Here is a 144,179-nt window from a genome sequence, read left to right as displayed (position 1 = left end):
TTTTTAGGTTTGCTTATTAGGATCTGTAACAAATCTTAATGCCACTTAATGTTCGAAAACACCCTTCCTCCTTCACTACTAATTCTAATTGCTCTTTCATAATGTCTCAGTTTTGGTTGCTTTTGGGACACCTGCCTTGTTCCCAGAGTAGGTCTCCCCTCCCGCTGAAGCTCAGCAACAAAGGCCCCGGGGGCAAAGCACGCGCGATGGGGGCTGCGCGGGGCCGCGGCCTGGCTCCGGCACAGCGCGCCTCAGGGAGCGCGGCTGCAGCCTGGGCCAGCACCTGGCACGAGGGCGAGCAGGTGACAAACGGGCCCACGGACAGGCGCTCGGTGCCCTGTGCCCGCAGGCGCTCGGTGTCCTGTGCCCGCAGACGCTCGGTGCCCTGTGCCTGCAGACGCTCGGTGTCCTGTGCCCGCAGACGCTCGGTGCCCTGTGCCCGCAGACGCTCGGTGTCCTGTGCCCGCAGACGCTCGGTGCCCTGTGCCCGCAGGCGCTCGGTGCCCTGTGCCCGCTGACGTTCGGTGTCCTGTGCCCGCTGACGCTCGGTGCCCTGTGCCCGCAGGCGCTCGGTGCCCTGTGCCCGCTGACGTTCGGTGTCCTGTGCCCGCTGACGCTCGGTGCCCTGTGCCCGCAGGCGCTCGGTGCCCTGTGCCCGCAGGCGCTCGGTGTCCTGTGCCCGCAGACGCTCGGTGCCCTGTGCCTGCAGACGCTCGGTGTCCTGTGCCCGCAGACGCTCGGTGCCCTGTGCCCGCAGACGCTCGGTGTCCTGTGCCCGCAGACGCTCGGTGCCCTGTGCCCGCAGGCGCTCGGTGCCCTGTGCCCGCTGACGTTCGGTGTCCTGTGCCCGCTGACGCTCGGTGCCCTGTGCCCGCAGGCGCTCGGTGCCCTGTGCCCGCTGACGTTCGGTGTCCTGTGCCCGCTGACGCTCGGTGCCCTGTGCCCGCAGGCGCTCGGTGCCCTGTGCCCGCAGACGCTCGGTGCCCTGTACCCGCTGACGTTCGGTGTCCTGTGCCCGCTGACGCTCGGTGTCCTGTGCCCGCTGACGCTCGGTGCCCTGTGCCCGCAGACGCTCGGTGCCCTGTGCCCGCAGACGCTCGGTGTCCTGTGTCCGCAGACACTCGGTGCCCTGTGCCCGCAGACGCTGGGTGGGCGGTCGTGGGCGGCGGGGTGGCCGGGCGGGTGCGGGCTCACGGGGCGCGCTCTTCCGCAACTGCACCCTCTGCATCCGCCGCAGCCTGGGGCAGCGGGTGGAGGGGGGGAGGGAGGCGAAATGCCAGGAGGAGGGGAGCCTGGCCTGCCCGCATCCTCACGCGCCGCTGCCCCGGGGCCTCTGGGAGGGCTTCGGGGACCTGGAAGGCCCGGGGCGACCACCCCTGGTGCGCCCCCCTGGCCCGCACCTGGCGTCCCTGGTCCCCCCCCCCCCCCCCCCCCCCGGCTCACACCTGGCGTCCCTGGTCCCCCCGCCTCCCCCCGCACCTGCCACCCCTGGGGCCCGCGCTCCCCAGGCCCGCAATCGGCCAGCGTGATCATTGTCTTTTTTTCCCTTGGAATCACGCCTACAGTTTTTTGTTTGTTCGTTTTTTCATTTCCTTTTCTCTCGCTCTCTTTTTTTGATCAGGCTTTTTATTCCCCTTTTTCTTTATTTTTTTCCTTTCTTCTTCTTTAGAATCAGGCTTGCTGTTTTTTGTTTTTTTTTTTTTTTACATTCATTTTCCTTCTCTCTCTCTCTTTCTCTCTCTTTTTAGATGACGCTCCCCCCCACCCCCATTTCTTTCTCTTTTCTTTCCAGGCTTTTTTTCAACAAACAAATCAAAGCACTCCCCACCGCCGGCCAGGAGGAGCTCTGCAGAGGGTGGACTAGTGGGAAGGGCCCAGACCCCCGGCACAGTGCACACAGTGTACGCCAGAAGCACTTCCCAAGGTGCCAGGCCTTGGACGGTGTATGACTTCTTTTGCTACAAATATAAAACTCTAAAAACTAGTTAGGTTGAAATAAGAAATGCTATAAACTGAGATGCAAAACAGACTGGATATAAATCAAAATGAAGACTGAAGAATCAGAGTAGAGAACAGGTGACATAGAAGATAAAATTATGGGGGCACCCAGGTGGTACAGCCAGCTAAGTGTCAGACTCTTGGCTTTGGCTCAGGTGGTGATCTTGCAGTTGTGAGTTCAAGTCTCATGTCCGGCTTGCACTGGGTGCAGTCTACTTTGAATTCTCTCTCCCTGTCCCTCTGTTCCTCCCCACTGCTCACTCACATACTCTCTCTCTCTAAAATAAATAAATAAAATCTTTTTAAAAACTAGAGAAAAAAGAAGATAAAATTATGGAAAACAATGAAATTTAAAAGAGGGAGAGAAAACTATGAGATCACAAATATAGACTTAGCAATTCCATAAAGTGAAATAATATCTGTATCATAGGAGTCTCAGAAAAGAGTGTGGGGGGAGGGGCAGAAAGTTTATTTGAACAAATTATAGCTGAGGACATTTTGTTTTCATGGCATAAGAAAAGACCAACATGAATCAAGCAACTGTATTTAAAGATTCTCCATGGCTCTCTTCAGCCAAGTAGGATAAGAGAAAATGAACTTCCCAGACCATAGAGCCAAAATCCACGGAGGATAGTGAACAGGGTTGCGGAACAGAGGCCCAATGAAAGACCATTGCCCAATCTAGTCGAAGAGGTGAAGAGCTTTTCACAATGTTTTTCCAAATTTCAGAACTGCTGTGACTGTGACTTCAGATTTTCCAAGGTAAAGAAGTTTCTCAGCCTGCTTCCTGAGGTAGAAGTAAAAGTTGGAGTATCAATTGTTTCCTAATACCTTGAACAGCCACAATATCTTTGTTCTAGGCTCTTCTTACTTTTACTGATATAAATTTCTCAAAAGCAGTATTATTTAAAATTCAGTTTTATTATAGTCAGTACCATAAGCAATCACTAGCCCCACAATTCCTTTTGAAAGTAGCACTTTCTCCTGACTTAATCTCAGGCTATTTGAGCCTATCAGGTTTTTGTGGAATTATGTCTTTCTCTTCACTGCATTTTTGTCCAATGGAAAGACCATGTGAGTCCACAGAAATCTTAATGTGGAATTTGGTATGGCCATGTTTAGTATTTATCCTGAGACTAGACAAAAGATTTCCTAATTTTATGTTCTGATGTCTGGAATTGAGAAACCATTCCTTTTTCCAATTCTGCAAGTTCCAGAATTGCTGGGATCTCTTGATCCTTTTATCTCTACCTTCAGATACACCAATTCCTTTTTGACCTCAGCTTTCTTATGGCAGCTTCTCAAATGCACCTAATAACAACCAACTTATGCTAGTAATGTACTGTTTTGAAACCATTTGCCCAAGGCCATGACCCTTTATTATACATCAACTGCCTTCCAAACTGTCTTAAACAAAAATGCTACAAAACATTTTGCCACCATATAACATTTTTCCAATTTCCAAGAACCATTTCTCTTCTTCCTGGTGTCCAACAGAATCTTTGTCACATATATTTGGCATTTTTGTTACAGCAACCCACAAGATTTAACAGCTGTTTCTCAACTGGACATTTTTGCTGCTGTAGCAAATAACCCCATAGCTCAGTAGATTACCTCAAAAAGCATTTTATTTCCCTCACATTACATGCAAACTGTGGTTTGGCTATGACTGTTGTGTGAGTGTTCAAAAGCGCTTGGCTCTGCTGTGAATCTTCTCATTCTTGGACTCAATGTGGAGGGGCAGGCCCTGTCTGGGACATGCTATTTTTATGGCAGAGGGCAAAAGCAAGAGGCCGAGATGAATTATGGAATCTCTTTTAAAGCATGTATCACATTTGCTCATATCCATTGATCAAAATAAAAGGGCAGGGAGCAGAGGGAGCATCAGGTCGCAGGAAATGGGTAGAGAGGAAAGGGAGAGAGGGAGTACACCAGTAATATAGTTTAAGACAAATGCTGTATAGCAGGAGGCTCCTTCTGAGATTACATTTCATGAATGAGTTATTCCTTGGATCACAAAAAAGCCCTTATTTAAGGTAGAAAGAATCGTAGTAAGTCCCTACGTTTTCATTTAACTTCGGAACCCTTAGGGATAATGCATTCAAATAATCAACATAGAGCCTGAAATAAGTTAGGTATCAATTTCTTCTTCTACTCTCCAAATCAACTCCCTCACCCAGCCTTTCTATACTATCTTGTTTGGAAGAGGTAGAAGCATTTTCATTATTAAAACAGAAATTTTGAGACCTGTGATAGGAAAAAGCTTTTCTAAATGACTGCCACATCATATTTGGCAGGTGTTATGATTAAGCCAATCTGTTTATTGGCTCCTTGGAGTGTACCATCCCTAAAAACTTCCTATAATTCCTCACTTTTAAAACAAATATTAGGCTTACTGGTTCCTAAGTAATAATTATGCTGGTAAAAATATTTTAAAAAGCAAGCAGGAAAATAATTTTTAATGATATATAAACTCTTATCTCTGATGTTTAAATCATCCCTTGTATTTACCTTGTCCTAGAAATTCAAGTGTTTCTCATTTATAGGATTTCTCCAAGTTAAACAATATTTAAATAAACTGAAGTAGGGACACCTGGGTGGCTCAGCGGTAGAGGGGACGCCTTCAGCTCAAGGCGTCATCCCGGAGACCCAGGATCCCGTCCCACATCAGGTTCCCTGCATGGAGCCTGCTTCTCCCTTTGCCTGTGTCTCTGCCTCTCTCTGTGTCTCTCATGAATAAACAAATAAAATCTTTAATAAATAAACTGAAGTATATTATTCTTTATTACAGCCATATATTTCCATAATAATTACATTATATTTAGTCCTCTTCTTCTTTTAAAGACCTAGAAAATATTTGCCATTATTTGGAAGAAACCTGCTCAGCTATTGTTAGAATAAAGGCAGTGTCCTCTTTTGTAGCAGAATGAACTACTTTTCATTTGTCCTTGGAAAGCACATTTATACGGAGATGTGTTTATAAAGATTTGAAAAGATTTGATGCCAAGTTCCATAGTAAAGCAAATTCCACCCAAACTACAATTTTATACTTCAAGAAGCTAATAGGTCTTTAATAAAAAAACATTTCCTGTTGAGATAAGTAGAACTAAGTACTCTTATTCTACAGATGAGGGAAAGCAAGGTTCAGGAAGAGTATAAAGTAATTTGCTCAATGTAATTTGCCCAATGTCAAAGGAGTCAGATGCAGATCTTGGACTAGGGCCCTACTAAGAGACAATGAAAAAAAGGAGAATTATAGAAATTACAAAACACTCACTCATATTGCAGCATTTCTACTGCAGTAGTAGATAGCCTCTGTCATAAGAACCTGTTTCAATGGGGAAGATGAATTTAAGACACTGAGAATCAAAACTAATAAAGAATACTTATATTACCCACATCACTTCAATGCATCTTGAAAATGTATGTGATCACAGAACTTACAGGAATCCCCTAAGCTCCTCTATTGACAACAGGGGTAGCCACATCATTCATTTATTCACCAAGAAGTCATTCTTAGTCCAGAGTGTATGTATATAAATATAAATATAAATATATATATATATATATATATATATATATATATATATATAATTATTAAAAATTCCATTGCTCCTGGTCTGTCATTTGATATAAATTTAATATTGGGGATAAAAGCAGAATGTAGTTTGTCACGAAGTCATTGTGGAAAATTGTGATGGATGAGTACCTCCAGGTACTACCTATTAAAGATAGAACTTTCATTTGTAAGAACATTTTTATTTTGTGAAAAATTCTGGGCACACATAATAGATAGTGAATATGATTATCAGCAGGGTGATACAGGGTGATATGCTTGCATTTTCCTGAGATATTTGGACTCCTTTTCTAGGAAAATTTATGGAATATCCATTTCCATATCTATTATGTGTACCTTTGGCATCAATAATCTAGTGCCTTGACCCTCTGGCTAGACCATAAATTAAATACACAAATCATGTTTGCTTCACCTCAACCTTGAGATGGCATGCACACTCAATTTCTGAAGAAATGTCATAAAATGTGCTTTTGTGGCTATTTTAATGCTTCAGGATTCAAGCAACTACTCTTGCAGATCTCAGGAATGTCTTAAAATATGACCTTATTCTTACCTCTTGGGTATAAATTTATATGACTCACTTCCCTGTCAAAATCACTTAAAATCTTTGTAAATAATTCCTTTTCTGTGAAATTTAAATCATATATTTTATACCTATTATTAATATAAAATCCACAGCGTGTTCATGGGGGGTGGAGAAGAGAACTATAAAATAGTATTTACTTATAAGTAATATACTAGGACTTACATATTTATGAAATGCTGTTCTTCAAAGCTGTCCTCTTAGAATGTGAATCCCAATAGATAGAAAGACCAAGGAGCCTCAAGGAGCCAGATATCTGCATGAAACAGCCATTTTGGAAGAAAGTCTTCCATCTCCAGCTGCCAAAGACCCCATGTTGATGTTGATCAGAGATTTAACTGCTCAGGTTAGTCCTTTCTCCATTCCTGGCCTAAAATAGCATAACTGAAAAATAAAAAATAAAAAATAATAAATAAATAAATAAATATTGTCCTCTTGAACACTTTAAGTGAATTCCAATGATGTTATCTATTTCAAAACACCACAGATATCAGTGTAAATATTAACCAGTGTTAGCTTTCCTTTATAGTTACACTGACTTTTAATAAAAATGTTGTAATCCAATGTATCATTCACATTTTGCCAGACTAACTTCTAAATAATGCTAAGCTGTTTCCAAAAATTGAGGCTACCCTGCATACTTCACTCTAATACCATCCACAATCAAAATGTTCAAGGATAGATAGTAATCCCAAAATAGAAATTCAAAAAATATTTTGAGAAAATAGCAATATAATTAGTATAAAAGTAAGTAGAAAGAGAGTTCCAGATAGTCCTTGACATACTAGTCACCATTTAAGTACTTGCGCCTATGCTTTAGCTCTAGGTGGGAAGCTGACCACTGACTCGAGTCATCAAACTCCATTCCACTAGAGGACTCTAAACTACTTTTCCCAAAGCTCTGGAGATTCCCATATTCTACTATTCTTTTCATAAAATGATAATTACAATAGTGGTAATCATATTAATAATGATGATAATGTGTATTTTTAATGAGCCAAGTACTTTCTAAATGGAATATTTCCTTTAATTAACTTTACAATAATCTAATTCTCAGAACAATCCCATAAAGTAGGTATTATATGAGTTCCATTTTAAACATAATGTCTTCAAGGATGAGATGGGACTTCACTCAAATGCTGTTATTGATTTGGTATTGGTCATCTGTTGAGTGGCCCTAGACAAGAAATATTTTTATAATTCACTGTCAAGGAATAAATATCCCTTCATCTATCCTTCGGCCCCACCTAGAAGGTATTCAGATAGTTCCTGGAATTCCTTCAGTGACTTAACCATTTTTCAGTTTCAGAAATGCTTAAACACTTGTCTTATATCAAGGTTTCACTTTTTTTTATATAAAATATGGGTGTTTTAAAGTTATAAGAAGTTAATAGTATATATATTTTCCTGAACTAATTTGGTCATGAAATCAGTCTTCCTCACAATATTTGAGGCTTATTATTCAAAGGTAAAGACTTCCCCATCTAATCTAAAGCCCTTGGAAGTCCGGTGCGATTCTTTACATGATGTTACATCCAATAGAAAGACAAATCCAAACTTAATATTCAGAAAGAAATGCACATCTTTATGGAACTCTCTAAAATAGATAGCACAGGGATAAGTGCATTGAATTTACATACAGCATAGCTTCTGTAACACCTCCACACCCTGTTAGGACACTCTGCCAAATCCTCACGCTATCTGCTAAAAAATCTATGGCTTTCTTGTCTTCAAAGTGCTACAGAAAAATTTCAAATCTGAACTGATTATATTTCCTTCTTCTTCTATTTCTCCTTCCTGTCAGATTCCAAATTAATTCTTTTCAGACATATCTCCCTCTGTGTATCAGCATACTTTTAACTGCAGTAAACAAATATATAGTCAAACAAAAGTCACATGGATAATAAGAAATGTATCCTCCTACATTAGAAAAATAGAGGCAAATGAGTTGCCTTGGCAGTTACTTGCAACCATGTGAGGCCTTTAGTTTGATTGTTCTGCAATTTTTCTTCTCTTTTTATGGCAATGAGACAGTTGCAACAACTCCAAATATCACATCCTAACCATAAAACATCCAAAGCAGGAAAAGTAAGATCCTTACTCATGCTCCTTTTTAAGAATGAAGAACATTTTCTCAGAAACACCAACTGATATTCTAATGTCTCATTGGTTAGCATTTTGGCATGTGACTCTGTATAGATTACTCACAGGCAAGAACTAGGATTAGCTGATCTAATCAAGACTCAAATCACAACATTGGAGAGGAGTCCATAAAGTATCTAACAAAATGTTGATTTGTTTACAAAGAAGAGGCATAATTTTGAGAAGGAATCCAACAGTAGCTATTTTCTACCCTTTCTATTTATCTTCTCTCTCACTCTTGCAGTATTATTCTACTGCATTATTCCCATTTAGACCTACAAAAAACCCAGTAAGCAAACAAAATCATCTATAAAAGGACAAGAAGAGATAAAGTTACAAGTAACTATACATTAAATTTTCTATGCCACACATACATATACATCGTGGAAAATGTTAATGCAAAAATATATTGTGCATGGAACCAGAAAAGACACTGAATAGCCAAAGGAATGTTGAAAAAGAAAATGAAAGCTAGTGGCATCACAATTCCGGACTTCAAGCTATATTACAAAGCTGTGATCATCAAGACAGGGTGGTACTGGCACAAAAATAGACACATAGATCATGGAACAGAATAGAGAACCCAGAAATGGGTCCTCAACTCTATGGTCAACTAATGTTTGACAAAGCAATAAAGAATGTCCAATGGACAAAAGACAATCTCTTCAACAAATGGTGTTGGGAAAATTGGACAGCCATCTGCAGGAGAATGAAAATGGACTATTTTCTTACACCATTTGCAAAAATAGACTCAAAATGGATTAAAGACCTAAAGGTGAGAAGGAGTCCATTAAAATCCTAGAGTAGAATACAGGCAGCAACCTCTGTGACCTTATCTGCAGCAACTTCTTGCTAGACATGTCTCCAAAAGCAAGGGGAAAAAAGGCAAAAATGAACTATTAGGACTTCATCAAGATAAAAAGCTTTTGTACAACAAAGGAAACAGGTGACAAAACCAAAAGACAACCAAAAGAATGAGAGAAGATATTTGCAAATGTCTTATCAGATAAAGGGCTAGTATCCAAAATCTATAAAAAAGAAAAAAAAAAAAAACAAACAAACTCAACACCCAAAGGACAAATAACCCAATCAAGAAATGGGCAGAAGATACAAACAGACATTTCTCCAAAGAATACATAACAAATGGCCAACAGACACATGAAAAAATGCTCAACATCACTTGGCTTCAGGGAAACATGAATCAAAACCACAATGAGATGAGATATCACCTCACACCAGTCAGAATGGCTAAAATTAACAAGTCAGGAAACAATAGGTGTTGAAGAGGATGAAGGGAAAAGGGAACTCTCATATACTCTTGGTGGGAATGCCAGCTGGTACATCCACTCTGGAAAACAGTGTGGGTTTCCTCAATAAGTTGAAAATAGAGCTACCCTATGACCCAGCAATTGCACTACTGGGTATTTACCCCAAAGACACAAATGTAGTGATCTAAAGGGACAGCTACATCCCACATGTTCATAGCAGTAATGTCCACAATAGCCAAACTACGTGGACATAGTATAAACACACACACACACACACACACACACACACACACACAAATATGGAATACTATTGAGCCATCAAAAAGTGAAATCTTGCCATTTGCAACAATGTGTATGAAACTAGAGGGTATTATGCTAAGTGAAATAAGTCAATAAGAGAAAGACAAGTACCATAATATGATTTTACTCATATGTGGAATTTAAGAAACAAAACAGAGGATCATAGGGGAGGAGAGGGAAAAATAAAACAAGATGAAATCAGAGAGGGAGAAAAACCATAAGAGACTTTTAATGATAGGAAACAAACTGAAGGTCGCTGGAGATGAGGGGCATGGAGGGATGGGGTAACTGGGTGATGGACATTAAGGATGTAATGAGCACTGGGTGTTATCTAAGACTGATGAATCACGAATCTCTACCTCTGAGACTAATAATAAACTATACATTAATTAATTGAATTTAGATTAAAAGAAAATAGCCATATAAATGAAGTACCCAAATAAGCCAAAACAGAATAATGGTGTTGAATTAGAAGTTTCAAAAATAATCAACTATATTCAATCATACTGATTTCACCATAACATGTGATTATTAATACAGTAAGATGCTTTATACTGCTAATACACTCTAAGAATTGTTATTTTAAACTGTTTTCAATTGTTTTTCATGTGTTTTAAATATATATGATTTATGACTTTATTTGTACATAATATGACTTATAAATACCTAAATAAATCTATGTTGTGGGTGAAAAAAATATTGTTTCTGCCATTTTTCTTCATCAATAAATTGTTCTTTCCAATAGACTCTTACAAGATCATTTTTATTCACTGAATGACTGAATGACAATTAATTTTGTGACTACCAAAATTAACCATTTGTATATTTTTATGTGAGTTCTTTGCCTGTTTTTCTTCATTTATTTTTCCACGGTATTTATATTACATTTCATTTTTAATATTTTTAAGACTTTTTAATTGAACTATAATTGAAACAGTAAATTAGTTTCATGTGGCCAATAGTGAATTCAACAGCTATCTATATTACAAAATGCTTGCTATGATAAATATATTACATAATTGCCTATATTCCCTATGCTGTACTATTTGTTTACTTGTCGATGCAAGACCTCTAATGAACTATGAATAATATTACTTTTTATCATATATATTGCAACTATTTTCTCAGTAGACTTTTGATTTTTGTTATGTTTGCAGTTTTTCACATAGAAAGGATTGTAATTTTCAGGGAGTCAAATTTATCAACTGTTTTGTGTAGACCTATCTTCTATGATACTCTTAAAATGCACTTCCCATCCTAGATTTATATACAGTTTCTTTCTGTTTTTTACCAAGTCATACATTAAATGCTCTGAACCTGGCACTCGTTTGCTGAGGTTCAAACCCCAATTAGCTACGTATTAGGTGTATTCCATTGTGCAATTCAGTCATATGTATTGTCAAAAAGAAGTTAAATCACTTAGAACCACCAATATTTGGTTACTCTTTTAGTATTTTTATTATATATTTTATAGATGAACTTTCAATTGTTTTTGAATTAATTTGGTACATAGTACAACTTAGGGAGTTAACTTTATATTTTTAGTGGTTAACCAGTTTTCTGAAAAACCATTTAATTTGAATAATTCTTTTTCTGATTTGAAATTTGACCTTTATCATAATTACATTCCTTATCTAACTTATTCAATTTCTGAGCTATTTTGTCACATTTCCTTGTGTTTCCTGTAATTTTTTCATTATTTTAATACTGTGCTTCTTGGTACCAAAAAAAAAAAAAAATACTTGCGCCTCAATGTGAATTGTAATCTCTTATAAATTTCTTTTCCTCTTTTTCTCATTGGAAAGGTTTATCTATTTGCAAATATTAAAACATTTTCTTTTATGTCATGATTTGCATTTCTAGTCCTTCATTTTCCTTCTTAATAAATAAAGCCTTTTTTTTTTTCCAGCGTGTATTTGGATGTGTATGTTTAGAAGGAGACTTTGCATGGTTTCCCAACTGGTTTCAGTTCTACTAGCTACACTGCTAAATTTATATAATATGCTTAAAATGTTATTTATTCACCAACTTTGGTAATATTAGCAACTTTTACTACAAATAATGAGCTATGAACATATTCTCTGGGACTTTTACCCCACTTCCAGCAGTAAATAACAGACAGCAGACCAGAAATTTGACTTTGTTCCCAAACTGTAGGACGGAACAGCTTTCCGTTTTCCTACTGCTGTAGGACGGACAGCACTATGTCTGGTTATTAGTTAAATCATCACCTCCTTCACCCTAGCACTTCTCCCTTGTGAGGAGGAGTGACCTAAGACCAGAAATTAGTATGGCTTAAAGAACATTTTATTACACGTGTAATTACCTATGGGTTTCTCAGATTTTATATACGTGTGTGTGTGTGTGTATGATTACCTCTGGGATTCTCAGATTTTATATGTATATTTATATATATATATATATATACACACACACACATATATATATACTCCTATATATTCTATATAAACCTTTATATTTTGAGCACTAAAATAATCATCATTAAATCCCTTCATTCTTGTCATACAATTGTTGCTGTTAAAGCATAAAGCCCTATCATTGTGATGGGTACTCAGGTGCCATTTTAGAATTTCAGAAGCAATGAAACCAAGCATGTGTGTGAATATGTCTTTAAAAGGAAAATCAACAAAATATTTTCCGTTAGTCCTCTACCTGTTTTGATATTGCCACATAATGTTCTTTCTTTCTCAATCTGTGCTCAGTACAGTCTCCTGCTATTGGTGGGATATAGGACAGAAAAGCTGAGATATAAAAACTAACACTTGTCTTTAGGACTTTTATTAAGCCTTCAGAGAAATGAAATATCTTTAAATAGGTTACAGAACCAGATACAAGCTTAAATACAGTTTGTTACCAGATACTTAAAATGTGATTCATCTGCTATTAGTTTCTTAACCTCCTTTCCAGCATGTTGTCCCCAAACAGGGAACAGTCTAGAAGGCTTTCAGAATCTGACACCTCCGCTGTAAACATTTCAGATTAAAGTCCCTGATGGTTGTTCAAAAAAGTCCCTAATTCTCCCAGTGGCTGCCTCTCCACTTCAAGAAAAGAAAGAAAGTTGATGGTGGGTTTCTGAAGGAAATACTTTTAGAAGAGAAAAAATATAAAAGAGAAAACATACAAAAAAAGGTTTAGGGAATCTAGCTAAATACATGTGGCTATTCCTTTAAATAACAGCTATGCTTTAAAGTACCCCTAGCTATTTGCTCTAGTGAAGTTCTTAGCATTTTAAATTTAAACAATAACTCATATGTCTATGTGTTGAAAAACCCTGTCTTAGGGATACTTGGGTGGCTCAGTGGTTGAGCATCTGCCTTAGGCTCAGGTTGTGATCCTGGGGTCCTGGGATCAAGTCCCACGTCGGGCTCCCTGGGTGGAGCCTGCTTCTCATTCCCTCTGCCTGTGTCTCTGGCTCTCTCTCTGTGTGTCTCTCATGAATAAATAAAATCTTTAAAAAAAAAAAAAGAAAAGAAAAATTCTGTCTTAGCTTGATTAAAATTAGGCAATAGCATTATCTCCTTTCTGGTAATGTTCATGACTTCTAGAAGACCCTCATATGTACATTTGTTTCATATGCATGTTTTCTCACTCTGCAATATAATTTTCTAAATTATGATGGAAATTTCTATAAAGATTTCCAAGAAAATTTGGGGGTATGTCTAAGAACTATGGACACCATAGATACAAAAGTTACAAATAATTGTTCGATAGTTTTATTAATAGCAAACATCACCTTTTCCTACTAAAAATACCTTATAGTTGAGTTTGTTAAATTACAAGAAAAAAAGAGAAAACAGAGTCTTGCCTATTTCAAAGCAAATTTATACTTACATTCAACTTAGGCTCTGTGTCCAATTTTGTACTTCCTAGGAAAATATGTGCTTTTAAAAATTTATATAACATTTATCACATATTATTTCAGTTGAAATGAAAGATAATGATAATTTTGCTAGTCTTCCTTCAGTGGTGCTAAGAGTTATGATTACAAAAGATACTTAATTGAAAAAAGATACTTAATTGGATACATTTTTGCCGTCAGTCATACTTGAAAATTTGCAGTACATTTTTTCTCATTATTGGCTTCAACCTCAGAATAATCCATTTAATATGAATTTTCTCTGATAAAATATTTAGAAAACAAGACTATACATACCATGAAGGAAGCCTACTGTCTATCTGACATTATCTTTTATTTATCATTGTTTCCTAGGTCCTAGAATGGTTCTTTGTGTGTAGAAAGTAGCAATAAATATTACTCAATGATGAAGGAATGAAGAAATGGAGCCACCCTTAAATTACTCTGAATAGCTTGTCTAACCTTTGATGTCACACATCAAGTAAATACTGGACACCTACCATTTCTTAATTCTGAGACTCTATTGGTAAAGAAGTCATGGTGCCTTTTCAGTGATAGGGTTGTAGTGGGTGAAAGTTTGACAAGCAACTCTGATTATTGCTCATACAGATACAGTACTGAGTGCTACAGAGGCCTCTTGAGGGGCATCTCACACAGGCTGGTGAGAGAAAATGGGTGTATATACTGAAATTTGAAGCATAAGTAAGTATTACTTAAGCAGAGAGAGATGGAGAATAGAAATTGTTGATGGAGGGCATGGAGATAGAACACATCAGGCAAAAGAAGCAATGTGTGAAAAAAACCCAGAGAAAGAGATCACAGAATTTTTAGAGAACTGTAAGAAGTTCAATAAATCTGAAGAACAGAATGTGAGGAGGACAGAAGTGAGAGGAGACACAACAGAGGTAAGCAGGGGCACATCCCCAACTTGAGGAAGAAATAAAAGACTTGACTCTGGGCCATGTGACCAGTAATAACACTTCATTGGTCACTAATCCAGATTTCACAATGAGAAACTCATTAGGCACATTTGATTTGTCCTGAGAGTTCAAGGTTAGGTCTTCTTTGTCTCTATAACATTGTGTCCGATTAGGGTGTATTGACTGATGCTACAGAGTTCTCTTGAAGTCCGTGCTTCTAACAGTCAGAAGTAACCTATAGAAACAATACCCTCAACAGACTCCCAAGGCTTCAACTGTATGTGGAGCCATATATATACTTGATGATATATACTAGTTAACCCAGCCCTGCTTTGGATCTAATGGGTGCTCACTGTTCTTGCATAAAGCTCCCTCACTATTATTGCCTTCCACAGATGGATATAAGAGTATAAATACGGGGGCGGGAAGAGGGCTGAGAATATTGCCTTGTTTAGAATTTGGCCTTCTGACTTCCTCCTCACTATTGCTCTAATTATGAGCACCCTCACATCATCCCAAGACCCTCTAGGGCCAGAATTCATGATGTGCATGAAAAAAAGGCACTGCATGAAATCTCAGCATGAGTGCAAACTTGGCTCCCCCTTCATGCCTGAGCTTAATCTTTCAGAGTGGTTTGATTCAGAACAATTTTTCAAACATAGCAATAATATTTGCTTACCTATCCTCAAAACTCTGACCAACCTCCCTTGGAGACAGTTTTGCTTAAATGTCTGGAAAAAGTCAGTTTATTTTTATATAGCAGTAGAAGCAAGGCCAAGAACTGATAACCATTTTTTTTAACTGTGGGTAAAAGTGAAGTCTGACACAAGTTCACCCACATTGCTAAAATGAAGACAAGAAATGACAAGTGGCTCCAGAGGAATTGATTTTAGAGTGTTTAAATCTGGATCAGTCAAGGGAAAAGTTCTACTAAAAACTTTTATCAAATATGCCATGATCTCTCAAAGAACATCCTTACATATAAGAAGTTAAAAAAAAAAAAAGTCATTTTTTTCCCCTGAGCCCTAATAGCTCATTGCAGTATGCTGAAGCAGTATATAATAATAAAGAAAATGAGACAATTTTAGGAGCAGGTATGATGGTCTTAGATAATTGAAAAGCCTCTATCCATAAAGCCAGATGAGCTTGCTTAGCAAGAGTTTAATTTTGGTATGGAGTCAATCAAGAAGCGATTACTAGCTTGTGTAAAAAAAGTCTATCTATTACTGCTACCTGAGAGTGGAAGGAATGAGATTTAGAATGAGCAGAATAGAGAGCTGCCAGAAAGCTATTTGGAATTTCAAGAACGGAGAAAAATGGACTGAGCACATAGAGTTTTTCTTTTCCTGTGCTTTTAAAGCACCCAGGTTGGACAAAGGGTATCAGAATGTTGTAGTAGAGGTCACACTGGACAGTCAGGAGACCTGACTTCTGGTCTTGTCTTGGATTCTAAATACATGATCCTAAGAAAGTCACTTAACTTACCTGAACCCTGTATTCCTCACCCATAAAAATGAATAATTAAGCTAGATAGTCTCTGAGCTCTAGTGTATGAGCTTCAGGAAAATAAAAACTATGCATTTCTTCTTTGCATTAGTAATGAGCCTGGTACACAGTAGTTATCTAATAAATGGTCCTGTGTGAATAGACAAATTAATTGTTAGATTTCTCTTAATAGAAGAACATCATATTTGTACATGTATATGCAGAGAGATTAAAGTAATTCATAAAAATATACATTGATTAGAATGACAAGTTACATAACTGAAGGAGACACACATAATTTGAAATATTAAACTTAATAGAGATAGATAGCACTTTGACATAAAATCCAACTAATAAGTGTGAGCAATATTTTCTAACAGACTTATCTGGATATCAGTTAACATAGTTGTCTTGTTCAGAAGGTTACACTTGTTTCTGCTCAGATTTTAATTATAAAAATGGTCCAAGCCAAATAACTGAAGGATGAAACCAAGTCATTGGTTGCAATGAAGTCTAACTACAATTCTTTTTTTCTGAAAGTCCCATCTGAATATGAAAGAGGGAGAAGGATTGGTAAAATGTAAATTTTATTTGCATAAAATTTCCACATGCCTATAATAACCATGCCATTTATGTTCCATGAACTTTCAGGTTACACTGATGCCCCTTTCAAAGAGATGGGGTATGGTGCTAAGTAATTTATGACACTTAATGCAACCAAAAGACTACAGATGTAGGGTGATGACCCCAGAACACAATTTGGCAGGGGAAACAATGACAGAAGGAAAGGGAAAGCCTTTGGAAATGCAGCTTCTCTAACTGCTTTCTGTGGTTAATAATATCTTGACTTCTGACAATCCTTACATCAAAAATAGCTCACTTGATGGTTAAGGTGATACAACCATTTTACCAATAAAAGGAATTATTCAAGACAAACGTAAAAGGTGTCTGTGGGGAAGAGGAAGCTCTCCTAACAAAGATACAAGAGACAATGAAGGGTACACAGAAGATCTCCTTTAAATTTTCCTCTATTCAGAGTTTTAAATGTGGGTCTACAAGTTGAAACAAAACTCTAAACAACATGATGACTTTGAGACCTGAGCCTGAGACTATTTTACGTGGAATTTTACCATTTCTACATCATGTATAATCTCCCATCAAGCTTTTGTTTTTTAAATATTTTTAATATTTTAAATATTAAAATAGCCTGAGAGGGGATTTGGTTTGTAGAGATTCAATAAAATATAACAAGGGACATACTATTCTCTTTGCTCATAGGAAAAGTTGAGGAGTAATTATTTTTACAGTAAAGCCTACAGTTGCTTTTACCAAAAGAGGCTGAAAAATGAAAGAAATATTGAGCATTTGTAGTCTGTAGATAACACTATGGCCTATGTATACCAGCATAAAAAGAATAGGGTTATTATCAACTTGAGTCAAATCACGGTTTATTTTCTAAACACATTATATACAAAAACATATGGGGACATCTGGGTATCCACTCCAGAATGGATCTGATTCGATTGGAATCACTCCTGAGGTATACGGCTGCTCTGACTCATAAATTCCTCAAGATCCTAGCTTTTCTCCTCTTGCTTCCAGGTCATGAGTGGCTGCCACTCCTGAGTTTACTCAGTGTGCCAAAATGACTTCTTTTGCTCTAGGCATTACATCTAGGTGGGATAGAAAGATGATATGTCTCCTCCCAGAAGATACTTCCCAGTACTTAGAAATACTTCTTATGTTTTGTTGGCCAGAATTAAACTATAAGATCACATCTGACAGCAAGTATAGGTGGAAAAAGCAGTCTTACTGTAAGCAGCCATATGTCCTTGTAAATATGTAGAATAAGGGAGAAAACTAGAATAATAAAACACTTTTGGGGGCCAATGAATCTGTTATTAAGGCTACCCAAGACATAATAACCTCATATGGCAGCAAAATTGTGTTGAATACAGACCCATCTTTTATTCATCAACATTTGAACCCATTCTTAAGTTCCTTGAATGGAAGGAGGTATTAATTATGCTAATACCCAGGCATCATGCTTCTTAAGGATGAGTGTCTTTGGTTCTATTTCCAACAGAAAAAATTCCCCAAAACCCACCTTAAAAATGCATTCCATTAATCATAAAGGAAACCAGGTCAGAATTTCAAGTTTAGCACAACCACAAAGCCAAGTATTTCAAAATTAATATTCTTCTAACAAAGAACCAGTAAGTACATTGTATTCAAAAGGGCAATATATGTCAAGTTTTATCGCAGCATGGTATATCAGTAGCATTTTATAGAACTGATTATTCTTTCTCTCTAGAAACACTCTTCACTCGTTTTCTGGGATGCTATATTCTCCCAGTCATTGCTTACTGGTCTCTCTCTCTTTCTTTCTTTTGCTGGCTTTACTATGTGTCTCCAAAACAATTATCTGCAGCCTAACTCTCCCCCAAATTCCAGACCTAAATATCCAGTTGCCTTCTCAACAGCTCTATTGGCTATCAGATGAGCATCTCGTACCTGCACGTCCAATGCAGACTCCCAGTTCTCCTCCTCCCAGGCTACTTCTCTTATAATCTTCAATTTGTATGAATGGGCAAGTCCATCTTTCAGTACCTCAGGCCAAAAAACCTTGGAGTCATCCTTGACTCCTCTTTTCTCCACTCCTATATCCAATCCACTAGCAAATTACTTGGGTTCCCCACCTAACCAAAAAACACCTCTCACTGGCTGCCTGCTATCACCGTCTTCCAAGTTACTATCATCTCTAGCCTGGCTTATTGCAAAGTTAAGAGATTCCTGATGATCTTTAAGTACCATGGCTGCTTTTTTCCTTTCCCTATTTCTCTCTCATTGCCCCTGTAATCTATCTCTACATGGCAGTCAGAGTGCCTTTTTTAAAAAAATATCTTATTTATATATTCATGAGAGACACAGAAAGAGGCAGAGACACAAGCAAAGGGAGAGGCAGGCTCCCTGCAGGGAGCCCAATGCAGGACTCGATCCAGGGACCCTGGGGTCAGTGCCCGAGCCAAAGGCAGATGCTCAACCACTGAGCCACCCTGGCATCCCCTAGAGTGGTCTTATTAAAACAAATCAGATCATGTCAGTCCTATGTTGGAGATGCCTCTTAAAAAAAAAAAAAAAAAAAAAGTCACCTCAGAATGAGTCTCTACTATGATCTCCAATGCCTTGTGTAATCATTTCTTAGTACTCTCTGCTTCTTCACTCATGCCAGCCACAACGGTTTACTTGCTATTCCTTATTCATGTCAAGAATGTTCTTCCCTCAAGGATTTTTACTTGTTATCTGTTCTTCAAACTTCTTGCCTCATGTGGCCACATGGCTAACCCTCTTTTTTCATGGTTTTCTCCAATGTCACCTTCCAAGTAGGGTATTTTATGACCTCTTTTTTAAAATTAACCCCTTACCCACCCAAAAGTCTAAATATCCTTTTCCTGACTTTTCTGCTAAGCTCTTTAACCAACTTCTGTTGGCCCATTTGGTTTATTTTCAGCCTCCCCAAACCAGAATTAAGCACTATGAGAGCAATGATTTAGGGCTTCTGCTCACCACATCTTTTGTGCCTAGAATAGTACTTATAATACAGAAGATCCATAATAGGCATTTCACAAAGAAATTAATAACATATTTTTGCTTAAAAAGCATAAAACATGACTTGTGTAAGCTCCTCATATCTACTATTCTGTTTGCTAAGCCAGATTGATAGTTAATGGAAATTTGCTCATCTATGAATCTTCATTGTATAATCTTTGCCTTTCCTTATTTTTGTTTTATTTATGTAATAGCAACAGATCAGTTGGATACAGATTCTCATCAGACTAAACATTTGCTCTTTTGAGAATTTGCCAATGTACACAGATTAAGTGACCTATTGCACGTGGCTGAATGAACCAAATGATTCACCATGATTAAATCCCTTTTGGTTACACAGAAATAATGCAGCTTTCTGACACTCTTCTTTGCCTAGATATTTAAGATTATTTGATGTACAGTCTGTTTCCATTTATATTCTGTCTCCTGTTTGGTCCCTTTTGCATTTTTCCTTAGAATGAGGTATGTCTTGTGTGTGCCCATATGAGATTAAAACATCATATAAGGCCTAAATACACATAACATTTGCTTCTGTGCATTGAAATCATTTTCTACAGTATAACACACATAAGTCTATTGTACAGTATGCTTTCATTTCATCTATAACCAAACTGAACAGGAGTGACAATGTGGAAATGAAAAGAGTTTACTCCTGTTCAGCTTGAGAAATTGCATCTGACACCAAGTGAAAGGAAATATGTGGGAAAGTTGAAACCAAAAAAGAAAAAAAAAAAAATCAGTGAAATTTGTCATGGGAAAAAATGCCATTCTTTGCTCCTCTCCTCAGTTTAAAAATATATATCATGTTTTTTAACAATTAAAAGTGTCAGCATCATTTGCAAGTTATTTCTTAATATAGTTTACTTATTAGTTTATTATGTTGAATAGCCTCAAATCACTAAAGACAATATTTTTCCATCATTACTACTGTAAACTGCTTCAGGAACATATAATATTAAAATCATGGCAGGAAAACTCATCAGTGGGCAAGGCACTTAAAATAGCTCTTGATTTAGAAGTAGATTTCTAACCAATACTGCACTATAGATTGGCAGAACAAAAAAAGTTACAAAAGAAGTAAATTTAAAGACTGTGTGTTTAAACTGGTGCAGTAAAGACTTATTATTCTATTTAGCCTTCAACATCCTTTCTCTGGTTAACAATGCCTTGTGTTTCTTCCCCTGTACCATCAATTCTCCATCCACAATCTAGATGTGTATGATGGCTAGATTTGACTCCTTCCCTGATTCTTATAGATAATGTTTGTGCTCCCAAAATTCACATGTTGAAGACCTAAACCCTATTATAATGGTATTTGGAAGTAGATCCTTTGGGACAAAATTAAGTTTACATAAGGTCATGAGGGTGGGCTCTTCCTTATGGGATTTTGTCCTTACAAGAGGAAGGAGAAAAAGATCTCTCTCTCTCCCATGTGAAAACACAGAGAAAAGGTGGCTGTCTAAAGGAAAAGAGCTCTCACCAGAACACTACCATACTGACACCCAGATCTCAGACTTTAAACCTCCAGAACTATGAGGAAATACATTTCTCTACTTTAGGCCACCCAAGTCTTCACAGAACTTCATGTATATTTATTAGGTAGGCGTGGCCAATCTCTGTATTTCATCCTTCTAGCCATACTAACTGAATTATGGCTGATTATGTGGCATAACTCAAACTATTAAGACTCAGATCTAGATATTTTTAGAATTCCCTCAGCCTGTCTCATCTGGGGTAACTCACCTGACTCACAACACAGAAAATGATTTCAATAACTATATCCTCAATTATGTCAAAGATAATATCCCACTACTACCATCCAAGATACCAAGGATAAAAGTTAGTTGTTTGTGTAGGATGCATTCATTGTCTTGAAACAGTGAATATATTAAGCCATCAGGATTTAAATCTCTCCTATTTAAATTCCAGTCAAGGGGTACCTGGGTAGCTCAGTCGGTTGAGCGCCTGTGTTCAGCTCATGTCATGATCTCAGGGTCCTGGGATCGATTCTCCCTCTCCCTCTGCCTCCTCCCCCCACCCTACCCCACCAGTTTCCTCACTCCATCTCAATCTCTTTCTCTCTCAAATAAATAAAATCTTAAAAAAAAAAAAAAGTCCCAGTCAAGAAAGTCCCCCTTATTGGGAAATGTAAGACTGGAAGAATATAAAGCTGGAGCAACTAAGGAGTCCATAGAGTTGAAAAGGAAGCAATACATACAATAACAGAGCCAGGAGTTAGAAAAAACAAAAAAACAAAAACCAGTTGCATGAACACATACATCATGTCATATTTGCATCTAGCACCACACCGATAACATTCAGTTGTACAAACCAAACACTTCCTTTTAGTTTACACCCATTTGAGATAGATTTTCTGATACTTGCAACAGAAGTTCAGGTTAATACATTTATGTATTTCAGTTGGACTTTGGAAGAAAATGAAATTGTATTTTATATTTCAATTATAATGTGTTACTTTTAGATAGTGTGAAACAGAAAAATGTTCTACTCCACAGTCTATCAGAAATAGACAAGAAATTGGGAAAGAGAAACGCAGAGGCTCTGTGTTTATGGCATACCCTAAGCAAGTGCATAAAACATTTGCCTCCTCTTTTTGATTCACCAGAGAAGGAGAAACATACTTTCTGATGACTGGGGCAGAATTTATCCAGTCCTCTGTGCCTAAAGGGTTTGGGATGCATAGTGATGTGGAGGTGGGGGTGGGGGATAAGTTCAGTTGTGCCACCTCATTAAGACTTGTACAGATGAGCCCTGTAGCCGCTCCTATAATGCAAAGTTGTTAATGCGGCATTGGTGTTTTAGCAACAGCTCTGAGAAGAGGGGAAAAATGATCTATTCAAGAACCTGTTTACAAGTAATTTGTGAAATGAGAATAAAATCAGGAGATAAAATTACCCTTTCTTGGCTGTACCAGTTTAGGAACTAGAAAGAAAAGAGTCACAATCATGTAAATCCAGTCCATCATAGTAGGTGATCCAGCCATCCTCAAATCCTCCCCTTCACATCTTGATCTTTATGTCTCAAAATGTGGTCAAGAATATGATAAAACAGTCATGGGGCCTCAGAGAGCAGTAGTGAAGAGGTCTAGCTTTAGGTTCAAATCCCAACTCTATCATTAACTAAACGTGTACCCTTGGGCCAATTGGGGAAAGGAGAAGGTAGCACTTTCCCTATACAAAATGACTCAATAAGATTTTAATAGTTGGAGACTTAACACAATGCCGGGCACACTTACAATATCAACTGCTATTTGTTAAAATTACTATTATAGTTGTATTGACTCACATCTCAATGTCAAGTACTAAGAGCACAAAAAAACAACTTCCTAAGGGCCACTGAAGGTGCTACTTAAAAAGCCATTATTTAGAAGCAAATTAAAACTACCCAGCTAAGCACAGTCAGACAGAAACTCGTGAAAGATAAAAAAAAAATATATGTTTTTTTAGCCCACTAAGTTTTGATTAGGCAGCAATGGATAACTGGCACACTAAGTATTTGTCTTTTCATTGCTAGCGTAAACAATATTTTCCATTTTTCCCCTTCCATGTTATTTGCTCACTTATTTGTATGAGAAGGCTACTTTTGTATATTATTTTGTGGGTATTCATATTTATTTTATATATTAAAATTTTAAGCAGCCATAGTGTTGAATTTTCATGTTTCTAATGGATTTAAAGTTACTTTTTTGTCTTTTTATATGTAAATTCATATCATCTGCAACCTACTTTTATACTACTTATTTTATTTGCATCTCTAATTGTATTGGTCAGTATATTTAGAAAAAAGTGAAATTACAGTGGTAATATTGGGCTCATGTTTTATTGCTGATTTTAATGAAAATGCTTCTAGGTGTCTTATCTGGATTTAAACAAAATCACCGTAGGAAAATTTCCCTCTATCTTTACTTAGAGTTTTCAAATGGCTTTTTAAAATATCAGGAATAGCTATTCAGGTTTATCAAATTTTCAAAGCATCTTGCTTAGTCATTCTGGAATAATATTTCTTGATGAATTATTTTCTATAACATATAATTGGGTTTGCTTTATTATAAAATCTGAAAGCCTTTTTGCTAAATAGATGACTTCTCTTATTTACATTTAATGTCATAAAAATGGTTGAATTTAATCATTTTGTGTTTTACATTTTTAATATTGTTTTTCCTAATATTTGGTACATATTTCTTAATATTTGGTATGTATTATTTCTTTTTTTTTAAAGATTTTATTTATTTGACAGAAAGAGATACTGAAAGAGCACAAGCAGGGGGAGTGGCAAAGAGAGAGGAAGAAGCAGACTTCTCAGTAAGCAGGAAGTCTAGACCAGGACTTGATTCCAGGATCCTAAGATCATGACCTGATCCCAAGACAGACACTGACAGAGCCATCCAAGTTCCCCTTTATTATCTCTTTAGAGTGTGATTTTTTTCCAATCAAATTACATAGATTTACAGTCTGCTCTTAATTTTCTAATAAATACTATAATATTTTAAATTATGTAATTACACATTTCTTAATTTAGCAATTCTAAAAAAATCTTTAAACATAAAACTATAAAAGTAGAAAATATGCATTTATATTTTCTTGAATTTCTCATCCTCACTTCATCCCCCAGATGTTAGATTAGCATTTGATATTTTGTCTAGGCTTATGACATTTATATTTTTTTTTGACATTTATATTTCTTATAGACCTAAAACTTATTTATATTATTATTCAGTCTTAGATAGAATTTTAGTATGCTTTCTTTCAGCCTCATCTTTCCAGAGACCTTAATTTCAATTTGCCTCTTGATTGGTTGAGTTTGTAATGAGGTAGTTTTATTTTTCAAGAACTCATGGGTGCTTTAACCTGAGATTTTGAATGCTTGAGAATATATTTGTTCTTAGCTGGATCAGAGCAAGAGCTAGATGATTAGCAAGAAGGGTAATCAAGGATTCCCTAATGCTTCTAGCTTATGAAGCTATTGTGTTTGTATGAAAAGACGCTCAATATCAATAACCAACGGGAAAATGCCAATCAAAACCATAATGAGATATCACTTAAACCTGTCAGAATGGCTGCAAGCAATAAGACAAGAAATAACAAGTGTTGGTGAGGATGTAGAGAAAAATAAACCTTTGTTCACTGTCAGTAGGAAAGAAAACTCATGCAGCCACTGTGGAAAACAGTATGGAGGTTCTTCAAAAAATTGGAAGTTAAAACCATATGATCCAGTAATTCTACTACTGGGTATTTACCCAAAGAAAATAAATACATTACTTCAAAAAATGCATGCCCCCACCACAATTTTCATTGTGGCAACCCAAGTGTCCATCCATACATGAATAAAGAAAATGTGGTAAATATATACAATGAAATATTACTCAGCCATAAAAAAGAATGGGCTCTTGCAATTTGTGACAAGATATTATGCTAAATGAAATAAGTCAGACAGAGAAAGACAAATGCTGTATGATTTCACTTATATGTGAAATCTAAAAAACAAAACAAATGAATCAGCAAGCAGCAGGAAACAAATCCATAAATACATAGATCTATGGCTGCCAGAGGGGAGGGAGTAGGAGGATGGGCAAAATGGATGAAAGAAAACAGGAGATACAGACTTCCAGTAAAGGAATGAATAAATCATGAGGGTAAAGGTACAGCATGGGGAATATAATCAATGGTATTTAATAGCCTTGTATGTTGATAGATGTTATCTACATTTGAGGTCAGCATAGCATAATGTAAAGACTTGTGAAATCACTAAGCTGTACACCTGAAACTAATGTAACACTGTGTGTCAACCACACTTCAAGAAAAACCTATTTGTTTAAAATGTATATTTAGAATAATAGGAAGAAGGTTTGAGGAAAAAATACATTTTGATCAAATATTTTTATCTAGAGCACACAGTTGATATTTTCAATAGGAAATATAGATCTACATAGTTCAGTAGAAAGATCAGACTTGGAAGGTGAAGGTATTAGAGTTGTTACCATATAGGGAGAAGCTGAATTTATCAGAAAATATAGGATACCAAAGATGACCATGGAAATAATTGATAAATTTCTGTGTAATGTGATCACTTAAAAAGGAAGAATTTAAGTGAGAAGATTAAAAAACAGTCAAAGGTAGAAGAAATCCAGAAGAAATCAGTGTCATGGAAGTCTAGTAGAAGAAAATGTTGCTAAAAGCAAGGTATGATCACCCAGGGCAAATAGTATACTTCTAGGATAAGTCTGATAGTAAGTTCTAGAATTTTTAATAAAAAGTTAAACCTTCATTGTTTACCTTTAGTCATTGGTAATCCTCATTACAACAGATTTAGTAGAGTGCTGTGGGCAAAAATCTGATTGTAACAGCTTCTGTAACTGGAATTATTATCCAGTAAATTGTGTATGAGAGACCAAGGGAGAGTGCAAGAGAACTGAACTGTATAAACCTTGGGGAATTTTTTTTTCCACATTCACTTGACTTTTAAATTCCAAGTAATTAGCAAAGAAAAGGTAAACTAAAAGTTTGGTTTGGCTGTATTGAATATTAGTTACCCTCATTAATGTGAATTGCTTATCGTTGGCAGAGAATTGCCAAATACAGAGTATCTATAATGCATATTGTTTTTTTTTTAATTTTTTAATTTATTTATGATAGTCACACAGAGAGAGAGAGAGAGGCAGAGACACAGGCAGAGGGAGAAGCAGGCCCCATGCACCGGGAGCCCGACGTGGGATTCGATCCCGGATCTCCAGGATCACGCCCTGGGCCAAAGGCAGGCGCCAAACTGCTACGCCACCCAGGGATCCCTATAATGCATATTGTTAATATGAGTCTGATTATTTTGTGGAAAGTTATTTGGCAAAAACTAAGCCCATTTCATGAAGCTTCAGTGTTCATGAATTTGTGGAACATTATTCTGTACATGATTGTGAAGAAAAGGAAAGGCTAGCAGCTCTTGGAAGAGTTCTTATTGCACAAAAGATTGGATCAATGATTTATCAAATCCAGTGATAGTATTTTATGTTACATTCTAGTGTAATATTTAGTGTGGAACATTGCACATTAAGTCACCGATGCATAATTATTCTAGGACTCTGTGGTGTGAATAAAAAAGGATATAAACTTCCCATGTCTTCCCCACCACCCTGCCACCATCTCCCCTACCCTCACATTCACTCCCCACTTCACTCCACCAGGTAGAAATTGTTTACAAGGATGGCAAATAACCTTCGCTTGAGACAGGAAGCATTTGGCAAAGAACCTAAACAAAAACAACAGGGCTATAAACGTTTTGGAGAAGAGAAATGACACTGTTAAGACAATAAGCAGAAAGGATAATCTCATCACATGATTCAACAGTCCATCCCCCAGCCTCCTGAGTGACTTTTTAAAATCTAATTGAAACATTTATCTTTCTAGTTTAAGTTTCCAACTTCTGTAAATTTTGTAGTTAGATTCCTAAAGGCACTTCTTGCTTATATCTGAACTATACCCACCTTGAGTAGTTCAGACAATTTTTGGTTGGTTGGTTCTATAATCTAAAAAGAAAATCTAGGGGTGCCTGGGTTGGGCGTCTGACTCTTGGTTTCATACTCAGGTCATGATCTCGTGGTCACAGGATCAAGTCCCACGTGAGGCTCTGAACTTAGCAGGGAGTCTGCTTGAGATTCTCTCCCTCTCCCTCTCCCCTCCTCAAATAAATAAATATCTTAAAAAAGAGAAATGCCATTTGGTTCAGCAATTCCACTTCCACATATTTACTCAAAGAAAACTTACACACTAAGTTGAAAAGATAGATGTACCTCTATTTTTATTGTAGTATAATTTACTGTAGCCTAAATATGGATATGTGATATGCGATGTTTTGTATTGTTAATTCTTCCATACTTATTACATTAACATTAGATCAAATATGAAATTGGTCATTTCAAATATGGAATTGCCATTTCCTGTGTCAAAAAAAGGTCAAATCTCAGTAAATTCATGTGATTCATGAATAAGCAATTATAATTTCATTCCCATGATTCTCATCACACACTTGGCAGCATTGATTCCTCAGTCTGCAGCTCTCCTTCTGCCTTCTTCATCACATAGAGCCTATTCTTGGGATCTCTGTGTGATTCTTCCTTTTAGAAGCCTCCCTGGACCTCTTCATTGTTCCAGGCTGCTATAACAAAAATATCATAAACTGGGTGGCTGATAAACAACAACATTTATTTCTCACCATTCTGGATCCTGGGAAGTTCAACTTCATGGCACCAGCACATTCAGCACCTATGAGAGCCTGCTGCCTCATTAGCACCCACCTTCTTTCTGTGTCCTCACAGAGGCAGCTTGCTGGGACCTCTTTTGTAAGGGTACTAATCCCATTTATGAGGGCTCTAACCTCATGACCTTTCACCTCCTAAAGGCCCCACCTCAAAATTATCGTCACACTGAGGATTCATTTTTAGCATATGAATTCTGAGGGAACACAAATGTACAGACCATAGCAATCTCCATACTAAGTTAAATCTCTCTACCATGGACACTCATACACATTTCCTTTATAACAGGTGTCACAGCTACAATTTTACGATTTTATATATACTTTATATAAAATATATATAATATATTTATTTATATAGTACATATATACCTTATACACTCAAATATCTTAGTACTTGAGAAATGGATGTTTATTTCTCTGGTCCATTACTCTATTTCAAGAATATGTAGAGTGAATCTAACTAATTTAAAGAACAGTAAGTGAATTAGGGATCCTGTTACCAAAGACTGCAATTCTACGAATATAATTTTTAAAGCTACAACAATGTATTTTTAAATTTTCAAGTAACTAAAATGGTAAAAAGTGACTCCTAAGAATATTTTAATAGAATTTTAGTTCTTAAAGTAAGATTTTGATTTCTTTTTGATAGGATAAATATATTTCTTTTGGCCAAAAATTTTAAACAATTTTTAGTACCAGAAGTTACTGAATGTCTGTATAACCAGAGTTTTACTATTATTAAGTTATAATCAATTCTAATAGACTAATTTAAAAACATTCTGCACAGGTAGTCAAATGATTCAAAATCCAATAACATATGTAACAGCATAATTATTTACATGGATAAATAAAGTCCCTTAGAAATCACTATGTGCCAGACCAGGCAAGTCAGTATTTACTCCTGAGATGGTCATCACTGTAGAACATTAATCAAGCCAAGTGAAAATTTAATGCAATTAACGGCTTAGGAACTATAAATATTCTCTTGACTAAACTGAAAAATGGCTGATTTTGTATTGCATGATAAGCATGCAGTGAAATTGGAAATATTTGGGCAAATATCCAGGAAACTGTGACTACTTTCCCAGATATTCTAGGGGTGTACCCCAAACAGACTACAGATACTAAAAAGTATATAGAATATGAATTTCCCTCTTCTTATAGGAATTAGAAGCTCTGCCTTGTACTTAATGACAACTGAAAAGAAGACTAAAAGTTCTTTCCAGAACTCATTTTTAGAAACAATAAAATCTAAATATTTTCTATTTATGAAGAGATTGGTGAAGGCCAATAGAATGAGAAGTAAAAGTAACCAGAATTATTGTATATTCCACTATTGCAAAAAATGGGAGAGGCTTGGAATCAAAGTGATCCCTGAGGGCAAAACCGAGGTCTTTTACATGTTTGCAGTCTCTTACAAATAGCAAGGCATATCTTTGTTAAGTGAGTGAATTTTTTTTTTTTTTTTTTATTTATGATAGTCACAGAGAGAGAGGCAGAGACATAGGCAGAGGGAGAAGCAGGCTCCATGCACCGGGGGCCCGACGTGGGATTCGATCCCGGGTCTCCAGGATCGCGCCCTGGGCCAAAGGCAGGCGCCAAACCGCTGCGCCACCCAGGGGATCCCAAGTGAGTGAATTAATGAATGAATTAACGGCTATGTATCTTTTTTTCTTATAAACCAAGCTTCTCTCTTATCCAAAGAAGATCCAGAATCTGACATCTGATTATTGCAGATTCAATCCTTATGAATACCATAAAATAGGATAAAATAGCCAAATAAACACAAATGGACACATACACACAGAGAGAAGGTAACAGTAAGAAAATTTTAGGTACTAATACTTATTTTTTAAATTCTAGGTACTTTATATTTATTCATTGATTAAATGGCTGACTCAAAAAAAAAAAAGAATTATTTTAAAATTTAAATGCCACTGGAGACACCTGGGTGACTCGGTTCATTAAGCATCTGACTCGATTTCAGTTCAGATCATGATCTCATTGATTCCCCCCATCAGGCTCTGAACTCAGCAGGGAGTCTGCTTGAAGATTCTCTCCCTCTGGCCCTCTCCTCAATCACTCTCTGTCTGTCAGTCTCTCTCTCTCTCTCTCTCAAATACATAAATAAATAAATCTTAAAAAAAAAAAAAAAGAACTAAGTGCCACTCTAGAGAAGAGTCCTTTCCCAAAATATTTAGAAATACAATAAACATTTATTGGGCAACTCAATGTCCTATGCAATGTCCTATGCAATGTCCAAATACTGAAGATACAAACAACGCATGAGGACATCTGATAACATGACATAAACATAAGATATGAAGACAAAGACATATGATAAATTATCATTAACACAAAAAGTCAAATGCTGTAATAAAGAATGCATAAGGAGCTTTAAGAGAGGAGGATCTGAATTAGATAAATGAAGGCAAGAGAAGAGGTTTCCTTTGGAATTAGCTTTGGAGAATGAATAGAAATTTTACACTGAACAGCAATATCTAATATACTACAAGAAATAAAAAGATAACTAAAATAATTCTTTCTACACATCTGTGTACCTAAGCAGGGATAACTGGAGTATACCCTACTGCTGTAACTACGATTACTACTATAATGTACTACTATGCTTGGCTCTTAGTCCTTCTGTGAATGGTAATTCTGTGCCCATAGTTATTTCTTTTTAAGCATTTGTCACAAATGGCCTATATATTGGATTTAGTTTTAATAGGATTTTGGGATGCCTGGGTGGCTCAGCGGTTTAGCATCTGCCTTCAGCCCACAGTGTGATCCTGGGGTCCTGGGATGGGCTGGGTCCCACAATGGGCTTCCTGCATGGACCCTGCTTCTCCCTCTGCTTGTGCCTCTCATGAATAAATAAATAAAATCTTAAAAAAAGAAAATAAAAGGATTTTTACTGAAAGGTTATATTTCCATTTTTATTTCTCTCATAGATCCAATAAAACTGCTTTCTTTGATTTCCCTAAATTTTCAGAGTTCTAGTCACATATGGTACCATAGGAGACTCCTGAACTTACCTCCCACCACGTACACACTAAATCTATACATGGAACATTCCCTCTGAAAGAGAAATCCAGAAACTAGCTAAGAGATTTCAACATATCAAATGAACAATATCCACATGGAAAAGGGCAAAAGAGGCTGAAACACACTCACCATAAAAAACATTCATGTTGCTGTGCAACATGCAATTAGGAGGAAATTCCCAACTCTCTAGCTTCTCCCTGAGGAATTAAGGGTTTGGACCCAACATATCTGGTGCCTCAACTTTTAAAACTTCTACCTGAAAGATGGGTCTTCAGAATACCTAGCTCTGAAAGGCAACAGGGCTTGCATCAATGAGACCCACAAGAGCATAGCAAACAAAGAAATAATTCTTGATGGGTTCACTAGACTTCACTCAATCTATCCCCCAGGATACAGCACAGGGAGAACAGATAGAAACATTAATCTCCCAGTCTTTCCCTGGAAGAAGCCTATATGCAAACTTCAAAAGTTGCTTCAAAAGGTCAGGCTTCAAATTTAATGCACCTAGAGGCTGTGATCCTCCCAGAAACTGGGGAGCCCAGGGAGTGCCATCTCCATGTTCTCTCTCTGGTCCACAGTTGGACACCAGTGTCTCCCTAGAGGGAGCTTGTGCACATATCTGGCACCCCATTTTTTGCAGCTGCCACCAGGAAGCATACCCTTGATTGCCTGGTTCTGGTAACCAGCAGGGTTCACAAATCCTACACAACTCTAGCAAATGAAAGAGTTCTTAACCATTTCCCCAGGGCTCAGTACATAGGAGGTATATAGGAAGGCCCATTTTCCAGTTTTTCCCCAAAATAGGCCTGTTTGCATAGTTTAAGAGCTGCTCCTGAGCATCCAGCTCCAGTCATCCTACATCTAGGTGCTCACTGAGATAATGCCCACACATTGATAGGTCTTGACACACCCCCAATTACTGAGAGCCACTGAGAACAAAAGCAGCTTGTACAATCACAAAGTTTGAGAGACAATGAGGAACTTAAACTGGGCTAAAAGTTTCATCTCCTACACAACCACTCTGTTAAGACTGAAAGAAGTGACTATTCTATCTAATGTGCAGAAACCATCACAGACAAACAAGGTGAAGAAACAGAGGAATATGTTCCAAACAAAAGGACAAGATAAAATTCTAGCAAACAGACCTTAATTAACTGGAGATAAGTAATTTACTTGATAAAGAGTTATAAAAAATGGTCATTAAAAAATGCTCACGGAAGTCAGGAAAACAATGCATGAAAAAATGAGTATTTCAACATATAGAAAATATAAGAATATACCAAACAAAATAACAAAGCTGAAGAAAATTATAACTAAATTGAAAAATTCAATACAGGAGTTCAATAATAGATCAAATGGATCTAGTAGAAAAAGTAGATCAAGTAGATGAAGTAGAAAAAATGATTAGTGAAAGCTAACAGGGCAGTGGAATTTATCCAGAAGAGCAAAAAGAAAAAAGTGAGAAGATAACTTACAAAATATATGGTACAACATCAAGTGGACCATATATTTGTGTCATGGTGATCACAGAAGAAAAGAGAAAGAAAGGGGCAGATAACTTATCCAAAAAAATAACAGACCCTAACCAGGGGGAAAAAAACAAACATCCAGATTCAGGAATCCCAGAATTCCAAACAAAAAGAATCCAAAAAGAACCACCCCAAAACATACTAGGATTGTCAAAAGTTAAAGATGAGAGAAAAACAACTTGTTATATACAAAAACAAACAAAAAAGATAATCAGCTAATTTTTAAGCCAGAATAGAATGTCACAATATATTCAAAAAGCAGGAAAAAATATCTGGCACCCAAGATGACTTTACCCAGCAAAGCTGTCCTACATAATTGAAAAAGAAAAGAAATAAAATTTGTCAGGACAAGCAAAAGCTGAAGGAGTTCATCACCATTGGACCAGCCCTACAAAAAATACTTAAGGAACTTCTTTAAGCTGAAACAAAATGAGGGTAAGGAGTAACAGGAAAACATATGAAACTATAAATCTCTGGTAGAGGTAGATTTGTAGTAGACTTAAGAAAAAAAAAAAAACTCTAATGAAATGATGATGGGTAAATCAATTCTAAATCTAGTAAAAGGTTAAAAGACAAAAGTACTACAAATAACTATACCTACAATAATTTGTCAATTAATTCATAAGATAAAAAGATATAAATTGTGACATTAAAACATGAAACATGTTTAAGAATTAAGCCAAAGTTGACAAGACACATGCTAGTTTAAGAGATCTTTATCAGATCTACATTCTGAACTTCAATGTTTTGGATATTAGTAGAGTCCGGTGTCTGATTGATTTGTTGGTGTAAACTTTGAGATTTATTATCAATGTCTTGGCCTGTTGATATTTGGCACTCTGCTATTAGAGTTGCTGTTTTGTAATCAAGATGAAACAAAATGAATACTCCATTAAACAAACAAGCAAAACACATGAAATGTGCAGGGGAAAGGTAAAAATGTAGACCTTGTGTATGTGCTCAAAGTTGTTAGCAGTTTGAAATAGACTGTTATAAATATCTTTACTATAGGCTTCATGGTAAGCACAAAGCAAAAATCTATAGTAGATACACACAAGAGAAAGAAATCTAAGCATACCACTACAGAAAATCATCAAATCACAAAGGAAGAGAACAAAAGAAAAAGAAAGGAACAAAGGAAATAAAAACAGCCAGAAAACAATGAACAAAATGGCAATAAGTGCATACCTATTAATACTGACTTTATTGATAATTACTTTAAATGTAAATGGACTATATTCTCCAATCAAAAGACATAGAACTGCAAATGGATTGAAAAAAAAAAAAAAAAAGACCCAACTATATACTGCCTACAAGTGACTCACTTCACTTTACGGACATACCCAGACTGAAATTGAAGGGATTAAGAAAACCATATTCCTCCAAATGGAAATCAAAAGGAAGCAAGGGTAGCTATATTTATATCAAACAAAATAGACATTAAGCCAAAAACAAATATGAGGCAAAAAGAAAGTCATTATATAATGATAAAGGGATCAATCCAACTAGACAATATAACATTTATAAATATTTATTCACCCAACATAGGAGAACCTAAAAATACAAAGCAAATACTAACAGACCTAAAGGAAGAAATAGACAGCAATACAGTAATACTAGGGAACTTCAATATCCTATTTTCAATAATGGGTAGATAATCCAGATGGAAATAATAAGAAAACATTAGACTTAAACTACACATTAGACTAGATGCACTTATCGATAGCTATATTCCATCCAACAACAGCAGTATACACAATCTTCTCAAGCACATTTGGAACATTCTCCATGATATATCATATGTTAGGCCACAAAAGATGTTTTGATAAATTTAAGAAGATTGAATTCATATCAAGCATCTTGTACAACCACAATGGTATGAAACTAGAAATCAATTACAAGAAGAAAACTGGAAAATTCACAATACATGGGACTAAGCAACATGCTATGAACAACCAATAAGTCAAAAAGGAAATCAAAAGAGAAAGTAAAAAAATCTTTAGACAACACAATATGCCAAAAAACATAGGATTCACTGAAAAGTTGTAAAAGGAAAATTTATAGCAATAAATGCCTACATCGAGAAAAAAGGAAGACCTCAAAGAACCTAACTTATATCTCAAAGACTAGAAAAAGAATTTTTAAAAACCCAATGTTGGCATAAGGAAGTAAATAATAAAAAGTAAAAAGAAATGAAAAAGAGACTAAAAAGACAATAGAAAAGATTAATGAAACAGGTGTTGCTGTTGTTGTTTTTAAAGATAGACAAACCTTTACCTAGACCCACCAAAGAGAGCAAAAGAGAGAGCACTAAAACAAAATTAGAAATTAAAAAGTCATTACATCTGATACCACAGAAATAAATCATAAAACACTACTACTATGATAATCATACACCAACAAACTGGATACATAGAAGAAATGGATAAATTCCTAAAAACATATAACCTACCAAGATTGAATTATGAAGTAATAATACAAAATCTGAAAATACCAATTACTAGCAAGGAGATAGAATGAATAATCAAAACCACTCACAAAGAAAAGTCCAGGACCAGGAGGCTTCATTGGCGAATACTACCAAACATCTAAAAAAGCATGGATTCCAATTCTTGTCAAAGTCTTCCAAAAAATAGAAGAGGAGGGAATGCTTCCAAATTCATTTTATGAAGCCAGCATTACTCTGATACCAAACCAGAAAAGGATGCTATAAGAGAAGAAAATCACAGGCCAATACCCCTGATGAACATAGATGCAAAATATTCAACAAAATATTAGCAAACTGAATTCAACAGCACATCAAAAGAATCATACACAATGACCAAGTGGGATTTATTCCAGAATGTAATAATTTAACATCTGCAAATCAGTCAGTGTGAGATATCACAATAGGAAAATAAAAGATAACTATCATATGATCATCTCAGTAGATGAGGAATAAATATTTAACAAAATTCAACATCCATTCATGTAAAAACTCTCAAGTTGGGTATATAGGGAACATATTTCAACATAATACAAGCCATAGATGACAAATCTACAGCTAACATCATTCTCAATGGTGAAAAATTAAAGGCTTTTCCTCTAAGAAAAGGAACAAAACAAGGATGGTACTGTCACCACTTTATTCAACATAGTATTGGAATTCCTAGGCAGAGCAATTAGGCAAGAAAAAGAAATAAAAGGCATCCACATTGGAATGGAATGGAAAAAGTAAACTGTCTCTATTTGCAGATAACATGATTCTACAGATAGAAAACCTTAAAGAGTCTACCAAAAACCTGTTGCAACAAATAAATTCAGAAAGTTGCAGGATACAAAATTGATATACAAAACTGAGTTATGCTTCTATACACAAACAAAAAAAAAACTATCACAAAAGAAAATAATTCCATTTTCAATTGCATCAAAAATATCTGGAAATAAATTTAACCAAAGAAGTGACAGATCTGTTCACTGAGAACCATAAGACATTAGTAAAAGAAGTTGAAGATAACATAGATAAATGGAAAGGTAGCTCTTATTCATGGACTGTAAAAAATAATACTGTCAAAGTGCCCATACTAACAAAAGCAATCTACATATTCAATGCAATTAAATTGCATTGAATTCACTGAGTTGAATTGCAGTGGCATTTTTCACAGCTAGAGGAGACAATCTTAAAACTTTCATAGAACCATAAAACACCTCAAATAGCAAGGCTAGCTAGAGAAAGAAGAACAAAGCTGGAGGCATCACACTTTCTGGTTTCAAACCATATTACAAAGCTATAGTAATCAAAATAGTATGATCTTGGATAAAAGCAGACATGGATCAATAGAACAGAATAGAGATAAATCCACACATATATGATCAATTAATTTTGGACAAAGGAGCCAAGAATACATAACAGGGAAAAGATATTCTTTTCAGTAAAGGGTATCGGGAAAACTGAATAGCCACATGCAAAAACAAACAAACAAGCAAACAAAAAATAAACCAAATCTGGACCACTCTCTTACGCCATACACAAAAAAATCAAATTAAAATAAATTAGAAGCTTAAGTATAAGGGCAGAAACCATAAAACTCTTGAAGAAAATATAGGGAGTAAGTTCCTTGATATTGGTCTTGGCAATGACTTTTTTTTGGATACCAAAAGCAAAGACAATAAAAGCAAAAACAAGCATATGAGACATCAAACTAAAAAGCTTCTACATAGCAAAGGAAACCACCAACAAAATAAAAAGGCAATCTTTGGAATGGGAAAAATATTTGCAAGTCATATTTCTAATATGGGGTTAATATCCAAAATATACAAGGAACTCCTACAACTTAATAGAAAAAAAAATCCAATCTAATTTAAAAACTGAACAGAGGAACTAATGGACAGCTTTCCAAAGATGACACAAAAATAAAACATAGGTACATGAAAAGGTGTTCAGCATCACTAATCATCAAGGAAATGCAAGTCAAAACCATAATGACATAGTAGCTCATGCCTGTAAGAATGGCTGCCATCACCGAGACAAGAGGTAGGTGTGGGGATGTGGAGAAATGGAAACCTTTCTGTACCACTTACGGGAATAGAAATTGATCCAGCCAGTATGAAAATCACTACAGAGGTTCTTTAAATCTGAAAATAGAACTTCCATAAGAACAGCAATTCCACGACTGGGTATTTATCCAAAGGAAGCAAAACTACTGTCTCAAAGAAACTTCTGCTCTCCCATGTTCACTGCAGCATTATTTGCAATAGTCAAGGCATGGGGACAAGTTACTTTTAACCTAAATACACAGACGAATGGAAAAAAATGCAGTATATTAATATATGATAGAATATTATTCAGCCATAAAGAAAAGGAATCCATCATTTGCAACAGCATAGATAGACCCTTGGGGGCATTATGGTAAGTGAAAGAAGTCAGCCAGAAAAAAACAAATATGGTATGGTCTCACTTATGCATGCAATCTCAAAAACTAGACTCCTAGGAACAACAGTTTGGCGGTTGCCAGAGGTAAGGTGGGGGGCGGGGGGAGGAGGAGGAAATGGGTGAAGGTTGTCCAAACGCACAAAATCCAGTTATCAGATAAATAAGTTCTGGAGATACAATGTATGCCATGGTGACCATCATTAACAATACTATATTGTGTGTTGGGAAGTTTTTTTTTTTTTTTAAGATTTTATTTATTTATTCATGACAGGCACACAGAGAGAGAAAGAGGGGGGCAGAGACACAGGCAGAGGGAGAAGCAGGCTCCATGCAGGGAGCCTGATGTGGGACTAGATCCCGGAACCCCAGGATCACACCCTGAACTGAAGGCAGATGCCCAACCGCTGGGCCACCCAGGCGTCCCTGTTGGGAAGTTTTTAAGATTGGATCTTTTTTCCCCTTTTTCAAAGATTTTATTTATTTATTCATGAGAGACACAGAGAGAGTCAGAGACATGGGCAGAGGGAGGAGCAGGCTCCCTCAGAGGAGTCTGATGCAGGACTCCATCCAGGACCGCAGGGTCACGCCCCAAGCCCGAGGTAGAGGCTCAACCACTGAGCCCCCCAGGGGTCCCTTAAGATTGGATCTTAAAAGTTCTCTGTACTAGAAAAAAATTGTAACTGTGTGAGGTGATGACAGTTAACAAAACTTATTGTGGTAATCATTTAGCGATATATATATATATATATATATATATATATATATATATATATACCAAAATATCATGTTGGACAACTTTATTTTTTTTTCAATATCTTGTTTATTCATTTGACAGAGTGAGAAAGAGCACAAGCAGGGGGAGCAGCAGGCAGAGGCAGAGGCAGAGGGAGAAGCAGGCTGCCCACCAAGAGGAGATGGATCCCAGGACCCCGGGATCATGACTTGAGCTGAAGGCAGACCTTTAACTGACTGAGCCGCCCAGGGGCTCGTATGTTGTACAACTTTACTATGATATTATATGTTGATTGTATCTCAATAAAAACAGAAAAAAAAATAAATTTCATTCCCTTCTTTTTAAAGCTGTCTTTTTAAAAACACAATCTCGGGGTACCTGGCTGGCTCAGTCTGTTAAGGGTCTTCCTTCGGCTCAGGTCCTGATTTCAGGTCCTGGGACTGAGCCCCATGTAGGGCTCCCTGCTCAGCTGGGAGTCTGCGTCTCCCTCGGCCTCTTCCCCCTCCCTCCCTGCTCATGCTCTTTCTCTCATTCTCAAATAAATCTTAAAAAAATAATAATAAAATAAAATCACAGTCTCTTATGTCCCCTCACACCAATTGTCCACTTGAGTATAGATTTTTTGAGCAAAAACCTCACTTCCCATAATGTATTTCTTGGTGTAAGCAGATGTTCTAGAGTCCCTCAGATAATACTGAGGTCTAGGTGGGCCTATTGTTTATTCACTCAATTCTCCAAAGACAACCAGAAACACGATGGTGTGGTTTATCTCTAGCAGCAATATTTTTGGTCAAATGGATTTTGTGCTGTTAGAAAGCACTTGTTCAAGTTGGCTATTCTAGAAATTGCTCTATGACCATGAAATTTTCTATAGAATGAAACAACTTACAGAGGACTCAGGTGTGTGAGAGATGCCTTACTTCGCAGAAAACTGTTAGGGGCCTCACAAATGATTCATTTTACCTCCCATTCTGTGTTTATGTAACTATGATGCTGTTTCCCTGAGGAAATAAGAAAATACCAAAAATTAAACTTGAGCGCCAGCTAAACTAAATCTCATGGAAGCCTTTCCTGGGTGCTCGTGATGGGATGCTTTCTCTATGCCATGAAATCACAAGGAAGGAAGCAGTTTATAATTCACCATATTCAAGCCAATGAATTGTGTAAAAATCCATAAGGAATAAACAGGAAACATTGATACCTACCATTCTACCCAGCTCTCAAATTATATTCATCATCTTTGTATTATGCCTTACATATCATTTTTGACATATGGGTTACTTTATAAATAAAAAATTTAAAAATGATTCCAAATACCATTACAAAAATAAAGAACAGTAGCACATTCCTTCCCCAAAAGTGCCTCGCTGAAACACACGTGACTTTCTCCATCTGACTGACTTTACTTCTATTGATGGCCTAACAACATGCTTTATAATCATCAGAAAGCTGTATGATTTGCAAGCAGATGAAAATTTGGGATATTCTGCTACAAATCTTCCTTTTTTTTTTTTTTTTTTTTTTCTTTAAGCCACATGGCTCCTGGGCAAAGACCCCTTGATGTCCTGGTAAGATCTTCCGATAAATCTGGAATTGAGAATACCTAGGATAGATCTTAATTCCTAAAGTGGAGAGAGTGGCACAAAAATCCATCACCTAACAAGAAAGATTTTAGGTTTTCTCAGGCTATGAGGTTATATTCTGGGAAAGCTGGAGGTTTCCCTTGTCCTCCCCTCCCCCCCCCCCCAAAAAAAAACCAATATGCCTAAGAGACCTTAGGAAACATAGATCCTTTGTAAGTTTAAGGTTGGTGCTTGAGATTGACCAGAATTTATTAGCCAGACAACTAGCCCAAGCCAAAAAGACTTTTTGCTCATTGTCTGATTTATCATGTTAGCAATGAAAGCTGTATTATGTGAGTGCTCATAGTACTTATGTCCTTTTTATACTCCCCTGTATAAATCCATTGTAAATTGCAGGTGACTGCTAACAATCCCAGGAGCTCACCAATGAGCTTCACACACTTGATCAATCCTAGTATTTGTGAAATTAACCCCCCCAAATACTGCTTACTGACTATTCCTATAGACCCCGCAGCACTCATCCTGCTCAGCTCTCCTGCAGTCCCTAGATCTCTTACCCCACAGGCAAAATGATTCTCATTCTCTGAGACAAACCGCAGTCAACTTTCTCATTCTGTGCTTTCTAGACTTAAACAGCTAAAGCTATTGATTTGTGCCTTCAGAATCTTAAGGTCTTCATTTCCACTCTTTGACAGTCAAGGCTGCTGCCAGTCCTCTTCATAGGCTTCATTTTCCTTCTGCGAATTCTCAGCACAGAGAAGAGGTTTGACTTAACAAATGATGCATCATCTTTTACTAAGGGTAATTTGACTTCCCCATGATCTAATGATACCAACTGTACTAGAGAAGACATTTATGCCACATATATTCAACAAAGGACTTGTATAAAATTACATAAAAACACTGAGGTGCCTGGGTGACTCATTCAGTTAAGCCTTCGGCTCAGGTCAGGATCTCGGGGTGCTGGGATGGAGCCCCAAGTCAGGCCCCCTGCTTTGCGGGGAGTCGGCTTCTCCCTCTCCCTCTGCCACTCCCCCCTGCTGGTGATTGCTCTTTTTCACAAATAAATAAATAAAATCCTTTTAAAAAATTACATAAAAAACTCAAAATCACTTTTTAAAAGGCAACCAAATGAAAAGACACACAAAATGCTTGAGCAGGCAGTTTTAAAAAGAGTACATCCAATTATTCAATAAAGATATAAAAAGCTATGCATCTTTCCAGTTATCAGAGAAATAAAAGTTAAAACCCAAAGAAACATTAGTACACAGACTCCAGGATGGTTAAAATGAGAAAAACTGAAAATAAGTGTTGACAAAGATATAGAAAAACTCAAATTCTCAAGTATTACTAATTTGGCAGCTTCCACTAAAATTGAACATAAGCATGACCTATAGACTAGAATTCTGCTCCACCCAACAGGAATAACATACATATATTTTCCAAAAGATTATTTTTTTTTATTTATAGCAGTAATATTCGAAATAGCCCTAAGTCAGAAATTACCCAAATGTTCATCAGGAGAAATGAATTGTGGTATATTCATCAAATGAAATACAACAATGAGAATTAAATGACTATAAGCCTCCTTAAATATAGAGATGAATTCCAAAGCATGTTGAAAGAACATTTAGACTCAAGGAATACATTTGTTAATAAGGAATATTTATTCTATTGATATACAGTATAATAAATATATTATAAAGAATAAATATATTCTTTATTAACATATTCTTAATATTTATTCTTGATTATATGATATTAGATTATGAAATTGCGAAATTTGTCTCACAACAGTAACAACAAGATAACCTCACCCATAATCTAATTAATCCATGATGGTACAAGGTAGATAGTGGTCACTTTGGAGGAACAGTGTACTGCCTAGGGATAGTATTGTTTGGTACGGTTCCCCCACCCCCCATGTGAGCTCTGGTTACGTGGGTATGCTCAGCTTCTTGGAAATTTATTGAGCTGTACATCTGTGATATGTGCACCTTCAGCCATGTATACAACAATTCAATTAGTAGAATAATGTCCTTGCAAAAGTGAGTTTTCATTTAAAAGATCGTACTTCTATTCACCAAAGCAAAAAAAAAAAAATGCACTGTTGTGAAAGAGATATGAATTTTTAAAAACATTCTTTTATAGTCTAGGAATCTAGTACACTCAATAGCCATGTGTCCAAGTAACAGTTTTAGAGTCTGTTGTTAATAGAAACCTTGATAAAATATTTAAATTTTAATATACAGAATAGCAGACTCAAAGAAATAATGATACATTGGCCTCATGATATAAATTAACCTATGCTTAACAGCTGAAGTTTATTTATTTATTATTTATTTTTTAAGATTTATTTATTTATTCATGAGAGACACACAGAGGCAGAGACACAGGCAGAGGGAGAAGCAGGCTCCCCCATGGGGAGCCCGATGTGGGACTCCAACCCAGGGTCTCTGGGATCACACCCTGAGCCGAAAGCAGGTGCCCAACCGCTGAGCCACCCAGGCCTCCCAACATTTGAAGTTTAAAGTTTTATTATTTGAGAATTTCCTTCAGTGGAGTTAGAAATGCAAATAGCAGAAATAGTATATATCACCTGGTCAAAATGAGAGGAAACAATTTAATGGAAGCATTAAAGGATCTAAAGCATTTCTCTACCCTGCATTCTTCAGATGCCCAAACCAAATGCTAATTAAGCTCTGTGACCTTTCATGCTCAGCCCTGTCACAAATCCTGGAATCAAACAACTAGGGTTTTAAAGACCTATCCAGAAATTCAGTAATTTGATATTAAGTCCTATGATTCTTGATATTTCCCTAGGCTAGCATTTTTTGTTGTTATAACCAGCTTTTTTTACATATATAACCTATTTTTATAACCAGCTCTGGTCTCTTTGTTAAGCAATTTTGCCTGGTAACCCAGTTCCTGTTACTTGGTTTCTGTTTTTGAGTGATGGGTCCAGGAATATCTGATGGTGTCTTACCTCACATCTGAGCACTTTCTGAACAGAAATCTCACTGTGTTGCTTCTCGTCTTTCTCATGGCCTGCAGTCTGTGAGATTCTCACTGGATTTGCTTGGTGCTGACAAACATCATATCTGTCCCTGGGCAGTGACCACCTGTTCCCAAGCTTTTCTGAAATCATGCTCCACCTCCATCCAAGGCATTCACCTGTCATCAACTCCTCACCAGATTTCCACGTCCCTGCCGGGACCACCACCAACGCTAGTTTTCAGACTTCTTTTTCACCCACCTCACCTTACCTTACCTCATCTAGGAAGACACCCTAAGGAGCCATAGTCTGGCATGCATTATGCATCTGCCTCTCTAGAATCTCACAATTCTGATTTCTGAGGTGCCTTCAAAACCATTGGTTTCTTCTCACCTCTGAGCCCCAACCAGATCAACCTGGTTCTCTGACAACTCCACTGAGAAGGCTGCAGAAATTAAGAGCAGAATACATTTATTTTTTACTCAGGCTCAGCATACAACAAGACCAGAAATGGCCTAGGATTCCCCATCCCTGACAATATTTACCAAATCCTTTCACATTTGAGCATGCTTTAGGACATTGAGACAGAACTAAAAGATAAGAAAGAAAACCAAAAAAAGAAACAGAAGAATATGAGATAAAAGGAAGACTGTGTTAGAACAGTTTGTGCACTGTTTGAGGATTCCAAATGAGAATATGGACACTATTGAACACTACTGTTTCTCGTTTACTTGCTGCTGTTAAGTCTCCTTTGTAGATCACGTTAGCACCATAACCACTTTCTCCACTATTTGCTTATTCTGGCCTTGCCCTATTTAATCGGTTTATGTGTCCATTCATCTTTGCTTTATTATTATTTTTTTTTAACTATAAAGACAAAGTTCTGACTATCCTAGATCTTGATTTATCCTTACCCCGAACCACAAGAGTTCAAAAGTATCATAATCCTTTCAATTTTCTCATTGATAGTGGCTTGTTTGGATTAAATCAAGAGTTCTCCACATCTGAGGAAGTAAAATTCCTTTTATTTGCTCAAGTAATAGGTTTATGAGAATAAAGAAGGTGTGTCCTTGACTTAGTTGGAGTGAGGTATAGGACAGAAGGCTGACTGCTAGAACTATGGTGAATACTCAAGATTCCAGAGCCAAACAAGCTAGTTGGAGTCCTTGCTTCCCTATTTATTCATGATATAACATTGGACAATTACCTAAATTCAAGTAGCCTCAGCCTCCTCATCATAAAATGTGGATAATAATAGGGTTAGCTCCATAGTGTTTTAATGATTTAATATGTAGACCAGAAAAGGCACTCAAAAAATATTTACCAACATAGGAACACTGCAGAATAATGGAAAGAATAGAGATATCAATGCATGCTCTTTCCTATACACACATTCACACAATTTTAAGGCCCCAAGCCTTGCTGAAAACTAATCTGGAAGCAAATGACATTACACACAAAATCTGCCAACAACTAAGAAAAAAAAAATCTGCCTAGTAATTGTTAACTTAGAAAGTTTAATATCATTTTCTAATATATTAGGAGAAAAGCCACTGGATTTGAGAGGTTCCAGCACTTATTGAGATCACATAGTTAAAGCATTTACCTCGATGTGTCCCTTCTTCTCCTTTCCCTTTTCCTCCCCTTTTACTTTTTCTTTTTGTAATGTCTTATGTATTTGTTATCTACTGATGCACAACAAATTAGCAAAAACCTAGCATCTTAAAACAACATACATCAATTATATCAGTTTCTACAGGGCAGGAATCAAGGCCTAATAGCTTAGATGTGTCCTCTGCTCAGGTTTTAACAGATTCTCATCTGAGGGCTCTTCTAGGTAAAAATCTGCATCCACCCATCAGTTTGTCAACAGAATAAAATTCCCTGTGGCTGTTGGAAGATATCCATGTGCCAAAGGTTGCCCGCAGTTCCCTACCATGTGGTTTTCTCCATAGGCAGGGTGTTTGTTTCTTCAAGGTCAGAAGGTCTGACTCCATTCTGCTACTACAGAGTCATATACAACATTAACATAATCATAGGAGTAACATTCTATCACCTGTGCAATACAATATAACCTAATCAAGGAATGAGATGAAGATGTGTCACACTGGGACTCAATTTAGGGTATGCATGTACCACACCGTGACAATACTAATTTGGTAAGAATCCTTTTTCAAAGATCACTAGTTAAATTTACCCATATTGCTGATCTTCAGCCTCAGGATACACTCCATTAAGATTTTTTTTAAAAAATCAGAAACAATGCTTTTAACTCCAAAAAAGAAATTACTGTTAATATGTTGGTACCATTTAAACCTTATCTCCACAGGGTCATTTAAATATTTACATCTACTGTTTTCACATGTTTGATTGACAAGCACTTTATAAAATATTGGTATTGTCAAAAAACAGCATGGTTTTTATGAGAATATTACTTTTTCTGTTTAAAATGTATACTGAAAAATTTATTTTTCTTTATAATGACAATGAAAATATGTCTACTTCTCCACCTCTTTTAAAAGCCAAAGTGAATACTATTGTAGTACTATTAGTACTATTTTAGTACTGTGTTAGTATTCACAGCAAATTATGAAAGAGAAGAGGATAGAGAATTGAGAGTGTAGATAGTATGTAACAAAAGGGTTAAGAAGTGTACTCTTCAATTCTCCCCAATCTTTTCATAAAGTCAAAAAACCAGAATAGTGAAAAGAAAAATAAATTCATAGACATCTGGAAAAAAGCTAGTGACAAAATCTCTATCTCTATCTCTATCAATTTCCTAGAATATAGGTTGATGGTGTCAAACCACCACCAGGAGCATGAACAGGACAAAAATAGTGTAGGGTAGAGAAAGTATAGCTCCAGTGGTACTAAGAGCTCTGAAACAAAAACTCACCTGCAAAAGGAGAATATTCTCATTTTGGAATACTCAGCCATATAGATCTAAGAATAATCCATAAAAGTTGAATAAGAATATGTTGGCTCCCATTTGAGGATGATCCCAACATAAGGAACTAGTTAAGAGCACAAGTCAAGTCCACTCATGAAGGAATTTGGAATTATTGATGAAAGGATGGAGACCCAAGAGGATAAAAAAAATTAAAAAGTTCTGTGAATAGACAGCAAATTGAGTAAGGCAAAAATCCTAGGAATAAAGGAAAAGAAGTTTCAGATTCTAGGCAGTAGATGGAGGGAAGTTCTAAGGAGGCTTAGAATTGTGGACATAGTTCCACAAGGAAGTCATATTTTTAATATTTTATAATTACAATGGAAGAGAGCAATCAAGAAGTGAAGCTACCCCATTCATTCTCACAAAAACATTCCCCTAAAATACAAGAAAACCCCATTAAAAGAGAAAAGTCTTAAATCATGTTTGCAAGAGTAGTCATGCAGTTGAGAAAATTAGAGAAGAATGGTCAAACTCCCAACAATTTAGAGTAAAACTATTGGACTTAAAGACAGAATCTTTGAGCATCTAAGCAAAAAGACCAAGTCAGGTATAAGAGAAAGATCATTGAACTGGAAACAAACATCAACAAAAATACTTCCTTAACATTAGAAATAGAGATATACTTAATGAAGAAATGTGAGCTCAGGGTTTTAAATTAAGCCCAACTGACTTTTCAGTTATTCTATTATAAATTTGCAAGAGCACAGAGAACACTGATACCAAGATCTATTCCTGAGAATTTAACAGAAGAGCCCACCATGAATTCAGGGGAAGTTGTAGCATTTCAACTATAGAACAATGACTAAAAGAAATGTAATTGTAAAGCTAACACCAATCAGTGTTGATAACATGACCAAACAGAGTGTAAATATGTTCTGACAAAAGAAATACAGTACAGCTAATAAATAGTAAGAAAGGCAAAGTGCATGGAATTTATAAGTCCACTAATTCATAGGATGTCAATGGGTGTAAGACATTCTAATTAAATTATGAGAGAAAGGAAGAGAACAATAGAGGAAATTACTAATTTCATCATTGTTCTGAAAGTGGTAAACAGTATCAGTAAAACAATAGACTAAATATATAGATTAAGGTAACTATTAGAAAATACACAAATGCACAGTAAAGAGGTACAATGTCTCTAACTTAATCACAAATGGTTCAGAAAAAATATATACATGTGCCCTGGACACATGCATGCATATGTAGGTGCATACACACACACACACACACACACACACACACACGCACACACACAGATGGAGAGGGAGAACAATTAAGGGACAAAGTGTAAAAAAAAGATGAATACTGGAAAAGGAAAAACAAGAGTTTCTTATATTGAAAATAAGAAAATAATTTTTTTTATTTTTTAAAAGATTTTATTTATTCCTGAGAGACACAGAGAGAGAGAGAGAGAGAGGCAGAGACACAGGCGCAGGGAGAAACAGGGTCCCCATAGGGGAGCCTGATGTGGGACTCGATTCCCCCTGAGCCAAAGGCAGATGCTCAACCACTGAGCCACCCAGGCATCTCTGGAAGTCTTTTAATATAGTATACATAATAGATCTAAGAAGAAACATCATTAATAATGAACAGACATTTCTTTAATATAATAAAATGTGTATTACTTCAATTCAAAAGTCAACAATTGATGGAAATACTCTAAAATCATTACACTGAACCTGGAACAAGTTAAGTAAGTGTACCTTCAGTTGTATTTCACATTAAATTGGAGACATTATGTAAACCCAATTGGTTTTAGATAGATAGATAGTAGATGGATATGGCATAAAATTTTTGAAGATTATCTTCATATGTAGAAACTATAAAATTACAATTACAAAACCCCCCAAAATCAATGAGAATCTACAACAAATAAGAGTTCAGTGAAGTGGCAGGATATGAAATTAACAGCCCCAAATCAATTGCCTTAGCATTTATAAGCAAGAGCAACAATCACTTTAAAGATACAATGGAAAGGAAGGCTTTCTTTACAATGAAATAATAAGTAATAATAATAATATGTTTAGGCATAAACTTTTATTTTATTTTTTTAGGCATAAACTTTTAAAAGTACAATAATAAACATAAGGAAAAATATACTCATGAAAGATGTGAAAGATACATGACCAAATAGAAATGTATACCTTATTCTTAAACATGAAAATTCCACTTTGTAAAAGTGTCAATTCTAAGTTGATTTTGAAATGTAATCAATTTCAGTAAAAATACCATAATAGCAAAATCAGCAAAGGAAAGGTGAAAAAGCATGTGGTGGGGATTATTACCATACCTAATAATAAAACACTTTAAAATCTCCATAATTAAAACAACATGATATTATTTCATGAATAAACTAAAAAAACAATTGAAATAGAATATCCAAAACATCAAGTATATATAGAATTTAATAATGATAGAAGTGTCATCTAAAGTCAAGGGGAAACAGATTTTTATAAGTGGTATTGAGACAACTGGATAAGCACATGGAAATGTATAAAATTTTATCTTTTCCTCCTACTGTGTACAAGGATAAATTCCAAGTGAATCAGAGATTTCTTAATGAAAAAATAAAATTATAAAAGTACTAGAAAACATTGGTGAATATATATTTTTTTAACCCGGGAAAGAAAAACACTTTTGTCTCTTTCTTTTCCTTCCTCTTTCCCTTTCTTTTCCTTTCATTCCACCCACCCACCCAGTAGTAAAGGAATTAGATACAAGAAAAGTCAAAGAATATACTTTGTAACTGTACATTTGAATAGCAACATCTAAATACACCAAAAACTCTACCCTCAGAATATGCATCTAAGGGATGGGGGGGAGGGGCTCAGTGGTTGAGCCTCTATCTCAGGCTTGGGGCATGTCCCTGGGATCCTGGATCAAGTCCCGCATCAGACTCCCCTGAGGGAGCCTGCTTCTCCCGCTGCCTGTGTCTCTGCCCCCCTCTCTTTCTATGTCTATCATGAATAAATAAATAAAATACTTTTTAAAAAAAGAATATGTATCTATTTTCTAGCTTTGCCCATCGCAAAGTCCAAAAAGCAATGTCAGTCCACTAGTGGAGAATATTTACAGGACTCAGGTTGTGGTCTCTATTATTTCCCACTAAAAGGAAAAGTATGCTTTGGAGAATTGGCTGATACCAGATCTGGGGCAAAAAGTGTACAAGATAAGCCTGGGGACCAGGTCCAAAGATTACAGGTGCCATCTTGATGGGACTCCCACTGTCCTAAATTACATGAGATTGAGCATCAAAAAGTATAAACATTACAATGGATGAAAGCACTTTATATAGTAAAGTCTGTAAGAAATAATATTCTTAAAACCGATTAGATACTATAAAATTTGTTAGAAAACAGCTTACGACTTTGAGAATTGTTCTTTTTAAGAAAAAAGTTAAAAAGCATCCTTTTTTTTTAAAAGATTTTATTCATTTATTCACAAGGAACTCAGAGAGAGAGGCAGAGACAGAGGCGGAGGGAGAAGCAGGCTCCCTGCAGGGAGCCTGTTGTGGGACTAGATTCCGGGACCCCAGGGTCATGCTCTGGGCCGAAGGCAGATGCTCAACCCTGAGCCACCCAGGCATTCTGCATCCTTTTTTCTTATTGCAAAAGTTAGCCAAATAAAAAGTCTGTCTTTAGAGATAGTTACAGCTAATCGACACAGATAAAAGTGGTAAAATGAGAAAATCACCATTTTGCAAATGCTAATTAAATAATGAATACAGATGATAATCAATGAACTCTAAAATTACTGAGTGAAAAGTTGATGGGAATTTTTAAATGGAGAGATCAAGCTTTGAATATTTAAATGTAAGCATTAATAAAAAGTGAAACGAACAGATATTTTTGTTCCTACTAACATGATGCACTAGGAAGCACAGAGCACAACCTATGAGGATGTCTTGTCAAATAATTGAATCTGAAACTAATTATCTCTATATTACTAAAATTTTATAAGAAATAAGGGGATAGAGAGACATGGTAAATGATACCACAAGGAAACCATCAGACAGCGTGTTGAACTCCATTTCTCCAAGTCAGCTGAGGCATGGAGAACAAAAGGATGAGGGGTTGTTAGAGCACAAAGAACATTTGAGAGGTAGGCGCCTGGGTTTCTTAGTCGGTAGAGCAGGCGACACCTGATCTTGGAGTTGTAGGTCTGACCCCACATTGGGTGTAGAGCTTACTTCAAAATAAAATCTTTAAGAAAAAAAACAATATTTAAGAAACATAAAAGTCAAAAGCAATGTGGCATCCTGCTTGGATTGATACTCTATAAAAAGACATCTCTTAGACAACTAGGAGATTTAAAAAATAAATTGGGTATTAAATAGAATTAGGGTACGAACGTTAATTTTGTTAGCGGCAATGATGGTGATCATATTACAAAATAAATGTCTTTATTCATTAGAAATGCATGCTCATGTACCCCTGGGTGAAATAACGTAATACTTAGAATTCACCTTAGTATATTCCGAAAAACAAAGTAATACCTGTAAGGTTTTAAGAATTGCCAATGTTCATTTTTATCACCACAAACATACAATGAAATCTCCATGTGCCAGAACGTGCAACCTCCCGGTCACACGGGCGTCGGCCGCCCTGGGCCCGCTGCTGACACGTCTGGGACGTCAGGGTCCGGACCCTGCGCTGTCCCTCAGGAAGGGGGGAAGGCCCCGCTGAGGCTCCGTGACCCGGGGGCAGGGCGGGTCCCCCAGGAAGGCTCCGCTGAGGCTCCATGACCCCCCGGGGCCCGGTCCCCCAGGAAGGCTCCGCTGAGGCTCCATGACCCCCCGGCGCCCGGTCCCCCGGGAAGACCCCGCTGAGGCTCCATGACCCCCCGGCGCCCGGTCCCCCAGGAAGGCCCCGCTGAGGCTCCATGACCCCCCGGCACCCGGTCCCCCCAGGAAGGCCCCGCTGAGGCTCCATGACCCCCGGCCCGGTCCCCCGGGAAGGCCCCGCTGAGGTTCCGTGAACCCCGCACCCGGGAACACCATGGGAGCCCTCGGGCCGCGAGCGCACCCGCAGCACCTGCCCCAGGTCGCTGTCGGGGACGCACCTGGTTGTGCGCCTCGGACGCCGAGCGACAAGGGCGACACAAGGGCGACACAAGGGCGACAAGGGGCCTGGGGGGGGGAAGAGGTGGAGCCCACCTTGCTGCCTGCCGAGCGCCGTGCGGAGCCGGGAAGGCCGTTGCGGCAGGTGCTCGGGGCCGCCCAGCTCCGTGGGTGCGGCCGGGGCGCTGCTGCCGGGGACGCACGGACGGACGGAGGGACGGACAGACAGAAGGACGGACGGACGTGTCCCGAGCCGCCTGCCCTCCCGGCCCGCCGGGTGTAGGGAGCCACCGGGCTCGGGCGGGACAGCGGCAGCCCGAGCCTGGAGGTAGGAGGGCCCCGGGCCCGCTGGGTGCCCCCCCCCCCCCCCCCCACCCCCCCCACCCTCCCCACCCCCCCCACCCCCCCGGTGCGGGGCCCAAGTCCCTCGGTCCCCGGAGCCCGGCGCGGCAGGTACAGTCTAAGCAGAAGCGCGAACCCGCTGCTCCGCGGGGCCTCGAGTGCAGGAGGAACAGGCTCCTGCGGACCAGTCAGGTGGCTGAGCGGGATGAATACGCGGCACAAAGGAAAGGACAAGGCAAAAAGTAAGTTTCTTTATAAATACGCGTGAAGGGGACCCTTCTCTAGGCTGGGGTTCAGGGAAGGCTTCCCGGGCCCCAGGAGGAGAGCGCTGCTCTGGGCAAGGCGCTGGGGCGGCACCTCCCGGAGAGCGACGCGTAGGCCCGCAGCGGATCTACCCTCCAGAAACTCTGTAGCCACATCATATTGAAGAGCAATAGGAAGACGCTGAAGAATTTAAGCAAAGAAGTAGTAAGAGCAGGGCTCTATCGTAAGATCTCTCTAGTTTGAGTGTGGAGAATGCACTGTAGACAAAGCTGCACAGAAAGCGTATGAACGGCTGTTGCAAATGTCAAAGCAAGAGATTACAGCAAATAAAATAAAAGTTGCGGCAGCCGAGGTGAAGAGAAAGTCCGAGGGAGTTAATTAACAAGGTGTAACTGCCAGGTCTTGGAAAGGACCTAGAGAGAGGAAGGCGGAATGGGGAAGAGGGCAAGTGATGGAAGGCAGAGGGGTCTGTCAAGGAAACCCCTGCTTGTCTTATTTGTGGAGCTGGATGGCTGAGGGCACACTTGTGGAAGCAGGAAACATTCAAAGAAAACTAGATTTGGGCGTGTCTCGTCTGAGATATGTTGGATGCAGGATACTTTATTGGAGATGCCAAGTGGACAAATAAATGCAAATATATGTAGCTCAGAGAAGAGTCTAGAAATAGGAGAGTCATTAGCCAAATGGTAAATGAGGCCAGAGGCAAAAATGAGATGCCCTAAAGGGAGAAAGTATAGAGCAGGGCCCACAATGAGCTGAATCCAGCCAACAGAGAAAGTTGATTGTTTGATTTTTACTAGCCAAGTGCTTTAAATTTTTCTGAACTTAAGAATATTTAGGGAGGAAAAGGAATATTTAGGCATCTTCCAGCTTAACAGTTTTCTGTCTTTTCTACATTTGCAATACCTGCTAGCTTTTAAGGCATTTTAGTTTTAGCAATATGGTTGGAGAAAGCAGAGGAGGTAAGATAGTTTTGAACAATTCCATTACATATTGAACATTTGAGACCCATGAAGCCTGCAAAAGAGACTGAGAAAATAGCTGAAGTGCTAAGAGTTAGGATGGAAATCTTTTTTAAAAAGGATTATGTCTTTATGGAAAAATTTATAAAATTATGAAAATGACATTATTTGCTTAAAGATGTATTTTACATCATCTGAACCATGATCATTATGCACTATAGAATATTCATTTTAAATTTCATATGATTTTTTTCTGATGTGTAAAAGATATAATGTTTATCATCTAATGGGAAAGCAGGCATTTAAATAATGTTTAAATTTCTTTTACCTTACACCGCATCTTACTATGATTTTTTAAAATTACAATAGCCTAAATATAGTAGAAATTGTTTCACTAGGCTATCATATGTAATTCTTTATTCCTACATGGTCCAATTTTGAAAACCTGGAAAGTCATTCTATAATTTCAAGCATCACCATCTACGAAAAAGGAATAAGGAATGAAAAATATGGGAAATGTGTGGAAGCGCTTAACTGAAAAAAAGTTATTTCACTATAACTGCAGAAAAATATTAGGATGACAAAGAATCATCATTCATTTGCAATCTTTATGATAAAAATTTATAGTGGCATTTGTCCTTTTACAACAAATTTATTTTCCCCAGCTTTAGGCAAAGGCATTATGCTGTATTTAATGCACTGCATTAATGAATATTCAAATTTATTATATGCTAATAATAATCTTCTTACAATCTTATGTAACTGTTATGTTTCTCCTTTATTTTTAATATTGAAATTGGTTGAACTATAAATTACAAGAAAACTAAATCTGTTTGTAAGACAGATCATTGAGAAGTACTCGTAACAAAGCAGTTAAGAGTGTGCACAGTTAAGGTCCAGACCGCCTGGGTTCAGATATCAAATGTTGCTCCTTTTCAACTCTTTGACTCTTAATATTCTATGTCTCAGTTTCTCCATATGTAAAAAGGGCTAATAACACTAACTGCCTCATGGGGTTGTCATGAGAATCAAATTAATCATTACAAGCACTTAGAATAATACCTAGCATTACAGTGTTTGTTACTATTGCCTCTGTTTTTATTGTTTAAAATTGAAGCCTCTGTTTCCCATTAATAAGATTATAATCAAAAGGATATCAAACTATATTTGGGATATGCTACAGATTGAATGTTTGTGTCCCCTCGAACTTCATATGCCTAAAACCTGAGCCCCAAAGAGAGAGTACTTTGAGTTGGGGCCTTGGGAGATGACTAGGTCACCAGAGTGGAGCCCTCATGAGGGAGCACAGCAAAAATGTATCAGAACACAGGTCTTCACCAGACAGTGAATCTCCCTGGGCCTTGATTTTGGACTTCCCAGCCTCCAGATCTGTAAGATACAAATGTCTGTTGTTTATAAGCTACCTGGTCTGTGATATTATAAGAGCCCAAAAAGATCAAGACAAGAGAACAAGACAATCCATTCCACCCGTATGAGCTATAGAAACAATCAAATGAATTTTTTGAAAGGCATTACAGAACTTAATCATATTCTTCACTTACTCAACCAAAGATTATTGAGTATCTACTGTGTGTTTGGTGATAGATTATGCCTAGGGACACATGTCAATCTCTACCTGCCCTAACACAGTTTATAGTCTAATGAAGAGACAGACATTATTTTTTTTTAAGATTTTATTTATTCATGAGAGACACAGAGAGAGAGAGGGGGGCAGAGACACAGGCAGAGGGAGAAGCAGGCTCCGTGCAGGGAGCCCGGGGCGGGACTCGGTCCTGGGTTCCGGGGTCACGCCCTGGGCCGAAGGCAGGCCCTAAACCTCTGAGCCACCCGGGCGTCCCAAGAGACAGACATTAAATAAACACCATCTCTGTCGCTCATACACATGTACACAAGAGAGTCTTTTTCTCTCACATTCACACATAAATAATAATTTTACATTTTGAAAAAATTTTTTTTTTAATTTTTATTTATTTATGATAGTCACAGAGAGAGAGAGAGGCAGAGACACAGGCAGAGGGAGAAGCAGGCTCCATGCACCGGGAGCCCGACGTGGGACTCGATCCCGGATCTCGAGGATCGCGCCCTGGGCCAAAGGCAGGGGCCAAACCGCTGCGCCACCCAGGGATCCCAATTTTACATTTTGAAAAAGGATCATACCCCCCGCCCGCAGTCGACGACCTCCCCCCCGCAGGCGACACCCCCCGCAGGCAACCCCCCTCCCGCAGGCGACACCTCCTCCCCGCAGGCGACCCCCCCTCCCCGCAGGCGACGACCCCCCCCCGCAGGCGACACCCCCTCCCCGCAGGAGACACCCCCTCCCCGCAGGCGACACCCCCCCGCAGGCGACACCCCTGCGGGCGACCCTGGGGGGGGCACCTGGCAGGATGAACACTGGGTGTTATGCTGTATGTTGGCAAATTGAACACGGATAAAAAATAAATAAAAAATTAAGCAACAATCACGCATTGGTTCCAGCCTCCGGGCGTCGACCCTTAGCACCGGGCTGAGCCTGCGCCTCCCCGTCCCCGTCCCCGTCCCGGTCCCGGTCCCCGTCCCCGTCGCGCTCGCGGCCCAGGCCCAGGCCCAGGCCCAGGCCGAGGCCTCCTCCTGCGGGGCTCGGGTCCCCGGGGGGCGAACGGGCGCCGCGCAGCAGGGTGCTCCTGTCCACCGCCGACCTGGCGGAACTAAGCCCTCAAAACCACAATTAAAGAATATGGGTGAAGTCTTCAAGTTTTGTTTGTACATCTCTAGCTGCTGAAGCATCTGGCATTTGATATACTTTACTTTTTACATTTTATTGGTATATATGATTCATATACCATAAAATTCACCATTTCAAGGTGTGCAATTCGGTGATTATTAGTATGTTCACGAGGTTGTGCAATCACTCACTGCTCTCTAATTTTTATCACCCAAAGAGAAACCGCACATCCGTTAACAGTCATTCCCCATTTTCCCCTTCCCACAGCCCCTGGAAAACGCTAATCTATTTTCTGCCTCTATAGATTTGCCTTTTCTCGATTTTTTACATAAATTAAATCATGTAACATGTGGCCTTCTGTGTCTGGTTTACCACAATGTTTTCAAAGTTCACCCATATTGTAGGATATATCAGTGTTTATTCCTTTCTATGGCTGGACATAATATCCTACTGTACAAATAACCACATTTTATCTGTCTATTCATCAGTTGATGAGCATTTCAGGTTTTCGACTTTGAGGCTTTTAGGAATACGCTTTTATGGATATCTACGTACAAATTTTTATGAATGAAAAATATGTGACTCTCTTGGACATATATTGGAACTGGAATTGTTGGCTCTGGATAGGATGTTATATCAAGTATTTTTCATTATACGGTTGCTTGATTGAGGCACACCAATGTGTTTTGTGCATCTTAAAGATACAGAAGTAGAAATAAAAGTCAACTTTGATACACGTTTCCGGTGGGGTAGGCCAAATCAAAAGGCTTGGGGGCTCTTTTCCCAGCAAGTTCAAATTCATTACTATTGTCCAAGATAGTTAGGATGGGACCACTTCTTTAGAGGCAGTAGCCCAAGAACAATTGAGTTAGGGACAAACAGGGCTAGGCAGGGGGCCACGGAAGCAGGCTCACAAAAATCCCCCAAATGCTGAGATGTAAGGAAACCAGAGATAAAGGAACAAGCCAGACCACCCTGCCCTAAGGTGTGGGTGGGAGGGGACTTATTATAACAGCTACTTGTGACCAAAAAAGAATCACCAGACCCCAAAGAAGAAGTAAGCCCTTAAAGATGTTATCACTAGTCCTTACTCAATGGTGATATCACTGGAGATAGTAAAACGATTTAGTTTCTCTGATTAGGCCTCCAATAAAAGAAGACCAACCCTAGGAGCCCTCAGTGTTGGGGTCCCTGTTGTTGTTGTCCCAAACCCTGTTGAGACCCCTCTCACTCCTGAGAGCTTTTTCTGTATCTTTGCTTAATAAACTTCTATCTCTTTACTCACTCTCCTGTGTCCCTGAGATTCATTCTTCCACTCGGTGAGACAAGAACCAAGCTCTCCCGTATCACAATGATCCCTAACCCACAGCCCATTTTATATATTTTACAACAAACATGGTATTTTCCATGCTGTCCATTGTTATTAATATGCCTCATCAATTGAGGTCATTGATACCCCCTATTGTTTGGAGGGATACCCTTTGCCTCACATTGACCTTTAGTGCCAGGTCATATTTCTCACATCAATGTCAAATCAAGGTGCTTTATGAACAGAGCAGTAGCCCACTGCACAGGTATACCGCAGGAGCTTCTTAGAAATGCAGAATGCGAGGCCCCATTGTAGATCTACTTAATGAAGAACCTGCATTTGGACAAGATCCCCCATGGATGTGCATGCACATTAAAGTTTGAGAGGCAATGCCATATAGCAATCCTTAATTCATCAAGCTCTGTAGAATTTAATTTAAGGTCTTTTTTAAAAAGATTATTTATACATTTATTCATGAGAGACACAGAGAGAGAGGCAGAGACATAAGCAGAGGGAGAGGCAGGCTCCATGCAGGGAGTCCCACGTAGGACTCCAGGCCCAAGGTAGGTGCTCAACCGCTGAGCCACCCAGGCGTCCCGGGCTCCGTAGAATTTAAAGCTGGAGGCTCAGTGTTCTAATCAAAGTCTTCCTATGAGAATATAGACATTAAATCATATTAACTAACAATAAGGAGAACAATTACTGAGTGTCAACTATGCTTCAGGCACTACATCAAGTGCTTTTCAAGGATTTTCTCATTTCTCATTCTATTCTTGTGGTAATCCACCACTTTCATCCTGTTTTACAGATCTCAAGATCAGGGCTCAGAGAACTTAAGCTCCTTGCCAACAGTCACAGGTTTTTTGTTTTAATTTCTCACTTTTCTTTTTTTTTTATTTTTAATTTAAATTCAATTTGCCAACATCTAGTATAGCACCCAGTGCTCATCACATCATGTGCCTTCCTCAGTGCCTGTCACCCAGTTATGCCACCCCCCACCTACCTCCTCTTCACAACCCCTTCATTTGTTTTCCGGAGTCAAGAGTCTCTCGTGGTCTGTCTTCTTCCCAATTTTTCCCCACTCAGTTTCCCAATCTTTCCACTATTTCTTATATTTCGCATATGAGTGAAACCATATGATTGTCTTTCTCTGATTGGCTTATTTCTCTCAGCATAATATCCTCTAGTTCTAAAAAGCTTCTGCTAAGGAAACAGCTTTTAAGCAAACCAGTAGTCAAACTCCAGTTTATCTGATTCTAGAGCCCAAGCTCCTCACCACTCTCTCTCGTACTCAATAATTTCTGCGAATAATAACCCCACAATCTAATTCATTAAAAAAAAAAAATCTATTCTGTATAAACTTGCTTAATTAGTGACATGTGTTCTGATGTATTCATGAGAACGAAAGCTCCAGGACCTGAAGGCAGAAATTTTTGTTCTTGTCTCTGCTAGTATCTAGAGTAGTACCTCCCAGATGCTAAGCCTCACTAAATTTGTTAAATGACCAAACTAATTTATACATCAAAACCCTACCTATGGCTTATTAAAATGAGTGAAATTCCATCTTTACATGGCTTATTAAAATGAGTGAAATTCCATCTTTACTCATTTCTCTTCCAATTTCCCAGCCTTGGACCTTACCTGTAATATGAATGCTAACGGCTGGTTTGTTGTGGCACATCTGATGCATTTATCTTCGATGAAAACAGAAGTAATATGGTGTGCTTCAGCAGTAGTAACTCCTCACAATGCCATCTCATCACAGCATTTTGACACAGCACAACCTTGAAGGAGCTGTATTTGCGGCTAAAAATGTATCTTGTCAGTTGTTGTTTTATTAGGAACCATCGATGTGGAGATATGTCAGTCTGGCCCTGGCACACTGGTGCATTTTGCAAAAGCTGAAAATGTGCAGCGTAATTGTGGTACAATACGCACTAGGAGAAGCTAAGATGTATTACCCAAGGGACTAATAGTGCAGGAAGTTCTTGAAACCAAATGTTCTACGTCATCCGTCTTGCACATGATTACTTTACAGTGGGACCACTTGTTATTCACCTCCATTCCATTAGGCAACCAAATTACATGCCAAGCCAGCTTTATAAATAGAGCCCTGAGTAGGTGGGCCACAGCCGAAGGAAGACGAGAGAGTAAATCCATGTATATAATCTCATCTTTTAGAGTAGAAATGGTCTTTTCCATTCATATGTACAGAAACTGTCAGAATTAGAGAGAGGTAGGAAAGGGTACAGTTATTCAAAAATACTTAGGAAAACAAGAGACCTTCAGCATTTCTTTATGTAATAAGAGGATATAAATCTATAGCAGACATGCTGAAAATTGCATTGTGGTTATTGAGGCAATGGCCACACCGATTTATTGACAAAGCTGCTCTGCATCTCACGCTAATACCAATCTTGATCGGTACACAAGTCTCATTGGCGTTAATGAGAATATCTCATTTGACTGTGGATGGCAAATGGCTAACGAGGTAATGAGATGAGGGTGAGCGTGTAATCTTATTTGACACCTGAAAAAAAGGGCACACCTGCCCAAAGGGTAGCTGTTCTGATTAATCCTTTCATGAAATTTTTACAAACTTGCCTTCAAAACTTCAAAAGCAAGATATTCTTATTGAAATAGAGAAACTCACCCACAGAACCAGCTACATTATTTGTAGGGCCTAGTGCAAAATGAAAATGTGAGGTTTCCTGTTCCAAATCATGGGAGGAAGGGAGATAAGGGGGAAGAAATGCCATTAAAGATATTAAGATATAGAGCCCTTTACGTTTCTTCTGCAGTTTTTCTTCCAATTTGTCATGATGATGCTATATTTACTACTTAATTTCATTCTAAAAATGTTAAGATTTTAAGTTATTAGCATGAATTTTACCATTTATCTTTATATGATGAAATGCCAATTTTAAATGCAATTAACAGAGCATTTAAGTCCTATTACCAGCCACCGAGATTAAGACTAATTTTGTGGCTTATCCCTTGAGTGTGCACAGGGTGGACCAGAAGAGACAACCTCAAGCCAGATCCAGAAAGTGTCCCCCAAGGTCAATTTGTATATTTGCGGGGCAAGTGCAGACCCTCACAGCTGCCAGGGACTCGGCTTACATCCCAGAGCTAAGAGTTGCTGAAACCGGACCATAGCTGGGTTCTGCCTCCAGCCAGCCAGGGAAGTTGAGTCAGACGTATCCTCTCCCCGAGGGCTACCGTCCCAACCCACCAGGTCCAAGGCCCTTGCAGCCCCTGTGCAGAGTGCCTGTGTCCTGGGGCGGGGGTCGGTGGGTGAGAGGCTCCCGAGGAGCTGCCAGGCCAGGGACGGGACGGCTGCCGGTGTTGTGCACAAGATCGCGAATCCGAGAAACCCCGAGGAGCCGACCCCGATGCAAACACACCAGGGTTGATTTACGAGCTGGAGCTTGGGCCCAAGTGTACCCCACACAACGGAGCAGGGACTTGGACCCCGAGGGGGGTTTCAGCTGAGTTGTATGGGCTGGTCTCCGGGACCTCCAGGAGGGGGGGAGGAATCCCTCAAGTCTGTTTACATTCTGATAGGGGCCTTCAAGGGCATTGAGCTCTGTTCTCATTCTAATAGGGGCTTCCTGCCCTTGGCTTGGGCTCTGTTCTTATGCTAATGTGGGGCTTTCTAGGGCGTTAAGCTGTAAGCTGCTTTCTTCCTGTAACTGAAGTAAGGCGCCGTTCAGCTCTTATCCCCGGGTGCCTGGGATGGCTGGACTTGTGCTAACGCTGAACTTAAAGTGGAATGGCCTTCATTTGCTCGGCCTCCACACCACCAGGTTGCCTTTCCCCAGATGCAAGAGCATGACCCCAAATCTTGCCATACTCGTTCGTAGCCAGGCCCTCTGTGGAGGGCAGGGTGGCAGTAGTGGCTGGCGGGGATGAAGGAAGGCCATATAGGGTCTAGGATTTCTGGAGGTACAGCAGTGGGCAACCTCGAACCATCCCTGGAGCTTTGTGCACGGCACTGGTCCAATGCCCATGAAATAGTTTTGCTTACTGATGCATCATTTACCACAGAGGCAGCCTGGGCAGGGACTTCTCCTTGCCCTCCAGTATCCATTCTCTAGTAACGGAAACCTCAACTGTTAACTTGGCACAAGGACACCTGGAATTAAGCAGGCATTTTCCAGTTTGCCGTGCAGCTAACTACGCGGTGTGACTAAGTCGTGGCTAATGATGTATAAATGGACTCAACATCTGTGCCCATCCTTTGCCTCTTTGTCTTTTCTTCTGCTATGTAGAACACAGATAGCATATCTGGAGCTCCAGAGGTCATCTTGAACCTCAAGAACAGGGGCCATACTTCAGGGGTGAGTGAGCAGAGAGCTCCAAGGAATGGAGTTCCTCTGGATTTCATGGCACAGAGCCACCTCAGCAGCTGCGGACTGCCACCAGTCTTCAGGGAGAGAGAGAAACGCATCTAACTTGTTCGAACCCTTTCTTTTCTGAGTCTCCTTCTCACAGCCAAACTGTAATCCTAAACACAGCATAAAAAGGGTGGTTGGATTTTTATGCTAAGGCATTTACCACGGATCCTTGTTGGGACAGTAACTTATCCAATCCTCAGACTTCTTTTCTATCTCTGCCTTACCAGTGTTTGCCCTTTACACTATTGGAGAAGGATATTCCTCAATGTTTGCATTTTGCCATAGCTTTATTTTACTTCATATAACTCAGAATGGTTGTAAATGATGCTATTAATTTAAGATTCCCGGTTAAGAAGTAACAATCGCCTGCCACTGAAATAACTACATACTTCAGTTTGGTCCAATCCCCACTCTTACAAAGAGATTGAACTCTCAGCTCCAGAATACTTCATTCCTACATCCTAGTAAAAACTGTTCAGAAAAGTTTTCCAAATAAATCCTAAATAATGAAAAGTTTTACTTGAACCTGAGTTGCTATCTAAATTGCACAACCAATTTTGTTAATTTTTCTCATTCAGGTTATTTTTTAAGTGAGCTTTTAAGAAATGAATTAAAGAGAGTTTCCACTCTGAATATTAGAAGGAAATGGCACTGCTCAACTGACATGTATTCCAGCACCCGAGTACTTCAGGTTTACTCCCCGGTGCACGTGAAATCACCAAAGAGTTCATACAATATTTACATTTCGTCCAACCTGTTAAGAATGGTTGTAAATGTTGTAAGTGCCCCAAGACACACGAATTGTTAGCAAGGGGAAGGGATCAAAAGCAATGGAAGAGAGACATGGCCACAAGCTAGAATTATTTTTCCCTGAATATTGAGGATTTAGGAAAATCTTTAATATTAAACAGCCGAGTTTTTATTAACTCCTGCACCAACCTGCCTACTTCTTACATCTTACTATACCAAAACTAACTTTAGATTTATGACCCAGAAATCATACATTTCTGTATTTATTTTTTCCATCTTTCTCTGTCTATTGTGCTTATGATCGATCACCAGGCAGAGGAAGATAAAACTGAATATTTATGTGGAGCACACTAAGGGACCCTGCTGTGAGCTATTAGCTAGGGCATGACGTGTGCTCCCAGTTGGAAGCTGAAGGGATGCGAAAAGAGCTGTTGCAACCCTTTATAAAAAGCATAAAAAGCACCTGTTTGCCTGCTTCATTAAACTTCCTGTAATGAACGCCTCCGGGGAGCAGAATTGGGGAACTTCTTTCCTGCTATAAATAGGGAAAGGTATTTAAAGGTTCTCATTTAAATGTGAGTACTGTTATCTGTAACAATTTGCGAAAATGTGAAGGGAATATAAATGAGCCAGTACTTGCATGTATTCATGATGATCATAGACACCAGAAAGATGGTTCCTTGTACCCTTAGTGAAAATTTTGTTCTCCTGGAGAATCAAAGTCACAGACATTTTAAGCTTTGTCTACCTGACTCCTGCTCAGCAGCAACAGCAGACAGAACTCAGCTCAGCCCCTACCCCTTCTGTGAAACGTGAAGCATCCCACCTCCCTAATACATAAACATGCAGTTTCAGATGGAAGGCATATACTTTTAATAAAACACTAATCACCCTGTGATGTTGTCATTTACTTTTTTGCCTCTCTGGGACAGGACAAGGTCTTATTTTACACTGAGTTCCCCAGGCCCCTGAACGGGCTCACCGCAGTGTATACACTCAATAAATAAGGTGGGGATTTGGCGCAATAAACACAGGAACCCTGGTCTTCCTTTAGCTTCCACGAGATTGTTCTTAACCTTTCCAGCCACGACGTGTCACTCTCGTTTTCCTGTTTCTTTTCTTTTTTTTTTTTTTTTTTAAGAATTATTTATTTATTTGAGAGAGTGTTCACGTGCCCTGGAGCAGAGGGAGGGGCAGGGGAGGAGAGAGAGAAACACCTGGCTCAGTGCCAGGACAGACAGACCCATTCAGAGCCCCCACCTGGGACGGTGGAGGGGCTTCCCGTGGGGCTCCCTCCCACAACCCTGAGATCACAGGTGAGCTAAAATCAAGACTCAGAGGTTTACCAGACGAAGCCACCCAGGCCCTCCTCCTGTTTACCTCTTAGCCTGGAGTACGGCAAGCATCCACCTCCCCTCCCATCCTTTCAATCAGCAATTCTTCCTCCTGTAGATGAGGGTGGCCTCATCCATAGAGATTGTCTTAAAGCAAGGACTTTTGAATTGCAATTTACAAAACAGTCAATGTTATGTGCAGAGAAAGCAGCAGAACTTCTATCTGGGGATATTTTTCCATCTCCGCCTTTTAAGATTTCTATTTATGATGTCATCGCACTCAAAATTGTAGAGGTAGGTATTTCATTGTAAATGGGTATCAAGTTGGTTGCAAGTTCAAAATTTTATTAGACGTGTATTTTTACTGATAAGGTCTAAAATATAAAATAAAAAAAATACCTGCTCCTGCCAGGCAGTAGGATAAAAGCTGTAATTTCTCTTGCCAACTCTGTTCCTCCTGATGCTTTCCCCAAGTTAGTAAATAGCACCACTATTCACCAGCCATTCAAGATGGAAGATGTGCTCCACTTCCACAATCACCCACTTTCCAAAGAATCTATTCTACAAACAGACCTTTATGCTTTATAAGATAATTATAAACAGACCCCTCCTGCCCATTCAGACAGCCACAGCCTTAGTCCAGGCCCTGGCCTCATAGCTGGAAAGCAATGAGCAGGTATGACGCTGCCAGAGTGTTCCTTGGAGAACCTGACCAGCTACCGTTTTAAAATCCTTTAATGATTTCCCACAGTTTAAGTCCAAGTTTGCGTTCATTTCATGTCCCGTCCATCCCTGCAGCCTCACATCTCCCTCTCACATGCCCAGAGAGAACTACCTATGGTTCCTTAAGCATTGCAGGAAGCACATGCCTTTGGGCATCCACATGATTGATTTCTTGCTGCATCATCCTTCCCCTATTTTGCCTACCGAGTCCTACCTGTCCTTTAAAAAGCAGCACAGTATTCACTACCAATGTTACGTGTCAATTATAGATCAATAAAACTGGGGGAAAAAGTTTGCATCATGAGTCCCCAGTCAGATATAGTTAGCTTTCAACCAATTGCACATAACACTGGATGCAAAATACTGTCAAATCCTTGATCATATTGTTTCATAAGTATATGTTTATTCATGTTATTATATGTATCTTTAATAATTTTGTTTTGTATGCTTTTATAATTGTGTCATATCCATAATTTTATAATCATAGATCTCTTTGGACTAAAAACCTTTATCAAGCTATTTAAAAATTTGACTTAGATGTCTGTGTGTCTTCCCAAAGTGTAAATACCTGAGATAATGTGAAGTTCTACAATACTAGATGCTCAATGTATATTAATAGAATAAATAAATGAATGAGTAGCAAACTAAAGTGGAAAATATTATCATAGTTTAAAACAAAAATAATATCTATTTTGTTCAGTTTAAAAACTGATAGAGTTTGTGCCTTTGGACTATCCAAACCAGGCAAGGAGTTTCAATTTCTTGCTATAACTTCTCCATTAGAAAAATAAAGTATTTATCACTCACTTTGCATGGTGTCCAAATGTAAATTAATTAGACTGCTTTAAAAAACACTTGGAGCTCCTTCATAAGAAGCACCATGCACTGATTCACCTGCGGCATATACCAAATACAACTTAGAAGTATCCTTCACGGGCAGCCCCAGGTGGCCCAGCGGTTTAGCATCTGCCTTCAGCCCAGGGTGTGATCCTGGGGACCCAGGATCGAGTCCCACGTCGGGCTCCCTGCATGGAGCCTGCTTCTCCCTCTGCCTGGGTCTCTGCCCCTCCCTCTCTCTGTGTTTCTCATGAATAAATAAATAAAATCTTAAAAAAAAAAAAAAAAGAAGTAGTATCCTTCACATGGCGGTTTTAGGTGTAATTCCTAAATGTCTCTGTATGCCTTTAAAAGAAAACAAGCATATTTAAAACTATAAAACAGGATTATAATTGAATCTGTTGTGGACCAAAAGAAAATTTCTGAAGCTATAATGGAAGTCATAAAAATCCACTCATAAAATATGCAGTTTGAAAGCAATTTCTATTCAATTATCTCAATGAGTTCATATGTATGAACAAAATAACTTATTTGTGATTTACATAATATCTCATGGTCTTTCAGTCCCTATACTTTTGTCTGTGACTAGGGGGTTATTCAGATTTGATGATTATATTCTAATAATTCCCCATCAGGATAATACTATGTCACTAAAAGGGTTCTCAAACTATTTTGGAAATTATCAAAATAGAAGAGAACTGGTCTTGAACAGGAGTCTTTAACAAGAGAAATGAAAGGCAGTAGGGTAGCAATACCAAGAAAATGAGAGGTGCCACTGTGCCAATGTTTCAGCATTTACATTTATTTCTCAAGCACCGAGATAAAACCCATGACTGAAACCACTAGTGAATTCTCCTCCTCTCAACAGAAAAAAAAGAAAAAAGGTAATATGCATTCTTGAGGACTGAGCTCAGACACCCTCAGACTGCATTTTTGCATCCATCTTTAGATTCCCAGTGAAGCTAACAATCCATAGTTTTGAGGGCCTGAACTAACTTGAGAAAACATCTGTTCTTTAATCACTAGAAAATTCTAGAGAATTATAAATTTCAAATGACTCTCCTGAGCCACTAAATGTATCTGCGAATCCTCCTAACAAATCAGCATTTCAACTAGCCTGAATTGCTTACTGTCCAACTTATCTTTTTGACCTCTGGAGGAAAAAAATGCAACAATTATCCATTTTTTAGGTGCCTTACTGCCTAAAATAAAAGCCATTATACGTATCAAGATAATTAAAACATATACTAGCTCAAATATGTTGTTATATGTCATTTTTAAATGAGTGAATTTTTTTTTCTAGTAAGACAGGTGGGTGTCTAGCTCATGTTAACATGATCATGTTTAATTTTTTAATTTAGCATCTGATGCTTCCGTCGCCAACCCTTTAGGGAGAAAGATTAAAGATGGGCCACATCTGCAGATAGGAAGAGCCAATAAAGGCAGTCATGCTCTAAAAAGCAAAGATCTTCAGGCCACATTATGTGATGCTGGAATGGTAGCCATCATTTGTGATAGATCCAGAACATTTTAGTTATTCTAGATTCATCTAAGAAAGAATACTAATCTTGAAGTGCTAAAGCAAACCTACAGCAACCAAATGTAATAGATTCTAACAGTGCTTTGTCATCCCAGTTTTAAATTCTGTAACTTCAGCTTGGGACAGTGGCATTCTATTTGTAATACAAGATAGAAAAAAACAGGATTTAGAATTTTTGTCATATGAAATGTTTCCCGCTCAAGCCTATTGCCGTATATTTTATAAAAAGAATAACAATCAAACCACCTATTGCCAGCTCAATCAGTTGAGAAAGAAATGTTATGTGAACCAGCGCTGCCTACACAGGTAAGGCGCAGGAAGCAACCCAGGAGGGGGCAACAAACTCGCAAAACAGGAACAAAACTATGCCTCTGGCCAGCAGGTGGCGCTGCAATCCATCATTGTTCGCCAATCGCAGATTTTAGAACTACTTGCACTGTCCTGTTTACTTACCACTAATTTCCTATCTGAACTTTTCCTGTCTTTTGGCACGTTATGTCATGCTGTGCCCAATTTTTTTTTTCAACCAGCAAGGAATTCGAAGGAAATTGTTACACCCACAGGACTTATTAACTCTAACAATATCAACAGTCAATATTCATAATAAACATGTTATCAGCCCAGTGAGTTATTAAAAAAGGCCATTTAACTTTGGAAACTATCTGAGAGTTCAGAAAAAGAATCCTATTTAAATGTAAAAACGTGTGAAATAGCAACACTTTGGTGTAAACTTAGGCCAAATGGGTCTCTAATGGTCTTGGGAGCCTTGGACCCAACAGGCTAACCCTTTGCTTCCTAAATATAGGTCTTGGGAGCTCTTATAGACATAAGCAATTTATCATGTATAGAATGACATAATTAACACAAATTGGAGAAACAGAAGTCATCTATTGCAAGGATGAAAATCACCTAATTAACACTGAGCCTTATATACCTTATATATCCAAGGCAGAAATCACTAGCCAATTACAGAACTGTATTGAACTGAGCCAGTATAAGTCTCTTTTTTCAATAGGCTTTCACTTCAGATGATGCTAATTTGCTATCCCTAGGAATAAGAAAAATAAGGCTCAGAGTGACATCACCAAAATGGCCACATAGGAGACCCAGTGTCCATTCTCCTACACAGCTTAAAAATTAGATAACTATCAAAAAGTAAAAAAAGAGTGATGCCCGGGTGGCTCAGTCAGTTAAGCCTCCAACTCTTGATTTCAGCTCAGGTCATGATCTCAGGGTTGTGAGATCAAGTCCCACATGGGGCTGTGTGCTCAGCAGGGAGTCTGCTTGACATTCTCTCTACCTCTGCCCCTTCCTCCTCTTCCATTCTCTTTCCCACTTGCTCTCAAAACAACAACAACAACAACAAAAAACAGTTTTGTGAGAGCTCTAGGGTCCACTTAAAAAACTTAAGCATCAGTGGGAGTGAATGGGTGACGGGCACTGGGGGTTATTCTGTATGTTAGTAAATTGAACACCAATAAAAAATAAATTAAAAAAAATAAATAAAATCTTAAAAAAAAAAAAAACTTAAGCATCACAGTAGAACAAAAAAAACTGAGAATAGCCACACAAAAATAAAACAGCTTAATTTTGCCTATATCATCCCATCTCCCAAACTGTCATTGCTCAGTGCCAACAGTGAACTTCACAGCTTTAAAGAATTCCCCTTGATGGGAAAGGAAGAGCAAGAGGAGTAACCAGCTTCCTAAGCCTTTTGGGACCCCACACAGAAATACTTCCTCAGTTTCACCGGACACAAATTGGCAAAGCTGAAGCATATAGAAGCAACTAGGAACAAGAAAGAAAAGCAGGAGAGGGGATCCCTGGGTGGCGCAGCGGTTTGGCACCTGCCTTTGGCCCAGGGCACTGTCCTGGAGACCCGGGATCGAGTCCCATGTCGGGCTCCCAGTGCATGGAGCCTGCTTCTCCCTCTGCCTGCTTCTCCCTCTGCCTGTGTCTCTGCCTCTCTCTCTCTCTGACTATCATAAATAAATAAAAATTTAAAAAAAATTAAAAAAAAAAAAAGGAAAGCAGGAGATACCAGCAGAAGCCATGCAGCAAAAGAAGTGATTACAGTTCACTGTGACCTGCTCTGAAGACAAATCCATAGCTTTTGCCGCTGAACAAAACCAATGGCCAGTTGCCTTCATGGATCCCTTGCAGATTCACCAGCTTTCACTCCATAGGCATTCACATTCACTAACACCAGCCTCCTGAGTCGCCACTGCCTCCCCACCCCACCATCACTGGAGTCTAGGAACTGAACCTATAGCCAGCCCAGGCCACGGCTGCTATGGCAATGTAAGACACCAGCCTAGACACTTTGGCTGACCCCCACCATCATGCACATGCTAAGAGCCAGCCCCTCTAGCTATGTACTTGTACACCACTGGCCTGGCATCCATCACTGGCCTATGCTACAGTGGGCATGTTGGGAGAGGCTGTCCAGCCACAGGAGATCGTGCCAACATCCAGGCCCTGTGCAGTCGCTTGTGGGTCCAGGTCAGTCCCCAGCTCTGCTAGTGGCCTGCACCACTGCACCCCCCTACAAATAGCTCCTCCAACTGTACACATGTATAGCCCAAACTCTAGCACCAGCTCCCACTGCCATGCATCCTTGGTGAGATGCAGCAACCACAATGCCAATCGGCAGGGCCTCTGCAGCTGCCAGTGAGTCCATAGTTGGCCCCAGATCTTGCTACCTGCCCTCATATGAGTGTCTATAACCAGCTCCTGCCACTATGCAGGTACCTGCAGCTGAGTGTGTCCATACCACCAGCTCTAGCACCAGTCTGAGGAGAAGAGAAGGAAAAAAAGGTAGAAAGAATATCTAAAGAAATAATGGCCAAGAACTTCCTAAACCTAGAGAAAGATTTGGACATCCAAGTATATGAATCCAATAGGTCACCCAAGATTTCAGTACAAGATGATGTTCTCTAAGAGCCATTATAATAAGACTGTCTATGGATGCCTGGGTGGTTCAGCAGTTGAGTGTCTGCCTTTGGCTCAGGGCATGATCCTGGAGTCCCGGATCGAGTCCCACGTCGGGCTCCCTGCATGGAGCCTGCTTCTCCCTCTGCCTGTGTCTCTGCCTCTCTCTCTCTCTCTGTATGTGTGTCTCTCATGAATAAATAAATAAAATCTTTAAAAAAAAAAAAAGACTGTCTAAAATCAAAGACAAGGAGGGAACTTTAAATTCATCAAGAGGAAAACAATTTCTCTCATACAGAGAACTCCCATAAGGTTACAATCAGATTTCTCAGCACAGAACTTGGCAGGCCAGGAGAGAAAGGAATGATGTATTCAAATTGCTGAAAGAAAGAACCCAGCAGCCAAGAATATGTTACCCAGCAAAGCTGTTCTTCACATACAAGATTATGTAATGACTTTCCCAAACAAACAGAAGCTGAGGGATTTCATCGCCACTAGCATTGCCTTACAAGAAATGCTGTAAGGAATTCCTCAAGCTGAAATGAAGAGACACTAATCAGTAACATGCGAACGTATGAAAATACACAACTCACTGGTAAGGGTAACCATAGAGTCAGATTCAGAAAATTTTAATAGTGTGATATGGTGGTGTGCTAGCCACTTAAATCGACTAGAAAGGTTTAAGGATGGAAATATTAAAAACAGCTAAACAAATTAGCTAATTAATTTGTTCATGAATACACTACAGAAAATTATGATTTCAAAAACAAAAGCAGAGAGTAAAGGGGTAGAGATTTGTATGCTATTAAAGTTAACTTCTTAGTGTAAAATGGACTGTTATATCTATAACATATACCAATAAAATAAATAGACTGGATTGATGTATTAAAACAAAAAACAAACAAGCAAAAAATAGACCCCAACTATTTGCAGGCTACAAGAGACTTCAGCTTTAAGAAGACATATATGCTCAAAGTAAAGGAATAGAGAAAGACATTTCATGCAAGTAGAAATCAAAAGAGCAGGAGTAACTCTATATCAGACAAAATAGACTTTAGAGACAAAGAAGATCATTATATAATGATAAAGGGATCAGTTTATCAAGAAGATAAATTATATATATATATTTTCAATATCAGAGTACCTAAACATATTAAAGCAAATACTAACAGATATGAAAAGAGAAGTAGATGATACAATAATAGTAAAGGCTTTCAATACCCCACTTTTGTGAAGGAATAGATCCCATAGCCTGAAAATCAAGAAGGAAACATTAGAACTGAACCACACTTTAGGTCAAATGGACCTAACAGATATATACGGAACGTTCTATCCAACAGAAGCAGAATACACTTTGTCCCCAAGTGGGCACAGAACATTCTTCAGGATTGATCATATGTTAGGTCACAAAATAGGCCTTAGCAAATTTAAGATTGAAATCATAGCAAGTATCTTTTTTTTCCAAGTATTTTTTTCGGCCAAAATGGAATGAAACCAGAAATCACAATGGAGGAAAATGGAAAAATTCACAAATATGTACAAATTAAACACACTCCTGAACAACCAATAGGTCAAAGAAGAAATCAAAAGAGAAATTTTAAAAATATCTTGAATCAGAGGAAAATAGAAGCACACTATGCTGAAATTTATGGGATGCAGCAAAAACAGTTCCTAAGAGGGGAGTTCCTAAGGATAGACACCTACTTTAAGAAACAGAGCTGGGTTCAAGATGGCAGTGGCTAAGAAGATCCTAAACTCCCTCCCATGGATATAACAAATATACAATTAGAAATGGAATACTTTCCTCAGTAAAAACAAACAAACAAACAAAACCCATAAAACTGAGGGAACAGAGTCTCCACATAAAAAGAACAGCATTGAGAAAGGTAGGAGGGGCAGAGACACCTCTCTCCAAAGGCACTCCACCTGAGCTGTGGCAATCCACAATCAGGAGAGATCTCAAAAATTCAGAATTTCCCCCTGAAGAGTGAAGGGTTTGTGCTCTGCATCAGGCACCCCAACCCTTAGACCCTGCATGGGAGAGTGGAGCCCTGTAAACACTGGGCTTTGAAAACCAACAGGAATTACATTCATGAAACCTATATAACTGTAGGGAACAGGGAATCTGCTCTAAAGTGCTCATGCGCAGATTCACAAAAACTGGGACTCAGCACAAAAACACCAATTTGAAAAGCGCCTTGACCATATGTGAAGGAGACCCATTCAAGTACCTGCCAGAGAGGCAGGAAACCATTAGGACTTTCCCCAGAGATGGAATTATGGGCAGGTGCCACATTTGTGCCTTTCTACCTTGCAAGGTCCCTGCCTGCAGTACCACTTTGCAAGCATGCCACCTCCCTGCTAGAGCTGGTGGTGCAACCAGCTGAGAACTCCACAAACCCCACATTGCGACTGCTTTCTTACAGTCCATGCTCTTGCCACTATGTGCAGCCACACATCGGAGCACAAGCCCTGGGCATTCCATACGTGTGAGCAAGCTTGCATGTGTTTGTGCAAGCTTGTGTGTATAATGGAGTATTATTCAACCAAGAGAAAGAAGGAAATTCTAACACTTGCAACAACATCAATGGATTTTTTAGGGCATTATGCTAAGAGAAACAAATCAGGCAGAGAAAGACAATATGAACTCACTTAAACATGAAATCTAAAAGCCAAGCTCCAAGGGGAAAAAAAAAAAAAGACAAGAACGTTGTCTGGGCCTGGGAGATGGGAGAAATGGAGACATGTTGGTCAAAGGATACAAATTTCCAGTTACAGGATGAATAAGCTCTGGATATCTAATTTGCAGCATGATGTTTATAGTTCATATCACTATATTAGAGTTTTTATACTATAGTGTAACCTAAAAAACTGTATTTTCTGGGTTGCTAAGAGAGTAGATACTAATCAATCTCATCACAAAAAAGAAATGTAATGTGGTAGAGGTGTTAGTAACACTAAAGTGGTCATCATTTTGCAATGTACAAGTGTGTCAAAGCGACACCCGTACACCTTAACTGTATACAATGGCACATGTCTGTTATACCTCAATAAAGGTGGGGGGAAAAGAAAAATGAGCTCCACACGTTAGTGTTGTTCTAGAAACCATTAAATACAAAACCAAAACTAGAATAACAATTTTACAATTCAAAATAATAACTTTCCCCAACAGAAGGAACTCATAAAAACCTTTAATTTTATAGTTTTTATTAATTAGAATACAAAGAAGTGAAAACCTGCCAAGGATTATAAGTCGGTAGCATATATGATTCAAACCTGTGTATTGTGACACTCAATTTTTTTCAATATATTTTTTATTTCAATTTCAGAAACAGGACTTTTTCTGTTCGATCACTCAATCTCATTCTCAACAACTGTGATGTCTTCTATCTACATTTCAGGAGCCATGCCAGGCATTAAGTACAGCTTGTTGAGCAAAACAAAACTAGGCCTTCCCATCAAGGAGCAGACTAAGGAGGACTAAGATTCTAATCATGATAAGGGCCACAAGGAAAGAACTAGGATTAAAAAAAATACTAAGAGGGTATATTCAGATTGGTTAGTCAGAGACTATGTCCAAGTTAAGGAGGAACAAAGCTCGAAAAAATGAAAAGAACCAATCATACCAAGAGTACAAGGTCTGTGTATTAGGGGCAGCCCAGGTGGCTCAGTGGTTCAGCACCTGCCTTCCACCCAGGGCCTGGTCCTGGAGACCCGGGATCGAGTCCCATGTCGGGCTCCCTGCGTGGAGCCTGCTTCTCCCTCTGCCTGGGTCTCTGCCTCTCTGTGTGTCTCATGAATAAATAAATAAAATCTTCTTTAAAAAAAAAAAAAAAAAAAGTCTGTGTATTGGTCAGAGATCCGGAAATGGAGGCAGCACATTCCAGGGAGAGAAACCACGGGGGGCTGCCCTGAGGCACCATCATGCTTCCTCATGACTGTAATGAGTGTATTCATTTCTATCAAGAAATTTTTTTTTAAATGATGTGTTCTCAGTGCATTAAAGCAAGAGTTTCATGACATCCGTGTATCTTATTACCAGTGACGTTAACAGTGATCACTTCATTAAGTTGCCGTGTGCTGGGTTACTCCGGTGTAAATTTAATGTTTTCCTTCTGTAGTTGGTAAGTATCTTGGGGATGACACACACCTCCTGTTTCTCTTCAACTTTTGCCTGCTGATTTTAGCCTCTATTGGTGGATCCTGTCTGCAATAGTTGTTCTGTAGTATTTACCTAATGGTTATCTATTTCCCTTTTTACTGAAATTCTGTGAGATAGTTATCTCTTATCTTCCATTTATTTATTTATTCATTTACTTATATGAGTAAGAATTCATAGAGATTTGTTTTATGGGTTAAAATTCAATATTGTCATTGGGGGAAAACCCCTCCCCCCCTTTTTTAGCATTTATTTCTTTGTTTCCTGGTACCATAAAGGGTTCCAGGCTCATATTATATTTTTTTCTTAGCCCAGTCCTGAAATCAACCACTTCTCCTAGAAGATCTGATTTTCCTTTATTGGATAAGAAATTCTTTAAAAAAAAAAAAAAAAAAAAAAAAAAGATTGTACTTATTTATTCATGAGAGACACAGAGACAGAGGCAGAGACACAGGCAGAGGGAGAAGCAGGCTCTTCATGGGAACACGATGTGAAACTCAACCCCAGAACCCCAGGATCACAAGCTAAGCCAAAGGCAGAAGCTCAACTATTGAGCCACCCAGGTGCCCCTGGATCAGTCATTCTTAACCCAGAGTGCATATTAGAGTGCATCACCTGTGGGCTTCTGAAACCACTCAAGATCTGTTGAATCTGAATTTCTGAAGATCCTGAATTTTTACAAACCCATACAAATAAGCATATACATTTTTTAAAGATTGTATTTATTTATTCATGAGGGACACACAGAGAGAGGCAGAGACACAGGCAGAGGGAGAAGCAGGCTCCCTGCCGGGAGCCTGTCATGGGACTGGATCCCGGGTCTCCAGGGTCACAGACTGGACTGAAGGCAGATGCTTAACTGCTGAGCCACCCAGGCATCCCAGCATATAAATTTTTTGAGCTTATACATTTTCATGGTTGAGAGCCAGTGTTTTTTGTTTTGTTTTTGTTTTTTTGAGAGCCAGTGTTCTAAGCAGCAAGGAAAGCATCTGCTATTTTTATGACATGGTAAAGAATGAAGTTGGAAAAGTCCAAAGATTTGCCCATCCACGACAACTAGCAGTCTGCCAAAGAATCCTGCAATAACAAATCCAATATGACTCCTTTTCTATGTTTTCCCAAGCCCCTTGTCCAGATCAACTACTAGCGTATTCTGACCTAGAATCAAAACCTATGCAGAGAAAGATGCTAAGAACCTAGGGTAAAAGAATAATTACTAAATTAAAAAATGAAGAACGGAGAAGAAGGTGAAAGGTAAGGTAAAACTAAACCCCATTGGAGAGTAAGCTGTTAATTGTGAGGAAAAACAAAAGAGCTCCACTGAGTACTGGGTACAAAAGAAAATTGAGAAAGAGTAAGGAGAATCTAGAAGCATTTTGGTGAGCCCTGAATTTGATCCTTTGTTTTAGTTAAACTAAAATTCATGTTGTGGCACCTGGGTGGCACAGTCGGCTAAGCCACTGACTCTTGGTTTCGGCTCAGGTTGCCATCTCTGGGTCATGAGACTGAGCCCCGTGTGAGCTCCATGCTCAGCATGGAGTCTGCTTGAGAATCTCCCCCTTTCCCCCTGCCCCTCCTGGTCATGCTTTTTCTAAAAATAAATAAATCTTAAGAGAACAAAATTTATGCTTATTTAAGTTATTCAACAATTTCTCAAACATAAATGGAACTCAGTGAATGCACCCTTACTACAATGTTCTTTTATGTTCACTTTCTCAGTCTCTCAAATGGCTATTTCACATCTCCTTTCACTTCAAATATCCTCTATCGACCCATCCCCCTCTCTTCATATTTCATTGAGAAAATAGAAGCAATAAGATGAGAAATCTCTTCTCTGCCCAGCACCTTGCTTGCAATCTACCCAAAGTTACGTTCACACTTCTCTTCCTATCCTGTTACTATGAATAAATTGTCTCCATTCCCATTTTTTAAAAAAGATTTATTTATTCATAAGAGACAGAGAGAGAGAGAGGCACAAACACAGGAGAGGCATAAACAGGCTGCCTGCAGGGAGCCCAATGTGGGACTGGATTCCCAAACTGGGATCACGCCCTGAGCGGAAGGCAGACACTCAACCGTTGAGCCACCCAGGCATCCCATCCATTCCCATTAAAAGCCAACACTCATCCTCTTCCATCCCCCAGCTGCTCCAAATTCCACAACTCCTAACTGACTAGGCCTCTGCCTTTAGACCCTTTGCCTCTTTAATCCATTTAGGCAAATTAATCATCCAGTAAATAATTCACTTTTTCATTCTACTGGTATTTACTGAGGATTTATCATACATTAGGTACTGAGAATCCATTGTCAAAAAAATAAGCAAACAGCTACATTTAGCAGTCCTAGTCTAAATCATGTAGACAGATAAAGAAATGATTGGAATCCCATGCTATAATACCATACTGGTACATCTCTAGTCAGAAGGCACAGAGAGGAATGAGAATTTTGCCCTCAACCCTCCATTTCAAGTCCTATTACTTCCCTGGGCTAAAATAAGACAGTGTCACAATCGGTCTTCCTCATAGGGTCACCCCAACCCCACAGTTCTTTCTGCACACAATAGCCAGAGTGATTCCTCCAAAAAATGAATTTAATCACACAATCGCTGTCATGACCTGTTGGCAGAAAATGGGCAAAATGCCTTCCATGCCTACCAGGAGTCACGGAGTCTTGGCACCTGTCAGTCTAGCCTATTGCTTCCCACAAAAATGAGCCCTTTTAATTTCTCAGACACTCCTTTCCTCTCTCACCTTAGGATCTCTGAATGTAAAATACTATCCTCTTTGCAGAAAATATCTTCTGTATCCCTTTTGTCTGGCTAACTCCTTATTTAAGTTAATTCAAGCTGTAAGTTTTCCCCAATTCCCCTAGACATGCGGCACCCGCCTTAGGTGGTCCCCTAGATTCATATATTTATCATAGCACCTATCACATTTCATAACTTGAATTCATTACCAACCTTTCACCAAATGAGGTTCTAAGAAAGCAGAGGCTATCTTGCTCACCGTTGCTATCTTAGCATACATCCCAGTGCTTGATACGTGGCTGTTGCTCAGTAAATATTTGTTCACTAAGTGAACAATCAGAACCCTTCATTGCTTGCTAATGGTTAAAGGATGGGTAAATACTTCTAGGAATTTTGTAGATAGAAGGAGACTTTCATAGCAAAGAGACTAGCAAGTTCAAAGCACAGAAGCCTGAAACAGTAGCAGCACATGCTCAGGGGACTGCCCAGGACTCCCTGCTGTGGGAACAGAGTGGGTAGGTCAGCAAAGTGAGGACATGTGGCTGGGAAGAAAATAAATCGTGGTCTCTGTGATCTATAAAGCAATTTATACTTCAGAATATACCTTATCAGAAGTCACTGAAGAGTTTAAACCCCTTTAGTTTTGCTAATAAAGAAAATATAGTAAACCAGCTTGGGCTATAGTATTCTTCCCCAGTATTCAACCTGGAAATGGACCAAAAAGATGGGAAGGATGATGGATCTTAAGATGATATTTACCATCTAACCATACCACTTAGAAACTCTCAGCTCTTCAGGGGGCTGGGGGTGGGGTGATAAAAGACTTGGACCTCTGGGAGAAGGCCGGGAGCCACAGACCAGGAAGGGAAAAGCAGGCCATCTGTGTGCTTTTCTTTTCCTACATTGTCCTGACCTGATTACTGACCAGGAATTGGGGGCAGGAAACCAGCAGTCTGCTAGAGGTAGTGAGATCATTGCAGGCATCCAAAAGCATGGTGCAAGTAATCAATAGTATAAAGAAACAGACATCTGAGTGTTCCTCATCCTGAGTCCTTTACAAATCCTTGGGCAACTGCAACATGAGTGGTGGCCTCTGGAGCAGAAATCCTAGTTAGTTACCTGGGAATGAGGGATGGCAAAGGATGAGAAGAAGGAAAGAAGGGATGGTTTGAACCTAGACACTAACTCTAGATATACTCATCTGTGAACCTCATCCCCAACATCCCAACTGTCCTGGTGGAGCAGAAGCTAGGGTCCAGGCTTTCACCCCACCCTCAAAGTTAGCTTTATTAGCAAGAAGTGGCTGATAGGTATGGCCAGCCACTGCAGAAGTCAGAACACCAAGAACAGGAACAGAAGTAGCACAACTGTGGAATAGAGAAAGAACACAAAGTCACCATTTGCTTTCAGAGATGGGGAAGATATGAGCAAGATAAAGAAGGCACATGAAGTCTGAATTGGTGATAGTGGGCTCGAAAAATATATTACTGAAATAAGGAACTCAGTGGATATGTTTTAAAAAAAAGCTTTAATAGACCTGAAAAATGATTTTATATGCTGAAAGATTAGGGCAAGGAAGTTTTCAAGAAAGAATGAGCAAAAGATAAAAAGGAGGAAATAATGGAGATAAGATATACGAGAATTTAATAAAAATGTCAACCTAATAATTCCAGAGTGAGAACAAAAGACAAACAGGATTATTTGAAGAAATAATGAAAAAGAATTTCCCAGAATTAGAGAAAAATAAAATATCTCAAATTAGAAGTAATACCATGTTATAAATATCCCTTAGAAAACAGAACCTGAAGCAAAGCTTACAGGCTAAAGATTTTTTGGGAACTGCAAGAGTAAGTGAGAAAGGGAAGTGAAACAAAGAGGGAAGCGAATACAAGGTGATGTGTTTCTAGGTTCACCACAGCTTTACAAGGTAAATCACAGCTGGGTGCTCAGGTATATGCAATGTACACCAGAGAAGCAGAGGTCTCAGGGAACAGGATTTATCTGCCAACTCTTCCCATCTTCTGTCCTTCGTTGGTCAAAGTTTTCCTCATAAGGTGTTAACTTCCCTGAACCTCGATTTGGGTTAGGTACTCCTCCCATCCTCCAACTGGCTGCCTCTCCATCAGCTAGAAGCTGGCTCCCACACTTCTGGGCTTTCTCTGAGCAAGAAAGTTATGGGAAAACTCATAGCCTCCCCGAGTCTGGTCAGACCTACCTACCCTGATGAATGAAGCCATAGCAGTTGGCATGATCAAGCCTGTGCTGAAGCCATGGCCTTAAACGGGTGAATGTGGACTCTCCACTAAGCAAGTGGCCGAAGACTGGAGACAGGAAAGGCCAAGCAAATCTGGGGAGGTCCACTAATTCTATCTACTGCAAATGAAAAACTAAGTAAAAGACATCCTCTCCGTGACCCCACCCCTTACCTCCATCAGATAAAATGTACCCTTTTTTTCAAAACCACCAAAGGCATTCTCCTTGGTATTTTTTTTTCTTTTTTTTTTAATTTTTATTTATTTATGATAGTCACAGAGAGAGAGAGAGAGAGAGAGGCAGAGACACAGGCAGAGGGAGAAGCAGGCTCCATGCACCGGGAGCCCGACGTGGGATTCGATCCCGGGTCTCCAGGATCCCGCCCTGGGCCAAAGGCAGGCGCCAAACCACTGCGCCACCCAGGGATCCCTCTCCTTGGTATTTATGTCCACATAAAAACTTGCATGTGGAAGTATATAGCATTTTTATTCAGAATAATTACCAGAATGTCTTTTGGTAGATAAACGGGTAAACTGGTATATTCAGACAATGTAATATTTAGTGCTAAAAAGAATTGCACTAGCAAGCCATGAAAAGACATAGAGGAAACTTAAATGCGTATTACTAAGTGAAAGAAGCCAACCTGTAAAGGTAAAACTATGGAGACAGTAAAAGGATCAGTGGTTGCCAGGGACTAAGGGAGGAAGAGTGGTGAATGGGTGGAACACAAAGGATTTTTAAGACAGTAAAACTCCTCTATAGGGCACTATAGTGGTGTGTACGTGCCATTGTACATTTGTCCAAACCCTAAGAGTGTACAATAGCAAAAATGAGCCATAATATAAACTATGGACTTTGGATGTTAATGAGGTGTCAATGAAGGTTCATGAGTTGAAACAAATATACCACTCTGGTGGAGGCTGGTAATAGTGGGAGAGGTTATACATGTGTGGGGGCAGAGGGTTGGTGGGGAATCTGTCCCTTCCAGTACTTGTTGCTGTGAACCTAAAATTTCTCTAAAATCTACTGAAACACACACACACACACACACACACACATACACATCTGCAAGCTTCCAGAGGTAAAGAAGATCACTTATAAAGGAAAGGGTCACCAAATTTATCAATAACAATACTGGATACAAGAGGCTAATGGAGGATTCTCTTCCAAGCTTTGAAGGAAAATAGCTTCATAGGAAAAGAACATAGGTCTTTATGTAGAGTTAAAATTTCCCTTAAAAGTTAAGTATATTCTCTACAGCCTAAGGTTTTACAGTTTACAAAGGAAATGGTCTTAGAAAACAAAATATATAGAAGTTGTACTCTGGCAAGAAGAAAGGATTGTCCAGGAGGAAGAAACAGATATAGCAAGTAAAAGAGTAACTGAATAAAGTGTTTTGTTGTCTAGATAAATCATGACCAGTGGAAAAATAAATAAACCCAGACCCAGGCATTAAACTGATAAAGGAAGAGGGCAAAAAATAAAGGGGGTGGGAGGAAACATGGGGAAATATTAGATACATTCATGGCCTTGATTGCGGTGATGGTGTCATGGTGTACACTCACCAAACTCACTGAGTTGTGTACATTAAACATGTACAGCTTTTTACATGTCAATCATACCTCAATAAAGTGGTTTTCAAAAAAAGAAGAGGGTAGGATCAAGTAACCTAAGGAAGTAAAAATTTGGTCAGATTATTTTCTTATTCACTAGACACAGATATTGATAAGCTTAGACATTAACAAAGCAAAACAAGCAAAGTTTTGGTCTGAGTAATTTAGGGATAACCACAGATGATACATTTGAAAGTGTAGCTTCCAAAGAAGCAGAAGAATTTGATCTGTTCAAGAGAATGAGGAAGGAAAAAAAAAATAGAAAAGAAAAAAAAAAGAATTACGGAAAATAAAATTCCCTGAATAGGATAATAAAATTAAGTTCTAGGAGGGAAGCAATTTCAATAAATATCAATCTGTAAAAGTAAATAAGATTCAGAAACTCTCAAACTGGAAGAAGAAAAATACCCAGGAAGATGCTGTCTGTGAGAAATATAGTTAATCCCAAAGAATACAGAAAGTCTAAAAACAAAACAAACGGAAATGTATTTCTTCAATTATTTAGCCCTATCATTATGAACTCAATGGATATTTTACCCTATGGATTAAAGCTCAGTACTATGTCTGGGACTCTCATATCTCACAGCTGATTCCTCTATTTGAGATCTTTTCAGGATATCATAGAAAATTTTTTGAATTAGCAAATAACATATGTTGAAAATTATTAATTAATATTACAGAGGCCTGCTGCTGCAGAAACCTAATATAGATCATACGGAGACCAAATGTTCAAACCACATTGGAGTAGACTCAGCTGGGCAGAAAACAGGTTTACTCATTCTTTGCCAGCATCTGGTCTTCTCTCCCCAAAGGCAAATTAAAAATGAGTAATAGTCATAATAATAATAATAATAATAATAATCTTTTTGTCCCTCAAAGGCAAGTTAAAAATGAGTAATCATCATCATCATCATCATCATCGTGGCTAACGTTTGACTGCATGTTCTTAATACATGCCAGGTGTAAAAAAAAAAAAAAATACATGCCAGGTGTTATCCTAAGCCTTTCATCACGTATTAACTCGGTTGCTCTGCGCAGTAACCCCCTGAGACCGACGCTGTTCTTCTCCCAGTTTCGTAGATGAGGAAGTCAAAACACGAGGGCACCTACACCACAACGTTACTAAGTGAAGCAGCTGTGACTGGAATATAAACCATCAGGCTCCAGAGCTTATGCTCTTTACCATCATTACGCGTTGCTGCTGTCAATAAATTTACAAATATTGCTTTTATTCTTGCCTGGTGTAAAAACAAAAAAAGTCTGTAGCCCTCTCAAGTAGTGCTGTTTTTTCCTTCTTCCACAGATATTGTTCATTGCCCAAAAGTTGTGTGGGTGTTCTTCACATCCGCATATTGTTCCTTCCAAACTATTGAACCCTTTTCTTCCCCGAAAACCCAGTTTTCGAAGCTCAAACCATCAGTCCTCACCACAGGCTGCTCTGCTGTAAGGCAGTCTAGGGCAGACCATAGCGCCATCCTCCTTTCCTTCAGGACAGAGCACCCAGATCGCTGTCCTGCTCTCCAGTACCACTGCTGCGGGCTTGCGGCGGTTCAGGATCCTCGTAGATAATCCTTACGATTCCCTGGGCCCTCAGTTCGGTTCCTCCACTCATGTCATCTCAGTCCCCATCGTTCTCCCAGCCCCTCTCACCCTCTCACGCAGAGATGACCAAGAACTGCATCTTCATTTTTCCCCATGAATGAATACTACTTTAGTCACATGTTTTAAATTAAAAATTTGATTAAGAAATCCTATTATAGCAATTAATTATACATCTCCTTCATAATTTTACACTCCATCAATAACACAACCCCTCTTCCCAGCGTACTAATTTTAGTACCCAGACTCTACTCTCCAACCTCAGTGGGATCTGACTTATCTGACCACCTATTTCTGCCTCTCCATCTCCTTCCTGTCTTAGCTTCTCTGTTACCAGTGTGACATTACATAGTTCAAAACTGTACACTTTCTTGTATCCACTCAGAAGATTTATGCTCCTACTCTTTTGTTGTGTGCATTTGGTAAGAACCCAGCTCTGGTAAGAACCAGCTCTCCTATTCACTTCATTTACTCTGAGCTTCTACTCACGGCGACCAGTGGCTAGAGAAAATATACAACCGTGATAACTGGCTTATATTTAGTTCCATGACCACTGATCTTATGTGGTCCCAGCCCATTCGTTTTCTCCCGCTTCTAGAATGAGGATTATTCTCTTGCCTCAGACATGTAACACATTCTCCCCTATGGCTTTCGAGTTCATTGAGACAAGAGAAATACCAAAGTTCCTCCTCTGCACTCAAGGACATTCTTTCAGAATTTTCTCCCTTTGTCCTGCCTCGTCAATTTCTCCCTTTCTGCCAAATTATTCCCGTGAGGATGCGAACATACTTTAATAGCTCCTATGGGAAGGCAGGGAGGGAAGGAGGGAGGAAGGCAGGCAGGCAGGAAGGAAGGGAGAGGCAGGTGTGGGAAAGAGAGAGGAAGAAGGGAAGGCTTTTATCCTTACCTCTCCAATGAGTCTGTTCTTGTCCAACAGTGTCCTCCTTGTTGCTACAAACCACAAAGGTCAATTCTCTTCTCTCCCCAGTATTTGATTGGTCACCCTCTCCTGCTTGAAACGGTTTCTTCAGTTGAAATCTGTAACACAGATTATTTGTGTGCCTCTTGCCTCACTGACCACACTGTTTCTATGTCCTTTGCTGATATACTCCACCCCCTCCAGCCTCTAGACCAGTGATTTTCAATTCTGGATGCATATAAGAATCACCTGTTGCCATTTATGACAACGTGGATGAACTTAGAGGGCATTATGCTGAGTTAAATAAGTCAAAGACCTATGAAAGACCTTATCAAATACCATATGATTTCACTTAAATGTGGAATCAATCAATCAATCAATAAAACAAAGCAGAAACAGGCCCATAAATACAGAGAACAAATTGGTGGTTGCTGGAAAGAAGGGGGCTCGGGGGATGGGTAAAAATGGTGAAAGGAAGTGGGAGGCACAGGCTTCCAGTTATAGAATGAATATATCATGGGGAGAATAGGTACAACACGGGGAATGTAGCCATTGGTATTTTAGTACCATTGTTTGGTGACTGATGGGAGCTTCACTTGTGGCGAGTACAGCATAACGTATAAACTTGTCCGTTCTCTATGTTGCATATGTGAAACTCCTATACTTCAATTTTAAAAAGAATCATTCTAGCGAGCCCAGGTCTCAACTAGACTAATTAAATCAGAATCTCTGGGGGCCAGGTGAGAGAGTTAGGCAATTTTGTTAAACCTCCCTGGGTGAATCTAAGGAGCAGCCAGTACTGCTGTAAACCCAGGAACCCCAGGGCTTGTCTCAGACCTTGAATCTTTTCCATCTGCACTTCCCCAGGTGATCCCATCCAAACTCTCAGCTTCAGATACCTCAACACCTGGTGTCTTCTAACTGTGTATCTTCAGCCTAAACCTTTCTCCTGAACTCTGGAATTCCATTTGTAACTCCCTGTTGTCACTTACTTTAGGATGCATGATACCACTTCCAAAGTTAACGTGTCCTTCTGCTTTCATCCCCATCTCAGTAAGTAGCAATTGTGTCGTTCCAGCTACATGGACACACACAGAGTAAGTGTTATCTTGGAGTCATCATCATGACTCTCTTTCTTTTATGTCTCATCTTCAAGCCGTCAGCCAATTCTGTTTCAAAATGAATCCAGAAACTGATTGCTTATCTCACCACTTTCAGTGTTAAGCTCTGATTTGAGCCCTTATCTTTTTTCTCTGTCTTATGACTACAGTTCATGTTTGGTCTTCTTGCTTCTACTCTTCATCAAAGACAGTAGAGTGATCCTTTTACAGCATTATTTAGATCATGTTACACCACTGCTTAGAACTGCCCAATGCCATCAATCACCTGAAATCCCTTTATGATATGACTCCCTGCTACTATGTTGACCTGACCTCCTTCCATTCCCTCTCTTGCTGCTTCCACTCCAGCACATTAAGGAATGTACTTTTCCTGAAGCATGCCAGATGCACTCTTGCTTTTGTCCTTGGCATTCCATCTACCTAGAATATTCTTCTCCCCTCAAGTATCTCCTCCCTCAAATGTCACCTCATCACCACGGTCTTTCCTTGGCCACCCTGTTTAAAATAACACCTCTCTACCAATACTCAGTATTACCCATCTCTGCTTTTACTGTGTTTGTTTTTGGTCTCCTCAAACAAAACACAAGCTCTGCGAGGACAGGATCTTTAAGCCTGGACTGGCTCTTGGCATGCTGTAGATACTCAGCAATCACTTGCTGACTATTTGAGTTGAGCTGGAGAGCTAAGGCTTCTGGCCATAGTGGCACGTGGTGCTATTGTAAATAGTGGAACATCAAAGGACCAGATAAGGCTTTTGGAAACAGCATATACCTCAGAAACCTTTCCTTTTACCCCTTTCATTAGGATTAAACCTTTGATTCAGGTGGGGAAATGAAATTGGGGCAAGACTAAAAAAGATACTGCAATAATGTGGCTTAAAATAAATCATTGTGAGATCTGCATTTTCTGAGTCACGCTTAGGCTGGAACATGTTCTGCTTGCATTAAAATGCTCTCTGTCACTTTTCTAAATTCTCTGAGACCCTAAAGGGCCACAGCTCCTAAGAGATAAATCCTAGTATGGGCACTAAAACATTCATCAGATAAGTAAAATCAAACAACATAGCGCAAGGTGAAAACGACATCAAAATATATCCGATTGTAAAAAACAAGTCACCCTAAAGACCAGACAGTTCTGTACCTGAACTAAAAATTTTAAATTACAATCAGAACTCCACCCCCTCCTCCCCTACCTCTACATCCCCACATGCCAGTTAATGAAATGAAGCTGGACTTTTTGAAAACTTATAATCCACAAAACAAAAAGGAAGAAAGGCCTTTTGTTGGTCAATTCTGAGAATCTCTTAGGAGCCAAAGCTTTGCATGTTATAACCTGAGAGAAGATAATAATAGTAATTAGTTACTCAGAGTTAGCTGATCCCTTGGTTAAACTAAGATTTCTCTGTCTCTCCCTCTCGTTCTCTCTCTGTCTCTCACACACACAGAGTTAAATATTGCATGCTGAAGTTTGATACCTCTTACTTACGTGTTAGCAGCTAAATGACCTTCCATAACAATATTTTTAACAAATTCTGTCTGCTCAATTAATTTACAAAATGTTGTAAATAGTTTATCTGGGCTTTTTCTGTACATTCTGCATATTAACCTAATTATTTACACCAGTTTCCAGCTCTTAAATATAAGCAAAGGTGATCATTACCTTGATTTTACAACTTTAGGGCAAAATCTTTAGAGATTAAAAAATAGAAGAGAAATTCTTTTGAGTCACATAGATATGTGAAAACAACATAATGTCTCCTTACACACACTAGATGTCACTGTATGATCTGAAATATTGGCTGCAATTTCATCTGTTTCTTTACAATCCTTATAGGCAAGATAGTAAAAGTGCAAAATAATCTCAAAGTATATTTCCCAAAAAGCAGGCATCTTTGCTTGTATCTGGTCAATTGCATCCACAAAAAATAAATTATTTTGCTCGTCTGGCAGCAATTCCATACATTAAACTAGAAAATATTATAGGTTTTCTTTTTACCATCAATTCCCTCCTCCCCAAATTTTAATATCAAATTTCTATTTCTATGTTTGCATTTGGTGAGTAAATAATGGTCTCTATATTAAAGGATACTGGGAGAGATCTGAAGAAAATGAAAATTAGGGAATGGGTTTAGTGTGTTTTAAATTTAGCATAGTTATAAAGCGTCCTCTATGTGTCAAACACCAGCAGACACCAGGAGACCTAAACATGAAGGAGGTGTAAACAAAAATTGTGGGAACACAGAGAAAGAGACTCATAAAGGATTTAGGCAACGGACGTCAACCCCAAAAGAAATATAGCTCATCTTCTTTTGAAAAACTCATATATAAATATACACATTTGAGGTGGTTTATTACTTGTTCTTCCTTAGCCTAGAGCAACATTTATCAATTACATTTAGTGTTCTGTGAACTGTGAATACATGTTCAGCAGAAAACAAACCCATGGTCAAATAAATTTGAGAAATATTCGGCTATTTAAAAAAATCAACAGGCTTGTTTTTAATGCAGAATTCCTGTTTCTAATGTTTGAATGTGGATTATAGGTCTCTGAAAGGGAAATGCAGTACCTATCATGTCTTATTTAACAAGCCATACCATTGTAAGGAATACCAGTATCTCACTGAACAGAGTTCTACTGCAACAGGAGAAGGCATGGCAGTGGATGATAGAAATGTGGAGATTTAAGATTTACAGCTTTTAATATTGTATAAATTCAAGAAAAAAAAAACCCATGATATTATTTTTACTTAATTACTGGAAATTAATAGAGATCTGAAAAGACTAAAAAAAGCTAGGATCCTCTTTTAGTTTTGATTTTTCCTTTTTGTAATTAGTTTCAATACAAAAACAAACAAATGTTTTACTTAGTACAATTCAAAACCCACATCAAATATTTAGCTGAAACAAACCAAAAGAAGCTTGGAAGAAATTTCATGTGCACAGTAAATTTCAAGTCAGGCTCCCAGTTTGGTTAAATATGGTTAAATATGGGTTCCCCTCTGCCAATAGGGGGTCTGTCAAAAAGCGTTCTCTTCGGAGAAACCATGGTTTACGTGTACTTGTTGAGCTAAAGAAAATGGGACAACGCTCTGTATTGCAATAGAGGCTGTTAATGAAGCTTGGGGTGAGTCAAACCCTCAAATCTTGTCTGAACGCTGGCAGATGATCAGTTCTGGGTATCTCACGTTTGCCGCATGCAGTTCTACTCCAGGCCTTTCTCCACCCTGATTTCTTCTGCTGCAGACTGATTTATATGGACAACATCAACAGGGCTGCTATCACCTCTGATTTCCTGTCAGTTGAGTCAATAGGAGCTTTATCTGGCAAAAGACCAAGACAGGAAGAACAGTGAGGCCAGGATATTAATCAGGATATTAATTTTCCTGGCTCCTTCCCTGTGATGTTACTTGACACTAACTTCTTCCTCAATAGAAGTTCATTGTGCAAGTCAGCCTTTGATGAGTTTTGACAAACATATATACACAGTAAAACACCCATCGCCAACAAGACAAAAACAAAATATTCCTGATGTCCCCTTTGCATTCCATCAGTCTCTCCTGGCTTCAGGAAATCATTGTTCTGTTCGATATTTGTTTTTCCTCATACATTTATACATTTGTCCAGTTGCCCAGCAACAAATTCTTGAAAACTTCTTTTTCCAATGTGTTGCTCTGGAGCATTTGTTGAAAATCAATTAGCCATGTATATGGATCTACTTCTAGGCACTCTATTCTGTTCTGTTGTTCTTTATGTCCTTTTGCCAATACCATACATAAGATTGTGTATGTCCACTAAATTTGTTCTCCTTTTAAATTGTTTTGAGTATTCTAGGTTGTTCAGAACCATCTGATCACTATGTATTTTAAAATGGTCTTTGGGAAATTCTTGTTGGAATTGTATTGAAATATATATATGTATATATATTTCATATATATTTCATATATATATATTTAGAGAAAGTGCCATATTAATAAAATTGAGAATTCAAATGCATGAATGTGGTGTATCTGTTCACTTATTAGACCTTTTTAATTTCTCTCAGTGATGTTCAGTGCTTTTAAGAGATCTTGTTCATCTTTGTTAAAATTATCCCCAAGTATTGTTTGCTGTGAGTAGCAGCAAAAGTTTGTTTTTTATAGATTAACCCTTGATCCTCTGACCTTATAAAATTCACTCATCGTTTCTAGTATTTGTTTTTTTTAATTCTCTGGTCCTATAAAACTAAACAATTCATCTTCTGAGAGAAATAGTCTTATTCTTTGTGAACCTTAAAACTTTTATTATTTTTCTTGCTTTACTACAATAGGCAAAATTGCCAGTACAATACTGAATAGAAGTCATGAGAGTACATGCTTGTCTTGCTTCCAATCATAGGGGAAAATGTTCTCAGAGATATTGACTTTAAGTTTTTCTGTAGATGTCAGGTATCAATTTGAGAAAGTGGCCTTTTATTTCTAGTTTCTGAGAGTTTTTTTATTAGAAATTGGCAATTCAACACACATTGTTTCAAATACTTTCAATGCATCTCTCAAAATAATATGTTGGTCTCTCTTATTCTATTACCTTGGTGAACTACAATGACATTAAAAAATTTTAAAACCAAGCTTCCATTCCTAGGCTAAACTCTACTTGATCCAATATATTTTCCTTTTTGTATATTCTTGACTTTGATTTACTAATATTTTGTTCAAGTTTTTTTTCATCTGTGTTTATTCTGTAATGGTTTAATTTTTGTAATGTCTCATCAGGTTTCAGCATTTGGATTATGTTGGCCTTATAAAATGAGTTGGGAAATGTTCCCTCTTTAATATCCTTGTATTTGCCGAAAGATTTTGTGTAAGATTGGATTTAGTTCTTTAAATTTTGACAAAATTCACCAGTAAACTCATCATCTCTCTTATCTGGGTGAAATGTTTTGATTTAAAAAAATCACTTTTAGGGGTACCTGGGTGGCCCAGTTGGTTCAACTCTTGATTTTGACTCAGGTCATGATCTCAGAACCATGAGATTTATCTCCAAGTTGGACTCTGCACTGGACATGGAACCTGTTTAAGATTCTCTTTGCCCCTCTCCCTTTGCCACTCTTTGCCCCGCTCTCCATCTCCCTCTCTCTCTCTCTCTCTCTCTCTGGCTTTCAACATAATAATAATAATAATAATAATAATAATAATAATAATAAATTCACTTTTGGTAGATATAGATCTAGAAAGATTTCCTGTTTCACATTGTGTCAATTTTTGACAAGTTATATTTATCAGAGATTTTGTCCATTTCGTTTAAATTGTAGAAATTTTGGAATACAACTTGTTGACAATATTTTATTATTTTTCCTTTAATATTTGTAGGATTTTTAATTTCTAATATTACATATTTTTCCCCTTTCACTGAAACAATGATTATTTTTTATTGGGATTTGTCAATTTTGTTGATATCTTCAAAGAACCAAATTTCTGTGTTAAATTATCCTTCTGCTTTCTATTTCATTGATTCAGGCTCTTAGCTTTATTATCTCCTGATTTCTACTTATTGGGCTTATTTTGCTCTTATTTTTCTAACATCTTCTGGCCAAACTGTAGGTCACTCATTTGGTGCCCATCTTTTCTAATAACATTTAAAGATTAAAGTGTCCCCCTGAACAGTGCTTTTGTTACATCTCACATATTTTGATATGTTGTCTTCTCATTATCATTCAGTTTGAAATTTTCATTTTCTTTACATTTTCCCATTTACACATGATTATTTAAAAGCTGACTGTCAAATTTCTAAGTATTTGGGGTTTCCTTAGATATTTCATTATGACTGAATACTAAATTATCTCATGATCAGAAAATATGTTCCATAATATTTGAATACTTTTAAATTTAATGAAACTAGTCTTAGAGCCCAGCACATGATTCATCTTAATGGATGTGTCACAGGCACTGAGAAAGTGCATATTCTATACTTGTTGTGGGCAGTGTCCTATGAATATCAACTGAGTCAAGATGGTGCAGCTTTAATTTCTGAGACTTCTAGCTCTGCTGCCTTCTGCACATTTACATGAACATTGTTTCCTTTGTTTCTTTGTTTTTCTGCTCAATTCATTTTCTATTCTGTGTTGTGAAGAGAGATTTGGTTGATTCATCTAAGACCCATGATCTTAGGCTCTCCTGCCAGCTCTAGTTCTGTCTGTGGAGCACCTGTACTCAGCCATTATTGGATCGTGCAAACCAATTTATAAAGTTTTAGCTGATCTTCTCCAATTGCTAGACTGAGCTTTGGGGCTGGTACCCAACTAACAGGCTGATTGGTGTCCTCATGTCCTTCGGATGCCCTGTTGCTTCGCTCTGCTACTTCCTGCACAGATGCTAATACTACTTTGGTCTTATAGCTGTCAGTGGTTTGTCCTATAATTTAGGGTTAATGAGGATATTTCATCTTTGGGTAAGATACTCATATTTTAATTGCTCTCTGTCTTAAAGTACATGGGAATTTGATAAGATACATAAACTATTTCACCACCAGCATCATCCTCTCAGAATCCTTTAAACTCTTAATACTTCACTTTCGTTTGCTCCTTTATGTGTAGTTTACCATTTTAGTCACATTTTACAACTAATTTTTAAACTGGAATTAGAATTTTATTTTTCCCCAGTTTTCCTAGCTCCAGATATTATAAAATTCATCTTTTGATTTGAAATTCATATTAATATAGAAATAAACATAGCATGGTTTAGATCTGGTTCTGAGTTTTCTAAAATGCTTGTCTGGCCTCTTGATTCATTAGTATCACATAGTATTAAGACACTATTGGATTGGGATGCCTGGGTGGCTCAGTGGTTGAGCGTCTACCTTCAGCTCAGGGCGTGGTCCCAGAGTCCCAGGATCGAGTCCTGGTATGGAGTCCCACAATCGGACTCCCCTCGAGGAGTCTGCTTCTCCCTCTATGTCTCTGCTTCTCTCTCTCAGTGTCTCTCATGAATAGATAAATATTTTTTTAAAAAGATACTATTGGATTGAGTTAACAGATATTTTCTTCATGATTTTGTATTTATTCATAAGTAAGATTAGTGTGTGATTCATTGTTAGCATTGTCCTAAGGTTGGGATAACAAGGTAAAGACATATTTTCAAAATGCAAAATGTGTAAGAGGGCTCTTCACCTTTATCTATGATCTTGCACAATTTATGGAACATGAGATCATTTGTTTCTTCAAAGTCTAATTTAGCTCATGAGTAAGATGATTTGGGACCAGTATCTTTCTTAAATATAATTTTAAATTACTTTTCTAACATAGTACCTGATTTCTAACCTGCTAGGTTTTCTTATTCATAAGTCAATTTTGATAATTTACATTTATCTAACAAATTAACTACCCTTTAAAATGTATTTGCATAGAATTGTATACAATATGCTTTTATAATTTTGAAAACTACCTCTAGATCATAGTTTTCTATGATCTAAAATGTAACAAACTTAGTGGCTTAAAACAACATGGGTTTATTATCTTGTAGTTTTGAAGTCTAAAATGGGCCCCAATGAGCTAAAAATTGGCAAGATTGTTTTCTTTCCCAGAAGCTCTAAGAAAGGATCCATTTACTTGCCCTTTTCAGCTCCTAGAGGCCATCCACATTCCTAAATGCATGGCCCTCTTACACTGTCTTCAAAGCCAGCAATAGTGATTAGGGTTCTTCTCAGATTGTATCACTCTTACCTCTTCTGCTTCCCTTTTCCCCATTTCTGGATCCTGTGATTACATTTCCCACCCAGATAATCCAGGATAATCTCCTTCTCTTAAACTCAACTGGTTAGCAAACTTAGTTTTTTTGTTTTTGTTTTTTATTCATGAGAGACAGAGAGAGAGAGAGAGAGAGAGGCAGAGACACAGGCAGAGGCAGAAGCAGGCTCCATGCAGAGAGCTGGACGTGGGACTCGATCCCAGGACTCCAGGATCATGCCCTGGGCTGAAGGCAGGTGCTAAACCGCTGAGCCACCCGGGCTGCCCAGCAAACTTAGTTTTATCTGCAACCTGCCCCTTTGCCATGAAAGGTACTATAGTCACAGGTTCCAGGGATCAGGACATAAACTTATTTTTGAGGGAAATTATTCTCCTTTCCCCATTGATTATAAAATTTTTCTTTTAAACTAACTTTTATAGTAATTACATTGAATTGCAGTAAAAAAAAAGTACTAAGAATTTTTTTAATGTTAATGTACTCAAGTGCTATTTATTCAGTTTCTTTTACTTTTATTAGGAGAAATTAATTTATATTTTGGTCTAGATACTGGCTTCTTTATGGAATGGAATTTATTTTGATATATGACATGGAATAGGAATCTTAATGAATTTCCTTTAATCCAATTTTCCCAGCACCATTTATTCTATAACTCATCCATTTCCCTATTGATTTGTTATAGCTCCTTTATCTTCTCAAGTTCTTAAGCATGCCAGAGCATTTTCTAGGTCATGTGTTCTATTTTGAATGAAAATTGGCCTCTATCTTATGCCATACACAAAAATCTCCTCAAAGTAGATTAAGGGCTTAAATGAAAGGCCTGAAATGGCTAAACTTTTAGAAGAAAACAGAGGCAGTAAGGTCTCTGCCAGTCGTTGGAACAATGATTTTGTTTGTTTGTTTGATAACAAAAGCAAAGGCAACAAAGCCAAAAAACAAGTGAGACCACATCAAGATAAAAAGCTTTGCACAACAAAGGAAATAACAAATAAAAAGACAAGTTAAGCAATGGGAGAAAATATTTGTAAACAATTTATCTGATTAAGGTTTAATATTTAAAATATGTGAGGAACTCATATAACTCAATAGCAAATAAATAACCTATTAATAAATGGGCAAAGGACCTAAATAATTTTCAAAGAAGAAATACAAATGGTTGACAGTTATGTGAAAATGCACTCAAAATCACTAATCACCAGGGGAATGCAAATCACAACCACAATGAGATATTAACTCATACCTGTTAGAATGGTTTTTAACAAAGTTAGGGGCATCTGGGTGGCACAGTCAGTTGAGCATCTGACTCTTGGTTTCAGCTCAGGTCATGATTTCAGGGTCGTGAGATTAAACTCTATGTCAGGCTCTGCACTGGGTGTGGAACTTGCCTGAGATTCTTTCTTCCTCTGCCCCTTTCCCCTTGCACGAATATGCGCTCTCGCTCTCTCTCTCTCTCTCTCAAGTAAATAAGTCTTTTTTTTTTTTTTTTTTTAAAGAAGAAGTCAAAAGATAACACGTGTCAGAGGATGTGGAGAAAAAGGAACCCTAGTGCACTGTTAGTAGGAATATAAATTGGTATATCCATTATAGAAAAGTTTTGAGGTTCCTCAAAAAATTAAAAATAGTACTGCCATATGATCCAGCAATCTCACTTCAGGATATATATAAATCCAAAGGAAATAAAGTCACTATGTGGAAAAGATATCTGCATTCTTTTTTCTTTTTTTTTAAGAATTATTTATTTATTTTAGGGAGAGAGAACATGAGTTGGGGGAGGGGCGAGGGAGAAGGAAAGGGGGAGAGAAGCAAACTCCCCACTGAGCCAGGGAGCCTGACACTGGAATCAATTTCTCAACCCTGAGATCATGACCAGAGCCAAAATCAACAGTCCACCCTGCTTAACTGACTGAGCCACCTAGGCCCCAAAGATATCTGCGTTCTTATGTTGATTGCAGCACTAGGCATATCATTAAAGACATCCTGAGTGAGTAGGACATGGAGCTGGTTGGTGACTATCAATGTGAAAGTAGGTCACCAGCAGCCTTGAAAAAATATATATATTTACAAAGTATCACAAAAACTCCACTTGAAGCTGACTATTATACTCTGGGTTGCTGAGAGACAAGTAGGCCCTAAAAGAACATCTGAGCAAGAAGGACTCAGAGTTGCTGCTCAGTATGATCAAATGTGGCATGCTGCATGTGGAGACACACTGCAGCAGGAGGAGTGGTCATCTCAGAGAAAGAACTCAAGTTCACTGGGTGGAAATGGCTCCTCTGATCAGTCAGGTTCACTATGGGGACAATGTCCTCTTTCACAAGTGTCCAGCACAACTGAGGAAATGGGAACCAAAATGAGGGTGTTTATATTCTGGACACTGTCTCCAGTGAGTTATGAAATGAAGTTCTAGAAATGAGGAGCAACCTCTGTCGTTGGGCCACCAATCATCTTTGATGTGCTTTATTTCATAGCTAAGGCCCAGGACTTTATACTCTTTAGGGAGGTTTCATCTAACTTAATAATCTTTATGCAGAGATTCTTCCTAAAATACAAATCTGGCTTTTTCAGCCTGTTGCTTAAAACTCTTCCATTTCTCCCCCACAGCTTTCAAGTAGAAATCCAAATTCCATAAAATAATATAAACAACTTTTCATAGTCTGGCCTCTACAAACTCATCATTTGCCATCTTGTGGTAGTCCAAATATACGAAGTACTTACAGGTGAAGAAGGTAAAATACACCTTCTCTTACACCTCGGTCCATTCAGCATGCTTCACCTGGCTAATTCCCCTTCTATTGATCCTACTGACTCAGTTCAGTATCATGTCCTCACCACCACCCACCTTAAGCCCCAATCTGGATTAGAAGTTATTCATAGTATCTCCCATAGAGTTCACCATGGTCTACAAAATTGTGTCTTTGTCAATCTGCCTTCCCAATTACTGGAGAGCAGAGACTGCATCTCTTGATTTTTGTCTTAGTCCTTTTAGGCTGCTATAACAAAAACATCATAGGCTGAGTGGCTTAAATAACAAACATTTATTTCTCATGGTACTGGACGCTGGGAAGTCCAAGATACATTCAGTGCCTGGTGAGGATCTGTCCTGCATTCATAGATGGCCGAATTCCTGATTAATCTCACAGAATGAAAGGGGCAAGAGAACTCTCTGGGGTCTCTTTTATAAGGGTACTAATTTCATTCATGAGAATGGACTTCTCATGACTTAATCATCCCCCAAGGGCCCCACCTCCTAATACCATCACTTGAGGGGTTAGGATTTCAACACATGGGTTTTGGGGGGACACAAACATTCCATCGACAGCAGCTCTATATCCCTAAATGGTGTTATGTACACAAAATGGTCCATAAATGTTTCTTGAATAAATTTATTAATTACTTGTCACAAAAATCTTGGAGGGAAAGGACACTTAGTTGATAGATAACGAAATTGTGCAGTAATGTTAGTAGGTGACTTGCCCAATTACATCATCACAATGACTTTTAAAAACCTCTTTAAAGATAGATTTGTCAACCACAGAATCACAAATATGCATATAGTAAATGCTGGACTACTTGTTGCCACTATTACCGGTGTATAAATTCAAAAACGTTACCACTGCTGCTTGTTATCTGAAAATAGGTGACCTTCATTGTTTCCCTACATAGTGTCTATGAATTTGCCAAACCCACCTATCTTCATGACCTCAAATTCACAACTCCAAATTCAGCATGCGATGGCAAGATTTCTTTTCCTCCCTTGCTTCTAAGATGATGTCTCCTTCATGTTTTTATTTTTTTATTTATTTTTATTTTTTTTTTTTAATTTATTTATGATAGTCACAGAGAGAGAGAGAGAGAGGCAGAGACACAGGCAGAGGGAGAAGCAGGCTCCATGCACCGAGAGCCCGACTTGGGATTCGATCCCCGGTCTCCAGGATCGCACCCTGGGCCAAAGGCAGGCGCCAAACCGCTGCGCCACCCAGGGATCCCTCCTTCATGTTTTTATACAAATATTTGAGGGCATCAAAACTTTAGAAGCTTAAAGTCTGAGTATTTCATTAGAAATGACAGTTCACATATTTTCCATTGCAAAAAAGTCAATACCGAATATCCCTTAAGTTCTAAACTTTAAAAATTTGTCAGTATTATCATTTACCTGTTCATGGACTCTTTAAGGTGGTGGCAAACTTACCTTATATCAAAATACCTTCCAGATTGAACACTGTGTTAAGTGTAAAACAATGGAATTATTTTTAAGTGTTTTAAAAATAAAAAAGAATAACATATAAAAAATTCTGAATGAGGGTAAACTTTCGAAGTTTAGAAGCAAAGAAAAAAATTTCCCCTTAATCCACAGATTCCTGAATACATAGTATATACTAGCTTTGCTGATGGGAGTGATATTCCAGATAAGTTGTGGGGTTTTTTCTTTTCTTTTCTTTTTTTTTTTTTTTTAATAGGGTCAGAGGCCAATATGCAGAACATTTCAGGCAACTTTTCCTTCTGCGGTGAATTCTGAAAGACACTATCTTTCAGACAACGAATTCGTTCTTTTAAAAAAAGCTGTACTGAGGTATAATTGCTATCACAAAGAACTGTGTGTATTTAATGTGTACAATCTGATGAGTTTGAATTTATGAAAACACCCAAGACACCATCACCACAATCAAGGTAATAGACATCCCCCAGAGTTTTCTTGTGTCCTTTTGTTTTCTCTTTTGGTTTGGGGGTTTTGTTTTGTGGTAAGAACACCTAACATGAGTTCTATCCTCTCGGCAAATTCTGAAGTGCACGTTACCATTTTGCTTTCTATAAGCACTTTGTTGTACCGCAGGCATCTAAAACCTACTCATCTAGGGTAACTGAAACTTGCTACCCACTGAACAACTCATTTTCCCCATGCGCCGGCCCCTGGTGAATACTATTGTATTTACTGCTTCTGTAGGTTTGACTATTTTAGATACCTCGTACACATATAGTATTTGTCCTTCTATGACTGGCTTACTTCACTTAATCGAGGTGGGTTTTATGTATTAATAGATTTGGCTTAACTTTGTATTTCATAGGAATTTATTTTATCTCATTTTACTTCCTTCTACACACTAAGGTTTTATGGGTGACCAAGAGAAAGAGAACTTAGATGTGTTTACCAGTATCAGTATGAATGGATCATCAGCCTCCACCATCAGCTGCTCACCCTTCTTTTGCAAGATCAGCCAGGCAATTTACCAGAGGGATGTGAAAGGTCTCCCGGGTGGGTTATTTCTAAAGTCTTCTGGTAGATGGGTGTATAATCCATATAATCTGAGACTCAAAATAGCTTTCCTGTAGCTGGCACCTAGTGAGGAGGAGAAAGCAATCCTGGCTGATGTTGGATATAAAATGTAAATGTTGTATTTTATTCGAGAAATGGTTCATTTTATGATTGCAACTCTAGACTGTTCATAAGATAAAAAAGTTATACAAGAGTTTGCAATGATTTTGCACCCCAGTTTGATGTCTTGGCAGATGTTATGGGAGCATTCTACAAGATTAAAGCAGAGCCGGGTTGGAGTGTGCATCCCCAATGAGCCACCTGCCAAAAGCAACTATATTAGAGACCCGTCTGAACCTGTGTCCCTAAGATGGGTGTTATGTGAAAGAACTTTCTCTGATATAATAAACATGTGCTTTCCCCTTTTAAAAAATTAAGTGATGAAACAAATCATAGATAAAAATGTTGATGCGTGCAAATTCCATATGCCCAAGAAGAATACAGCCCAATTCAGAAGTCAAATCAATTGGAAAGATATTTACAAATATTTCATATATAGGGTTAACATATTTGATATAGAAGACTTATTATAAGTCAATAAATCAATACAAATGAAAAAAGGTCAAATGAGAAATACACAAAAGACCTAAGTCTGAGCCTAAAGACTACAAAGTAGGATATACTACAGTTCTATAACACATATGTGAAAATGTTATCCTCCACAATCGGACCAACGATGCAATTTTGAATAAGGTATCATTTTTTTCCTTATTAAACTTGCACTGATAATTTTTTAAATCATAATACCTGGTGCTCAAGAACAGCATTTCCTGAGAGTACTTTCTAAAAATACAAATTCATAGGACCCATCCCAGACCCACTAGAGCAGAGTCCCAGCAGATGGACTCAGGAAGCAAATTACAGAAATTCTGATTCAATTAGCTCACCATAGGCCCCGGGAGTCAGAAATTTCCCATCCCTATCCTAGGTGATCTTAAGGCAAATTTGAAAATATTACTTGAAGTAGTGGTTTTCAACCATGGCTGGACTACTAATCCTCTGGGGAAATTAAGAAATACAGATACTTGAGTATCTGTACCCTCAGAATTATGATTTAATCCTTGTGGGATCTATTTGGATACTTAAAAAATTTTAAAGCTCTGTAGGTAATTCTAAAATGTGACCAAAGTTGAGGATGCTTCTCTAGAGGACATGATAAATTGGTACTCACATACTTTTGAGAATACAAATGAGAATAAAGATTGGTACAACCTTTTCCCAAACAATTTGTCTGTGTGCTCCTTTTTAAAAAATAATATCATTTTCAGTAAAATTGTGATTTTGTAAGTTTCTGACCCTTGTTATGTAAATAGAGAAGACATTCATGAACAAAATGTTCTTTGTGTGTAATTGATTCAATAACAATATTGAAGTAACGTAACTGCTCAGCTATAGGGTAATTGTTTAATAAACAATGGTATGGTCACATAATAAAGTGCTAAGTAAAAACGGGCAAATAATCAGTTTTTAATGTTCTGGGAAAATAAAGCATTAAAAGGGAAAAGTAAGTATAAATTGTAGTTACTGCATGATCAAGACTAAGTTAAAATAAGCATAGTAGTGGCACCTGGGTGGCTCAGGGGTTGAGCATCTGACTTTGGCTCAGGTTGTGATCCTGGAGTCCCGGGATCGAATCCCTCATCGGGCTCCCTGCATGGAGCCTGCTTCTCCCTCTGCCTGTGTCTCTGCCTCTCTGTGTCTCTACGAATGAATAAATGAAATAGTTTTTAAAATAAGCACGGTAAAAGGACAGGAAGAAAATGTTCAAAATCACTAAGGATGGCTATCTTTGAACTATGGGGAGGTTAATGACTTTGGGGGGTTATTTCTAACTTTTCTGAATTTTAGAATTTTATATATTTCTATTAGATGTAATTTAAAATGTTTAGAACTTTTATTGTGGTAAAATATACATAGAATTTACCATTTTCATAATTTTCGAGTGTACATCTCAGTGTTAAGTATTCACATTGTTGTACAACCATCACCACCACCCATCTCCATCCAGCTTCTTCCCCAACTGAAATTTTGTCCTCCTTAAACAAAAACTGCCCATTACTTCCTCCCCTAATTGCTGGTAACCACTATTCTACTCTCTGTCTCTATAATTTTGACTATTGTAGATACCTAAATATGGATATCTAAAATGGAACCATACAATATTTGTCCTTTTTTGTCTGGCCTATTTCATTTGGCATAATTTCTTCAAGGTTCATCCATGTCATAGCATGTACCAGAACTTCATTGTGTGTGTGTGTGTGTGTGTGTGTGTGTGTGTTATGTGTCACTTTTTTTAATTCCTTCATCCATTGATGGACATTTGGGTTATTTCAACCTTTTGGCTATTGAGAATAACTGCTGCTATGAACATGGGTATACAAATACCTGTTCAAGTCCCCTGCTTTCGATTTTGGGTGTATATACCTAGAAATAGAATACTGGATCAGATGGCAATTCTGTGTTTAAGTTTCTGAGAAACTGTCATACTCTTTTCCACTGAGGTTGTCCCAGTTTACGTTCCCACCAGCAATTCACAAGAGTTCTACGTCTTCCGCCTCCTTGCAGTTTTTTACTCAACAAGGTCAATCATTTCATATGGAAATATTCCTAAAATGTATCAGTTATTTCTCCCCTTCAAAAGGGAAATCTTGACCAAGATTTGACCCTTTTCTTGTAGTGACTTAGACACATCGCTGCCTCCTCAGAAGCTCTTGTCATATATCTTTGAGACGTCGCTAAGTGCTGGATGCTGTCCTCAGTTACTTCCACAGATGAGAACAATTCTCTCAGAATCTTGAAAAGTATCCTCCCCATTTCACAGATAAGGGAACGAAGTACACAGAGGGAAAGCAACTTCTCCAAGATCACACAGCTACTTATAAGGATGACGGGACTCAGAGTCCATGCCTTTAGCCATTTAGCGAGCCTCCCAGGCGTCTGAGAATGTTCATCTCTATATTAAATATCTCCAAACTACTCCTGTACACTTTTAGAAAACTGGCTCACGTTGTTTAATGGTTTGTTTCGTTTGTCTTCCTGCTGGGCTCCCTATGGCTCTAGGAGTACCGACCTCTGATCACTCTCTCCTCTCAACCCACGTGCTGATACTGACATCCCGTCATCAGGAAACACAGGTAAAGAAAGAGTTAAAACTCTTTGCAGAGCGACGGTGCACAGGTTTGAGAGAGAACTTGAGGGGTCATTCTAAGGGTAAAAAGGTCTGAGTTTAGGTATTTGGCTCTCATGATATCTATTCTGGTGGTTTGATGACATGTTTTGCTAATTTCTGGCTGCTTCTCATGTTCCAGGCACTGAGCCTGCTGTTCTAAATGAACATGAGTGCTTACTCTTACTCCTCAGATAATGTAATTAATTCTTTAAAACATCTTGCCCCCAAATAACAAATACCCTTTCTATGTCTGATATGCTCTTTTGAAAAATGTCTACTTAATATTTTCATAGTACACGCAAATAGAGAACAAAGGAAAAGGCTTTTGACACTGAAAGTGTCTGGTCCCACATTAATTATAATTCAGTCAACGGAGCCAATGGCTACTGACTGCAGGCACCATCGCTATCAACCGAGGATATTCCTGTAGAGCTTACCATACGCCATAGACACGTAAAAAATAAACAAGTGTCTCTTTCCTCGTATAACATGTACGTTGTGAGATGGTGCGCATTTAACTTTCTGAAAATCAAAACTTTTTGCAATGAAGTAGGTCGTTAGCTAAATAAATATAACAGTGGGCCATTGTATGTACTGAAACTTTTTGAAGTGAATATTCCATACCACCATCTATATTTCTAGAAATTAAGTTTTTCTATAGCCATGTTTTTTAAAGGATTTTTTTTCCCCACATCCGTAAGATTTTCCTAGGAAATACGTGAGTAACAGGAGTAAAGCAGAGAGAAAAATATTCACTCAAAATACAAAATAGAAAGATAAATAAAAAATTTCTGGGGGCACCTGGGGGGCTTAGTCAGTTGAGCATCTGCCTTCAGCTCAGGTCATGGTCTGGAATAGAGCTCTGCATGGGGCTCCCTGCTCAGAGGAGAATCTGCTTCTTCCTTTCCTTCTGTCCTTCCCCCCACTTGTGTGCTTGCTTTCTCTCTAATAAATAAAATCTTAAAAAAAAAAAACCTTTAAAAAAGTCCCTGCAGAAAAATTTTAGCAGCCTAGCTAGATTACCTTAAATTAGATTTCCTAATAATGATATATTATTTTTTTTACCAGTAAGTTTATAGTTAATTTTCATCTAAATACTGCAGACAATTTCATTCAATGAAATCACAGTGGTGGGGAGATGAAAGAAACAGAACCACCTTCCCAGCGATCTGAGCTAACCGGTGGGAATAGTGATTCTCCTCTTACTCCCAATTTTGTGGCTGGTTAGTAGATAACACTAAAGATAAGAAAGTTATTTCTTGTAAGAATGTTATCCCCAAATCTAAAGGTTTAATGATATCAAACTTCCACTGAACTCCAAGATTTGATCATTTTTACACTAGCTTCTAACTAAAACAGTAATACTGTAAAATCTCAATAAGCATATTCAAATTCTGGTGATTCTTAATTGAATCATTTTAAGGCATTTTTTGTAACTCAAGTCCTACCACGTTGGATCTTACAAATGTTCTACATAATTCTATTTGGTTTTGTCACATAAAGAAGGGACTACCCACCTCTACCCAGTTCCTCTCAACTTCTACTAAACATACAACCCTGTGCAAGATAACATCCCTGAAAGGCGTCCTCTGTTCTCCACCTCTTGCTCTCCTAAAGCCCTACTTCTCGCCTTTACTATTAATTTCAGTATTACTTTATATTGTCTTAAATTCTGTTGTAATTTTTCATATGTACATTATATTTTATTGTTAGGTATCACCCATATTAACTAAGATAGATTGTATAGTGAGATTCAAACAATTTTTTTCCAATCAATTAATAATACTTTTGTCCTAAGAAAAAATTGTTAGCAGTGGAGCATTCTTGAAGGCTAGTGAAATCGTGAGAAAAGAGAATAAACCAGGGGAATTATAGATAAGGCCCAGAAGCTTGGATTTTCAGCTATTAAACTACCTTTAAAATAAAAATAGCAATTTAGAAGAACCTAGCCTTATTGAAGCTGATAGATAACCGACATCCAAACACTGAAAACTCTTAACTAAAAAAAAAAAAAAAAAAAAAGAAAACTCTTAACTAAAAGATGGTTCACCGTATGTTACGGTGGTCATGAAGTGGTAAGAAAAAATAAATCTCTCAACGTGGAACAAATGATGTTTGGGGACAGAAACATAAGAGGGTTTAACAGACAATAAGAATGGAATTGAGAACAGAGTTGAAAATGGAAGACAGCTATTATGTTTTAGTTGAAATGTGCTGCATGTGTTCTATAAAAGGTTTGGACTGGGCTTCAGGTTACTGGTTTCCACCTGTTACAGTTGAAAGAAAAAAAGAAGGAAGGAGGGGGGGGAGGAGGGTGATGGGGAAAAGAAAGTAGAAAAGAGAAAAAAGTCAGATGCATTCTGTTAGAGCTAAAGAAACGATCTGACAGTTTTGTAACATTTCCCTGAAACCAGCAGCAAAATCATAACGGGCTGCAGCCTCAGTCAGGTCCCTGAAGCATCTGAAGTTTTGTTTAAAATGACTAAGGTGCAATACAGCAGTTTATGGAAAATGGGAAGGGCCTGCAGCCCCTGGGCAGCGTTGCAGGTGATGGGTATCCGGGAGCAACACAGCAACAGTTTACTGCCCGCGGAGGCGGGGGGCGGGGGAGGAGGGAGGGCAGGGGGCGCCGCGCTTCGGAACGTCCCGGGACTGCAGCCCGTCCCGCAGCCCGTCCCGCAGCCCGTCCCGCAGCCCGTCCCGCAGCCGCGACTCTAAGGGCCGTCGGGCCTAACGCCGCGGGGGCTCCTCCGCCGCCTCGGGAGCTGGGAACGAGCCCAGGCCGCAGGGGCCGGGCGGGAGGCTCGCCCTCCGCTTCCCCCACCGCCCAACGGCCGCCCGCGCGGAGCCCAGGCGCCGCCGCCAGGGGCCGCTGTTCGCTCAGAGCCGCCGCCCCTCCCGCCGCCCCGCTGCACTTCTCGCTGCCCCCGCCGCCCCTCCCGCCGCCCCGCTGCCCCGCCCCGCCCCTCCCGCCGCCCCGCTGCACTTCTCGCTGCCCCCCGCCGCCCCTCCCGCGGCCCCGCCCCGCCCCTCCCGCCGCCCCGCTGCACTTCTCGCTGCCCCCCGCCGCCCCTCCCGCGGCCCCGCCCCGCCCCGCCCCGCCCCGCCCCTCCCGCCGCCCCCCGCCGCGGGTTCCGACAGCCCGCAGCCGAGCGAGCGCGGCAGCGGCAGCGGCAGCGGCAGCGGCAGCGGCAGCGGCACCGCCCGGGCAGGAGCGCAGGGCGCAGGGCGCAGGGCGTCGGCGAGGCTCCGGGAGAGGGAGTCCGGAGCCCGGGCACCCCGCGACCGAGCGAGCGAGCGAGCGAGCGGCCCCGGCCTCGGACCGCGCCTGCCGGGCGCCCCCGCGATGAGCGCGGCGCCGGACAACCGCACGGACGCGGCGGGCCTGCTGCTGGCCCAGGGCAGCGAGGCGCTGGCGCGCGCGGTGCGCTGCTGCACCCAGGCGGCGGTGGTGACCGACGACGGCCCCGGCCCCGGCCCCGGCCCCGGCGGCCCGGACGAGCGCAGCCTGTACGTCCTGCGCGTGGTGCAGATCGCGGTCATGTGCGTGCTCTCGCTCACCGTGGTCTTCGGCATCTTCTTCCTGGGCTGCAACCTCCTCATCAAGTCCGAGGGCATGATCAACTTCCTGGCGAAGGACCGCAGGCCGTCCAAGGAGGTGGAGGCGGTGGTCGTGGGGCCCTACTGAGCGCCGCCCGCCCGAGCCCCTGCTGCCCTGGACCGTCGCCTTTCGGGGTGAAGCGCCCGGTGCCGGCGGTGCGCGGAGGGGACCCTGCCTGCGCGGCGGCGGGCGGCGGGCGGCGGGCGGCGGGCGGCGGGCCGGGCAGTCGGGGGCCGGACTCTGGACGCTGCCGCGAGCGCGGGCCACGCTGGCGGGCGGGGGGCGAGCAGGGCGGGGCGGGCCCCGCGGCGTCGACGGCCGGTGCCCGAGCGCCCCGAGTGCGCGCCGCGCTGTCCCCCGCCCGCCCGCCCGGCTCCGGCTCCGGCTCCGGCTCTGCTCCGGCTCCGCGGGCTCCGCGCCGTCGGCGGAGCGTCTCGTGCCCCCGCGCGGGGTTTGTGCTCGTCTGCTCGGACACACGTGTGAGAAGCCCTCCGCTGCCCTAGTGGCCCGTTTGCCTGCCGGGGTTGGAGTTCTGTTATGGGGGGGGGCTGCGAACGGGGACCCGGTGACCTGCTTCTTCTATCGCGTTTCCGGGGGGCGGGGGCTGGGGGGCGGGGGCCGGGGCCGGGGCCGGGGGGGGAGCTGCGCCCCAGCAGCCCCGGGCACAGACCGGGCTGGAACTCGTAGCTCACGACCGCAGGGTCTGCGCCGCAGAAGTGCTCTTGACATTCATGACACACCGTTTTGACTTTCCCCCCCTTATTTGACATTTCCTTAATAAATGCAAGGCTGCAGTGTGTTGCTCCCGGCTTCCTCGTGCTCTTTCTGGGCTCCCGGCAGGGGGGACGCGGGGCGACGAGGAGCCAGGGTGCGCGGCGCGGAGGGGGTGCGGGGTGCGGGGCACGTGGTGGGGCCGGGGGCGGCGGGGGCAGGGGCGGGGGCGGCCCTCCGCCTTCCCACGAGGCGCTCCTGCCCACTCGGGTAGGCCTGGCCCTGAGCCGGAGCCGACAGGGGGCCCCGCGGGAAGGCGGCACGTGGGCGCTGGCCGCCGGCGCCCTCCCCCGACCGGCGGCGGCGGGGTGCGGCTCCGCACTAAACACCGAAAGCGCGAATGCGAGGGAAAGTAGCTGCGGAAGCCGGGGGCGACGCGACTGTCCCGGGGTCGGCCCCGCCCACCGGGCCCGGAGGCGCGGCCGCGGGCTTGCGCGGAGCTGGCCAGGGTGCTGAAGGGACGGTGATGGGAAGAAGAGCCTCGAGAGCCGTGGCTGTGAAAATGGCCCAACGGGGGCCATCACTTCAAGCTTCAACTTGGTAAGAGCAGTTTATCCTTGCACCTGGGGTAGGACCCTAACCGTTTTCAAAAAAACAAAGGAGCCTCCATGCTGTAGCAATGAAAGACTTCACAGTAGCAGATACAAGATTGACTAAAACTGAATAATAATAATGTCCCATTTACTCAGGAAGAAGCACCATGGGTGTAAACCTGTAGTTTGACTCAAAGATCAGGATCGAAAGGTTTGACTGTCCTTTGACATCCCATGTACTACTCAGTAGACGTCCACTTCACTCTCAACATAAATCATGCCAGGAAGTATGCCTTCGAACGGTTTTTTGAATGCTGATACGTTTCAGACTTAAGAAAAAGGATTTTGAAGCCTTGCCTGTTGTTTCTGTCTTCTTTGCTGGGAAGGGTCTGCTTATTTGTTTTTGTGTTCTGCATCCGGCGAGGGGAGCACAGTCAACCTGTAGTCAAGGCTGAGTCATGGAAGGCAGCTTACTTTTGTTAATGCGTAGGGCACCAAGTGGAGGCTCCTTATTTTGTTGACAGTTTCAATGGCACCAAGTGAATCTGCTGCCTCCATGTTTGAAAGCGAGAAACAAGACAGAACAATCAGTTCGTGCTGAGACAAACCAGACATTTAAAATTAAACTCGGGTTCTTTTTTTCGGTGGCTGCAACATCTGCCAAGGGTTCCTTCTTCATGCACACTTACTAGCCCATCAGTGAATTCGTTGTTCTGGTGGAAATCTGTTTGGGATCAAAAACCAATCAATGAGAGTTTGTAGGACTCTTGCTATGTGCCCTGCTCTGCAAGGTGCATGTTTACAGTGAGTTTCAGACGCAAAAATGTTTCGCACTTCCAGGTCCATTTTCACTTCCTTGTGTACAACAGACATTTCGATTTAAAGCCAAAGTCCTGAAAATTGCAAAAGGGGCCTGCTCAAACAACTCTATGACTACCATCTCCTCTCTCAATACCATCCATGTTTGTTTGCCTTAATACGTCTTTACACTTCTTTCCTCCTCCCTATAACTCAAAAGAAAATTTAGTTTCTTCTTACCTCCACTGTCCAAATTTATTCTCTTATTTTATTCTCTTACTCCGAGAAATTATGAGTGTCAGACAAACCAGATCCTGCAAAATTTAGTCCTTAGGTAAAAAAAAAAAAAAAAAAAAAAAAAAAAAAAAAAAAAAAAAAAATTGTGAACAGAGCTCTGTAATCCATGATCTATGCATCATAGGGAAATGCACACGGTCTGAAAATATCATAGCCCTGGGGACCATTTCCTTCCAACAACTCTTCTCTGCAGCCCTTAGATCCATTTGTTACTTAGAGAGATGCCAAGTGGTTCTGGTTTTTATAGATGAGGCGATATGTGCAAGAAGCTTTTTACACTCCCTATTCCCTGATGGCCACATGGCAACCACTTTCCCGTACCCCACGCCACTCCCTGCCTCATCCTGCCTTTGGCTCTCTCTTTTTTTGATTCTAACAAATACGTTAAATGAAAGTTTTTAATCCTGCCCAGAATGTATGGAGCATCTGTCCTTTCCCACAGTCATGCTGTAAAGGAAAGTGAGTTTTTAAAAGTCACTCTCTGTATTTGACCTAAGAAAATAATTTCAGCCTTAAGAGACTGGGAATTGAGAGAGATAGATGCAAACAGGCAGGTTATATCATCCCACGCTTAAGTCCACCATTTGGTCAGTAATTAGTGGGAAGCCCTGAGAGAGAGAGAGAAATGGCTTTCTGTAAAAGCTTGCTAGATTTGACATAGTCCATGGGGAGGTATTTGATACTTCCTGAAACCCTCCTGGAAATATGGCAGAAGCAGGGAGAGGTTTTTGTGAGACTCAGCAAGTGGATTAGCAGGGTTGTAACCCTTCTCAGGCTGTGCAGCCAGCCACTGATGCCTCTGAGCCTCAGTGGCCTCCACATAAGGGGCTTAGCCAATAGTTGATAGTGTTATTTTTCTTATGATTCTGATACAGACCATCCCACTGTCCCTGAAAATGTATTAAGAACTTGGGTGCTGGACACCTTGAGGGAGCTTGAGGGAAGACGAAATATAAAGGCCATGCTACTGTTTCAGGTCTAAGATCAGACCTGCTCCGGGGACAGTCCCTGTGCCTGATTATTGATTTCCAAGTCACTCTGACCTCTCCTTGAGTCCAGAGTCAGTCCTGTGATGTCTTCCTACACTAATTGTGAGTAAGGAAGGGAAAGGCACATTGGACTATGATGAAGAAAATTTTGTTTGTTCCAGTCTCTGACTAGTTTGAAAGCTGAGTAGTCAAGTGGCCTCATCCCTATAATGAAAAAGATGGATTCCAAAAGGACATCCTACAATTCTACTGAATTAACTTGTTTAACATTTTCTTGTCTCTTAAGATGTTTCATACATTTCTTCATGAGGGAACTTAGAAATAAATTTTATCTTTCCAATCTTGGTCCTTTGGGTAGAAATGTTTATCCCTGAGAATCAAGCGCTCCTTGACTCAGGGTACGTTACTTACAATAATCAAAGCACAATTTCAGACACCCAGCCAGGCCTCCATAGACAGCAGTTTCTAAACTGACTAATCACACATCATCTAACCAATGCCTTACGTATTCCAGATCTCTGTATTCTCACTGGATGGCACAATGAAAGCAGAGCCCATTGAATGAGGGAGCAAATAATTGACAAGTGATTCATCTAGATCATGCACAGTCAAGCTAATATGTGCTGTTGTTTACAGCAGCTTCTCGGGTGTTTGAAGACAAATCAACAACCAATTTTCTCCCCCAAAGCATTTCCCCCTTTGAGCTTCTGCAACACCACACAACAGCTGTTCCACATGCAGTTTAGAGCCTTCGTTAGCCTTGGCTTATTATAATTGTCATTTTGGGGTGCAATGCCAGGAAAGGATTCCAGAGCTCAGTTTGTTTTATAAGACTCAAACCTAGTTTGAAAGCTTCTGTTGAAGCAGCAAGTCTAAAGCAATCCCCCAAACAGGAATCAACAGATCTTTTATCCACCTGCCAAATCCCATTTAGATATGTGCACAATAGCTCAAATGGGATATGTTTTAAAGTCAGCTCCAACAATAGTAATTGTTTTCTCATCCCTGAATTTAAATGCTCAATGGTTAATTGCTTCCATGGCCCATCTCACTGTCTTCCTTTCCAAATATTTTTGTATTGTTTTAAATTCTTGAAATATTTGAAAGTCTAAGATTAATTCTATAGCATCAGCTAGGCTTAAAAATTCTTAGAAAGTATAGTCTAGAAAAATTAAGTATGTAATATTATCAGCAGGCCCTGTATTGTTTATGGTGATCACAATAGAAGTTTAAATTTACTACTTGTATTTGATAAATTCAGTACATTTCAGAGGAAGTTTCTACAAGGATTGTTGTAAGGATAACCAGATGCATTTTTAAAATACTCCTCCGTAAGCTTGCAAACAGTGGCTTGCTTCTAACCTAAATAATACATACACAATGAGAATAAACAAAGCATGTATTCATTTGTCTGCTTTTTTGTTTGTTTGTTTGAAGAGATGATGGGTAATTTCCTTCTCTAAATATATGTAAGTGCCTATTTGCTGAAATATTTTTGAGCGGGTAAATGCAGGCACAAAGCGATCAATACATGAAAGGTCAAGCCATCTGTGATAATACTGGAACAAAACTCTGCCCTATTCCCATTTTAAAGCAGGTTTCCATTAGATAGTATTTTCTGAACTCATAAGTCAAACAGATAGTGTTTGTCAAGCACTCATGTATACATGGTACAAGTTACTACTAAGAAAATAAGATGATTCCTATTCATTTGAGCCATAAAACCAGGCACAAATAAACACACATGAGGGAAGACATATGATCTACCCCAAAGAGTCAAATAATAAAGAAGTTGCTCCTATTTACTATTTCTGGAATTCATGGTGATATCAATATACATGCATAATTTTGCTCTCGTCTACATGTCAGCACACTTTATAACAAGCAGAAAATGTTAGTTTGTCGTGTCAATTTTTTTTTGTATAAGCTTTCCACCCTCACCAATTCCTCTTTCATTATGTACTCGCTCACATCTAAAGATATACTGCCCTGAAAGAGTCATTGATTTTTATCAGACCAAGACTCAGATGTCTGATTACTATGGGAAAAGAATCCCTCTGGGATCTAGAATGTCTCTTTTGCTTTATTTATTTTCCTATAAATTGAGCAGGATCATGCAGTTCATATTCTAAATAGTATTGATTAAGGCAGGTACACATGCACACACTCATATAGTCTGTTTCCCACATTATATACTGATGAAATAGATCCATCCCACCGTAGTCAGTATCGCATATTCCCTAGTTGTTTTATACTATTTGTTTGCAATAAAATAACACATAGAAATAGTTACAATAGTCCCAAAATGTTCAGTGAACAAGATTTATGCGAGGTGCCTGGAGTCTTAGTCTAGATCTTGACATATATGTTTCAATCTTCACCTAAGAACTGGAAAGAAAAAAAAAAGCTGAAACCCCAAGGGACAGAAAAGTCAAAGATTGTATATTGCACAGCTTAAAAATCTTTCAACACTAAGTTAAGAGAAATGAGAGGGAAACCTAAATTTGAAGAAGATCAATGAAAACAAAAATAACCCATTAAGTCTCTAGAAATTTACAGGCCAATTATGAATTCTCAAAATGGTGACTAGGAAAGTATACATTTAGAGGATTAAAAAAAAGGATCAAAGATTACCAGTAAAAGTGCAAGCAATGCTAGAAGAATGTGGAAAATTGTTAATTCCTCCTTCAATTCTCTTTCCTCTCAGAGTCTTGCACCAATTGCAAGCATCCTGTGAGCTAGTTCAGTTAACTTCTATCCAAAGGTCAAAGAGGCCTTGCCAGATCTTCTTAATTATCAATAAATATTTATTATTTAGTATCCCACATAGGCATGATTCTGTACTAGCTATGAACTTAGACCTTGGAAGTTGAGTGCAAAGGATCATGGAATTTAAAGGCGCCTTCGGGGGATTCTGGGATCCCCAGCTGTCTTCTGCTTGATTTATGTCCAGGTGTGCTCGGTGATCCTGATACATACGAGCTACACATACATGTGACTTTTCCCCTTACAGATGAAGTACTCGCTATTCTCTATAATTAATGTGGAGGCCTGAACAACTCAAACAACTCAATTTGACTTTTCCCCATGCCTTCAGGTAGCACACACAAGGCTCATTGTACATTATATATTCAAGCTCAAGATAAGCATGAATATGGAAGGCCTAAAGAAAGTGCTGTAACTGAATTTCTTGAGGCTACCTATATTTTTCTACAAATTCAGCTTGGGAATACATGTTTTATTCATTTCCCCCACCATGAATTTTCAAGGGCTGAATAATTAACAAAAAGGATCAAGTGTGAAATTCCCTCCCTCACATTCCAGAGGTGAGCTTAATGCATTCTTGTTTTAAGTAACATAAATACCTTCTAAATTTACAAAACATCCAACCTATAATGGTTTAAATTAATTGAGACTCTTTGAGTTGCTATCAACATAAACTCAATTCAAGCTGACTTTAAATAGGATGCTGAATTTACTGACTTGTGTGATTTGCAAGACCAAGGATACAGCCACTTCAGCTGTACAAGAAGCTGATGTATGATGCCATCCAAATTCTTCCACCATCTCTGTCTTTCAGCCAAGCTCTTTCCACGTGGTGAGAAAAGGGGGAACGAAAAACGATCCCCTCCTCTAGGCCCACACTCACATCTTACCAGCTTAACAACTGTAACAAAAAGAAACTGTCTTCCTGGGCGAACTCTGGCCATGTGCTACTCCCTGAACCAATCTCAGTGACTGGGGTGGATGCAGGAGGAAGGCTGTAGTGGGTCATTGCCATCCCTGTGGTGAGAGGGAGAGAACAAAGGAAAGTAGAATCAGTTCTCTTCAACCATGAGTCCTCACATAAGAGATTCTGCCGTCAGAAGAAGCAATAGGCTGCTGGATGTCCTAAAATGATTCTCACCCAGTTTAAAGGAACCAATGCCAGTTAGCCAGTGATGGAGCCAAGTAACTGGACCTATATCTCCTGACCCTTAACTCATATTCTTTTAAAACACTATTGATTCTATCTGCTGTCTTTCAACAAGGCTCAGTCGCCTTTTTACATTTCTTTCATGATTCTGTGTCTGTGCTGATGTAGCTCCACATGCCCCGGATAATGGCCTGGATTTCTGGGGCAGGCATTGCCACCACCTTGTACCCAGTGGCCTTAATTTCGACCAGTCATCTGATATCTCCATTTGTTTATGAAAATAAAATCATTTGCCCTCCCTAGACCTGGCTAGGCATAAAAATGTCCTTGAGATGGTAAATTTTATGGTAAGAAAATTTTAATATGATCAATTATTAAACGAAATGAAGCAGATTTATTTGCTGCAGGACTTCTCTTTTAAGCTTTCTGACTCTCCCTAGGAGAGATAAAATATTTAGCATTTCCAAATTGATCTGAAAAACTCACTTTGATGGGCTCTCTCTCATGACCCATCTTCCTTGGAAAGGCTGCTGCTCTGTAAATACATGGGATTTCTTTTTTTTTTTTTTTTTTTACCTTTTTTGAATCCTTTACTCTGTTTCTAAATTGTTCCTTATCTGAATTCATCCTAATCCAGAGAGTTAGCTTAGCTTACTTATCTGCAGAGAAACTGAACCTTCATTGTTCATTTCTTTGGGTTTCCGGCTGCTTTATCTGTTCCACACTTTTGACTTGGGGAATTACCTAGCCGACCAGTTGCTCTGCAACCTGTACTAGTAGGCCTCTTCATTCTTATTCACAAATGGGGAGGGGAGCTGATGATGTACTTGAGAGAGGAAATCTGTCAACGGTAAAGACTGGTGTTTAGAAGCTTGTTCCTCACCCAACTCATCACAACAGGTAAGCTCATCTCATCTTTGGGCTTCCAACTGTGAAAGCCTGAATCTGAGGAAGCACAGTGTTCTCAGTAGAGTCTCTGCATTAGCAACCTACATAATGGGCCTCTAAGGCACATGTGTACAAACATAAGACCACTCCCTTTTTTCCCCCCCTTTTCTCTTCTCTTTCTTTTCTTTTTTTTCTTTTTGTTTTGTTGTTTTGTTTTGTTTCGAATACTCTTTTTCTTGGCATGGTCGCCCTCCTATATTTGACTATGTCTTTTTCAGGAAATGATAACCTTAAAAACAAAAAACTAACAACTTTCAATAGTTAATCTAAACCACTATATCTAGACATATGATTTACTTTATGGTTAATCTTTGACTGATTGCTTTATACCCAATAGTCTGATTACCCAGTTTTTGTTCAGTAATATTTTTCTTTCTTTCTTTTTTCCTTTTTTTTTTAAGATTTTATTCGTTCATGAGACACACACACAAAGAGAGAGAGAGAGAGGCAGAGATAGGCAGAGGGAGAAGCAGGCTCCATGCAGGGAGCCCGATGTGGGACTCAATCCTGGGACTCTGGGATCACACCCTGAGCCAAAGGCAGACACACTCACCCACTGAGTCACCTAGATGACCCAAAAAAACTTTGATTTTTTAAAAAATAAAATTGAATGGGATGCCTACGTGGCTCAGCGTTTGAGCATCTGCCTTTGGCTCAGGGTATGGTCCTGGAGTCCCAGGATCGAGTCCCACATCAGGCTCCCTGCATGGAGCCTGCTTCTCCCTCTACCTCTCTCTGTCTCTCATGAAGAAATAAATAAAATCTTTTTAAAAATCTAAGTTTTTAAAATATTTTCTCAGTAAATAATACATTTTTAAAATGTTCTTTTATTAAACTTGTCTAACATTTAGAAGATTTATAAGTAGAAACTTTTAGGGATGCCAAAGCAATTAATACCTCGGGAAAACAAGGTATATCACTTTAAATGATAATATATAAAGAACCAAATAGTAATATTAAAAATTTGAAAATTTAAAATTGAAATGTAGTCTCCATTTTAAAGGAGAATTTACTGAAGTATTCCTTCAGCTTTGGGATCAACATCTACTGCAAAATTAAACTAGACCCACATCTACCTTTTGTATGAGATCGCACACCTTAAATTTTATAATACAGAGATTAAATTATACTGAATTCTTTGCATGTTTTAAATGTATTTTTATTCGCCAACAACTTCCTTCCATTCTACAAAGCAAAGACTTCACTGACTGTTGAAATAAAGAAAAGCTATTCAAAAGATGAACCTTCACTCTTTGATAAGGAGTTTCATTTCATGCTTAATGTGCTGTATAGAGAAAGAAAGAAAATATTAACAGTGTTCCATGATTCAATGATTTTTGAGATAAAAATATTTTCAATTTATAATTCTATAGATTCAGAAGGAGTGCTTAGACACTGGAGAAGTGCTATAAAAAAAGGTTTTATGAACACCAAAGGCATTGTCTTCTTAGACTATGGTTTACCTGTCATGTATCAGTCACTTAAGAAAGGCTGAGTGAAGTTAAAAATTTGTAATATTCTCATGTTTAGATGAAGTGTTATGCCAGAATGTTAGGCCCTTCTCTAAGACCATCTAACTTTCTTCTATCCTATGTTTTCATTTAAGAAATTAAAAGTTACTATTTTAAGAGGGATTTTGCTTCCACATTGTTTCCCAAGCACTTAGAATATAATATAGTCCTGTTGTCTACATTCTCTTCTTATTATTGTCTTCTAGTTGGATTGTATTATTGACATGGCTGATTTTCAAATTCTGTTTGTAGAAACTTGTAGGCATCTACAAATTCTTATTGATTACTGCCATCTTCATCCATTCATATGAATGACTGATAACTGCTAGTATTGATCATAGTTGGTACTTTACACATGTTACTTCAAATTCCTTACAACTCTAGAAGTTATAATTATCCCACTCCCACAAATGAGAAAATGGAGGGACTGAGGGGTAGTAACTTATCCAAGGTCACATAACTGAACTGTTCTTGCGCTAAGATGTAAACCCAGATCTGAGACATTACAAACCAAGAGCATTTCCACTATGTCATTCTGCTAATTCTTCTGATTGACAGTACAGGAAAGTTCCAACTTTTTCACACACGGAGCTGTGTCATTAACTTGGATCCACCCCTACAGCTTTGAGTAATGATTTCACATAGAGGAGAAGCAAAGCAATTTATCATTTTGGTAGATTTAGAGTTTGCTAGTAGCAGATGGTTCTAGGATGTAAGAATGTGGGTTTTAGGAGGCAATTCAAAATGAGCCTCAGCTTGTCCAATTATATAGCCTTCTTACTTGGAAATGAATAAAGATTTTAAAAAATTATTTTCTCCTTGAATTCTGCAATTGTAAAGTCCTCTAGTGTTCACTTACATTGCTTAAACAATTTTTTTTGTTGTTGAAAATCTGCTTACAATAGTTTTGACTAAAATATTTTATTCTAAAACATTGGGGATTATTTGCGTGATGTCAACAAATGTCCTTTAAAGTTAAAAGACATTTTTGTAGACTGGCTTTGCTTATAAAGTGATAATAATTTACTTTATGCAGTTTTACTACATATTTCTTCTAAGCACTTTACATGTATTGGATCATGCAGTCTTTACAATCATCGTATGAGGTAGTTTTTATTCTCATTTATGAGGAAATTGAGGAGTGGAAGGAGAACATATTGACTGACTAAATCTGGATACCAAAAGATTCTGAGATACTTGAGTAATGGTCTGACCTTAATAAGATAAAATTTAACCTGGGAAAATACAAGGTTCTCTATTTGGATCTAAAAAATAGCTGTACAAGTATAGGCTGGAGAAAATGTGGTACATAACAGACCATAAATACAAAATATGTAAGCTTTTATTCAAGAAGAAGCTCTAGATTAGTCAGTGGAGTACTGAGATAGCCAAAAACGTGTGAAAGCAAAGACTCTTGCAGGGGCAGGCCAGAGGCCAGCTCTCTTCTGTTTCTTGATGATTCCAATCTTAGAGTGGTTCTGGTGCCAATACCATATTTTTTAAAAGTTGTAAATAAACTCAATGTATTCAAAGAAAGCAACTATACTGGCAAGGGTTCTAAAACCATGTTAAATGAAAAATGGTCAAAGGAGTAGTAGTGTTTACCATTGAAGGAAAACCAAAAGCCTCAGGTTTAACAGAATAACCATGCTCCAATGTCTGAGGAACCGCCGTAAACAGGAGGGATTCCATGTGTTAAGTATACACTCAAGTAGGAATGGTGGCAACAGTGAGTGGAGCAAGCTACACACACAGAGGATTCAGCTCTTAATCAGAAAGATTTTTCTAATAGCTGGAGCCTGTGGAGAGACTAAATCCCCTATTTCTGGATGCCCATTCAGCAGGGATGCTACAGAGGAGATTCAAGAATGAGACAGACTAAATCTTTGAGTGAGGTACCTTCTAGTCCTGTGCTTTCATTATTCTTGATTCTTCCCTTTTGGGTAGGAGACTGCAGGCACCTGGTGGGTGGCTCTGCTCTCTGGCCAGAACAAGCAGCGGCCTGCTCAGGGACTTTGGAGTCACAAGGTTTTGGAAGAAGTAGTAAGACCTGGGGGTACAAATCAGAAGGCGGTGTCCTCCTTTCTCACTCACATGCCTGCTTTTTCTTAGAACTTCTCCATTGTGCTAAAATCATCTTCTACTACATCTTGGCTGTAAATACTGTAAGTTTCTGATCTTAATTCTAAAGGGACTACTACTCCTAATTGGTTTGTCCAGAAGTTACACTCAGAATGACTTTAAAATTATTTTACTGAGGCAGGTGCAGACATAGCAACTCAGCTTTCTCCCAAGTTCAAAGGCTAGTTCTAACATTTAGCTCCCGGCTTCTAAAGGAAAATTAAGCTAGCTTGGGGCCACCTATTTATCCAAAACAAAAGGATCCCTGGGGTACAGACTCATGGATTTAACAGAGTTTTGTTTCCATACTATATGACTAAAAGGCATTAATGGATAAATCATTTTTTCTAATGCAGCACAAGATGTGGTCTCTGCCGCACTAAATAATCAGATATAAGAAACGTTGCGTTGTTTCAGGGAAAGAAAACTTAATACCTTCATGTCTCAAGGCCTGAGAACATACACAGAATCCAAGCCTGTAAATTATAGCATTGTGTTTTAGAATCTGCATAGCACTGCAAAGAACACAGTCCCTGCTCTGAAGGGTAGGAAGTCGTTGCCAGTATGCTGTCAGAATTTCAACGTATCTTTCCATGATACTATAGTTTAGCTCCTCAGAAAAGAAAATTAATTAGTTTTCCAACAAGATTAACGTTTTAGGCTAGACTTCTCTCCAGATGGCAGACACGTTCTTAGTAGACACAGTCACATTGGAGACATGAAGACCACCTTTTTGAAAGTGGATTGATTCTGTTCATCTCATTGGAAAGAGATGAGGTGGTAAGTTTCACTGCGCAGGAGACCAATCATTTGTCCTAAATCAAAATCAATTCTGTTGGAATTGTACCACTGTGCTGCTTGTCTCTGATCCCTGGCATAAGAGCCTTAGATACAGGTTTTATGGTATGCAAATATCTACTTTTGGAAAAGGTTACAATACTCCCCACACATTATCTGCTTTTTAAAAATCATTGATTTCAGCAAAGAAAATGTTATACACTTAACATTGGTAAAATGTCTTCTTAATGGTTTTATGTTTTATAATAAAAGGAGAAAAGTCATGAAATCATAAGACATAAGTTGTCTATGTTTCTAGGTGACACCACTCCTAAATTAAATCCACCTTATTATCAAAAACATCCTGACCTAATTTCATAGGACCATGTGACTTCACAGTCCTGCATTCCAAAATCACTGCAATTAGCATTGTCATCCTAGGATCTTGCTTAAATATTCCTTGCTATAATATAATTTCATGTCCTGTTCTCAGAGTGGCCTTTATTTTGAAATTTTGCCAAGAACACCATCATCTGGGTGTTAGAGTTTGATTAAACATAGCCCCAAAGAATGTCTTTCAAAGGATATAGTTCACCTGGTTTTCATTTATGAAACACAAAGTAGCTTATGCTTTGAAATGACAATAAATCACCTTTAAATTTAGATTTAAAAATAACAAATTATTTAGTCTTAAAATCTGAGCAGGGAGAGAAATACTTCCTAGAAGGAATCTTGTGGTTTATCTATGTCATATATCTCTGGGGCACCTGGTAGCACAGTTGTTGGTAGGAGAGGATCCCAAAAGTCTAACTACCATAGCTCATGATTTTCTCATCACTGCTGAATCTTTGGACTTTAACCAAAGCCTCATATCTGCCCAGTTTCTGAGTTGATTAGAGAGTATAATAGTAGCTTCCAAGGGACCAGCTGGTGAGATCTGATTGATTTTACAATATCTGGCATGCTCAATGCCTTGAGAATCTTTTGTCTAGAGAACCGCAGCCTTTCCTCTGAAGCCCACTTGTCTAGTCTGTACGTCTGGCTTCTGTCTGTATGTCTTGGCATCTGCTGTAGACTTGGATTGACCCTGCTACCCTGCCAAAACTTTCCTCTCTCAGGGAGCTGGAACTCTGTTTGGATATACTCCCAGCTGTTGCTAGGATCATCTAGAATTGTGATGCCACCCACCTCATCACATAGAGCATAATGCTGCTTTGAAACTACTATTATGTCTCAACAATGACAGCACATGCTTTGGGATACTTCCCACAATCACGATCAAGCTCAAGTTAACCATACTCCTAACCTATGTGGGTGAATGCTGGATCCTCTCATTCTGGAGTCCACATTACAGTAGAGTTAGCTCCTCAACTCTGGTCACTACTTCCTATTCCTTTCCCATTCCCCTGACGTGCTATGAAGATCTCAGTATGCTTTCAGCTCAGGCTTTATACGCTATGGTATGTTGATCAATATATATATATTTTTAAGTATAGATAAAAGGCTGAGAACTACATTGATTCAAGTCAACTGTATGTTTCTGCTGCTTCCTCTACCTGCATATCCAGTGAGATTGTAGGCAACGAGCAAAGTGTTCAGAGAGAGGCTATGCATTCAAACATAGAGGCCATGAAGATGTTTAAGATGCTATTTTGGTCCTGAATTTGAGAAGCACTGAACACAGTCACTCCTTTGATACTCACTTGAATTTAAGGTGGGTCAGCTAATAAAAGCTCTTGAAAACATTACCAAGATAACATCACATTGTTATTTACCATGTAATGCTCCCACAATACTTCAGGGCAAGTTTAAAATTCTAAATTATTTATCATTCTGTACTTGTTGGTTCACTCATCTTTTTTATCATGTAGATTAAATCAAGAGTTGATCTTATGTGAAAGAAGTTCCTAGAAGTAAGGAAGAGGAGGCTATAAATTGTATTTTTAGAGACACTTCTTTCCTCAAGATATTTAAGAGTATAAAAAGAATCTGTGTAGAAATATTTTATTAAATTTTATGTGAATCAGGAGAGTGAATCATAAGATTTTCTGCAAAACCTTTCTAGCATCCTATGAAAAGATACAGCTACAATCGACATGCCAGTGATTAGGCATTATGGTTTCATCCAACTATATTCTGACTTAGCCATTTTTGAGCCAGGACCATCGGGAATGCTCCATCACTTTCATATTTACAGATAAATATGCCAACCTCCATTTTTTTTAATTGCAAGACAAGTCTTTTGAACAGTGACACATATTAAACCCCTTTGGGAGTGGAGGCTCAGTAGTGTGGCTCAGTGAGTCTGATTTGGATTCCATTTTCTTTGGTTCTAGGGAATTGGGAAGATAAGTGTGAAATTACTTTGATTCCTGACACCAGTTGCATAGATTTATTTCAGTGATTGATTCAAAGATCACATGGTTTTGCTAAGCACTGCAGCCCTGCATCAATCTTCAGGAGAGCTGAAACTGCCATTGATTCTGTCCTGCTGTCTTAGGAAGGAAATGCTGAAAGACTGCATCCAGACCTTAATAGGCATCAGCCAAGTTAATAGTTGCTTCAATTGCTGGGCAATGGTGAGGCATGAAAAGAAGCAGGTCCGACACATTTCACAGTGTTCTTTAAACAAAAAGCCTTCATCTACTTTATTTGGTCAATCAATTTAAATTTAGATGTAGAAAATATGAATGATTACTGCAGCCAAAAATAAAAGGGATGCTTACTTTGGAAACATTTAACCTTAAACAAGTAACTTGACATTTCTAATACCCTACTATTTTGATGTATTGGGAGTATGTGTCAATTATTATTTCTTTGTTATTTAATTACAGAGGAAGTGTGCACCATTGTAAAACGTTCAACATAACATAGAGACTTATAAGGAAAAAAGTAAAATTTCCACCTGCTCCCTAAAAAATCTCGGGGCTGTTTGGGATTTAAAGAAAGGGAGAGAAGACAAAGATAAATACCATATGACTTAACTTATATGTGAAACTTAAGAAACAAAACAAACAAAGGAGAGAGAGAGGGAGAGAAGCCAAGAAACAGACTCTTAACTATAGAGCACAAACTGCTGGTTACCAGACGGGAGGGGTGTGGGGGATGGATGAACTAGATGATGGGGAGTAAGGCGCACACTCGTGATGAGCACCGGGTGTTGTATGGAATTGCTGAATTACTATATTGTACACCTAAAACTAATATAACGCTGTATTTTAACGTTACTGTAATTAAATAAAAGCTACCTAACTAAATAAATGAAAATGAGAGAAGACAGAGATTCAGATAATGCAGGTACAAATTTCACTCTACAAAGTCAAGCATACAGAAAACCATAATTTTCTGCAACCACTTGGTGGGTAGTAGGAGCTCCCAGGTTATTGAATCACTTCTTCCCCTTAATGACACACTACCTTCTTCCTTAGAGTTGGGCACATGGTTGTGAGCTTACAAGTGCCAAAGCAACTTGTTCTTGTCCTTAATCCTCCCACTGTGGGATCTACTGAAATGTCTCTTATCTTCTTGTGGGTGGTAGATTCAAAGAGGTCCGTCCCTGCAGAGGCTCTGGCAGTCAGAGGACTTCTGATATTCAGTTCATGCTGCCATTGGACTAACAAGAACTACTGTGAATGTCCCCTGGTTGTACAGGAATCCTACCTCGGTTCCTGCACCACTCTGGAAGTCCTGACTTTGGAAGCTGACTCAGACCCACCTCCCCAGACACACCACACAGTCACTTCTCTGAAGAGGGGTCCCGTCCTCCTTTGGGTTCCTTAAATAAACTAGCAGGTTGTCACCACTCTACCCTGATCTTAATCTGGCTTTGCTCCAGGATGGCTGAAGGATGGGACTCAGAGTCTCTTCCTCACAAACCCTTTTCTATCAACATCTCTTTGCTTACCATGCAATTATCCTCCCCCTTTCTCTTTGATGAGGGAAGTGATGGAAGGTAAGGTATTCTCTGACTTCACCATGTCTTCCTCCAAATTTCTTCTCCATGTCTGCATCATTTCCATTTCTTCCCCCATAGTAAACTTGTGAAATTCAAAATCAACTACTTCTTTTTCCCCTCTTCTCTTTGCTATATCACTTCTGCTAGGCAGGAAGCAAAAAAGAGTAGCTGATTAGAGGAAGGTTAAGGCACATAGGAAAATATGGTGAAGGGTGGTCAACAACTAACTGATAAATAAAAAATATTAATGTGATGAATTAAATATGAAATATTTCAAAACATTTAGAAAAGCATACACAGCACACTCTGCTACATAAACAATGGATTTTTTGTTTTTTGTTTTTTTGTAAAACATAAAATTATGTTAAGTGTATGGAGACAATTCTTCAACTTACTGTTTCTCTTGAGTAGTATGTTATGGGTATCTTTCAAGGGTATCCACACTGATACAAATCAGTGTGAAATTTAAAAGCAGCTGCCTAAAATGATGTACCCGTGGCTGAAATCAAGCCAGATTACAGCAACGCTCTTTGTGTCTATTATTTATGGTCCACGTCTATTCTGATTAATTCATTCTACGTGGTCAGCACCCCTGTGGCACTGTCGTTTATCTTTGTGTTCATTCTTGCTACTATCACCTTTGGATGTACCTTATCAACTATTGGGACACTCAGGTTGTTTCTAATTTTTGTGACTTAAGCAACATTGCATGAACATCTTTGTACACATTTCTGCATGCATCTTCACAGTATTCCTACTGCATAGATATCTAAAAGTGGAATAATTGGAGTGAAATGTATGAACATTTAAAATCTTCCCAAGTTTTTACCAAGTATACACCTGCCAAAAGTGGGTATGCTCTTTTATCACACCCTTGCTAGCACTGAATATTATATATTTTAAAATTTTTCACCAATTGTTAGGTAAGGAATATTGGATCACTATTATTTTAATTTTTATTACTCGTGTTTCTAATATGACAGAGCTTATGTTTTCAAGACACTTTTATACTTTTTTCTCAAATTCACCTCTCTATTCTATTTGTTTGATATTTTGTTATTAATTTGTAGGTGCTCTTTGTCAGTGATACTAAGTTTTTGGTATTTTATATATGTAGGGAATATTTTCTCCCAGTCTATCGCTTATTTATGTATCTTGCCCCACATATAAATTTTATATTTCTGAAAGGTCATAAACATTTATCTTTTCCTTTTTAACTGCTGCATTTCCTGTGTTAGAAAACCTTCCATTTTATTTTATTTTTTAAAGATTTATTTACTTATTTTAGAGAGAAAGAGAGCAGAAGGACAGAGAGAGGGAAAGGGAGAGAATCTCAAGCAGACTCCCCACTGAGCATGGAGCCTGACCCAGGGCTCAATCTCATGACCCCAAGATCATGACCTGAGCTGAAATCAATCAGGTGGTTAACTAATCGAGCCACCTAGGTGCCCCCAGAAGCCCTCCATTTTAAAATTATTTTATAATATTTGGTTCTTACATTTAGATCTCTAATTTTTATAGAATTTCCTTGGACAAGATGTGAAGTAAAATGCTAACATGTCTTCCTCAAATTATCCCAACAGCTTTTCAAATCTTATGCTATTATTTCACAAATAATAACTAGCATTTCTTCTTCCAATTGAATCTATTTGTCTATTTGAGAAAAATGCCAAAATGTTGCAATTAATATAACTACTTCTTATATTCTGATATGTGTTAGGACAACTCAGAATTTATTCCTTTTATTCCAAATATTTTTGGTATTTCCGGAGTATTTTTCTCTTAGATTTGAACTTAGGATCTGTTTTTTATGATTATCCTGAAGTCATAGAACAAATATTAAGAATATCTACATATTTTCAAAGCTTGAGAGTGACATAAATAATAATTACTTGCTCTCATAGACTGGGACAAAATTCATCATTGGTGAAACCATTGGTGTCAAGTGCCTTTAGAGATGGAGGATAGGTATGTTTTGTTTATTTACTCCTATGTCTTCTTTATCTTATGTACTTAAGTGTATTTATTTTCATTTTAAAATTATTATATGATACAAGAAATTTTCTTCTGAATATCATGTTTTGCAACTAGTATAATATGCTTACATATTCCATACATTCAGTTCTGTGATTTCATCTATAACTTAAGATTTAAGAAATTGATTTATGCATTTTCTAAGTGATTAGATAACTTCTCACTATGCTAATTATTTTACTCTGTTTCCATACAATGCAGATTTAATATCTAGTTTTAGGAAGTTATTAGAATTTTTGTTGACCCCGGCATTTGAAAGACTTCTGTAAAAAACACATCATTAGCAAATGATGTCAAGTCTCTATTTATTGGATTCAATGTTGTATGTGACTGTGTCTATGTATGCATAACCAGTTCTAAGAGTTTTAAGTTAAAGACTTCTAGAATTATTATTTCAATTTCTACTTGTATTTCTGTCAGTTTGTACTATATTTACACTGATCTTTTGTTATTCAGTATATGCAAGTTTATAGCTGCAAGAAGTACTTGGTGAATTGGCTCTTAATTAATATAAACTACTTTTTATTCACAAATATTTTTTCCTTAAATTCCATTTCATACAACTTTCATATTTCCACCCTGTTGGCATTTGTTATATTTTTTCCATTTTTCTCTTTTTAACATATCTTTGTGTTTTGTCATACTCTTTTTCTAAACTTCCAGTTAGGTCCATATAAAATTGCAAAACCAGAGTGATGTTAAGAGCAAAGTTAAAAGCAAAGTTGCTTTTCTCACACTTTCTCCACAAATTTCCTAATGAGTTTTATAAAACGTCACATCAATTAGTATTTGTTTAATACCAAATCTAAACTAGTGGTATTTTATTTGTGGCATAAGATGTAGCATGAGATGGAGGGAGGCAGTGGAGTAGGTAAATCAGCTAAGATGTACATTTTAGATGATCCTTGACTTGAAGGGGCATATCTGCTATAGAAACAGAAAGAACAATTAAATGCCAATAGTATGGAACTTATCATTTGTGTGATATTCAAACAAGAAAGATAATGCTTACCAAAATAGTTGGAGAAAAACTTCATGGATCGTTTTAGTGCATGAAAGGAGGACTATTTAGTCAATGTTTAAATAGCATAAATTAAAAAAAAAAATTCTTTCAGCTATCCATTCAACAAACATTGACTGAGCAATGTTTTCCAAGAATTTAAAAAGATGTTGGGAATATGGTAGTGTACAAAAGTGGCTCCATAAAATGAATCTTAGGTCATATCTGGACATTATATCACCTGAGTAGGTATAAAATTACTTTCTATAACCAAGAAGTGAAGTGTTGGGTCATTAACAGCAGGAAAATTGGGCTGGGAGGCCTAGGAAAGGCTTTCCAAAGTAAGAAGATTAAACTGAGGTCAAAAGAAAGGGTAGGTTATAACCATGCAAGAGGGTGGGAGGGAGTTTATTAGACAGAAGGAACAGTGTGTGCTAAGGCCCCATGGCAGGAAATATTTGGCTTGTTTTGCCTCTCTTTGAAGCTAGAATGAAAAGAGAGATGTGTCACATGACATGAGAAGCTGTAGGAGGTACACTACAGCTGGTTGAGGTAAGCCTTCAAGATCAGGTTAGAGATTTTGTTCCTGGTCTTTGCAGTGATAGAAAACTTCTTGCCTTGGGAGCTCGGTGCCACAACCATGTCACCTGGGGCCCATATGCGTACGGTACATGGCCTGGTGGAGCCGCTCAAGCTGGAGGCTAGCATAGAGAAAATCAAGGTCTTTCAGGTGGCTGCAGAGCTCCCATAGGCTGCGTGCAGAATGCCTGCAAGGATGCCCTACTGGTAGGTGTTCCAGCTGGAAGCAACCCCTTCTGGAAGCCCAAATCCAGTACTTTATTCTAAAGGCTGCTGGGAAGAAGTTTGATGAGGAATGCTTTTAAGCGCAAAGTAATGAGTAACTGACTATAGGTCTCCAGGAAACAGTTTTCTCCAACCAGAAGACTATTAGATATTTCAGACCTTTCCTGTAGCTCAGTCCTATAGCCAAAATCCTATAGAATTGGTGAGTTTCTATTCAGAGTAGGAAACTGGGTGAAGGAATAGACTTTAAATAATAATGGCCTGGTTCTTTTGTAAAGTGCTTTCATATTTAGGACAAGCAAAAATGGTACCATCGAATACATCTTTCATAAGTGAATTACTAGTATTTCTATACCTGGAATATTATGTTTGTTTTATTTACTGGATATTTGCATTTGGGGAAGGAAAATTTTTTTGTTTGTTAAAAAATTGAGCATTTGTAACTTGTTGTTACAAGTTACATACCAGAATTTGTTCTTTTCTCATGAATTTACATCATCTAAATGAAGATAAGCAAGTGTAAAACTGGGGGAAGAATAGGCTTCATTAATCAAATGATGTCCTGATTTTTGTAAATGAAAACTTTGTTTTATTTCTAACTCTAAATATGGGAGCTGTTTCTTAGCAAACTTGTTTGGAAAGATGCATATTGTGTTGTGTATCCGATTGCCCCATTCTCTGTATGAAGCTGACTTAGTCTTTGTGTTTTTAAGATCCTCTACAGTTGAGATTTATTAAAAAAAAAAAAAAACTATGTTATTTCATGTCCTAAAAAATGTTTATATATGATCTTCAGAACATTACAAATGATTAAAAACAAAATAATATGAAAAAGAATAAAATAAAGTGATAGGAAACCACTACCAAAATATTTAAATAGAGGAAGGATCTGAGTTTGTCGTGTGGGGAATTGACGTGATGGGTATTTGCATTTCGGAAGGCGGTCTGAGCTGGAGGGGGTCTCGCTGGCTCTTCCCTGTAAAGAATGGCCCGGGAGCACTGGGGAAAGCCCGGGGGAGGACCTGCGGGAGGGGACGCTTGGGGGGAGGGGAGGCCCTGCGGGAGGGGAGGCCGGGGAGCGGGGAGGGGAGGCCCTGCGGGAGGGGAGGCGGGGGGGGGGCGGGGAGGGGAGGCCGGGGACTGGCAGGCTGGCCCAGCGGGCAGTCTCGCCGTGGGAAGAACTGTTGGCCGCGGGACAGTATCCGGGAGGCAGAGTCGTGAGGCTTCAAGGCGGCTGCGACGCGGGCGAGGACAGAGCGGGCACGTCCGGGAGGGACGGTGGGGGGGTCCCGGAGGGCTTGGCCGCAGGTGGGCGGGCGGGCGCCCCGAGCGGCGCAGGCTGGGAGGGCGCGGCCGGCGGGCGGGGAGGCTGGGGCGGGAGGCTGGAGGCTGGCCCGGAGGACCCCTCGGTGACTTGAGAAACGACGTGACGGCTCGGCGGCGTGGAACCACATCCGCTCACAGGATTCTTGTGCGAGTTAAATGGGATAATGTGGCGAAGCGTCTAGTTCAATAAGCACTTAACAACTTTTCATCTTTTAAAAGTAAAGGGACAGAGAATGGACCATTTTCAGTGCGAGCTGCAACCTCCTATGCTGCTCATCGCAGTTTCTATTTTAGATGTTTGGGAAAAGAAAGGATATGAGACAATTTGTCTCCAAAGACTTTTATTAGCTAAATGTGTTCTCTGGGTACAAGTCCGGCAGGCAAACAGGCATTGCCTCGCATACCCCATCATAGCATGCGTGTTGAGAGGGAGGTAAAAAATTACTGACCTGCTTTATGAAAGTTTTCCACATTGTCTCCACACAAAACACGGGTGAATTTTCATTCAGTCTGACAACACGGGATGTGCCCTGAGCTCTGTGGTTACACAGCCCCCCCTCCGTCCCTACCCCCGGCCCTTGGTGTTCGCTCCCACTAGCTTCCTGGACCCTGCATTTATCCGAGTGTGTAACCCAGACATTTCTTTCACTAACACCAGTTGTTAAGCTGTCTGCAGTGAGGCCACCTGGGTTCAAACTCCAGCTCTGATGCTTATTACGTGACCGTGGAGAGTTACCTAACTTTCCTAAACTTCAGGCTTTTCTTATGTTATATAGGAATATTAATATTTAATTTAAAAGTTGTCATGCAGATTAAAGACATAGCATATATAACGTCCAAAGTACAGTACAGAGCAACAGATTAGTGCTCATGACAAGATACCCAGGAAGTGAGCACTTTTCTTGGCTCTTCTGAAGGGTTTAGTACATACACATAAATATCTTCAGGAGTCCAGCTATTCTCAGAAAGCCACTCCAAGTAACCATTAACCATCACTCATTCCCTTGAGATTCCCTTAACCAGAGTTTATCAGTACTCGGCTACATATTATCAACACCAAATTTGAGCATTTCTAACTCATGTTTTCTGTTTTTTCCTCCAGAGGGTGACCCAAATCTAGGCTCTGAAAAAGTCTAGATGGGGCCCCCTTTAGGACTCCAGACAAGAGATGAGTACTTTAATGCAATTCCAGGACTCCCAAGAAGATATTAGTACTGACCAGCCACACTCCTATCTCATTCATTTCATTTCAAGTGTTTTACTCCTGTAGTTATGCTCCTTGAGCTAAAACTTTGTCTCTTGTTTGTCAGACCTTATAAGTTATCATAAAATATGAATAAGTTCACTAGAATTTTAAAAATTGTTTAAGGAAGAATTACATGTGAGAAGCAAATTCAAGCATCATATAAAACAAAGAAAATAAATTTGTTTTCTTTCTTTCTATATCCAAAAGAGTTTTTTTCTTCACCCAACCCTTCATTCCTTTCCCCAAATATGACCGCGTTGTCAGCTTTAGGTTATATTCTCATAAAAAAAAAAATAGGTTTACTCAAAAATACATGTGTATGTATTTTTATAAACTTTTTTTTGTTGTTAGAGAGAGAGCGAGCATGTGTGCACAAGTGGTAAAGGAGAAGAAGAGAGGGAGAGAGAGAATCTCAAGCAGGCTTCACATCCAGTGCAGAGCCCGAACCAGGGCCCAATCTAATGACCCTGGACCATAACCTGAGCCAAAACCAAGAGTCAGCGGCTGAACTGTCTGAGCCACCCAGGCTCCCCTACGTGTGTGTGTGTGGTTTAATTACAAATGCAGTCATAATAAACATCTTTTTCTGTAAAACTTCACATATAAACATATACATATCAATATTTGAGTGGCTGCAATGTATTCATTCTATTGTATGAGCTATGCATACGTGAATTACACAACAAATCTTCTATTGCTGGACATTACAAATAACATTTCAGTGTGTATACATACACACACACACACCTGTATCTTGGCATTCTTCTCTTTCAAGAAATCTTGAAGATGTGAGCTAAGTCAATAACAGATGAGATGGCAAAATGGATGGATATGTAATTGAGCAGATGGGGAAATAAGAAAGTCTGAGGCAATTCCAAGATTTCCTTTTTAGACAAATGGTTATGTCAGATGGCATTCATTGAACAAAGGAATACCACAGAGTAGAAACTGGTTTTCTATGGGAGAAATGATGGCTTCAGTTTTTCACAGGTTAAGTTTCAGTTGTCCATGGAGCATCCAACTCAAGCCTTTTAGTAAGTAATAAGATATAATTGCCTGAAATTCAAGAAACAATTCTTGGCTGCCAAGTTGGTTCTGCAACAGACTGTGAAAAAGAAGTGTCAGAAATTGTCCTGGTCAAGGAATTAAAGCAGGATTCTGGATCAGTTAGAAAGAAAGAATACAGTTCTATTATGGGTTAAATGATAATACAAGATAAAAAGAGACTATTTCCACCACAGACATACTGCTATGTGATAGTCACAGATTTCACTTATTAAAGCTCAATTCGTATCTTTGGATACTTCTTTTATTTTTAAATTATGGAATGGGCATACTTCTAATTCTTCAATATGGTCAGAAAATCACATATTAATTATGGGAAAAAGAGCATATTCTTATGCCATATATATATATTTTTGTTGTTGTTGTTGTTTAGTCTACAGCCCCAGTTGGAGGAGAAAACTCTCTAAGCAGGTCAAAAGAACAGCAAGGGCTGAAATTGCAAACCCAAAGTTATAAAATGCTCATGAAAATGTGTCCACCAGATATGGAACCAGTGTGTGTTATAGAAGCTTTGCAAGAGATGCTAGCCTTTCAGGAAAGTTGTCTCTCAGGTACTTTCCAACTCTAAGTCTGATTCTGAGTGATATGAAGAAGAATTCAAGTTTTTGCTTAGTGAGGAGGCAACAGCCTAGTCCAAAAGACAAAAGATACTCCCATCCAGTGGCTTCATGGGCTCGTCTATCAAAAACAAGTCACCTGTGTCTATACTTGCCTAGTCACATGCTTCTGTACCTACCCAGTCGGCTGGGGCCAGAACTCTAATTAGACTGAGAAAGGAAAGCAGCAGTCATTCTAACACTGCCTGGGGACATCCTTTCCCATTTCTTGCACAGCAGACTTACAGGGTAGAAAATGAAATTTTTTTCTATCTAGCTTGGTTTTAGCTCAGAACACAAACATACAGTGCACTTGAGTTCTGTAAAATGCTGATTGTGATAGAGCACATCAGAACCCATGATTTAGATGTGACATTTAACTCTCACCTTTTTCTTTTCTTTTTTTTTTTTAAGATTTAACTCTCACCTTTTTCTTTTCTTTTTTTTTTTTAAAGATTTATTTATTTATTTATTTATGATAGATATATATAGAGAGAGAAAGAGGCAGAGACACAGGAGGAGGGAGAAGCAGGCTCCATGCTGGGAGCCCGACGCTGGGACTCGATCCCGGGACTCCAGGGCCAAAGGCAGGCGCTAAACCGCTGAGCCACCCAGGGATCCCCAACTCTCACCTTTTTCTATACTATTTAACAGTTATGCAAATTTCTCTTCCTAAAAAGGACAGAGGCAGTTCAATACAATTTAGTCTCCAAGCCAGCATCATGCATTTGAGGACTGCATCAAGTATTATTCAATAATGAGAAGAGTGATGAATGCACAATAAAGCACGAGAAGAAAAGTGTTTTATAAATTGATAAATTCTAACAGACACTTAAACTAAATGGGTCTTCTTGACAACAGATAATGTCACATATGTGTTGGGGGAGAAGTTACTGAGGCCAAGCTATTGCTAATTCCAGCATAAGGTGAGAAAAAAATCCTATTTGTTTATGAAAATGTGGAAGGGAATAAAGGAACACTGAATTTTCTAATAAGGGTTGATAATCTTAGGTCAAAATATATTTTCTCTGGTTATAAATTAGATTACTTTTAGAGCTTCAATTAAATTACTGGTATATAATATTTATTTAATTGTACAATACTAGTTTTAGTTGAATGAGGCTGAAAATATATAGCAATTGAGAAGTGCATCATATCTCTTAGAAATGTTTGATAAATATTGATGTAGAATATTGAATGGTATTTAATAAACACCTCATACTTATGGTCAAAATCTATAGAAAATCTTCTCTATGGGACATTTATTTGGTCTCAGTGAAAATATTATAAATGTTTCCTGCAGCCCTTACTTGAAATATGCTATAGAAAACTCAAGGTCCTCAGACACCTAGGGGCTCAGTGGTTGAGTGTCTGCCTTCAGCTCAGGTCATGATCCTGGGGTCTTGGGATTGAGTCCTACATTAGGCTCCCTCTGAGGAGCCTGCTTCTCCCCCCGCCTATGTCTCTGCCTCTCTCTCTGTGTGTCTCTCATGAATAAAGAGATAAAATTTTAAAAAATTAAAAAAAATAAAACTCAAGGTCCTGAGGAAAGAAATCAAAGTGAAGAACATACTCAGACAAATTTCCAGTGGATGTCCATCAAAGCTTCTCCAAGTCAATTGTGACTGGCTAGTATTATAGAAGAGAGACATTTCAATGGTCTATGTGCTACTATATTACAAGATAAGCTTAACTTTAATAGAAAATGCTTTGGAAGACTGAACTGATATGAATTCATCAAAATATAATAGACATCTGCAATCAAATTCCATCCAGGGAATATTCTGAGCACAATTTAAAGTGTGGACAAAAAAAATTTAAAGCTAGGGATACAGGACTCAATAATCTGTGGGAATCAGAACTCACCACCTAATACATCATCTGAAGGACCATCAGAGATCTTAGAGAAGCAATCACAGTGACAAAATTAGTGTCTGAGTTCTTGATTTCTTGGTATCTATTAGTAGATTTTAGCACGGATTATTTTGTTTCCATCATTTTTTTAAAAAATTCAAACTGACAGATATAACAAAAAAATTAGTAAGAAGGAGGGAGAACATGAAAGAAAATAAAAAGTGAATACTGTAACATATACTAGAAGAAGCTTTTATGCTGCTGTTATGCTCTTTCAATATATATGAGTCATGATGAAAAAAAATGAGAGAGAGACTTTAGTAGACAGTGAGAAAAAGTTTTCACATTGCCAACTTGTCAAGTCAGAGATGATGATTGCAAGGACTTTTGAACAATTGCTACCTGAGAGACCTACTCTAACCTCTGAAAGAATAAGCCTTATTGAGCAAAAATGCACTTGTAGTAACCAAACTATCCGAGAAAGCTGAAGCCACCCTAAGTCTCTAATATAGAAGGATTTAGTGTAAAAAACTGTTTCACAGAGGATGTAATTGTTGAGGAACAAATAGGAGAATAAGGCAACAAGAAGGAAGCCATTACTAACTCAACGACAGAAGAGAAAATGGCAGGTAACGTTGTCTATCTGCTGGGAGCCAGAGCCATGGCACAAACATCTTGGTCAGAACTGGCACCTCAGAATGAGAGGACTAGAGTTACAGAGAAGCAGTCACTGCTAGAGACATCACAGGAGGAGAATGGGCAGAAACAGCCATACTTCTCTCCTCCTCCTGCTCTCTCATCTTTGGTCAACTCCTGCCTGCCTATATAAGTCCACTTGGGCTGTCATAACAAATTACCATAGATGGAGTGCCTTACGATACAGAAATTGTTTTCTCACTGATTTGAAGACCAGAAGTCCAAGATCAATGTTTCTGGTGAGATCGTTCTTCCTGGCTTGTAGATGACTTCCTTCTTGCTGTGTCCTCACATGACCTTTCCTCTAGGCATGAAGAGTAGAGGGAGAAAGGGAAAGAGCTCTTACTAACCTCTTCCTTATAAGAACAGTAATCCTATCACATCAAGTCCCCACCCTTATGACCTCCCTTAACCTTGTTTGCTTCCTTAGAGGCTCTAGTTCTAAATACAGCTACAGTGAGGATTAGGGGTTGAATTATTTGGGGAGACACAACATGCCTTTGACTACTGAGATGCCAATGGGAATGGGATCCTGGGGATGTCTTGAGATACAGAAAAGGTGGGGAAGGTGGAGTAGATCTGAAGGTGTTAGTTAGCCTGTACCACATCCCTGAGTATTATTTTAATCTGATTTTTTTATTAAACCTTGAGAAAAAACAAATAATAGAATTGAGCAGACTTAAATATAAGTCGGTGAAATATGTGTTTCTTATTACTATAATGGCAAATCACTAAATGCCAGTGGATTGAATAGTTGTGATCAAATTCTTGGCTACAGAGAATGGCTAATTTATCACCCCCCCCCCCAAGAAAAAACCCTCCCTCTAAATCTGAAGTTTTATGATTACCGAAGCATTACAGAAATTTTATTTCTAAAAAGCAAAAATTTGCCTGCCTGATGGAAAAAAAAACTGTTACAGAAATAAAATGAAAATAAAAGTATATTCTAACAAACTGGAAAACATAAAAATAGGTTGGCTTTTGGGGCACCTGAGTGGCTCAATCCATTAAGCATCTGTCTTCAGCTTAGGTCATGATCCTAGGGTCCTGGGATTGAGCCCCGCTTGGCGGGGAGCTGCTTCTCCCTCTCCCTTTGCCACTCCCCCTGCCTGTGCAATCTCCATCAAATAAATAAATAAAATCTTAAAAAAAAAAATAGGTTGGCTTCAAGATTTCCTTAATTAGTCCCTCATCCTACCCACTCACATGTTGTTGACAAATACAGAAAACCAAAATTCCTCACTTAAGTAGGACCAAAAGACAAAGAAAGCTTATCATCATTGCTTGCAAAAGGAATAAATCTTTCATCTCAATCAGCCTAAATCTGAGAAGTCACACACAATCCAAACATGAATACACCAACCTCATTTCCAGTTAATATGCTGGCTTTGCAAACCTTCGTAGGAAAAATTACAATTAATTGCTCTGTAGGTCAATCAAGATACTTTTAGGTTAAACTCAACAGATACCGTTTCAGGTAGCAAAGGAGGAATGCAAATGGGTAATCAAAATCAACAATAATCAATTCATATAAACAATACAATGGCCCTTTGAGTGTGGGGTTTCCTAAAATACAGTGCCTTCCCATTAACTTTGATCACCAATAAATAATCCAAGCCCTGGCAATATATGTCCAAAGCCTTTAAAAGTTCATATATTTTGATCCACTGATTTCATTTCTGGGAATTTAAGGAAATAAAGAGTCTTGAAAATATTTACACAAAGATGTTCATTAAGTCATTATTTTTATATTACAAATCAGAAACAATCTGACATTTTTGATAACAGGCAAATGCATAAAGAAGCCATGATAGAAAAAAATAATAATAATTAAAGAAAGAAGCCATGATAGAGATATAATAGACTGCTATATAACCAATAAAAACTGTGATTGTAAAGAAAATCTATAACATGAAACAAATAATACAAGGTACTATCCCAGCAACATTATATTGAAAAACCAGGGTGAAAATGCAGTGAATGTTAATAGTGATTGTCTTTGAGTTTTAGGATTATGGATGTCATTCTTTCTACCTTTCTACTTTTCTCCATGCATATATTCCCCACCAAACATCTAATACTTCAACTCTTTTAGAAAAACCCTAACATGCTTCTCTAGGTATTCATTTGCTAACTTGTTTTTACCAAGAGTAAAAACTTCACTCTTGCTTCACTCTATAGCAAGAAACATATGCATTAGTAAAGTCTGAAGATTTTACTTAGAAATTATGTAGGATAGTAACATTTACTTCAAAAATAATTAAGAACTCATATAAAAAAGAAAACAATAGTGTGGATTATTCTATAAGAAAGATTATACGAGGATAAGAGAAAGGCTGCTAAAACCTAATTTGGTGTGGAAGATTAATTATTAGAAGGATTGCATATACTTGTCCACTAAATTATGCCTGACATTAAATCAAGGAGGAACAGAAACACTTTAAATCATCCTTTTGCTATTTCATGTAAATTATGAAAGTACATAGTAGATGAGAACCTTATAAGACCACAATTTATTACTTTATAAATGAGAGCAGCAAGTTCGAATCATGTTTCAAATTCTCTTCTTAAGTCAATAATGTGACTTTTTTTTGCCATTTCCTCTCCTCTTAGAATGAACAGTCGATCTTTTCACTCATCCTTAAACAAAAGTTCTCTAATCATTTCAATATTTTCTTATAGTTAATACCTGACCCCCCAGCTTGCATTGCTAAAAGGAGAGTCTTCTAGTGATATAAGAGTTTCCAAGTGCTCACTGTGTGGGTGATGTATGTTTAGCCTCAAAGAAAAAATTTGCTGGAAAATAGCAAATCATTATATCAAGTGGTATTTTATGAAACTGATAAATACATTCTATTTGATGGTCATTTAATATTTTTTTCAGAAGGAAAAATTAATCTGGGTAAGGCCATTCTTTATTTTTAAATCTTAACATGTTACAATTCATACTTGGATAAAAATAAAACAATTAAAAAAAAAACATAGCCTTGATTGCAATGCCTTGCTCACCTCCTCCCAAAATAAAACAATGAAAAGGGCTTCTGTGAGAAAATGTGGGCCCAGAGAAAAGAAGTAACAGCAAGGTCTGGTAGAAGGCAAACAGCAGGGGAGGGTGAAGGAGATCTGCCCAGCAGTAGTTGAAACTGGAAACCTAGTGTGCATTAATCTAAACCACCCATCAACTTGTAGGGTCATTGACCTTGAAGAAATGAATTTACTTCCTGGTCAAACACTTTCTGAATAGGTGCTCACAGTTTAATCAATTTTTAGGTCCTTGCTCAGGTCCAGATTAATTTGTGCAGCTCAAAATTTAATTAAACCCTTTCTTCCAACAAAACAGATTCGTTCCAAACCATTTGATGCTAGCTTATGACCATTTCTCAAAAATGCCCTTGAAAAAAAAAATCCACTGGTGATAATACAAACAGAATCCTGGAGATCCCTCGCATTGTTGTTCACATAGGCTTCTGATGCTGTCCTGTAGCTTCCAGATAAGAATGTTAACAAATTTTCATGACATACGAGTGTACTACTGACCTCGGTTAGAATCCATTTTAGCAGTCTCAGGAGCAAAGTTGTTGATTTTATGGAAATTGAAAAATCACAAATAAAAATCCCTCTGTAATTTTTTCCTTCCATTTCCAGTTACCTTAATGTTTCCCAAACCAGAAGACCAAAAGAGAAACAAAAGAAATAATTAATTATTTAAACATCTTATACAAGAAGAAGAAGTAGTTTGAAGTCTGAGTGTTCCTGGAGGTTTAAAATGTTCTTGCATATTTTTATAGCTTCCTAGCAGCTATTCCAGCTGCAGTGCTTGAGGAGAAAATAAATGAAGTATGCAAGTGTCGTTCAATATAGTGTGTTTGTCTTCTGGTTGTAAATCCAGCTGTCTTCAGGGATTGTTGAGAAAGCAATAGTGTTATGCATGTAACTGGTTAGCTTTCCATAGCCACTGCATGCAGAATATACTTGATATTTAAAAGAAATGGGTGATCCCTTGAAAATACCTCTGTTAAGAAACACTTGATAAAGCAGATCTTCCCCATAACTGTGGCAGAAGTGGAAAGCTGGAGAAAAACTTCCAGTCCTATGCCACTTGTCTATTCAGTAGCGCTCTCACCTACAGCAAAGAATGAGGAGGGTTAGAATCCCTAAAAGAGAAGGGAGAATGACTGACATAGATTGTATCTTCCCTTAACGGGGTAAACATGGTAGCAGGAACCAAGGAACAAAACGACTGCCATCTTCCTTACCTTTGTGTCCAGCTGTAATTTGAATCAGGCAGAAAGTATACACATGCAGTCTCTGTTCCCTCCCTCATATAAACAGCCACCACTTACCAGCTCTGTGAGGACCATCATTTATTAGTTGAAAGACTTCAACGCATGGCATACCTCACGGTTACCTCTGACATGTTAAGCCTCAAAGCCAAAACAACAGTGAGCTCAGCAGAGAAAATCTTGGGTCCCAAGAAATGAAAGGAAGGATAAAAGTAAGTTATTAACTTAAACCAGGCTAGGGTTTCCTACTTTAAGTTAATAACATCAATAAAGACTGCTCTAGTAAAGTAAATATTCCTAATTGTATTGAGACTTCTAAATTATTGTTTTTCTTTTTTTTTTTTTACTTTTATTTATTTATGATAGTCACATCAGAGAGAGAGAAAGAGAGAGAGGCAGAGACACAGGCAGAGGGAGAAGCAGGCAGGCTCCATGCACCGGGAGCCCGACGTGGGATTTGATCCCGGGTCTCCTGGATCGCGCCCTGGGCCAAAGGCAGGCGCTAAACCGCTGTGCCACCCAGGGATCCCTATTGTTTTTCTTTATAATCATAAATGGTTTAACTTCTATATAAAAACGTAATAGTAACTGGTGAAAATTTAGATTTAAATAAGTATATTTCATTTATAAAATTTTAAGTGGTTGAGTAAATTGCGGGGGGTTTTCTACCAAGATAATATAACGGTCTTTGGGTGACTTCTCTATACCCAAGGTCTAAGCAGTTTATTGATATATTCAAATGTTTGAAGCAAGGGTCATATGAGGCCAATGGTTACTTAGAGATTCAATGATCTGTGACTCCTCTGAAATTATAAGTTAGATTTAGTATCATCTGTCTATCTACCTACCTACCTGTTCATCTATCATCTGCATTTTTGGGGACTAATGTCCCTAGATTTCATGAGAAACTCGAGAGAATATAATTACCTCAGAAGCTCATGAATCACACATATAAAAGGTCAATCATTACAGTATTATATGCTATTAATTTCCATGTCAAATTATAATATTACAACAGCAGATATTATAGACTACCACTAAGATACTATTTCCTTAAACTAATAGCCATAACTTTTCTATATATAGTATCATATCATCTGCAAATAGTGACAGATTTATTTTATTTATTCTTTTCCAGGAAGTTGGATGAAGTTTTATTTTTCGATTTTTTTTTTTTTTTTTTTTTTTTTTTTGCCTAACTGCTCTGGCTAAGACTTCTAATACTGTGTTGACTAAAAGTAGCCAGAGTTATTATCCTGATCTTTTTGTTCCTGATCTTAGAGGAAAGGCCTTCAGTTTTTCACCTGGTATGATATTAGCTGTGGGCTTGAACTATATGTCCTTTACTGTTGTGGTACCTTCCTTCTTTCTTGAGAGTTTTTATCATGAATGAGTATTGATTCTGTTAAATGCTTTTCCTTGAATCTATTGAAATGATAATATGATTTTTTATTCTTCATTTTGTTAATATGGTATATCATCTTGACTGATTTGCAGATGTGAAACCATCCTTGCACCTGTGGAAGAAATTGATCATAGTATATGGTACTTTTAATGTGTTGAATTTGGCTGGCTAATATTTTATGGAGGATGTTTGCATCTATGTTCATCAAGGATATAGGCCCTCTTTAGATTATACTAACAGTGAGACAGGGGATAACAGCTCCAAAGAGTGACGTCGGTAAGGACACAATAAATATTAATTATTACAGTTAGGAGTAATAGTAGTCTGTCCCTAATTAGTAGGACATCAGCAAGTCCTTTTTTTCTCTTGTCAACAATAAATGGAGGCTTTTGGACTTAAATAAGTGGTACTCTAACTTTATAGCATGCATACAAACCACCCCGTCCCCACGCTGCCAGAGAAAATCCCCACTACAAGATAAGGAGGGTAAACAGGAGGAAAAGAAGGAAAGAGAAGTAAAACTTGGTAGGATCCAGGAAACAAATCCAGGAATTGGTCTGAAATTAATTATTTGATTTGAAAAGCAGATGAACATAAGATACGTTAAGACTGAAAAACATGTACATTTGAATAATAAAAGGAATATTACCTAGGAAGTGATTTGGAAGTCCATTAGGCATTTTTTGAAGGTGAATTTATAGCTGTCACAAAAATTAGTAAACCCGTATCTGTCGTTATAATGATACATTGAATCCCTTTTATATGCCAGGGGCATACAAAGAATATCAAACCCACTGATAACTCCCATTTTCAAGTCACTGTATTCACTGTCAACACAGTACTTACTTAAAAAAACAGAGCAGAATTTAAAGTAAAAGGGCTATGACTTTTAACAAGCCTATACCATAACAATTAAAGATCATTTTACCTTGCAGAAAAACACAGATTAAAATTAGCTGTTCATTTTGAAAATTATGCCTCCAGTTGTTTCTCAGAAGGCATGAACGTTAGGATTAAAAGCAAGTGAATATTTTCTCAAATCTCATTACTTCATATTAATGTCTCTATATATGATTACATATTTAATGGGTCCAATCCAAAACTTGTCACTCAAGGTTGAAACAAGGCATCTTATACTGTGAAAAACTAACGATTCATACAATTCCAAAGACTGCAGTTCCCACTAGCAGTATAAATGCACACAAAGCAATCTCCTGTAAGTTTTTTTGTATGTAGACATATTCTTATATATATTAGTGTCTCATTCTTCTGGTGAGGATACAATTTACATTTGTTGTGATGACTTAAAAAGTAATATTAAGTGCTTGTTACCTTTTTCTAATATTTGAAATCTGGGTAAAACATTTTGACAAAAATAAATGGTTTTATGAGGCAAATGAAGTAATATATGTCAAAAGATTTGAAAGAAGGCAAACGTATTTTATAAATGCAAGATGTCATTGTTTTAGCAATAATATGGGATAGAGAAGTTTTAAACTTCAAAGTTACTTAAAAGTTTACTAAGTATTTTATGACCTTGAAAGATTGCTGAAAAAGAAATAGGCAGCACATAAAATGAGATCATTCTATGAAAAAGAAGGCAAAAGAATTCTAGTTCTCTTTAGATAAGTGCCAACAGTAGGTAAATAACTAAAACTGATATCTTTTTTTCTATTTTCATGTTTGAAGTCTGAGATTAATCTTGCTCTGAGATTTCAACTAGTTCTGCTGTTTACCGTTTTGCAGTTGATACTGTAGAATCGCATTGCCGAGGTGATCAAAGTGTGACCTACGAAGATAAAATTCACTATGCTCTGTTTTAAAGTTAGTTTCATGAATATTTAACATACGCCAATTATTTTTGTCAAATTAACTCCAAACCTCTAAGTCATAAAAATGTTATAGTTAATTATATGTCTTTGAAGTAGACAAAAATCAGGTTAAAAGCTGTCTAATTGCCTCAGAGTCTAGGCTACGTCGCAGGACTTGTGGTTGCTGGACCCGTGAGGTGTCCGGTGTGCCCGCCGGGAAGGTGGAAATGTCAGGACATTTAAGAGATACAGATATGATCCGATTTCCTGAAATACTTTATGCCGACAAATCTTGCATATTTTGTGTTTCCACAGAGAAAATATGTAGTAATGATTTAAACCTTCTGTCACACTAAAATCCCTGCAATATAAACAAACAAACAAAAAAGAAAAAAAACAACAACGAAGATCAAAGATGGTAGCGAATCGGAAGAGCGTGGGCTCATCTTCTCCCACAAATACAGCTGGATAACCGGAGAGTTATCCTCAACATCCCGGAAATTGGCCTTCAGACCCGGAGAACAAACTTCCCAACTGAGGAAGAGGAGAGGCCGCGTCGGAGGGCGGAGGCGCAGAGATGGGGCTGGAGGGGAGCCCGTCCGCGGCGGGCCGGGCTGCGGGGAGCAGGTCCCAGGACCGCGGAGGGCCGGGCTGGGGGGAGCAGGTCCCAGGACCGCGGAGGGCCGGGCTGGGGGGAGCAGGTCCTCAGGGCCGCGGAGGGCCGGGCTGGGGGGAGCAGGTCCCAGGGCCGCGGAGGGCCGGGCTGGGGGGAGCAGGACCCAGGGCCGCGGAGGGCCGGGCTGGGGGGAGCAGGTCCCAGGGCCGCGGAGGGCCGGGCTGCGGGGGAGCAGGTCCCAGGGCCGCGGAGGGCCGGGCTGCGGGGGAGCAGGTCCCAGGGCCGCGGAGGGCCGGGCTGGGGGGAGCAGGTCCCAGGGCCGCGGAGGGCCGGGCTGCGGGGGAGCAGGTCCCAGGGCCGCGGAGGGCCGGGCTGGGGGGAGCAGGTCCCAGGGCCGCGGAGGGCCGGGCTGCGGGGGAGCAGGTCCCAGGGCCGCGGAGGGCCGGGCTGGGGGGGAGCAGGTCCTCAGGGCCGCGGAGGGCCGGGCTGGGGGGAGCAGGTCCTCAGGGCCGCGGAGGGCCGGGCTGCGGGGAGCAGGTCCCAGGGCCGCGGAGGGCCGGGCTGGGAAGAGCAGGTCCCAGGGCCGCGGAGGGCCGGGCTGGGGGGAGCAGGTCCTCAGGGCCGCGGAGGGCCGGGCTGGGGGGGAGCAGGTCCCAGGGCCGCGGAGGGCCGGGCTGGGGGGAGCAGGTCCCAGGGCCGCGGAGGGCCGGGCTGGGGGGAGCAGGTCCCAGGGCCGCGGAGGGCCGGGCTGCGGGGGAGCAGGTCCCAGGGCCGCGGAGGGCCGGGCTGCGGGGAGCAGGTCCTCAGGGCCGCGGAGGGCCGGGCTGGGGGGAGCAGGTCCCAGGGCCGCGGAGGGCCGGGCTGGGGGGAGCAGGTCCCAGGGCCGCGGAGGGCCGGGCTGCGGGGAGCAGGTCCTCAGGGTCGCGGAGGGCCGGGCTGGGGGGAGCAGGTCCTCAGGGCCGCGGAGGGCCGGGCTGCGGGGAGCAGGTCCTCAGGGCCGCGGAGGGCCGGGCTGCGGGGGAGCAGGTCCTCAGGGCCGTGGAGGGCCGGGCTGGGGGGAGCAGGTCCCAGGGCCGCGGAGGGCCGGGCTGGGGGGAGCAGGTCCTCAGGGCCGTGGAGGGCCGGGCTGGGGGGAGCAGGTCCTCAGGGCCGCGGAGGGCCGGGCTGGGGGGAGCAGGTCCCAGGGCCGCGGAGGGCCGGGCTGGGGGGAGCAGGTCCCAGGGCCGCGGAGGGCCGGGCTGGGGGGAGCAGGTCCCAGGGCCGCGGAGGGCCGGGCTCCCCTCCCAGGGCCGCCCACTCAGAAGCTGAGCGGCTGAATTCCAGGGGTCTCGCAAGCAGCAGGCATGGCGCGGGGGTCCTAAAGCTCAGCAGGCGTGACGGGGACAGAGCCTGACGGGCCCTGCTCCCGGAGGGGAGTGAGGCAAACGCCTCGGGACCGCCCGGGGCACAGGGTGGGGGACTGGTGGCTCCTCTGGGAGAGCCCCCGGGCACAGCCCCTGATGAGGGGCGGTGCAAGCCTCGAGCCAGCGCGCAACCTGCTGACACCGACGGCCCCCCAGCTCTGGCGGGGCTGCCCTTGTCAGTCAGACTCACCCCAGTCCCAGCACGGCGGGGCCCTACCCACACCCCTGCCCACACCACGTCTCTGAAGCCCCAAGTGTAAGTCAGCAGGTTTGGCGGGGCCAGGAGGGCGTCGTGGTGCTCCCGAGGGGAGGGGAAGGGAAGGGAAGGGACAACCCTTAGCAACAGCGATCTGGAAAGTGCCTCGGGCACACAGGACGGAGATCCTTTGCTCTTCTAGGAGGCTTCCCTGAGAGGCAGCCTTCCGGCAGACAGCTCCGAGAGCAAAGGGCACTGGCCCCAGCTCCCTCCCCCATCCCTCAGCATAAACAGAGAGCCCCTGAGGGAAGCAGCCGGAGGACAGCAGCCCGCCCCTGTGCTCCAGCAGGACCGCCCTTCTCAAGCGGCCGCAGCCTCAGTACATGGGCTCTGCCCCCGGAAGACCAGCACCAGCTCCTTACCACACCAGGTCTCTCAACCAGAGAGCCCGGGAGGGCCTCAGTTCTGGTGCAGTTGGTGTCAGGTCTCATTTCACCAGCAGACCAGAGCACACTTAGTTAAAACTTGTCACATGCCTGATGGAGACTTGAAAGCAACAGTCATAAAGATATTCACTGGGCTTGAGAAAAGAAGACATCAGGGAGGCCCTTATCATAGAGATAAATGTGTTGAAAAAAAATAATCAGGGATGAAGAATGCAATAAATGAGACTGGAAACAGGCTTGATGCGATGAATAGCAGGCTGGAAAAGAGCAGAACGAATTGGTGACCTAGAAGACAAAATAATAGAAAATAATGAAACTGAACAAAAGAGAGAAAGAATTATGCAACAGGAGAATAGACTTGGAGAACCAAGTGACTGCATCAAACATAATAACATTCATATTATAAGGAGTCCCAGAAGAAGAGCAGAAAGCGGGCAGAAGATGTGTTTCAAGAAGTAATAGAAAACTTCCCTAAGCTGGGGAAGGAAACAGATGTCCAGATCCAGGAGGCACAGAGAACTCCTATCAAAATCACAAAAAGCAGGCTAACACCAAAACATAATTGTAATTATATTTGCAAGATATAGTATAAAGAAAACATCTTAAAAACAGACAAAAGAAATCCTTAATTTACAATGGAAAACCCATAAGGTAGCTGGAGATTTCTCAACAGAAATTTGACAAGCCAGAAACAAGCGGCATGATATATTGCAAGTGCTAAAATCTGCAGCCAAGAATATTCAGCAATGTTATCATTCAGAATAGAGAGATTTTTTTCCTCAGACAAAAATTAAAAGAATTCATGACCATTAAATCAACCCTGCAAGAAACGGTAAAGGGGATGCTTTGAGTGCAAAGGAGAGGCCAAAAGTGACAAAAGCAAGAAAGGATCAGAGAAATCTCCAGAAACAATGACAAAACTAGAAATAAAATGGCAATAAATACATATCTGTCAGTAATTACTTTGAATGTAAATGGACTAAATGCTCTGATCAAAAGACATAAGGTGTCATAATGAATAAAAAAACAAGACCTATCTATATGCTGCTTACAAGAGACTAATTTTAGACCTAAAGACACCTGCAGATTGAAACTTAGGGGACAAAGAAACATGTATCACGCAATTGGATGGGCAATACTATATCTGACAAACTAGATTTTTGGTTCCTGTATTGTTTTTTTTTTTTTTTCTTTAAGATTTTATTTGTTCACCCATGAGAGACAGAGAGAGAGAGAGGCAGACACAAGCAGAGGGAGAAGCAGGCTCCCTGCAGGAGCCCAGGGCAGTACTTGATCCCGGATCCCAGTATCATGCCCTGAGTCAAAAGCAGATGCTGAGCCACCCAGGCGTCCCTGTTCCTCTATTGTTTTTATCCTGCTTTGGTATTGCAGTAGAACTAGCCTTATGGAATGATTTTGAATATGTTCCCTCTATTCCATTACTTGTAAGATTTTTTTTTTTTTTTTTTTTTACTTGTAAGATTTTGATAAAGATTGCCATCTATTTATTTATTTTTTAATGTTTGGTAGAATTAACCAATGGGCTTTTTCTGTGTTGGGAGATTTTTGATTCTTAATTCAATTTTCATTCTTTGCTATTGATCTAAGAAGATTTCCTATTTCTTGGATTCAAGATTCATGATTCAATCATGATAATGTGTATTTTCAGGAATTATTTGGATTTTTTTTCAAAGTTATCTAATTTAATATATAATTGTTTATAGTAATCTGTTATCACAGTATGTATTTCTGTGATTATCCGTTGTATTGTTTTCTCTTCCATTTCTCATGTTTTTTAAGTCTTGTCTTTTGTTTTCCTTAGGTAATGTAGTTAAAGCAATGCCAGTTTTGTTTATTCTGGTCACTATTTTCAATGTTATGTTATTCTTTATTCTGGTCTCCATTTTATTTATTTCTGATTTTTCTTTGTTATTTCCTTCCTCTACTAAATTTCAGCTATGTTTCTTCTTTTTCTAGTTCCTTGTGATGTAATGTTGCTTATTTGATTTTTTTTCTTAATATAAGCATGTATAACATAAAATTTCACTCTAACATCTGCTTTTGCTACATCTCATAGGTTTTAGAATACTGTGGTTTTTTTTCTTTTGTTTTGAGACATATTTTGATTTGCTGTTTAATTCATTTCACCCATTGCTTGTGTATTAATGTGTTGTTTAATATTTAAATTTAATTAAACAATTAAATGTTTAATATTTACCCACAAAATAAACCAAAAATATAATAAAATAAATTAATTTAAAAAATAAAAACAGCTTTTCCATTTATATTTTAAATTACTGATGAGTGAACTTTCAGGAGGTATCTGATGATGGGCTTTTTCCTTTTTTTAAAACATCATTCTGGACTGCTGGGGTGGCTCAGCGGTTTAGAGCCACCTTCTGCCCAGGGCCTGACCCTGGGGACCCGGGATCAAGTCCCTCGGGGTCCCTGCATGGAGCCTGCTTCTCCCTCTGCCTCTCTCTGTCTCTCTGTCTCTCTGTCTCTCTCATGAATAAATAAAATCTTAAAAAAATAAAAATAAAAAATAAAATAAAATATAAAAATATTAAACATCATTATTCTGTTGATGATATGTGACAATGTATGTAGACACCCTGCAGTGAGGCAGGAATTACTAGAATTTAAAAAGAAATGTATGTAAATCACAGTAGCTAAGTTCATTAGGAAGAAGGAAATGTTTGATGATTGGAAAAGAATATTGCCTATGTCTGTGGAACTCAGCTTGTTAAAATACAGGCAGTATTTATCTCACAGTAAAGAAGATTCATGTTCTCTTTCTTGTTATAGAGTTGACCCACATATTCTATTTAATCACCATTCTTGCCTCATCATACTTAGTTCTTCCTTTTTCCAAACATACTTTTCCACTTCCCCAGATTCCCTGAAGCTTCTTTTCCTTCCTAAGATCAATTGTGTACTGATTTCCAGGCTACCACGTTTGTCAGCCTCCAGGCTATACTGGAAAACCTTGCCTGGGCTCTGCCAGTTGCCTACACTTATTGATTCCTTTTCATTTTCTAATTATCTCCAATTCAATTTTTTGTTCATCGTTGGAATTTTACAAAAGACTATTTTATAATAGAATATTTCTTTAGATCATCCTAGAAATACAGATATCTTGCTCACTACTCATTCATGCTTCTTGGTTTCTGCTGGGGCCTCTTGGGAGGAAGTAATCCTATTGATCATCCTTGATTCTGCAATGAATGCACATCTTTTTAATAATTCCAAATCCTTCTTTAATTAGAAAGCAAGAAAAAAAGGAAATGAAAAACAGAAAAAGAAATTTACTGGTTTCTTCATTCAACAAATATGTATTGAGTCCTCTAAGTGCCAGACGTTGTTCTAGGTGCAAGAGTTTTTTAATAACAAATAAGAAAAGTCTCTGTGTTCCTAAAGCAATCTTCTAGCTGGGAGAGGCAATAAACAAGTATATAATATGTAAAGTGGTGATAAAAACTATGGAGAATGAGGCATAGTATGAAGGATAGCGAGCAGAGGATGATGATGGGGTAGGTTGAATCATATGGATTTGATGTTTTATAGGTTAAAAAAAAAAGTCTAATAGCCACAATTTCATATGATTCAATGTACAGGATGCAA

General features: G+C 39.2%; 1 protein-coding gene, 4 long non-coding RNA genes and 1 pseudogene across 5 annotated transcripts; 3 read left to right on the top strand and 3 right to left on the bottom strand.

The window, feature by feature from the left end:
• Positions 1 to 58,126: 58,126 nt before the first annotated feature.
• LOC119867788 lies at positions 58,127 to 83,411 on the bottom strand. The gene is made up of 3 exons (XR_005384475.1): positions 83,235 to 83,411; positions 82,231 to 82,361; positions 58,127 to 58,655 (listed from the first exon to the last, which is right to left on the bottom strand). It is a non-coding gene; the product is annotated as an uncharacterized LOC119867788 (long non-coding RNA).
• A 2,759-nt stretch (positions 83,412 to 86,170) lies between these two features.
• On the bottom strand, positions 86,171 to 98,016 carry LOC111094276. The gene is made up of 3 exons (XR_005384474.1): positions 97,956 to 98,016; positions 96,225 to 96,412; positions 86,171 to 86,682 (listed from the first exon to the last, which is right to left on the bottom strand). It is a non-coding gene; the product is annotated as an uncharacterized LOC111094276 (long non-coding RNA).
• Positions 98,017 to 102,903: 4,887 nt separating this feature from the next.
• RPRM (reprimo, TP53 dependent G2 arrest mediator homolog) lies at positions 102,904 to 103,314 on the top strand. Its single transcript, XM_038584497.1, has one exon. The coding sequence runs from the start codon at positions 102,904 to 102,906 to the stop codon at positions 103,243 to 103,245; it is 342 nt and encodes a 113-aa protein (XP_038440425.1). The 3' UTR covers positions 103,246 to 103,314.
• Positions 103,315 to 104,603: 1,289 nt separating this feature from the next.
• On the bottom strand, positions 104,604 to 115,065 carry LOC111094260. The gene is made up of 3 exons (XR_005384538.1): positions 114,821 to 115,065; positions 110,203 to 110,329; positions 104,604 to 105,186 (listed from the first exon to the last, which is right to left on the bottom strand). It is a non-coding gene; the product is annotated as an uncharacterized LOC111094260 (long non-coding RNA).
• Positions 115,066 to 117,032: 1,967 nt separating this feature from the next.
• Positions 117,033 to 118,560, top strand: LOC111094244. The gene is made up of 2 exons (XR_005384535.1): positions 117,033 to 117,279; positions 118,156 to 118,560. It is a non-coding gene; the product is annotated as an uncharacterized LOC111094244 (long non-coding RNA).
• Positions 118,561 to 121,755: 3,195 nt separating this feature from the next.
• On the top strand, positions 121,756 to 124,565 carry LOC111094243 (annotated as a pseudogene).
• The last annotated feature ends 19,614 nt before the right edge of the window (positions 124,566 to 144,179 follow it).

Source organism: Canis lupus, chromosome 36 (genome assembly GCF_011100685.1).
Source record: "Canis lupus familiaris isolate Mischka breed German Shepherd chromosome 36, alternate assembly UU_Cfam_GSD_1.0, whole genome shotgun sequence".
Classification (NCBI taxonomy): domain Eukaryota; kingdom Metazoa; phylum Chordata; class Mammalia; order Carnivora; family Canidae; genus Canis; species Canis lupus.
Note: the sequence above shows the minus strand (reverse complement) of the source record. Positions and strands in the feature narration are given on the sequence as shown.

Coding starts and splice junctions, on each gene's coding strand:
- RPRM (XM_038584497.1), top strand. CDS start 102,904: ATGAGCGCGGCGCCGGACAACCGCACGGACGCGGCGGGCCTGCTGCTG.